At 46.0% G+C, this 144,179-nt stretch overlaps 1 protein-coding gene across 2 annotated transcripts; it reads right to left on the minus strand.

Moving 5' to 3' along the window:
* Positions 1–2,442: 2,442 nt before the first annotated feature.
* Positions 2,443–69,612, minus strand: LOC138663149 (zinc finger protein 436-like). 2 transcript variants are annotated; one of them, XM_069749294.1, is made up of 9 exons: positions 69,520–69,612; positions 60,655–60,804; positions 60,349–60,525; positions 60,143–60,266; positions 59,962–60,059; positions 33,924–34,073; positions 33,618–33,797; positions 33,420–33,543; positions 2,443–5,403 (listed from the first exon to the last, which is right to left on the minus strand). In XM_069749294.1, the coding sequence occupies exons 2-9, from the start codon at positions 60,730–60,732 to the stop codon at positions 4,028–4,030; spliced, it is 2,307 nt and encodes a 768-aa protein (XP_069605395.1). In that variant the 5' UTR covers positions 60,733–60,804; positions 69,520–69,612; the 3' UTR covers positions 2,443–4,027. The 2 variants fall into 2 exon arrangements, with proteins under 2 accessions (XP_069605395.1, XP_069605394.1); XM_069749293.1 differs by lacking the exon at positions 69,520–69,612 and adding an exon at positions 60,920–61,343.
* Between the last annotated feature and the right edge of the window lie 74,567 nt (positions 69,613–144,179).

The following is a 144,179-nucleotide window of genomic DNA, read 5'->3' on the forward strand; positions in this document are numbered from 1 at the left end:
AAGCCTACCTTGCCTCAGAGAAATACCCCAAAGGAAAAGGCAGCCCCCCACATATAATGACTGTGAGTTAAGATGAAAAGACAAACGTAGAGATGAAATAGATTCAGCAAAGTGAGGCCCGACTTTCTTAACAGAGCGAGGATAGAAAAGGTCACTTTGCGGTCTACACAAAACCCTAAAGAAAACCACGCAAAGGGGGCAAAAAGACCCTCCGTACCGAACTAACGGCACGGAGGTACACCCTTTGCGTCCCAGAGCTTTCAGCAACAAATTAGACAAGCTGGACAGAAAAAATAGCAAACAAATAGCAAAGAAGAATTTAGCTATGCAGAGCAGCAGGCCACAGGAATGATCCAGGGAAAAGCAAGTCCAACACTGGAACATTGACAGGAAGCCAGGATCAAAGCATTAGGTGGAGTTAAGTAGAGAAGCACCTAACGACCTCACCAGATCACCTGAGGGAGGAAACTCAGAAGCTGCAGTACCACTTCCCTCCACCAACAGAAGCTCACAGAGAAAATCAGCCAAAGTACCACTTGTGACCACAGGAGGGAGCTCTGCCACAGAATTCACAACAGTTACCTCAATGGAGCGGAGCAAGAAGGCCGCAGCGTCTGGTGGCTCCTACTCCCCCGCTGAGAAGCACTTCTTCAGTGTATTAAACGTGTTTATTTCTTCCAGCAGAACAGGGGTTAATCGGCCATGTTAGAAATTCCTGCATTTAGCTATTCTGGGTTATTAACTCCTTTTCCCCATAAAATCTGTGATCGATTATCAAGTCCTTGTCTGAGTTAGCAATTGCTGCAAGACATAGGATTGGGAGAAGTTGGTTATGAGGAGGGTATTAGCAACTGTTTTCTGGTGTGTAAGCTTGGTAATTCCCTGTCCTTCCATTTTGCTTTCTTCCCCTTCCTACAGACAATAGTGAATACCTGTTATATGAGTAGGTTTTGTGTGTGTAGAGTTTTCAGTTTACCCTTGTCTTTGTTACCGTCAGGTTGGTGCACTGCAGTACTGACCCCTCTTCCCTGGGTGTGGGAAGGGGATAGATGAAGGGCTAATTTAGGAGACAGGGAAAGGGTGGCAGCCTCAGCGTCTTCACCATCTGAAGTATCCTGGGGAACAGGGTGAGCTAGGGTGCCCACTAGTGATAGAGCCAGGAAAGGTGCCCCTGGTCCTAGGTCACTTGCCAGTTGAATCGTAATAGTTATGCTAGAGAATTTCACTACAATAAAAGAGACTCTCCGATGTTTACTTCAGCCACGGAGTAAAAATGTCCTGCAACCAGCATTTGTTGACCCACATAAAGATTTTGTACCATCATTTCATATCAAATTGTGGCAAATAACTTTGTAAACGCAATGGAAAAAAATATCTGCAAATTGAGATACTGATTTGGCTTTTATCCTAAGTCATATTGCAAGACTCGTTAAAGGGTTGATTGTGACTTGTAGGTTCGCTACTTCCAACAGGTGGCACTATAGAGTTCAAGTTCTCTTTTTCTCTGAAGAGGCAATTTGCATATTAAATTTCCCAGAAGAGCATTGAGCGGCGAATGGGCCTCCTTGTCTTGACAAGCCAGAGCTGGTGTGTTGCTCTCCACAAGGAGACCTTACCCCTTAGACCTCAGTCCAGAGCCTCTCACCTAGCCAAATCAGTTCTCATGCTTCGCAAGACTCGTTAAAGGGTTGATTGTGACTTGTAGGATCGCTACTTCCAACAGGTTGCACTATAGAAAAAGTCCTCTTTTTCTCTGAAGAGGCAATTTTACATATAAAAATATAAAACCATTCAAGTGTCCCATTGATACATTTTTAAGACTAAGTGAAGCAAAGATAAAGGAAGGAGTATTTATTGGACCTCAGATTCGTAGGCTTCTTCAAGATGAGGAGTTTCTTCATTTGCTGCAGGGCAAGGAATAAGCTGCATGAATAGCATACACATTAGTGGTGACTAAATTTTTGGGGAAACTCAAGACAAGATAGCTATGAAGAGTTGGTGTAAAATCTCCTCAAAACATAAGGTTCTTGGCTGTAACATATCCTTCAAAATTCATTTTTTTACATTTGCATCTAGACTTTTTTCCACCAAACTGCAGAGCAGTGAGCGACGAGCACGGTGAGAGATATTGCGCACCAAGATATTGCGGCTTTGAAGAAAAGATATTAAGGAAAATGGAATCCATCATTGCTAGCAGTTTACTGTTGGACAATTATAAGAGATGATCCGATGCAGGAGTACCAGAGACGAGCAAAAAAGTTGTCAATGAAAGAAGGGCAAATGTTGTAGTGCAATTTCTGTAACTGTTTATTACTCGCAAACTGTTTACAAAGGTTTTAGCTATTTGAATTGTCGTCAAGTTTCCTCTAAATAAATATCAGGAAATTGGTATAAAAAAATATTCTGCATCTTTATATTTGCAAAAATAATGTTTCAAAGTACTGAAACTTTTATAATAATCTTTATTTTTATAATAATCTTTATTTTTATATAGCGCTAACATATTCCGCAGCGCTTTACAGGTTGCACACATTATCATCGCTGTCCCCGTTGGGGCTCACAATCTAAATTATTTTAGATTAGTTATTTTATAACTAAACTTTTATGCATTAATTATATGTAGCAGTAAAAGGAAAACTCTGATGTCACAGAAACGAGCAAACTAAAAATGTTCATTAGAAACAAGAATTTAGATATTGTTACAAGCGACTTTCACACCTATAGGATATCTAGGCAACGGGATACATGTGCAAAGACAGACATATAAAAAAGCCGCACAAGTCAAAAAAGAGATTAAAATGAAAAAACGTCTCTGTGCTACATAGTGTGAACATGTGCGGTATTTAGTCCTATAAGATACATCCCATAGAACGCAAGTCCGCAAGGACAGGGTCCTCTCCCCTCTGTACCAGTCTGTCATTGTAAATATGTTTACTGTAAACGATATCTATAACTCTGTAGGTAACCCCTTTCTCATGTACAGCACCATGGAATTAATGGTGCTATATAAATAAATAATAATAATAAAGATACCATTTATACTAATCCCTATCAATTGTGCAAATACTTGCTTGATAAATTGAATGGTTAATCACACATAGCAAATTCCAATAAAAAAGGACATATTCAAAACAACACATATAGTTAAACATCATACACCATGCAATGAAAATTCGCAATCGAACAGCCTTAGTTGATAAAGTGAATACCACGGTTGGCAAGCATAGTTCGTTATTTACTAAGGCCAATTGTTAATGGAGTTGTTCATATAATAAGTTTCGTTGATTTTAGTTAAACCCTTTGTAGTGATAATTCTTTAATAGTTATTAGCCACAGCTGGGGGACAGTTCAATAGTCGTGCACAGTTTTGATCTTCTTGTTGCCTTAGCCAGAGGACAACAAAATAAAGTAGCATTTAATCTTGGGTCAGTTCTATGCAGCACAGACTATAAAGTAATGTGTCAATGGCTTTACATTGATGCTTGCAACTAATGAAGCATGGTGTTAAACTTGTAACACAAATAGATATCCTTGTGGTAAATACCTTACATCCATCCACATTTCCACTGGTATAGGGAAGATATTTGCACGAGTTGGTGGAAAGAAGTTTCAAAAGTTCGCTGCAGCACACCTCAAAGCAGGGAGTCCCGGCTGGTGACTCACCAGATGTGGTTCGTGCCGCGTATGAGTAGTCGGCGGTGACGTTGCTCGTGTACGGAGTCCCAAAGGGTTTTACTTTCCCTCACGCTTTAAGGAGATACTTCTGTCTACTTCATCAGAGGGTATTGCCCACATTCTGAACATGAAAATGGCTTCTCCTGTGTGTGAGCTCTCCGATGTTTAAAAAGACCCCTTTTATTTGTAAAACATTTCCCATAATCTGAACATGAAAAAGGCTTCTCCCCTGTGTGAATTCTCTGGTGTGTATCAAGAGATGATTTCTGTGTAAAACATTTCCCACATTCTGAACATGAAAATGGCTGCTTCCTTGTGTGAGCTCTCTGATGTGTAACAAGAGATGATTTATTTATAAAACATTTCCCACATTCTGTACATGAAAATGGCTTTTTACCGTGTGAGTTCTCTGGTGTTTAAGATAACTTGATTTCTGATTAAAACATTTCCCACATTCTGAACATGAAAATGGCTTCTCCCCTGTGTGAGTTCTCTGATGTGTAACAAGACATGATTTATTTATAAAACATTTCCCACATTCTGAACATGAAAATGGCTTCACCCCTGTGTGAGTTCTCTGATGTCTAACAAAAGCCGATTTCTGATTAAAGCATTTCCCACATTCTGAACATGAAAATGGCTTCTCCCCTGTGTGAGTTCTCTGATGTGTAACAAGAGAGGATTTATTTACAAAACATCTCCCACATTCTGAACATGAAAATGGCTTCTCCCCTGTGTGAGTTCTCTGATGTCTAACAAAAGCTGATTTCTGACTAAAACATTTCCCACATTCGGAACATGAAAATGGCTTCTCCCCTGTGTGGGTTCTCTGATGTGTAACAAGAGCTGATTTATTTATAAAAAATTTCCCACATTCTGAACATGAAAATGGCCTCTCCCCTGTGTGAGTTCTCTGATGTCTAACAAAAGCTGATTTCTGACTAAAACATTTCTCACATTCTGAACATGAAAATGGCTTCTCCCCTGTGTGAGTTCTCCAATGTGTAACAAGAGTTGCTTTATCTGTAAACCATTTCCCACATTCTGAACATGTAAATGGCTTCTCCCCTGTGTGAGGTCTCTGATGTTGGATAAGATCCCTTTTATTTGTAAAAAATTTCCCACATTCTGAACATGAAAATGGCTTATCCCCTGTGTGAGTTTTCTGATGTCTAACAAGAGCTGATTTCACTGTAAAACATTTCCCACATTCTGAACATGAAAATGGCTTCTCCCCTGTGTGAGTTCTCTGATGTTTAACAATAGTTGATTTCCACCTAAAACATTTCCCACATTCTGAACATGATAAAGGCTTCTCCCCTGTGTGATTTCTTTGGTGTCTAACAAGTTGTGATTTCTGGTTAAAGCATTTTCCACACATGGAACAAGAAAAGCTTTTCTCTGCTGTGTGAATATTTTTATGTTTAAGAAAACACTTTTCAAGAGGAAAACTATTTCCATAGCCTGAACGTGAAAATGGCTTTTTTGCTTTAGGAGCAATTCGTTTTTTAATGCTTGTATTGTTACTTTTACTTTCCTTAGTAGTTGGTAATGAATCAGAAGACAGGATCTGTTTCATAGGATCATATGACAGAACTTTTTGGGGAAAGGGTGATGGTATATCTGGAGTAACGGCATTCACTTCAATTGTATCTTGTGGGATATTAAGATCATCTGATTTAAAAACTGAAGATGTCAATTCCCCCTCTGATTTCCTGGTACAGTCATCTGCCAAGAAAAAAAAACAATTATTTTTTAATAAAATATCCTTGAATTTAATATTTTTCTACTTAATTTTTTTGTACAAATGGCAAGTTATGTAAAAATATTTAATTATTCAGCAGGACAATGACAGTTCACAATTTAATAAAAATCCTCATAGGATGAACTAGTGGATCGTGGTGTTCAACTGTTTGTTCTATGGGAAATTGACACTCTTAAACGCTATTTGGCTTATGATAGGATACCAAAGGGGCTGTCAGTATACAAATCCCCATCTGCAGATATAGGTGATAAAGTCACCCTGACTGAATGGGATGCTAGGTTTAAAACCTTTCCTTTGTCTTTGAGAAGGAAGGCGGAAGCCTGAGGACCACCTTGTCTTGGTGAATGACCAAGAATGGAGGTCGGCAAGAGAGGGCCGCCAACTCGGAAACGCGGCGGATAGAAGTGATGGCCACAAGAAAGGCCACCTTCCACGATAGAACTGACAGGGGAATCTCCCTGAGAGGCTCAAAGGAGGAAACCCTCAGAACATCCAGTACCAGATTTAAATCCCATGAATCCACAGGGGCCCTATACGGAGGGACAGCATGGGCTGCTCCTTGAAGGAAGGTCTTAACCTGTGGCCGAGAAGCTAAAGTCTTCTGAAAAACGATGAGGGAACTCAGAGCAAGGCACAAATCCAGTCCTGCCTGAAGGAAGACCAAGATGGAAGGCAGGGAAAAGGACATAGATGAAACGCGGTTGGACTCGCACCAACGGAAGCCTTCCAGGTACGATAGTAGATCCTGGAAGACTAAGGCTTCCGAGCCTGGATCATGGTGTGAATCACCCGGTCCGAAAGGCTGGACGCTCTTAGAACTGCGGTCTCAACAGCCACTGAGCGACCGAGAATCTGGGTGGCAGATCGGACCCCGAGACAGCAGATTGGGCCTGTTTGGAAAACGCCAGGGAGCGTCCGCGAGAAGGTTGACGAGCTCCGCGAACCAAGCTCTACTGGGCCAATCTGGGGCGATCAGAATGACTTTGATCTTTTTCAACAGTTTGGGAAGTAATGGAAGGGGTGGGAACAGGTATGGTAGCACGAACTGTGAAAAAGGAATGGCCAGAGCGTCGACGCCCACTGCCAGAGGATCGCGAGACCTGGAGACGAACTGCGGAACCTTCCTGTTCATTCGAGACGCCGTGAGGTCCACGTCCGGAGTCCCCCATCGAAGATAAATCTGATGGAAGACCACCTGATGCAAGGACCATTCCCCTACCGCGAGGCCCTTGCGGCTGAGGAAGTCGGTGGCCCAATTGTCCACACCGAGGATATGCACCGCAGATATCACAGGAACCGTTTCCTCTGCCCAGAGGAGGATCTTGAATACCTCGGCCAGGGCCAAGGAGCTCCGAGTCCCCCCCGATGGTTGACATATGCCACAGCCGTGGCGTTGTCCGTCTGGATTCGGATTGGTAGGCCCCTGAGAATCCTTTCCCAGTGGCGGAGGGACATAAAGATGGCCCGAATCTCGAGGACATTGATCGGCAGAGATGACTCCTGCGCTGACCAACTGCCCTGAACCGTCAGGTGGCGAAAAACCTCACGCCAGCCGAGCAGGCTGGCGTCTGTCGTCACCACTTGCCAGTGAACTGGAAGGAAGGACCTGCTCTGGGAGATGAGAGGTGACGTCAGCCACCAGTTGAGAGACCGTTTGACCTGAGAAGAGAGTCGGATCGAACGATCCAGGGAGAAGACAGACCTGTCCCACTGAGACAGAATGGCTTGCTGAAGGGGTCGCGAATGAAATTGGGCAAAAGGAAATCGCTTCCAATGTTGCTCCCATCCTCCCCAGAACCTTCATGGGAAGAAACCCGGAACTAGAGCGGGATCTCTTGGAGGTCGGGATTCGAAGAAACGATCCCGGGGTTGTGAAACAAACTCTATCTTATATCCCCAGGATACAACTTCCCTGACCCATGCATCCTCTACTGAGGAGATCCAGACATCTCTGAAGAAGAGAAGACGGCCGCCCAGCTTGGGAGGTGGGCTGGGGTCTTGCCGAGAGTCATGCCAAGGTGGATCTACTAGTCCTGGACCTGGAGGATCTACCCTGGGAGTAGCGAGGACGCCAGGACGGAGTGGGCCTAAAGGATACTGTTTTCTTCTCTTGACGTGCCTGTGTGGCCTCTGTTGCTGCTGAGAAAAGGAGTTTGACGCCACGAAGCGACGAAAAAGGCCGAAAGGCCCGAAATTGCCATCTAGGAGGAAGGCGATGAGGTTTAGCTTGGGGAAGAAGAGAACTTGTACCCCCGGTGGAGTCCTTAATGAGGGTTAATTGCAAGTGGCATTGCTACATCAATGAAACGGAGAGAGGAGCTACTATTACAAAATAACATTCTTTTGGCAGCTGTTTATGTAGACCCAATAGATCGGATTCTTCTAGATGATCAACAGCTAACTAAAGGAAAAGAAGCTCTGTTTGAAATAGCAGTAAGGATGAAAGGGTTGCAGAACAGTCAGGAGGAACAAGAAGAATTTGGTCGTCCTGCCACATCTTCACCCTCATCAACTGATGAAGAATTTAATTTAGAAAAATATTTGGATCACAAGGACAGTGCAAAGCGTTCCCGCATAGAAGAGTCATCCCCATCAAAGAACACAGCCAGTACATTTCAGCAGAATTTTTCATTTGCACTAAAAGAAATTGAGAAATTTGACCGTTCATCAAAAATAACAGTGCAACAAGCGATTCCTCTGTATCCTGACATTGTCAGAGATGTTGCCCGAGTGGTTACTGCTTTGCCACCAACCCAAGTTAGTGTAGAGAGGTTGTTCTCTGCTCTCAAAATAATTAGATCATATTTGAGGGCATCCATGAAGGAGGATCTGACAGAGGCAATACTTTTTCTGAGGACAAATTTATAGGTTTCTTCTTATTAACTGCAGAACAGTGTTTATTGCATATTTACTTACAAGAGTTTAGAAAAGTTTATAAAAGTTATTTGCTATATTCTAATTGTATTCTAATAAATATAGTTTTTGCTCTAAGTGGTCTGATTACTTATATGATGGTGAGAAACTGAATAAGCACGATGTTAATATTTGACAACAGTAAATTTATTGTTACGAATTGGCCATTTATGAAGGAGTCGGAGCCGGAACCTGATAAAATCCAGGAGTCGGAGTCGCAACTGTGGCTTACCGACTCCACAGCCCTGGTGTCGAGAACGATGGACAGGCTTTCGTGAGCCTGAGAAAAGGATGGAGCCTTGATGAGGATGTTGTCGAGGTATGGAAACAGAACCAGGCCTCTGACCCTCAAGATGGCCATCAGCACCGCCATGATCTTCGTGAAAAGTCTTGGGGCGGTTGCAAAACCGAACGGCAGGGCGACAAACTGAAAATGTTCCTGGAGCACCGCAAAGCGCAGGAATCGGTGATGTCCGGGGAATATCGGGACATGGAGGTAGGCGTCCTGAATATCTATGGAACACAGAAATTCCTGAGCCTCCATGGAAGCAATTACTGAACAAAGGGATTCCATCCTGAAGTGCTTCAGACGAACTCTTCTGTTCAGTAATTTGAGGTCCAGAATGGGCCGAACCTTGCCGTCTTTCTTCGGTACCACAAAAAGGTTTGAATAGAAACCTGTGAACCATTCTTCTTCTGGGATGGCAACGATTACCCCGGCTTTGAGGAGAGAAGCGATGGGGCGCCCCTTCCATGATACCTCGACGGAGTTCTTTGGTCCATTTGGAAACGGATTTCGAAACCCAAGTGGAAGCAAAGGCTGGGCATAGAGCAGCTGCAGCCGCTTCAAAGGCTGACTTCGCAAAGGATTCTATAACTCTATCGTTAGAATCCTTGAGAGATGCTCTGCCGGACAGTGGAAGCACCGTCTTGGTGGACAGCCTGGAAACAGGGGGATCCACCGAGGGAGAGACCGTCCAATTAGCGGTAAGTTCTGGAGAAAAAAGGATATAAAACACCAAGGCGTTTTCCCCTCTGAAAACATCTGGTCGGGTTCTCTCTTTCTCTGTTCATGATTTCCTCGAATTCAGGATGCGGAGCGAAAAACTTGGAAGGTGGTTTAGCCCATCTAAACGAAACCGCCTGATCTGCGGGTTCCGTAGAGGGATCCTTGATGCCACAGGTTTGGTTTATAGCTCCAATGAGATTCTGGACCATATCCCTCATGGTGGCGATTTGGTTAGAATCCAGCTCCGAAATATCCTCCGAGGGCGAATCAGAGAACGCCTCGCCTGACTTAGGGGAGGAGGATCGGGAGGACGCCGACCGCAGAGGAGGACCGTGTGGTGAAATGGAGAGAGAAGAGGACTCAGACCCTCGTTCCTGTCTGGACCTTTTGCGATTTATCAAGGAGGGCTCGGACGGAGGCTCCTGCGACCCACTGGCTACTACGGGGGTCTGCAGAGGTAAATCGATCCAGCACGGACACCAGGGTTTGAGACACCCGTGTTAGATCGGCCACCGATTGTGACAGAGAGGAAGCCCAGTCTCAGATAGGGGTATCACTCTCGGGCGGGTCGGGTGGGGGATCCTGGGCGGTGGGTTGCTGCAGGCCTGACAGAGGAGAGGACTGACCTGAAGGAAGTTTGCAATTACAAGACGAACATGCAAAGTACTTGACTAAGGCAGAAGAGGAAGAAGTAGGAGGACGAGAGCGGCCCCCCTTTAGAGGTAGACACTTTGAAAGGGTCCCTGAAGAAAATGCCAGAGGGCTAGGGAAGAGGGGTGTCAGTCTGCTGTGCAGAGCTACTCACGGCCGACGAAATTCCAGACGGAAGACGCAGCCCAGCTTGTAGTGGTCCCACAGGGGGAATATCCTTTCATGGAAGGGATGCGGATCTGCAGCGGTCCAGCCAAGGGAATCTAGAACCGTAGGCCTCCCCTGCGGCGCACAGCTCTAAAAGGCGTGCGTGGGCTGAGGAGTGCTAAGATGGCGTCGGTGGGCGGAACAACGCCAAGTCAGGATGGTCGGGCGGGCGAAAAGCCCGCCGAGTAAAGGAGGAAGTGGGCGGAGCGGCGTCGCCGGAAGTAGGCCGCCGCAACAAGGAGAGGAGCACGGCCAAAGGTTAGCGCGGTGCCGGAAATTAGGGACCGGCGACCACTGGAGAGTGCCGCGGTGCCGGCACAGCAGAACGCCAGAGTAAAGGAGCGCGGCCGCAGGGTAGCGCCTCGCCGGCAGTAGGCCCCGGAAGAAGCCGGGGCCTAAATTAGAAAACGGCGACCGCCGGGGCGGCGGTGAGCGCAGAAGGTAGCACGGCTGCCAGAAAGGCCGCCGTGTCGGATGAGATAGTGGTGGCAGGTAACACGGCGCAGCTGCCATGAGGCAACCGCGCAGGATGCAGAGAAAATGGTGCAAAAGCAGCGATGACCCCTGCCCACACCTGGGATCCCTTTAGGGACGGGAATGCCGAGCAAAAAAAGGGGGAACCCAAGGGACCCCCTGGGGTTAGAGAAGGGAATCTGGGAATACTCACCTAAAATCATCCCACGCCATCCGTTACTAACCTCAAACCTGTGGAAGGTATCAGACATCCATGGGAGCTTCTGATGGACGTCCTCGTCTCCTCCAACCGACAGGCTCTGGTGGGCAAGTGGGTGAGGGACGGAGCCAGGACCGGACTTCTGAGCACGCTTGTGTGCTAGGATCTTGGTCCTGGTGAGGGATCTATGAGGATACGGGGCGGCTGTACACGCCGTACTCATAGTCCGCCTTGTGGGATTACAGGTGTGACTGATCATCCTGTATCCCTTCCAGGAAAACCTGAAAGAAAAAAACGACGCACATTGAGGTAGATAAGGATCTAATGAAAGATCCGTGTCCACCTCCCACTGACACTAAGCTAAACTGAAGTGTATAATGCCAGTCGGTGGGGTGTACACTGCAGAGGAGGAGCTAACTTTTTTTGTGCATAGTGTCAGCCTCCTAGTGGCAGCAGCATACACCCATGGTTCCTGTGCCCCCCAATGAGAGGTGATAGAGAAATTGTAAGGGTGCCCATACTTATGCACCTGTCAAATCTTGTTTGAATGCAGATTGCACATTTTCTGTTAGTACAATAAACCTCATTTCAAGGCAGAAACATTACTGTGTCCAACAGATATTAGATATATGAAACTGAAATGGCTGCAAAAAAAACAATTTTTATAAAACATTAAGCTTAAGATTAATAGGGGTACCCAAACTTTTTAATATAACTGTACAAAGCAAGGAAAAAGAAATTGTCCAAAAAAGATATCGGAAATTGGGCAGAATGTAATACTAGAATGGTGAAGGACAGATAGTTGTTGAAACCTTGGATGAAATTGAAGGCAGTCCATCTGCTACTGCGATATCAGAAGAAATGTTCTCTATCCACGTAACATCAGACGTTGAGAATATACACCATCTCAACTGCCACTGCCCCAGGAACATAGTTCTATTAATTCAGGATTGGATACTCTCCTCTCCACCCACATGAGAACCTGCCATCATCAGAATCCCCTTGGTATCAAGGTATGAGGAATCGGACACATCATTTTGGGCCCTAGAAAGGGCGACTTAGATAAAATTTTGCTACAACTGGAGGCAAAATGCATTTTTCGTTTTAATACGAGACACCCTACAGGTATAAACGAAGGCTTTACTTATACTCCCTCCCTTTGAAAATATACAGATCTTCGTTGAGTATATATGTCCCTTGTAGATTAAGTGTACCCTGTAAAGGTGAAAAGCACTGTCACCTCTTCATGAACTGAAGTGGATGAAAACCATTAATATTTAAATAGTAAAGGAAATTGATATTTGGACTGAGTCCAAGTAAAAGATCTAACTATATGAAGCTAATGACCACCTTTTGCAGGATGACCATACCTATATAATATAAGATCCCCCAGTTTAAAGGGAAGGTGTTGCGTTTTTATATAAAAAAAAATTAAAAATTAAATTCCTTATTTTATAACATTTTCAAGTGTACAGTATTAACCCCTTCCCGACCTTTGACGCCACGTAGGCGTCATGAAAGTCGGTGCCAATCCGACCCATGACGCCTATGCGGCGTCATGGAAAGATCGCGTCCCTGCAGATCGGGTGAAAGGGTTAACTCCCATTTCACCCGATCTGCAGGGACAGGGGGAGTGGTAGTTTAGCCCAGGGGGGGTGGCTTCACCCCCTCGTGGCTACGATCGCTCTGATTGGCTGTTGAAAGTGAAACTGCCAATCAGAGCGATTTGTAATATTTCACCCATTATAACGGGTGAAATATTACAATCCAGCCATGGCCGATGCTGAAATATCATCGGCCATGGCTGGAAATACTAGTGTGCCCCCACCCCACCCCTCCGATCGCCCCCCCACCCCCCCGATCTGGCCGGTACACTGCTCCGGCTCCCCTCCGCCCTGTGCTCCGCTCCCCCCCGTACTCGTGTCCGCTCCCCCCGTGCTCCAATCACCCCCCCGTGCTCCAATCACCCCCCCTGCACTCCGATCCACCCCCCCCGTGCTCCGTTCCACCCCCCCGTGCTCCGTTCCAGCCCCCCCGTGCTCCGTTCCACGCCCCCCGCGCTCCGTTCCACCCCTCCCGCGCTCCGATTCCCCCCCCCGTGCTCCGATCCCCCCCCCGTGGTCCCCCCCCACCCTATCATACTTACCGATCCAGCCGTGGTCCCGTCCGTCTTCTCCCGGGCGCCGCCATCTTCCAAAATGGCGGGCGCATGTGCAGTGCGCCCGCCGAATCTGCCGGCCGGCAGATTCGTTCCAAAGTGCATTTTGATCACTGAGATATAATCTATCTCAGTGATCAAAATAAAAAAAATAATAAATGACCCCCCCCCCTTTGTCACCCCCATAGGTAGGGACAATAAAAAAATAAAGAAATTTTTTTTTTTCCACTAATGTTAGAATAGGGTTAGGGGTAGGGTTAGGGGTAGGGTTAGGGTTAGGGGTAGGGTTAGGGGTAGGGTTAGGGGTAGGGTTAGGGGTAGGGTTAGGGGTAGGGTTAGGGGTAGGGGTAGGGTTAGGGGTAGGGGTAGGGTTAGGGGTAGGGTTAGGGTTAGGGCTAGGGTTAGGGTTAGGGTTAGGGTTAGGAATGTGCACACGTATTCTGGTCCTCTGCGGATTTTTCCGCTGCGGATTTGATAAATCCGCAGTGCTAAACCGCTGCGGATTTATGGCGGATTTACCGCGTTTTTTTCTGCGCATTTCACTGCGGTTTTACAATTGCGATTTTCTATTGGAGCAGTTGTAAAACCGCTGCGGAATCCGCACAAAGAAGTGACATGCTGCGGAATGTAAACCGCTGCATTTCCGTGCAGTTTTTCCGCAGCATGTGTACAGCGATTTTTGTTTCCCATAGGTTTACATTGAACTGTACACTCATGGGAAACTGCTGCGGATCCGCAGCGTTTTCCGCAGCGTGTGCACATACCTTTAGAATTAGGCTATGTGCACACGGTGCGGATTTGGCTGCGGATTCGCAGCAGTGTTCCATCAGGTTTACAGTACCATGTAAACATAAGAAAAACCAAATCCGCTGTGCCCGTGATGCGGAAAATACCGCGCGGGAACGCTGCGTTGTATTTTCCGCAGCATGTGAATTCTTTGTGCGGATTCCGCAGCGTTTTACACCTGTTCCTCAATAGGAATCAGCAGGTGAAATCCGCACAAAAAACACTGGAAATCCGCGGAAAATCCGCAGGTAAAACACAGTGCCTTTTACCCGCAGATTTTTCAAAAATGGTGCGGAAATATCTCACACGAATCCGCAACGTGGGCACATAGCCTTAGGGTTAGGGTTGGAATTAGTGTTGTGGTTAGGGGTGTGTTGGGGTTAGGGTTGTGATTAGGATTATGGCTACAGTTGGGATTAGGGTTAGGGGTGTGTTGGGGTTAGTGTTGGAGTTAGAATTGAGGGGTTACCACTGTTTAGGCACATCAGGGGTCTCCAAACGCAACATGGCGCCACCATTGATTCCAGCCAATCTCGTATTCAAAAATTCAAATGGTGCTCCCTCACTTCCGAGCCCCGACGTGCGCCCAAACAGTGGTTTACCCCCACATATGGGGTACCAGCATACTCAGGACAAACTGCGCAACAATTACTGGGGTCCAATTTCTCCTGTTACCCTTGTGAATCTAAAAAAATGCTTGCTAAAACATAATTTTTGAGGAAAGAAAAATGATTTTTTATTTTCACGGCTCTGTGTTGTAAACGTCTGTGAAGCACTTGGGGGTTCAAAGTGCTCACCACATATCTAGATAAGTTCCTTGGGGGGTCTAGTTTCCAAAATGGGGTCACTTGTGGGGGGTTTCTACTGTTTAGGCACACCAGGGGCTCTGCAAACGCAACGTGACGCCCGCAGACCATTCCATCAAAGTCTGCATTTCAAAAGTCACTACTTCCCTTCTGAGCCCCGACGTGTGCCCAAACAGTGGTTTACCCCCACATATGGGGTATCAGCGTACTCAGGAGAAACTGGACAACAACTTTTGGGGTCCAATTTCTCCTGTAACCCTTGGGAAAATAAAAAATTCTGGGCTAAATAATTATTTTTGAGGAAAGAAAACGTATTTATTATTTTCACGGCTCTGCATTATAAACTTCTATGAAGCACTTGGGGGTTCAAAGTGCTCACCACACATCTAGATAAGTTCCTTTCAGGGTCTAGTTTCCAAAATGGGGTCACTTGTGGGGGGTTTCTACTGTTTAGGCACATCAGGGGCTCTGCAAACGCAACGTGACGCCCGCAGAGCATTCCATCAAAGTCTGCATTTCAAAACGTCACTACTTCAATTCCAAGCCCCGGCATGTGCCCAAACAGTAGTTTACCCCCACATATGGGGTATCACCGTACTCAGGAGAAACTGGACAACAAATATTGGGGTCAAATTTCTCCTGTTACCCTTGGGAAAATTAAAAAACTCTGGGCTAAATAATTATTTTTGAGGAAAGAAAACGTATTTATTATTTTCACGGCTCTGCATTATAAACTTCTATGAAGCACTTGGGGGTTCAAAGTGCTCACCACACATCTAGATAAGTTCCTTTGGGGGTCTAGTTTCCAAAATGGGGTCACTTGTGGGGGGTTTCTACTGTTAAGCCACATCAGGGGCTCTGCAAACGCAACGTGACGCCCACAGAGCATTCCATCAAAGTCTGCATTTCAAAACGTCACTACTTCACTTCCGAGCCCCGGCATGTGCCCAAACAGTGATTTACCCCCACATATGGGGTATCAGCGTACTCAGGAGAAACTGGACAACAACTTTTGGGGTCAAATTTCTCCTGTTACCCTTGGGAAAATAAAAAATTGCAGGCTAAAAGATCATTTTTGAGAAAATAATTTTTTTTTTTTTTTTCATGGCTCTGCGTTATAAACTTCTGTGAAGCACTTGGGGGTTCAAAGTCCTCACCACACATCTAGATTAGTTCCTTTGGGGGTCTAGTTTCTAAAATGGTGTCATTTCTGGGGGATCTCCAATGTTTAGGCACACAGGGGCTCTCCAAACGTGACATGGTGTCCGCTAATGATTGGAGCTAATTTTCCATTTAAAAAGCCAAATGGCGTGCCATCCCTTCCGAGCCCTGCCGTGCGCCCAAACAGTGGTTTACCCCCACATATGGGGTATCAGCGTACTCAGGACAAACTGGACAACAATATTTGGGGTCCAATTTCTCCTATTATCCTTGGCAAAATAGGAAATTCCAGGCTAAAAAATCATTTTTGAGGAAAGAAAAATTATTTTTTATTTTCATGGCTCTGCGTTATAAACTTCTGTGAAGCACCTGGGGGTTTAAAGTGCTCAATATGCATCTAGATAAGTTCCTTGGGGGGTCTAGTTTCCAAAATGGGGTCACTTGTGCGGGAGCTCCAATGTTTAGGCACACAGGGGCTCTCCAAACGCGACATGGTGTCCGCTAACAATTGGAGCTAATTTTCCATTCAAAAAGTCAAATGGCGCGCCTTCTCTTCCGAGCCCTGCCGAGTGCCCAAACAGTGGTTTACCCCCACATATGAGGTATCGGCGTACTCAGGAGAAATTGCCCAACAAATTTTATGATCCATTTTATCCTACTGCCCATGTGAAAATGAAAAAATTGAGGCGAAAAGAATTTTTTTGTGAAAAAAAAGTACTTTTTCATTTTTACAGATCAATTTGTGAAGCACCTGAGGGTTTAAAGTGCTCACTAGGCATCTAAATTAGTTCCTTGGGGGGTCTAGTTTCCAAAATGGGGTCACTTGTGGGGGAGCGCCAATGTTTAGGCACACAGGAGCTATCCAAACGCGACATGGTGTCCGCTAACGATGGAAATAATTTTTCATTCAAAAAGTCAAATGGCGCTCCTTCCCTTCCGAGCCTTACCATGTGCCCAAACAGTGGTTTACCTCCACATGTGAGGTATTGGTGTACTCAGGAGAAATTGCCCAACACATTTTAGGATCCATTTTATCCTGTTGCCCATGTGAAAATGAAAAAATTGAGGCTAAAAGAATTTTTTTGTGAAAAAAAAGTACTTTTTCATTTTTACGGATCAATTTGTGAAGCACCTGGGGGTTCAAAGTGCTCACTATGCATCTAGATAAGTTCCTTGGGGCGTCTAGTTTCCAAAATGGGGTCACTTGTGGGGGAGCTCCAATTTTTAGGCACACGGGGGCTCTCCAAACGTGACATGGTGTCCGCTAAAGAGTGGAGCCAATTTTTGATTCAAAAAGTCAAATGGCGCTCCTTCCCTTCCAAGCCCTGCCGTGCGCCAAAACAGTGGTTTACCCCCACATATGAAGTATCAGCGTACTCAGGACAAATTGGACAACAACTTTCGTGGTTCAGTTTCTCCTTTTACCATTGGGAAAATAAAAAAATTGTTGCTAAAAGATAATTTTTGTGACTAAAAAGTTAAATGTTCATTTTTTCCTTCCATGTTGCTTCTGCTGCTGTGAAGCACCTGAAGGGTTAATAAACTTCTTGAATGTGGTTTTGAGTACCTTGAGGGGTGCAGTTTTTAGAATGGTGTCACTTTTGGGTATTTTCAGCCATATAGACCCCTCAAACTGACTTCAAATGTGAGGTGGTCCCTAAAAAAAATGGTTTTGTAAATTTCGTTGTAAAAATGACAAATCGCTGGTCGAATTTTAACCCTTATAACTTCCTAACAAAAAAAAATTTTGTTTCCAAAATTGTGCTGATGTAAAGTAAACATGTGGGAAATGTTATTTATTAACTATTTTGTGTCACATATCTCTCTGGTTTAACAGAATAAAAATTCAAAATGTGAAAATTGCGAAATTTTCAAAATTTTCGCCAAATTTCCGTGTTTATCACAAATAAATGCAGAATTTATTGACCTAAATTTACCACTAACATGAAGCCCAATATGTCACGAAAAAACAATCTCAGAACCGCTAGGATCCGTTGAAGCGTTCCTGAGTTATTACCTCATAAAGGGACACTGGTCAGAATTGCAAAAAACGGCAAGGTCTTTAAGGTCAAAATAGGCTGGGTCTTGAAGGGGTTAATAGTTTATTTTATTATTATTTTTTGCAGCCACTGGGGGTTGCCATTTTGCTTTGCAGAAGTGTAAGGGTCGCTGCACGACACTTACACTCTGCAGATACTGCTGCCGTTGGGAATAGATATCAGCAGTCGGACTCCGACCCTATCTGTAACACTGTAGCCGCATCATGCCCTTGTGGGCTGTCCAGGTCACAACTGTTGGAGGAGATCGCGGACATTTTGTTGTAGCCCGCAGCGTATGCTGTGGGCTTTATTTCCCCCAGTCATTGCACCCACTGCTCAGTGCGTGCGATGACAGGAGCTGCGGGGTCATGCTGTCACATGTCAGTATCACCACGCAGCTGTGACTGTCACCCGCGGTAAGTATGGTTAATTAAGATTAATAAAGGACTTTATTCTGGCTGTGTCTTTATTTACCATATAACTATAGGATTAGTAATGGATAGGTGTCTTATTGACGCCTCTCCATTAGTAAGCCATGGGCTTGATGTCACCTGATAATACAAAGGTGATATCAACCCCAAAAATATTACCTCACTTGCAACCGCTACAGGGCAAGTGGGATGAGCGAGGCTAATTGCCAGAACTGGCGCAACTATAAGATGCGCCATTACTGAGGCGGCTTAGAGCTGATGTTTTTAGCCTGGGGGAGCTATATCCATGGCCCCTTCCTTAGGCTATTAATATCAGCCCGCAGCTGTCTGCATAGCCTTTGCTGGATATTAATTATAGAGGGACCCCACGTCATTTTTTGTTGGGGTCGACCATCTTAATAATCAATAAAGGCTAAGTATATAGCTGTGAACTGATATTAAAGCCTGGGAAGCTCCATGGGTATTACCCCCTTCTCAGGCTATAATCATCTGCCCCCAGGCGTCGGCTTTCTCTCTGCTGGTTATTCAAATTACGCGAGAGAACATGCAATTTTTATTTCCATTTTTTGTTTCTTTAAAATTAACAGTTGCTGTCTGTTTACAGCCTATGTTCTATGTTCTGTTAACGGTCCTACATAGGCTGGTGACAATGTGTGCGTAGGTATGTGTGTTTGTGTTTACTTATTGGATTAGTAATGACGCTGTCAGGCTGAGTGTGAGTGTCAGCGTGTGAGTGTGTGAACGTGAGTGTGAGCATCAGTGTGTGAGCTTACGCGTGAGCATGAGCGTCAACATGTGAGCGTGAGCATCAGCATGTGAGTGTGTGAACATGAGCGCCAGTGTGAGTGTGCGTCAGTTTGTGAGCACACTCCCCTCATAAACTAGCACACTGCTCTCCTGAAATACTTTGTGCTGCTGTCACACTGCTCAATGCACCATATATCTCCCTCTGTGACCTCCCATACACCAGCACACTGCTCTCCTGAAATACCCTGGTTGTCAAAAATGGGGGGGACCCCACGCTGTTTTTTAAAAATATTTATTTAAATAATGAAAAAAACAGCGTGGGGACCCCTCTATTCTTGATAACCAACCTTGCAGAAGTTCAATAAAATAGGGGGGAACCCACGTTGGGTTTTTCATTCATTTATTTCCAAACGATCGCAGCAGGCGGCTGTGGAATACCCCCATCCTCTGCATCTACAGTCACTTATTAGCGGCAGCATTGGATGAGGGTAACAGTCCCCAAAGTCCCCAACTGCTGTCCGGACTTTAATATAACGCTCACCATTCGCCTCTGCTCGCCGGCAGAGCAGGGGAGAATGATGACAGCCGTCTTCAGCAACAGCCACCGGGGAACAGCGCTTACTGTATGTAGCGCTTCTTCCCCGGTGGCTGTCCGTGTGGTATTGATGCGGTACACAGTTGCCACAGGTAGTACACACCGATACATATCTCCAGTACCGTTTTTTCCGGTACCGGAAATATATGGACGTGTGAAATCGGCCTAAATCGGAGAGGAGAGTCATATCGCACAAAATAGTAAATAAATAACATTTCCCACGTGTCTACTTTACAGCAGCACAATTTTGAAACATAATTTTTTTTGTCTTAGGAAGTTAAAATGGTTAAAAGATGACCTTTGATTTATTTTTACAACAAAATTTGCAAAACCATTTTTTTAGGGACCACCTCACATGTGAAGTGACTTTGAGGTTCCTATATGAAAGAAAATACTCCAAATGACAACATTCTAAAAACTACACCCTCAAGGTACTCAATACTTCTTTCAAGAAGTTTAGTAATTCTTCAGACGCTTCACAGGAATTTTTGGAATGTGGAAGGAAAAAATAAACATTTACTTTTCTTTCACAAAAATTTTGCTTTAGACCTAATTGTTTTTACTTTTGCAAGGGTAACAGGAGAAAATGGAACATAGAATTTGTTGTGCAATTTCTCCCGAGTATGCCGATACCCCATATGTGGGGGAAATCTACTGTTTGGGTGCACAGTAAGGAAAGAGAACCCCTGATGTGCCTAAACAGTGGAAACCCCTCGCAAATGACACCATTTTAGAAACTAGATCCCTTAGCAAACTTATTTAGATGTACATTGAGCACCTTGAACCCCCAGGTGCTTCACATAAGTTTATAAAGCAGAGCCGAGAAAATAAAAATGAATTTTTTTTTTCCCCCAGATAAATCTTTTTAACTTCCAAATTTTGCATTTTCATAAGGATAACAGGAGAAATTGCCCCATACAATTTGTTATGCAATCTCTCCTGAGTGCGGAGATACCCCATATGTGAGGGAAAACAACTGTTTGGGTGCACAGCAGGGCTTGGAAGGGAAGGAGCACCATTTGACTTTTGAAAGTAAAATTTACTGGAATAATTAGCGGTTGCAATGTCACGTTTGGAGAGCCCCTAATGTGCCTAAACAGTGGAAAACCCCCACACAAGTGACACCATTTTGGAAACTAGACCCCTTTGGGAACTTATCTAGATATGTATTGAACACCTTGAATTCCTAGATGCTGCACAGAAGGTTATAAAGTTAAGCCATGAAAATAAAAGGAATCTAAATTTTTGCCGCAAAATTTTTTTTTAGCTCCAAATTTTGTATTTTCACGAGGGTAACAGGAGAAAATGAACCCCAAAAATAGTTTTGCAATTTCTCCTGAGTTCACCGATATCCCACATGTGGTCAAAAACTCCTTTTGAGGACCAGTGCAAAGCTCAGAAGGGAAGTAGCGCCATATTATAGTGCAGATTTGGCTGCACTGGATTGAGGGTGCCATGTCATATTGGCAGAGCCCCTGAGGTGCCAGAACAGCAGAACCCCCCATAAGTGATCCTATTTTACAAACTAAACTTCTCAATGAATTCATCTAGGGGTGCAGTGATTATATTGACACCATATACAGAGCCTCTACGTGCTAGAAAAGCAGACTCCCACTCAAGTGACCCCATTTTGGAAATTATACCCTTTTGGGAATTTATCTACAGGTATAGGGACGATTTAGACTACATGGGTGTTTTTCAAAAACAAGCAGCAGTGGACATTGCCAAGTGAAATAGGGATTTTTGTGTACTCACCGTAAAATCCTTTTCTCCGAGCCATTCGTTGGGGGACACAGACCGTGGGGTGTATGCTGCTGCCACTAGGAGGCTGACACTAAGTGATACAAAGAAAGTTAGCTCCTCCCCTGCAGTATACACCCTCCTGCTGGCTCTCAGCAAATCAGTTCGGTGCAAAAGCAGTAGGAGATCAATAACAATATATGAGCGTATAGCATGTCATATTATATATGAGAGTATAGCATGTCAGATTATAAAAACAATCATAAGCTAATAACAGGGTGGGAGCTGTGTCCCCCAATGAATGGCTTGGAGAAAAGGATTTTACGGTGAGTACACAAAAATCCCTATTTCTCCTTCGCCTCATTGGGGGACACAGACCGTGGGACGTCCCAAAGCAGTCCCTGGGTGGGGACAACAAAAGATCAGGCCATGTGTAACCGCTACTTACAAGTGCGCCACCGCGGCCTGCAGAGTCCGCCTGCCCAGACTCACATCTGTGGAAGTGTTGGAATTATAGTGCTTCAAGAATGCATGCGGACTGGACGAATCCGCAAGCTTGCAGGTGTGCCTTGCCGACGCCTGGTGCCTAGAACCCTTGATAGACAGGGAGATAGGCTGACATCTAGCACGGAAGGACTCCTGGATGGTGGAACGAATTCACCATGTTATCATGGTCGATGAAACGGCTAAACCCTTCCTGAAAATGTCAGGAAGCCTTCCTCTACCGTCAGGAAGTCCAAATAAAGCGTCCAACCTTCGGAAGGACGCCATCCTCAAGACGTACCTACTCAGAGCACTCACTTCATCCAGAATATGGGGGAACTCATTCCATTTTGTGGACTGGTGCCAAAAGAGATGAGGGAAGAACTATGCCCTCTTAACAGTGGTAATACAGTACCACCTTGGTAACAAGGGATGGGGATGGCCTGAGGACAACCTTGCCTCGAAGGTAATAAGGGAAAATGGTCTGAAAGAGCAGAGCAGCTAGCTCCGAAGACTCGTCAGAGTGAGAATATTGCAGAGGAAAAAGGGGCGACTTTCCCTGATAGTAAAGTCTGCCCGGATGAAAAGGAGCCTACTGTAAGGCTCCTAGGAATAATAAGGTCCCAATGAGCTAACGGTATGCGAAAAAAATAGACGTGGTCAGTGCGGATCTCTGAGGATCACTGGGGCCCCTTTCTGCTTCCGAAAGGCTTTCGGAAGTAGTGGAAGGGGAGTTATGGAAACTGGTACCACGGCAGAACCAGAGCATGGAGTGCGATGGCTCTTGGATCTCGAGGCCGAACCACGAACTCGAGTACATTGGCCTTCAGTCTGGATGTCATCCCACCTACAACTGGAGAGCTCCAGTAAGGGCAGATCTGATGGAAGACTTCGGGGTGAAGTTCCCACTGACTTGAGGCGGAACCCTGACGGCTGAATTTGTTTGCCGTTCAGAGTTCTACTCCTGGGATATATACTACCGAGATCACCGAATAATAGACTTTGGCCCATCAGAGAAAGTCATTGCGCCTGACCGTGGGTACCTGCTAGATGATTGATGTATGGCATCGCCGTGGCGCTATCCAATTGAATTCTGATAGGGTGACCCGCCAGAAGGCAGTGGACCTGCTGTAGGACTACCGTTCGGATCTCCAGAACAATGATAGGGAGAAAAAGACTGGCATTGGTAGTTACTAATAACCATTGAACCGGGAGAAAGGCCCTGGATGACGAAGGAGCTCAGAGAATATTGTCTGAAAGTCTGTTTGACTTGCTGAAAACGAGCGGAGCGAAGGAAACCGCTGCCATTGTAGTCACCATTTTTCCTCAGAACTCTCCTAGTAAATCGAATGAAATGAGGGGGTGAGTAATCAAGTCCTCAGAACTCTCCTTGCGCGAGCTCACTGTTGAAGGGCCATGACCTTGTCTCGAGGAAGAATTACCATCCTTCTAGAAGTGTGCAGGATCATCCTCAAAAAGGATATCTGCTGGGCTGGAAATGAGGAGAACTTGTCTAAGTGTAGCTGCCAGCCCAGGTGAGAAGGTATCGCAAGTGATATAGATGACTCAGCGTAGTCCTGGAAGGGCGGCTAGGCAGTCGACCACACAGGGCAGGACGAGCATGCCTCTAGAGTGCAAGAGAAACATGACATCTGCCATGACCCGTGCGAACACTCTGGGTGCGGAAGCAAGGCCGAAGGACAAGGTTGTGACTTGAAAATGCTGTTGACGAATGGAAAGGCGAAGGAATTTATGCAGAGGGTAAACACCCCGATTATCGATGGATGCCGGAAACTGCACCTTTTTCTGTTGAAGTAATGGCTGAGCGGAGGGACTCCATCCAAAGAAGGAGGACCAGGTCAAAGGTTGTTAGAAGTTTGAGGTCCAGGGTTGATCTTACTTTTCGTTCCCCTGTTTGGAACCAAGATCCCTTAGATCTAGACTGTGCTGGACAATCCTTATACAATCCTTTGTCAGTCTCCCGCTCAAAGGATTTGATTGGCCAGTTGTTACTGGTGTGAATCAAGGTAGTTAAGGTCTCCAGCCAGGAGACCATTGCTCTAGCAATCCATGCAGCCGCTAGGGAGGATAGAGCGCCGAACCCAAAGACGGAACAAACCAGATTTGCTATCTGACAGTCCGTGGTATTTTTAATTGATGACCCATCGGGTAGGGATACTGGTAGGTATACCACAGGAGATTCTACCCAGTTAATCTGCCCCATGGCAGAATGTGCGGCTGCATCCAGCAGGTCATAGTCTCTTGCCATCGCTGCTCTCTTTTCACGGTGCAGAGATAAAAATTAGGAACCCTCGATCCATCAACCTCTTAACAGGGAAGTGGAGAGGAATTGTCCGCCTTCTTACATCTTCCGCTAAATAGTGGTGATGCAGAGGGGGGTGCTCGTACGCCAAAAAGGGTGCCTCTGTATGTCCACAGAGTTCAGGTCTCCGGGTGGACAGGACAGGTTGTCTGGCGTTAGGCCTGGATGCAGAAGAGGAAACATGGAGGCGACACTGCGTGTGCTCGTCTGTTGATGGTGTGGGGAGATCGGTGCCCTTTAAAGGACCCGTCGCCCTTAAAAAAACAGGCCAGGCATGGCATCCCACGCAGAGGCTTCTGTCCAGTGAATCGCTTATCTGAATTGAATGGCAAATGCTCTCGAGGGAGTTTAGTCTCTGAAGCTCTGGCAAGTTCAGGCAATATCCAATCCATATTCAGAGCCTTGTTGTCATCAAATCATTGGTGAGGGAGCAGGAAACGAAAAACTTCCGTTTTCTAGATGCCTGTATGTTTCTAGGCGCCTGCACGTTTCTAGAATACTTGCGGCCCCTGCTAGCCGACGGCTCCCATGTAGGATGGCGACCATGTACATTGGTCCTGCAAGCACTCCAAACACAGAGGGTACACAGAGGGATTCAATCTCTTGGTCAGAGAACCATGGATTGTGGTCAGTGAAGAAGTCCACTGAGGGGAACTAGAGGATAAAGCTGGGGTCGGCGGCAGAGGGCTCCTCGGATTGATCAAGCGCCTTTAAGACCAGGGAATACTGGTCATGCACCTTTAAGACCAGGGAATACTGGTCATACGCCTTTAAGACCAGGAAATACTGGTCATGCGCCTTTAAGACCAGGGAATACTGGACATGCGCCTTTAAGACCAGGGAATACTGGTCATGCGCCTTCAAGACCAGGGAATACTTGTCATGCGCCTTCAAGACCAGGGAATACTGGTCATACGCCTTTAAGACCAGGGAATACTGGTCATGCGCCTTTAAGACCAGGGAATACTGGTCACGCGCCTTTAAGACCAGAGAATACTGGACATGCACTTTAAAAGATCAAGGAATACATGTCATACGCCTTTAAGACTGGCAATACTGGCCATATGCCTTTAAGACCAGGGAATACTGGTCATGTGCTTTTAAGACCAGGGACTACTAATCGTGTGCCTTTAAGACCAGGTACTTCCTTACCCGGGTACTGATGTGGAGTTGATGTGCCCCTTTAACCCCTTTCTGCCATTAGACGTACTATTGCGTCCATGTGGGGTGGGCTTTACTTCCCAAGGACGCAATAGTACGTCATATGCGATCGGCAGCGCTCACGGGGGGAGCGCCGCCGATCGCGGCCGGGTGTCAGCTGTTTATCGCAGCTGACATCCGGCACTATGTGCCAGGAGCGGTCACGGACCGCCCCCGGCACATTAACCCCCGGCACACCGCGATCAAAGATGATCGCGATGTGCCGGCGGTACAGGGAAGCACCGCGCAGGGAGGGGGCTCCCTGCGGGCTTCCCTGAGCCCCCCGCAGCAACGCGATGTGATCGCGTTGCTGCGAGGGTCTCACCTCCCTCCCTGCTCCCTCCAGCCCCGGATCCAAGATGGCCGCGGATCCGGGTCCTGCAGGGAGGGAGGTGGCTTCACAGAGCCTGCTCAGAGCAGGCACTGTGAAGCAGCCTGCACTCCTATCAGATCAGTGATCTGACAGAGTGCTGTGCAAATTGTCAGATCACTGATCTGTGATGTCCCCCCCTGGGACAAAGTAAAAAAGTAAAAAAAAAAAATTTCAAATGTGTAAAAAAAAAATAAAAAAAAATATTCCAAAATAATGAAAAAAAAATAAAAATATTATTCCCATAAATACATTTCTTTATCTAAATAAAAAAAAAAAAAACAATAAAAGTACACATATTTAGTATCGCCGCGTCCGTAACGGCCCAACCTATAAAACTGGCCCACTAGTTAACCCCTTCAGTAAACACCGTAAGAAAAAAAAAAAAAAAACGAGGCAAAAAACAACGCTTTATTATCATACCGCCGAACAAAAAGTGGAATAACACGCGATCAAAAAGACAGATATAACTAACCATGGTACCGCTGAAAACGTCATCTTGTCCCGCAAAAAACGAGCCGCCATACAGCATCAGCAGCAAAAAAATAAAAAAGTTATAGTCCTGAGAATAAAGCGATGCAAAAATAATTATTTTTTCTATAAAATAGTTTTTATCGTATAAAAGCGCCAAAACATAAAAAAATGATATAAATGAGGTGTCGCTGTAATCGTACTGACCCGAAGAATAAAACTGCTTCATCAATTTTACCAAACGCGGAACGGTATAAACGCCTCCCCCAAAAGAAATTCATGAATAGCTGGTTTTTGGTCATTCTGCCTCACAAAAATCGGAATAAAAAGCGATCAAAAAATGTCACGTGCCCGAAAATGTTACCAATAAAAACATCAACTCGTCCCGCAAAAAACAAGACCTCACATGACTCTGTGGACCAGAATATAGAAAAATTATAGCTCTCAAAATGTGGTAACGCAAAAAATATTTTTTGCAATAAAAAGCGTCTTTCAGTGTGTGACGGCTGCCAATCATAAAAATCCGCTAAAAAACCCGCTATAAAAGTAAATCAAACCCCCCTTCATCACCCCCTTAGTTAGGGAAAAATTAAAAAAATGTATTTATTTCCATTTTCCCATTAGGGCTAGGGTTAGAGCTAGGGTTAGGGCTAGGGTTAGGGCTAGGGTTAGGGCTAGGGTTAGGGCTAGGGTTAGGGCTAGGGTTAGGGCTAGGGTTAGGGCTAGGGTTAGGGCTAGGGTTAGGATTAGGGCTAGGGTTAGGGCTAGGGCTACAGTTTGGGTTGGGGCTAAAGTTACAGTTAGGGTTTAGATTACATTTACGGTTGGGAATAAAGTTGGGATTAGGGATAGGGGTGTGTCAGGGTTAGAGGTGTGGTTAGGGTTACTGTTGGGATTAGGGTTAGGGATGTGTTTGGATTAGGGTTTCAGTTATAATTGGGGGGTTTCCACTGTTTAGGCACATCAGGGGCTCTCCAAACGCGACATGGCGTCCGATCTCAATTCCAGCCAATTCTGCGTTGAAAAAGTAAAACAGTGCTTCTTCCCTTCCGAGCTCTCCCGTGTGCCCAAACAGGGGTTTACCCCAACATATGGGGTATCAGCGTACTCAGGACAAATAGGACAACAACTTTTGGGGTCCAATTTCTCCTGCTACCCTTGGGAAAATACAAAACTCGGGGCTAAAACATATTTTTTGTGGGAAAAAAAAAGATTTTTTATTTTCACGGCTCTGCGTTATAAACTGTAGTGAAACACTTGGGGGTTCAAAGTTCTCACAACACATCTAGATTAGTTCCCTGGGGGGTCTAGTTTCCAATATGGGGTCACTTGTGGGGGGTTTCTACTGTTTAGGTACATTAGGGGTTCTGCAAACGCAATGTGACGTCTGCAGAACATTCCATCTAAGTCTGCATTCCAAATGGCGCTCCTTCCCTTCCGAGCTCTGCCATGCGCTCAAACGTTGGTTTCCCCCAACATACGGGGTATCAGCGTACTCAGGACAAATTGGACAACAACTTTTGGGGTCGAATTTCTCCTCTTACCCTCGGGAAAATACAAAACTGGGGGCTAAAAAATAATTTTGGGGGGAAAGATTTTTTTTTTTAATTTTCACGGCTCTGCGTTACAAACTGTAGTGAAACACTTGGGGGTTCAAAGCTATCACAACACATCTAGATGAGTTCCTTAGGGGGTCTAGTTTCCAAAATGGTGTCACTTGTGGGAGGTTTCTACTGTTTAGGTACATTAGGGGCTCTGCAAATGCAATGTGACACCAGCAGACCATTCCATCTAAGTCCTCATTCCAAATGGAGCTCCTTCCCTTCCGAGCCCTCCCATGCGCCCAAACAGTGGTTCCCCCCCACATATGGGGTATCAGCGCACTCAGGACAAATTGGACAACAAATTGTGGGGTCGAATTTCTCCTTTTACCCTCGGGAAAATACAAAACTGGGGGCTAAAAAATAATTTTTGTGGGAAAAAATTTTTGTTTTATTTTTACGGCTCTCCATTATAAACTTCTGTGAAGCCCTTGGTGGGTCAAAGCGCTCAGCACACATCTAGATAAGTTCCTAAGGGGGTCTACTTTCCAAAATGGTGTCACTTGTGGGGGGTTTCTACTGTTTAGGTACATTAGGGGCTCTGCAAACGCAATGTGACACCTGCAGACCATTCCATCTAAGTCTGCATTCAAATGGCACTCCTTCCCTTCTGAGCCCTCCCATGTGCCCAAACAGTGGTTCCCCCCACATATGGTGTATCATCGCACTCAGGACAAATTGGGCAACAAATTTTGGGGTCCAATTTCTCCTGTTACCCTCAGGAAAATACAAAACTGGGGGCTAAAAAAATAATTTTTGTGGGAAAAAAATTTTGTTTTATTTTTACGGCTCTGCATTATAAACTTCTGTGAAGCACTTGGTGGGTCAAAGTGCTCACCACACCTCTAGATAAGTTCCTTAGGGGGTCTACTTTCCAAAATGGTGTCATTTGTGGGGGGTTTCAATGTTTAGGCACATCAGTGGCTCTTCAAACGCAACATGGCGTCCCATCTCAATTCCTGTCAATTTTGCTTTGAAAAGTCAAACGGCGCTCCTTCCCTTCCGAGCTCTCCCATCCACCCAAACAGTGGTTTACCCCCACATATGGGGTATCCGCGTACTCAGGACAAATTGTACAACAACTTTTGGGGTCCAATTTCTTCTCTTACCCTTGGGAAAATAAAAAATTGGGGGCGAAAAGATAATTTTTGTGAAAAAATATGATTTTTTATTTTTACGGTTCTACATTATAAACTTCTGTGAAGCACTTGTTGGGTCAAAGTGCTCACCACACCTCTAGATAAGTTCCTTAGGGGGTCTACTTTCCAAAATGGTGTCACTTGTGGGGGGTTTCAATGTTTAGCCACATCAGGGGCTCTCCAAACGAAACATGGCGTCCCATCTCAATTCCAGTCAATTTTGCATTGAAAAGTCAAATGGCACTCCTTCGCTTCCGAGCTCTGCCATGCGCCCAAACAGTGGTTTACCCCCACATGTGGGGTATTGGCATACTCAGGACAAATTGTACAACAATGTTTGGGGTCCATTTTCTCCTGTTACCCTTGGTAAAATAAAACAAATTGGAGCTGAATTAAATTTTTTGTGAAAAAAAGTTAAATGTTCATTTTTATTTAAACATTCAAAAAATTCCTGTGAAGCACCAGAAGGGTTAATAAACTTCTTGAATATGGTTTTGAGCACCTTGAGGGGTGTAGTTTTTAGAATGGTGTCACACTTGGGTATTTTCTATCATATAGACCCCTCAAAATGACTTCAAATGAGATGTGGTCCCTAAAATAAAATGGTGTTGTAGAAATGAGAAATTGCTGGTCAACTTTTAACCCTTATAACTCCCTAACAAAAAAAAATTTTGGTTCCAAAATTGTGCTGATGTAAAGTAGACATGTGGGAAATGTTACTTATTAAGTATTTTGTGTGACATATCTCTGTGATTTAATTGCATAAAAATTCAAAGTTGGAAAATTGCGAAATTTTCATAATTTTCGCCAAATTTCCGTTTTTTTCACAAATAAACGCAGGTACTATCAAATAATTTTTACCATTGTCATGAAGTACAATATGTCACGAGAAAACAATGTCAGAATCACCAGGATTCATTGAAGCGTTCCAGAGTTATAACCTCATAAAGGGACAGTGGTCAGAATTGTAAAAATTGGCCCGGTCATTAACGTGCAAACCACCCTTGGGGGTAAAGGGGTTAATGCAAAAAAACTGTCACCCCAGTGTGAGCTGGCCGGGTGGAGCAAGATGGCCACCGGGAGTTGCAGAGTTGATAAAAACTCGCAGAGAGCGAGAAGCGCCAATTTGGGGGGCGGAGCCACAGACACGATGTTGAATAGGCCCAAGCCGGGGCCTAAATTTCTGTAGCCGGCGGACGTCACCAGTGGGTCGTTCCAGGCAAGACTTCCAGGATGCGGCCTACAAATCGGCCGAAGCCAGGGGCTAAATTTTTGCAGCCATCCAAACCGTTACCTCAGAGAGGTGGGCCACAGGGAAGTGGCTGAGGCTGCCTGTCAGCATGTGAATATCCCACTGAAGATGGATCCACTCACCATTGATGCGCGTCCCGGCATGGAGCCGCCGCGGATGTGGGTTTCAGCGCTGTTCTGTGCAGCGTGGACGGTGCAGGGATAGAGGGATAAACCTCAATCCATCATCCCTTTGTTAGGGAGGTGGAGAGGAACCGTCCGCCTCCTTGTGCCATCCGCTTTCACAGTGGTGGGACAGTGGGGGCTGCTCGGACGCCATAGAGAGGGGCCTCTGTACATCCACGGAGTTCAGTCCGGGTGGACAGAGCCAGTTGTCCGGCATTAGGCCTGGCTCCAGGAGAGGATACATGGAGGCGACACTCCATGTGGTCGCCTGCTGCTGGTGTGGGGAGATCGGGACCATGAAAGGAACCGTCGCCCCTGAAGTGAGCTCAGGCATGGCTTCCCACGTCGCAGGAGAGGGTACGGGGAGGTATACTCGCCGTGCTCGCCTGTTGATGGTTCGAGGGAGATCGGAACCTTGAAAGGAACCGTCGCCCCCTTCACTCCGTTAATTAAAAAATAAAAATTTACAGAAAATTAAACAATAAAATAAAAACGTTGGGGTCTGAAACAGACCCATGTCCCTCCTACAGACACTAAGCAAGAACTGGTTAGCTGAGAGCCAGCAGGAGGGTGTATACTACAGGGGAGGAGCTAACTTTCTTTGTATCACTTAGTGTCAGCCTCCTAGTGGCAGCAGCATACACCCACGGTCTGTGTCCCCCAATGAGGCGAAGGAGAAAATTATAAACTTCCATTCTGGTGACCAGTACATTATGCCCAACTCATGCTTCTGGAGACACGCACTTGTAAATTAGGCGGGCTCTCATCACTACAGAAATGCCAAACATGTGGGCGCTAAATGTTTAGGCACACTGGGGCTCAGAAGGGCGCCCCAGTGAATTTGGGAGCAGAGATCAAGGTCCCATAGTCTGGAGGAAGAGTGGAGAGAAGCCACAATCCAAGCTGCTTGAGGTCTAGTGTGAAGTTTCCACAATCAGTGATGGTTTGGGGAACCATGTCATCTGCTGGTGTATGTCCACTGTGTTTTATCAAGACCAAAGTCAGCGCAGCCATCTACCAGGAAATTTTAGAGCATTTCATGCTTCCCTCTGCCGAAAAGGTTTTTGGTGATTGAAATTTCATTCTCCAGCAGGACTTGGCACCTGTCCACACTACCAAAAGTACCAATACCTGGTTTAAAAATAGCAGTATCACTGTGCATGATTGCTGAAGGCTGCTATCAAAGCAACCTGGGCTTCCATAACATTTTCATTTAAAGCTGCATGATCCGGTCATCAGCCCGTGTGTAATAGTCAAGTATTAAGTGCAGTTATTGTGTGCATGGAGGGTGTGGAGACAGATGAATAGTAGGGTGCAGACTCAGAATAATATTTGGAAGGAGGGAACAGGGCAAAGTTAGTTTACTGGGTAGTTGATGTGGTAGGCTTGTTTGAAGAGATGGGTTTTTATAGCGCGCTTGAATAGGTCGGGGCTAGGTATCAGCCTGATCGTCTGGGGAAGTGCATTCCAGAGAGCTGGCGCAGCACGAGAGAAGTCTTGGAGACGGAGGTGCGAGGTTCGGATTACGGGGGATGCTAGTCTTAGGTCATTTGTAGAACGGAGGGCACGTGTAGTGCGATAGACAGAGATGAGAGAGTAGATATAAGGCGGTGCAGAACTGTGGAGAGCTTTGTGGGTTAGAGAGACGAGTTTATACTGAACCCTGTAGCGAATGGGTAGCCAGTGTAATGACTGGCACAAGATGGAGGCATCGGTGAATCGGCTGGACAGAAATATGACCCTGGCTGCCGCATTCAAGATGGATTGGAGAGGTGAAAGTTTGGTAAGAGGGAGACCGATCAGAAGAGAGTTGCAGTAGTCCAGACGGGAATGAATAAGAGCGACAGTAAGAGTCTTAGCAGTTTCAAAGGTGAGAAAAGGTTGGATAATGGAGATGTTTTTAAGATGCAGGTGACAAGAGCGAGTGAGTGATCGGATATAGAGAGTAAAAGAAAGTTCAATGTCGAATGTGACCCCAAGACAGCGGGCATGCTGCTTGGGCGTTATGGTTGATCCCACCAGGGTAATATCGATGTTGGGTAGAGTGAGGTTAGTAGAAGGGAGAAACACAAGTAGTTCAGCTTTGGAGAGATTTAGTTTCAGATAGAGGGAGGACATGATGTTAGAGACAGCAGACAGACAATCCTTGGTATTTTGAATTAGGGTAGGGTTGATGTCAGGGGAAGAAGTGTATAATTGGGTGTCGTCAGCATAGAGATGGTACTGGAACCCAAATCTGCTGATTTTTTGTCCAATAGGGGCAGTGTATAGAGAGAAGAGGAGGGGGCCTAGGACTGAGCCCTGTGGAACCCCGATAGTAAGGGGACGAGGAGAGGAATAGGAGCCGGCAAAAGATACAGTGAAGGAGCAGTCAGAGAGGTAGGAGGAGAACCAGGAGAGGGCTGTGTCTTTGAGGCCTATAGAGTGGAGCATAGAGAGGAGGAGCTGATGATCCACAGTGTCGAATGCTGCGGAGAGATCCAGGAGAATCAGCAGGGAACAATGACCTTTGGACTTAGCTGTTATTAGATCATTAGAGACTTTAGTGAGGGCAGTTTCAGTGGAGTGTAAAGAGTGGAAACCAGATTGTAAGGGGTCGAGAAGAGAGTTATCCGAGAGATAGGATGTGATGGGAGTGGACCAAGCGTTCCAGCAGTTTAGAGATGAAGGAAAGGTTAGAGACAGGTCTATAGTTAGCAGTGCAGTTCTGGTCCAGGGATGGCTTTTTAAGTAAAGGGGTTATGATGGCATGTTTAAATGAGGAGGGAAAGATGTAAGATTAGAGAAAGTAATAGCACCCCCCATTTCAGCAGAGATTGTGTAGTAATTTGAATTTCTTAGGATCGAAAACATATTGGAATTTATGAGGTGGAGTGAATCCATGAAACCAGGGCTCAAGCTATGCCAACGCATGAAGGGAGAGAAGGAAGATTCATCTGATAATATATCAGGGTTCTAGGGCGCCAACCGCATCATTACCCATCATAATATTTTTCTTCAAGTGATTTTCTAACTTTACAGCACATTCTATGTACTCTGTAATTTTACTTTGTCTATTACCTTGTGATGTGAGGCGCTGGGGAACCTCCATCATGACGTCCTTGTACAGATCTTTGTCTCCTTCTAAATACTCCCACTCCTCCATGGAGAAATAGACAGCGGCATCCTGACACCTTATAGGAACCTGACACATACAATGATACCGTCATCCCCCCGATCTCTTCATAATATTACTGTATAATGTCCCAGCAGTGTCACCTCTCCAGTCAGCAGCTCAATCATCTTGTAGGTGAGTTCTAGGATCTTCTGGTCATTGATGTCCTCATGTATCAGGGGATGAGGTGGAGGCCCCGTGATTGGGCTCAGGAGTCTTCCCCTTCCCTCAGACACAGAGTTCTGACAGCGCTCACTAGAGGTCTTCTTCACTACTGTGTAATCCTGGTTATGGAGAGACACATTAATAAATCTCACTACAGACATTTCCGGAGTCCTCACCTCTCCAGTTCTGTCCATCTGTTATTCCCATAGATAAGAATGTAATGTGACATTATCAGAACCTATCACCTGTCCAGTAAGACGGAAGAGGATCTCTAGGGTGAGGTGTAATATTCTCTCCGCCATCTTGTCTCTGTCCATTTCCATCCTTGAGGGGTAAATCAGGAAAATTCTCTTATATAGAAGATCTCCACTGAGAGGATCCGATATTGTAGAGACCTGAATGAGAAGAGGATGAACCGATGTAACATCATAAAATCCTGTGTAATAATACAATTACTGGAGATAATAAGGGCAAACATATGAGGAGATTTATTATTTTACAGTATATAGTTTTCTTCTTTACATCTACTAATAAAACCTATATATTTTAGGCCACAGACAACAAGCAGTTTCTTCCTCGGAGTCGGCAGCTGAATACGTTTCTCAGACTCATCTTCTATAACGCTAATTCTCGTCTCATTTACCGACACTGGAATCGGCATTAGCAATACTGCAGGAGATATTCATTACACGTGACAGGAGAAATAACTACTTCATGATGAGGACGACATCATCTTCTAGTACGGCTCTAGAAATTGGCACCAACTGTAATGCCTGCTGCAGCGCAGTAGCACACAACCTTCACCAGGGGGTGCGGGTGAAGGAAAATAGGTACACTCGCAGTAAAATCACAGAGCAGCAGGCAGGAGCCACTACGTGGTGAAAGAGTAGTCAGATAAAGCCAGGTCACCAACATAGAGGGAACGAAGTACCAGAGGTCATAGCAATACACGTGATCAGAAACAAGCCAAAGAAGTCGGAGCCGATCGGGAGCACGAAAGCCAGAGGCGCAAGACAGTAAAACAGGTCTGAGGACAAGCAGAGTCAAATAACAAAGGGTCACAACACAGAGAGTGAGTACTACAATGGGTGAAGTCACAGGGGAACACAGGAACGGGACCTAGGTAAAGGAGCAGAGGACAAATCAGGGTATAACGGGGTCAGCTGCTCACGCTAGAGACAGGAACTATAACTGACACTGCTTACAGGTAACAGCGGACTGAAATAGCCAGACAGATCCCAAAACAAGGCAGAGAAGATTAACCTACGTATGAATATCCTGGGGAGAGAATAATCAGAAACAAACCCCCGACTGGATCATGACACAAAAATTCTTGTAAAAAGAAAAAAACATGCAAAAAGCATAAGACGCATTGTGGAGACATGGGGGTTCAATGGGTACTCTGGTTCGCTAGCCAAAACCACATGGACCAAGGATCATCCAACCGAATGCCCGCTCTCCTTTTACCATGAGCATAACGCTGCTTAGACACCACAGGGTCAGGGCTGAACAGTGTAGCAATACTTTTTTGAACCACAAAACAGGTAAATAACACATAGAACTGTCCCAGTAAAATACTCAAGATGGTGCAAAATTACTCTTCTGCTTACTCGCAGGGATAAGAGCAGCTGCAACTTCAGAGCTTCCGAGGCTATCTACCCTAACTTGTGGCACACACAAAGAGGAGGTAATAATGACAAGCTTAGGAAGCTGACAGCCCCATTGAGGTACAGGGCAGGTGACTGGGGGGTCCAAATCCTGACTTCGCCAAACATATCCATGGTTCAGTGATGGTCAATGGAGCAGATCAATATTCTGTCAGCTGGGGCCATGGTCCCCTAAGCTGATATCCTGTAGAATGTCAAATCTGTGTCCCTTGTGATGGAGCCATGATGTGGCAGCTGTCCTGTAGAATGTTTCTGGGTGTGATTTTGTAAAGAGTCACTGGTTGCTTGGATCTCTGTCTCTCTTGCCTGTCTGGATGAATGTTGTTAGAAGCATATCCCACTTAGTTAACAAATGTTGTCCTTCAAGCCAGCATCCAGATGTCAAGAGGAAGATGTGATGAGATTGACTTGCATTCATGCCCACAGTGAGCATCAATGGTCGTAGAAAATCAGGTATACCTGTGCTACGTAGAGTCACCAGTAGCATAGCCAATAGAGAGTACACACCGCCAGTGGTAGCAAATCAATACAAAGCTTGTCCTAATGAAAAGAACTTCAAATTACTGATACTACCATTCCCACATATACATAAATGTGGACAAAAGAAGAGATCCCATATGTAAACAACCATAAAACAATTTTTTGATTGGTGACAATATTAAAACAACAATTAAGAGAAAATAAAAAGCAAAAAAATGCGGTAGGGGACACCACAAGCTGTCTAATCAGAAAGAGCCTCTATGTGGAAATAATTTAGAAAGGATGAGAGGCATATACTATTAATATTGGTGATAGTACAACATGTAATAGGATGTCATATATAAAAGGTACTGCGGATATATATTATTACAGTAAAAGTGACAAAGCTCTTATAAGTATTATATTGCAAAAATGATCCCTATAATCCCCACAGACCAAAAATAATCAATGATCCCACTGTGCTATAAATCCAATCATATAAGTGAAGCCATATTAATGTCCTATAGTCTCAATCCACATAAAGAGATGCAACCCTGCCAGTGCAGTGCATTATACTCACCCAGGGGCGGTTCCAATGCGGTCCAGGTCCGATGGGCGTCGCGGTCTCTGTCCAGTGGCTCCTAGCTTCATACGATGACGTCCTCTTCTTGTCTTCCTGCCGCGACTCCGGCACAGGCGTACTTTGTCTGCCCTGTTGAGGGCAGAGCAAAGTTCTGAAGTGCGCAGGCGCCGGGCCTCTCCGACCTTTCCCAGCGCCTTGGCACTGCAGTACTTTGCTCTGCCCTCAACAGGGCAGACAAAGTACGCTGGAGCCGAGGCAGGAAGACAAGAAGAGGACGTCATCGTATGAAGCTAGGAGGCGCCGGACCCGGACTGCAACGCCCATCGGACCCGGACCGCAGGGGGACCTCCCCTGGATGAGTATAATATAACCTGTTTGTCTTACCTTTCAGGTTACATCGGGGGCTTATCTACAGCATTACAGAATGCTGTAGATAAGCCCCTGATGCCGGTGGCCTTAGCTAATATACGATTTTTGGGGTGACAGATTCCCTTTAATATGTTGTTTTAGGTTTCCTCAGTCCGGGAGTACTGAATTTCACTAGAGGAGAATGTGGCACCCCAGGAGTCCGGTTGCCACAGTGGCAATGCCTCCCGTCATGCCAGGAAGCAAGACGGGATCCCCTTAACAGGTAACACTGGCGCATACAACATCTACCTGACTCCAGGCCAGAAGGGGGAGCTCTAAACCCAGTTTCAGCGGAACTTCCCTGATAAGTTCTGGTCTGGATGCAGGGTTAGTCAGTGAGTGTGAGACAGTGAAGGAGGAGGAAGCAAGTGAGGAGAAACGGGATAGGAGCTACGACTGAGCTCACCCCAAGACTGAGCGCAACAGGCCAGACACTGTAGTCCGTGGTTGTGTGGGAACTGCATGCAACTAAATCCGGAGAACAGAAGATTGCAGGTCTCCTGTCCACATCCGACGCCCGAAGGCACAGGAGCAAACTAGAGAGCCAGGAATCACCACGAGAGAGTGACATCAGAAAAAAGGTTCAAGCTGACTGCCATGCGGGTAGTGTTCTACCAAAAGGACAGAGAGGGACTTTAAGAGAGCTTAAGGCAACAAGAACCTAAAGAACAGAGCAGTAGGGAGGCTTCCAACCCTACCTGGCTATGGGGATTCTGAACTGCTTCCAGGCTGCCTGGATTTCCAATACCACCTGCACCTGTGCTCCAGACTGCACCTACAATTAAAGGCAAAGAAACTACAGTCCCTGTGTCCTCCAATTTATCTGCTGCGTCATTTGCCCTGCAGCACAGCCAACATCATCATCCATGCTATCCCATCTGTCCTGGGATTAGCTCTACCTGTGGAGAGCTATAACAACTCCGCTGCATTACCACCTGCCCCAAGGGATCTGAACTGCAGTGTCGGCTAACATCTCTTATTTGCTGAATACCACAGGTGGAGTCACGAATACCACAGGTGCTGTTAATTACACAAATTAGAGAAGCATCACATGATTTTTCCAAGCATGCCAATACTTTTGTCCACCCCCTTTTTTATGTTTGGTGTGGAATTATATCCAATTTGGCTTTAGGACAATTCTTTTTGTGTTTTTTCATTTAAGACAAATTAAATGAAGATAATAATACCAAAGAATTTGTGATTGCAATCATTTTCAGGAAGAAACTGAGTATTATCTGACAGAATTGCAGGGGTGTCAATACTTTTGGCCACAACTGTACCTCCACTCACAGAGCCGAACGAACTCCACATATATGGCTGACACAAGCCATCCTTAAGCTGCGAAAACAGAAAAAAACCATCTGAGAAATTGCTACAATATTAGGAGTAGCAAAATCTACAGTTTGGTACATCCTGAGGAAGAAAGAACTAACTGGTGAACTCATCAATGCAAAAAGACCTGGGCGCCCACGGAAGACAACAGTGGTGGATGATATAATCTCCATGGTGAAGAGAAACCCCTTCACAACAGCCAACCAAGTGACCAACACTCTCCAGGAGGTCGGCGTATCAATATCCAAATCTACCATAAAGAGAAGACTGCATGAAAGTAAATACAGAGGGTTCACTGCACGGGGCAAGCCACTCATAAGCATCAAGAAGAAAAAGGCTAGGGGGGCGTGCACTGGACGGCCATGTGAGCGGACGCTGAGGAAAGAGCTCCCGCGGCCACAAGCATAATTATCCTGAACAGACATTGCTGGCTGCCATAAGTCTAGCCTTATCTGGAAGCTGAATCACCCGAGCGTGAAGGAGAGCTGTGGAGACACCCGGAGAGGCTCCCAATGACGCGGAGGAGGCAGAAAGATGCGGGGGCAGGAGAGACTGGAGAGCCCCAAGATGGCGCTAAGGCTAGAGCATAAGCTGAGGAGAATGCTGCCTGTCAGAAGCGCATGGAAGCTGCAGCAAAACTTCAAAGGTTTGCCTGGGTGGTTGGTGGGGAAGAGGCACAAGAGGCTATGGAGGAGAGATCTGAAGGAGAGGAGGAGTAGAAAACTGATGATGGAGCGAGGGGGTCACAGAAGGGGGAAGAAGAAAGTAGCATGGCTCCAGCAGAAGAGGCTGAGAAGGAAGTGGAATTGAGAGGGGAGTCAACTATAAAGGACGTCTTTATCCTTTTATCCTCTTGTAACCAGTTCCTGAATGATTTAACCCTTCAGATGGAGGTGAAAGGGGAAATTATACAGATAAAGGCTGCCATACAGAAAATGGATAAGCGCATGGGGAGGTGGAGGAGAGGTTGAGTACTGCGGAGGATCATGTGGTTCAACCACAAAAAGCAGAGAGAAAGTTTGCCCAACAGATATCGGAATTGGCGGCAAAAAATTAGGATCTAGAAAACAGATCCAGAAGAAATAACATCAGGATAGTGGGTCTGCCAGAAAAAACAGAGGGGAGAAATCCTACTGAGTTTATTGAAAACTGGTTGAAGGAGAAGGTTGGAACCGAGATTCTGACAAGGGTCTTTGCTGTGGAAAGAGCGCACAGAGTTCCGCCGCAGCCCCCTTGCCCTGGAGCCAACCCTCGTCCCATGCTGGCTAAGATATTAAACTACAGAGACAGAGATATTATTCTCAGGAAGGCCAGAGAAATGGAGGATCTCACTGTTGACGGACAGAGGATTGCCATCTACCCGGATTACTCTGCTGTGGTCCAGAAACAGAGAATGCAATTTACTGGCATCAAGAGGCGACTGGGAGAACTGGGGGTGCAATACTCCATGTTTTTTCCTGCGAGGTTGAGAGTGGTTGCCTTTAATAAAGCTCATTTCTTCACGACACCAGAGGACGCTACACAATGGATCGACATCAATGCCAAGACACTACAAGCGGCGGGAGACTGACTTTCAAATGTGTAAAAAAAAAATAAAAAAAAATATTCCTAAATAATGAAAAAAAAAAAAAAATATATTATTCCCATAAATACATTTCTTTATCTAAATAAATAAAAAAAACAATAAAAGTACATATATTTAGTATCGCCGCGTCCGTAATAGCCCGACCTATAAAACTGGCCCACTAGTTAATCCCTTCAGTAAACACCGTAAGGAAAAAAAAAAAAAAAACGAGGCAAAAAACGACGCTTTATTATCATACCGCCGAACAAAAAGTGGAATAACACGCGATCAAAAGGACAGATATAAATAACCATGGTACCGCTGAAAGCGTCATCTTGTCCCGCAAAAAACGAGCCGCCATACAGCATCATCAGCAAAAAAATAAAAAAGTTATAGTCCTGAGAATAAAGCGATGCCAAAATAATTATTTTTTCTATAAAATAGTTTTTATCGTATAAAAGCGCCAAAACATAAAAAAATGATATAAATGAGGTGTCGCTGTAATCGTACTGACCCGACGAATAAAACTGCTTTATCAATTTTACCAAACGCGGTACGGTATAAACGCCTCCCCCAAAAGAAATTCATGAATAGCTGGTTTTTGGTCATTCTGTCTCACAAAAATTGGAATAAAAAGCGATCAAAAAATGTCACGTGCCCGAAAATGTTACCAATAAAAACGTCAACTCGTCCCGCAAAAAACAAGACCTCACATGACTCTGTGGACCAAAATATGGAAAAATTATAGCTCTCAAAATGTGGTAACGCAAAAAATATTTTTTGCAATAAAAAGCGTCTTTCAGTGTGTGACGGCTGCCAATCATAAAAATCCGCTAAAAAACCCACTATAAAAGTAAATCAAGCCCCCCCCTTCATCACCCCCTTAGTTAGGGAAAAATTAAAAAAATGTATTTATTTCCATTTTCCCATTAGGGCTAGGGTTAGGGCTACAGTTTGGGTTGGGGCTAAAGTTACAGTTAGGGTTTAGATTACATTTACAGTTGGGAATAGGGTTGGGATTAGGGTTAGGGGTGTGTCAGGGTTAGAGGTGTGGTTAGGGTTACCGTTGGAATTAGGGTTAGGGGAGTGTTTGGATTAGGGTTTCAGTTATAATTGGGGGTTTCCACTGTTTAAGCACATCAGGGGCTCTCCAAAAGCGACATGGCGTCCGATCTCAATTCCAGCCAATTCTGCGTTGAAAAAGTAAAACAGTGCTTCTTCCCTTCCGAGCTCTCCCGTGTGCCCAAACAGGGGTTTACCCCAACATATGAGGTATCAGCGTACTCAGGACAAATAGGACAACAACTGTTGGGGTCCAATTTCTCCTGTTACCCTTGGGAAAATACAAAACTGGGGGCTAAAAAATCATTTTTGAGGGAAAAAAAAGATTTTTTATTTTTACGGCTCTGCGTTATAAACTGTAGTGAAACACTTGGGGGTTCAAAGTTCTCACAACACATCTAGATAAGTTCCCTGGGGGGTCTAGTTTCCAATATGGGGTCACTTGTGGGGCGTTTCTACTGTTTAGGTACATTAGGGGTTCTGCAAACGCAATGTGACGCCTGCAGACCATTCCATCTAAGTCTGCATTCCAAATGGCACTCCTTCCCTTCCGAGCCCTCCCATGCGCCCAAACGGTGGTTCCCCCCAACATATGGGGTATCAGCGTACTCAGGACAAATTGGACAACAACTTTTGGGGTCCAATTTCTCCTGTTACCCTCGGGAAAATACAAAACTGGGGGCTAAAAAATAATTTTTGTGGGAAAAAATTTTTGTTTTATTTTTACGGCTCTCCATTATAAACTTCTGTGAAGCCCTTGGTGGGTCAAAGCGCTCACCACACATCTAGATAAGTTCCTTAGGGGGTCTAGTTTCCAAAATGGTGTCACTTGTGAGGGGTTTCTACTATTTAGGTACATTAGGGGCTCTGCAAACGCAACATGGCGTCTCATCTCAATTCCTGTCAATTTTGCATTGAAAAGTCAAACGGCGCTCCTTCCTTTCCGAGCTCTCCCATCCGCCCAAACAGTGGTTTACCCCCACATATGGGGTATCAGCGTACTCAGGACAAATTGTACAACAACTTTTGGGGTCCAATTTCTTCTATTACCCTTGGAAAAATAAAAAATTGTGGGCGAAAAGATAATTTTTGTGAAAAAATATGATTTTTTATTTTTACGGTTCTGCATTATAAACTTATGTGAAGCACTGGGTGGGTCAAAGTGCTCACCACACCTCTAGATAAGTTCCTTAGGGGGTCTACTTTCCAAAATGGTGTCACTTGTGGGGGGTTTTAATGTTTAGGCACATCAGTGGCTCTCCAAACGCAACATGGCGTCCCATCTCAATTCCTGTCAATTTTGCACTGAAAAGTCAAACGGCGCTACTTCCCTTCAGAGCTCTCCCATCCGCCCAAACAGTGGTTTACCCCCACATATGGGGTATCAGCGTACTCAGGACAAATTGTACAACAACTTTTGGCGTTCAATTTCTTCTCTTACCCTTGGAAAAATAAAAAATTGGGGGCGAAAAGATAATTTTTGTGAAAAAATATGATTTTTTATTTTTACGGTTCTACATTATAAACTTCTGTGACGCACTTAGTGGGTCAAAGACCTCACCACACCTCTAGATAAGTTCCTTAGGGGGTCTACTTTCCAAAATGGTGTCACTTGTGGGGGGTTTCAATGTTTAGGCACATCAGGGGCTCTTCAAACGAAACATGGCGTCCCATCTCAATTCCAGTCAATTTTGCATTGAAAAGTCAAATGGCGCTCCTTCGCTTCCCAGCTGTGCCATGCGCCCAAACAGTGGTTTACCCCCACATATGGGGTATCGGTGTACTCAGGACAAATTGTACATCAACGTTTGGGGTCCATTTTCTCCTGTTACCCTTGGTAAAATAAAACAAATTGGAGCTGAATTAAATTTTTTGTGAAAAAAGTTAAATGTTCAATTTTATTTAAACATTCAAAAAATTCCTGTGAAGCACCAGAAGGGTTAATAAACTTCTTGAATGTGGTTTTGAGCACCTTGAGGGGTGCAGTTTTTAGAATGGTGTCACACTTGGGTATTTTCTATCATATAGACCCCTCAAAATGACTTCAAATGAGATGTGGTCCCTAAAAAAAAAAATGGTGTTGTAAAAATGAGAAATTGCTGGTCAACTTTTCACCCTTATAACTCCCTAACAAAAAAAAGTTTGGTTCCAAAATTGTGCTGATGTAAAGTAGACATGTGGGAAATGTTACTTATTAAGTATTTTGTGTGACATATCTCTGTGATTTAATTGCATAAAAATTCAAAGTTGGAAAATTGCGAAATTTTCATAATTTTCGCCAAATTTCCATTTTTTTCACAAATAAACGCAGGTACTATCAAAGAATTTTTACCATTGTCATGAAGTACAATATGTCACGAGAAAACAATGTCAGATTCACTGGGATCCGTTGAAGCGTTCCAGAGTTATAACCTCATAAAGGGACAGTGGTCAGAATTGTAAAAATTGGCCCGGTCATTAACGTGCAAACCACCCTTGCGGGTAAAGGGGTTAAGGGCAACACGGTGGCACAGTGGTTAGCACTGCAGCCTTGCAGCGCTGAGTCCTGGGTTCTAATCACATCCAGGACAACATCTGCAAAGAGTTTGTATGTTCTCTCCGTGTTTGCGTGGGTTTCCTCCGGTTTCCTCCCACATTCCAAAGACATAGGGTATGTGCACACGATGCAGATTTAGTGCAGAACTGCAGCAGATTTTTCTGCAGCAGAAACGCTGCAGAACTGCACTGTGTACAATGTAAATCAATGTGAAAAAAAAAGCTGTGCACATGGTGCATAAAAATCTGCGCAGAAACGCTGCAGATTTCAAAGAAGTGCATGTCACTTCTTTTGTGCAGTTCTGCAGCGTTTCTGCACCCCTCCATAATAGAAATCCATTTTGTGCGTTTTCGATGCATTTTTTGTGCAGAGTTGTGCACAAAAAAGGCATCAAAAATGCACCAAAAAACGCATAAAAAAACGCACCTGCTGATTCTGCCAGGAGATGCAGATTTAGTGCAGATTTTATGCAGAAAATTCTGCACCAAATCTGCATCATGTGCACACAGCTATACTGATAGGGATTCTAGATTGTGAGCCCCATTGGGGACAGTGATGATAATGTGTGTGGAGAACTGTAAAGCGCTGCGGAATATGTTAGCGCTATATAAAAATAAAGATTATTATTAATATTATTAAGATCCATGGCAAGAGGTAAGGCCCCAGGAGCAGATGGATTGCCAGCTGAAATTTATAAGGAAATGGAGGAGGTGTTGTTACCCAGATTACGAGTAGTTTTGGAGGAGGCTAGGAATGGGGAGATTTTCCCAGCCTCTATGAGGGAGGCCATAATAGTTGTAATCCCGAAGGAAAATAAAGATTTACGACTGCCTGAATCATATCGCCCGATTTCTTTGCTCACAAAGGATGTTAAACTTCTGGCTGGGGTGTTGGCGGCCCGATTATCAGGTGTTATTTCTGGATTGATTCATCCAGATCAATCTGGCTTTATGCCGGGCAGGTCCACGGCAGTCAATCTTAGAAGGCTTTTTTTGAATTTACAATTGGGGGCTGATAATGGTGGGCATAGAGTTATTGCTTCTTTAGATGCCCATAAGGCATTTGACAGTGTGAAATGGGGATACTTGTGTCAGGTATTGCAATTCTTTGGCTTCGGCCCACAATTTTTGTCCTGGGTTCAGCTATTGTACGCGCAACCATCAGCTAGGGTGAGAGTGAATGGAGAGCTTTCTCACACGATAAGGCTACATAGAGCAGGGGTGTCAAACTGCATTCCTCGAGGGCTGCAAACAGGTCATGTTTTCAGGATTTCCTTGTACTGCACAGGTGATAATTTAATCACCTACACACATCATGATTCCAGCACCTTGTGCAAAGCTAAGGAAATCTTGAAAACACGCATGGTTTGCGGCCATCGAGGAATGCAGTTTGACACCCCTGACATAGAGGGACGGGACAGGGGTGCCCGCTCTCCCCTCTTTTGTTTGCTTTAGCCGTGGAGCCGCTGGCTGCCAAGATCCGACAGTCCGCTGAGGTCTCTGGGTTTAAATATGGATTGATAGAGGAAAAGATTGCGCTTTATGCGGATCCACATGATTCATTGAGTAATGCAATTCAGCTCATCGAGGGATTTGGTGCTTTGTCGGGGCTTAAAATAAATTGGAATAAGTTAACTCTGTTTATGGTGGATGATGCAGAGGGTGAGTTGGGAGATTCTATGGAGGGCGGGTAGACTTAAAGTAGCAGATCAACTCAAATATTTGGGGATACTAATCTCTTTGCCGATCACGAATTACTTACATATGAATCTTACACCGGTGCTGGGAACTCTTAAGGCAAAGGTAGGAGCTTGGTCTAAAGGTACCGTCACATTTAGCGACGCTGCAGCGATCCAGACAACGATCCCGATTGCTGCAGCGTCGCTGTGTGGTCGCTGGAGAGATGTCACACAGACAGCTCTCCAGCGACCAACGATGCTGGTCCCCTGGTAACCAGGGTAAACATCGGGTTACTAAGCGCAGGGCCGCGCTTAGTGACCCGATGTTTACCCTGGTTACCAGTGTAAACGTAAAAAAAACCAAACACTACATACTTACATTCCGGTGTCTGTCCCCCGGCGCTGTGCTTCTCTGCACTGACTGTGAGCACCAGCCGGAAAGCACAGCGGTGACGTCACCGCTGTGCTCTGCTTTCCGGCTGGCCGGCGCTCACAGTGCAGAGAAGCAGAGCGCCGGTGACAGACACCGGAATGTAAGTATGCAGTGTTTGTTTTTTTTTTACGTTTACGCTGGTAACCGGGGTAAACATCGGGTCACTAAGCGCGGCCCTGCGCTTAGTAACCCGATGTTTACCCTGGTTACCAGTGAAGACATCGCTGAATCGGCGTCACACACGCCGATTCAGCGGTGTCTGCAGGAGGTCCAGCGACAAAATAAAGTTCTGGACTTTCTGCTCCGACCAACGATGGTACAGCAGGATCCTGATCGCTGCTGCCTGTCAAACACAGCGATATCGCTAGCCAGGACGCTGCAACGTCACGGATCGCTGGCGATATCGTTGAGTGTGACGGTACCTTAAGTTGCATTTATCTGTTGTAGGCCGAATTAGTCTCATTAAGATGCAAAAACAGTAATAGGACACACTGGCGCTACACTGTAAAGGGGCCCAAGTGCTGCAGGTATTTAGGCAGGCCTTTGCCTGCTCTGCCAAAGTGAAGATAAACTGATTTAATGTAAAATACCGCGCTACAAGTGCCTTGAGTACAACTGTGGGCTACCCAATGCGTAAACAAACAAACAAATAAATAAATCCCTCACCCGCTTAATGCGGTATACTCTGTACACCTGAATAAAAATCGTGTGCTCTCACACAACAGTAAATAATAAGCTGCCTACTGAGCGTGCGCATACACTATAATAATAGATAAGTGTGGTGGCCACAGTAAGTAGATATATCGTATCTGCGTGCTAGTAACTGCTACAGGTGAATTCCTTACAGCATCAGATGTGTGCCGACCTGGATTTATGTAGAGCTGTCCGTTGTGAGTGCTGGAAATGATGTGCCGCCCTTCACCGGTATCAGCGGCAAGTATGAAGACAAGATGGCTCACAGGAGATAGTGGTAAGCAGCGTGTGACATCACAGGCCTACGGAGCCTTACTGGGACAAAAGACTAACCTTTTGTCCCAGTAAGGCTCCGTAGGCCTGTGACGTCACACGCTGCTTGACGGCGTCGGCCATCTTTTCTCAGTGTAACCAGGGACGCCTCCGGCTGACGTGCGCCCATCCTACCACTATCTCCTGTGAGTCATCTTGTCTTCAGACTTGCCGCTGATACCGGTGTCGTCTACTAATGTAGCACAGCTTTTGATAGAAAGGGTGGTGAAGAGAAGTCCGGTGGTACAGTGTCTGGAAGATGGATCCCTAGGGATACTGGGGAAGAAATACCCAACACTATTTCTGATATACAAAGTATGGGGGAGAGTTAAACAAATTTGCGGGGTTACTTGTCTGACCAGGTTTTCTCCGCTGTGGTTTTTGGCGATGGAACAAATACCAGAATGGCAAGCCAGGGGGATCCGGGATGCCTGTCAGATTTTAGAGCGACGGGAGTTGAAATACTTTTCCCAGCTACAGTCGGAATATGGTCTTAAGGCATCTGGGGGGTTCCAATATGCACAAGTACGGCATGCGTTTGTGGCCCAGAATGAGGGGGATTGTTTCCAAATTCAAAACGACTTAGTATTAGACTACATCTGTGGAGTGGGGACAACGAGGGGTGCTATTTTATCTACTATATAATTGTCTAAGGGTCACTTCCGTCTGTCTGTCCTTCTGTCACGGTTATTCATTCGCTGATTGGTCTTGCCAGCTGCCTGTCATGGCTGCCGCGACCAATCAGCTACGGGCACAGTCCGGAAGAAAATGGCCGCTCCTTACTCCCCGCAGTCAGTGCCTGTCGCCCGCATACTCCCCTCCGGTCACCGCTAACACAGGGTTAATGCCGGCGGTAACGGACCGCATTATGCCGCGGGTAACGCACTCAGTTACCGCCGCTATTAACCCTGTGTGTCCCCAACTTTTTACTATTGACGCTGCCTATGCGGTATCAATAGTAAAAAATGTAATGTTAAAAATAATTTAAAAAAAATAAACCTGCTATACTCACCCTCCGTAGTCGCTCGCGCCGGCCTCCATCTTCCACTGCAGTTTCCAGTGGCAAAGATGGTATAGCAGAAGGACCTGCCATGACGTCACGGTCATGTGACTGTGACGTCATCACAGGCCCTGTGCGACAAGGACCTGCCATGACGTCACGGTCATGTTACCGCGACGTCATCACAGGCCCTGCGCGCCTGCGCTAGAAAGACCTGCCATGACGTCACGATCATGTGACTGCGACGTCATCAGAGGTCCTGTGCTCATACCAACCCTGGGACCGGAAGCTGCCGTGGACTACAAGGGCTTCCTCGGAAAGGTGAGTATATGTTTATTTTTTAACCTGTGACAAACCTGGCTGGGCAATATACTAAGTAGCTGGGCAATATACTACGTGGCTCTGTGCTGTACACTATTTCGCTGTGCAATATACTGCGTGGCTCTGTGCTGTATACTATGTCACTGGGCAATATACTACGTCACTGGGCAATATACTACGTCACTGGGCAATATACTACGTCACTGGGCAATATACTACGTCACTGGGCAATATACTACGTCACTGGGCAATATACTACGTCACTGGGCAATATACTACGTGGTTGGGCAATATACTACGTGGCTGTGCAATATACTACGTGGCTGTGCAATATACTACGTCGCTGGGCAATATACTACGTGGCTGGGCAATATACTACGTGGCTGGGCAATATACTACGTGGCTGGGCAATATACTACGTGGCTGGGCAATATACTACGTGGCTGGGCAATATACTACGTGGCTGGGCAATATACTACGTGGCTGGGCAATATACTACGTGGCTGGGCAATATACTACGTGGCTGGGCAATATACTACGTGGTTGGGAAATATACTACGTGGCTGCGCAATATACTACATGGCTGGGCAATATACTACGTGGTTGGGAAATATACTACATGGCTGGGCAATATACTACGTCACTGGGCAATATACTACGTGGTTGGGCAATATACTACGTGGCTGTACAATATACTACGTGGGCTGTGCAATATACTACGTGGCTGGGCAATATACTACGTGGCTGGGCAATATACTACGTGGCTGGGCAATATACTACGTGGGCTGTGCAATATACTACGTGGGCTGTGCAATATACTACGTGGGCTGTGCAATATACTACGTGGGCTGTGCAATATACTATGTGGCTGTGCAATATACTACGTGGCTGGGCAATATACTACGTGGCTGGGCAATATACTACGTAGCTGGGCAATATACTACGTGGGCTGTGCAATATACTACGTGGGCTGTGCAATATACTACGTGGACATGCATATTCTAGAATATCCGATGCAAAGAGAATGAAGACTTTCTAGACAGAACAGAAGCATCTCTACTGGTCACAGAAGGTGAAAAAAGTGTCAGAGAACCTCCAAAAGCAGATGAGTGGAAGCATGTGACCAAAAGAAGCAAGACGATGGAGAAATCACCAACCACACAACTGAAGAACCGATATCAAATCTTTGTAGAGGATGAAGATGGCACACCTAAGGATGAAGTAATACCAGCAAGCAAAAAAGAAAAGGGCACACAGCAACAAGTGACAGCAAAAAGTACAGCCAAGGAGCAACGAAGAGTGGTGGTGGGAGACTCACTACTGAGAGGCACAGAAGCAGCCATCTGCAGACCGGACATAACTGCAAGAGAAGTATGCTGCCTTCCAGGTGCGATGATCAAGGATGTGACCGATAGGATACCAAAGCTCTTCAGCTCCAAGGACGTCCACCCATTTCTTCTGATACATGTTGGCACCAATGACACGGCAAGGAAGGACCTACCGACAATCTGCAAAGACTTTGAAGAGTTGGGGAAGAAAGTAAAGGAACTGGATGCACAGGTAGTTTTTTCTTCTATCCTTCCAGTAGACGGGCATGGCACCAGGAGATGGAACAGGATCCTTGATGCAAACAACTGGCTAAGACGATGGTGCAGACAACAAGGATTCGGATTCCTGGACCACGGTGTGAATTACTGGTACGATGGACTCCTCGCCAGAGACGGACTACACCTCAACAAACCTGGGAAACACACATTCGCCAGAAGACTCGCTACACTCATCAGGAGGGCGTTAAACTAGAAGAAGAGGGGACGGGAAGAAAAACATTAGACTTGAACAAAGAAGACACAGGAAAACATACTCAGAAGGGAGGTAAGAACATTTCTAAAACAATCCACAGCGAGGAGATTGGAACAAAACAAAATCCTCTAAACTGCATGCTCGCAAACGCCAGAAGCCTGACAAACAAGATGGAAGAACTAGAAGCAGAAATATCTACAGGTAACTTTGACATAGTGGGAATAACCGAGACATGGTTAGATGAAAGCTATGACTGGGCAGTTAACTTACAGGGTTACAGTCTGTTTAGAAAGGATTGTAAAAATCGGAGAGGAGGAGGGGTTTGTCTCTATGTAAAGTCTTGTCTAAAGTCCACTTTAAGGGAGGATATTAGCGAAGGAAATGAGGATGTCGAGTCCATATGGGTCGAAATTCATGGAGGGAAAAATGGTAACAAAATTCTCATTGGGGTCTGTTACAAACCCCCAAATATAACAGAAACCATGGAAAGTCTACTTCTAAAGCAGATAGATGAAGCTGCAAACCATAATGAGGTCCTGGTTATGGGGGACTTTAACTACCCGGATATTAACTGGGAAACAGAATCCTGTGAAACCCATAAAGGCAACAGGTTTCTGCTAATAACCAAGAAAAATTATCTTTCACAATTGGTGCAGAATCCAACCAGAGGAGCAGCACTTTTAGACCTAATACTATCTAATAGACCTGACAGAATAACAAATCTGCAGGTGGTTGGGCATCTAGGAAATAGCGACCACAATATTGTACAGTTTCACCTGTCTTTCACTAGGGGGACTTGTCAGGGAGTCACAAAAACACTGAACTTTAGGAAGGCAAAGTTTGACCAGCTTAGAGATGCCCTTAATCTGGTAGACTGGGACAATATCCTCAGAAATAAGAATACAGATAATAAATGGGAAATGTTTAAGAACATCCTAAATAGGCAGTGTAAGCGGTTTATACCTTGTGGGAATAAAAGGACTAGAAATAGGAAAAACCCAATGTGGCTAAACAAAGAAGTAAGACAGGCAATTAACAGTAAAAAGAAAGCATTTGCACTACTAAAGCAGGATGGCACCATTGAAGCTCTAAAAAACTATAGGGAGAAAAATACTTTATCTAAAAAACTAATTAAAGCTGCCAAAAAGGAAACAGAGAAGCACATTGCTAAGGAGAGTAAAACTAATCCCAAACTGTTCTTCAACTATATCAATAGTAAAAGAATAAAAACTGAAAATGTAGGCCCCTTAAAAAATAGTGAGGAAAGAATGGTTGTAGATGACGAGGAAAAAGCTAACATATTAAACACCTTCTTCTCCACGGTATTCACGGTGGAAAATGAAATGCTAGGTGAAATCCCAAGAAACAATGAAAACCCTATATTAAGGGTCACCAATCTAACCCAAGAAGAGGTGCGAAACCGGCTAAATAAGATTAAAATAGATAAATCTCCGGGTCCGGATGGCATACACCCACGAGTACTAAGAGAACTAAATAATGTAATAGATAAACCATTATTTCTTATTTTTAGGGACTCTATAGCAACAGGGTCTGTTCCGCAGGACTGGCGCATAGCAAATGTGGTGCCAATATTCAAAAAGGGCTCTAAAAGTGAACCTGGAAATTATAGGCCAGTAAGTCTAACCTCTATTGTTGGTAAAATATTTGAAGGGTTTCTGAGGGATGTTATTCTGGATTATCTCAATGAGAATAACGGTTTAACTCCATATCAGAATGGGTTTATGAGAAATCGCTCCTGTCAAACCAATCTAATCAGTTTTTATGAAGAGGTAAGCTATAGGCTGGACCACGGTGAGTCATTGGACGTGGTATATCTCGATTTTTCCAAAGCGTTTGATACCGTGCCGCACAAGAGGTTGGTACACAAAATGAGAATGCTTGGTCTGGGGGAAAATGTGTGTAAATGGGTTAGTAACTGGCTTAGTGATAGAAAGCAGAGGGTGGTTATAAATGGTATAGTCTCTAACTGGGTCGCTGTGACCAGTGGGGTACCGCAGGGGTCAGTATTGGGACCTGTTCTCTTCAACATATTCATTAATGATCTGGTAGAAGGTTTGCACAGTAAAATATCGATATTTGCAGATGATACAAAACTATGTAAAGCAGTTAATACAAGAGAAGATAGTATTCTGCTACAGATGGATCTGGATAAGTTGGAAACTTGGGCTGAAAGGTGGCAGATGAGGTTTAACAATGATAAATGTAAGGTTATACACATGGGAAGAAGGAATCAATATCACCATTACACACTGAATGGGAAACCACTGGGTAAATCTGACAGGGAGAAGGACTTGGGGATCCTAGTTAATGATAAACTTACCTGGAGCAGCCAGTGCCAGGCAGCAGCTGCCAAGGCAAACAGGATCATGGGGTGCATTAAAAGAGGTCTGGATACACATGATAAGAGCATTATACTGCCTCTGTACAAATCCCTAGTTAGACCGCACATGGAGTACTGTGTCCAGTTTTGGGCACCGGTGCTCAGGAAGGATATAATGGAACTAGAGAGAGTACAAAGGAGGGCAACAAAATTAATAAAGGGGATGGGAGAACTACCATACCCAGATAGATTAGCGAAATTAGGATTATTTAGTCTAGAAAAAAGACGACTGAGGGGCGATCTAATAACCATGTATAAGTATATAAGGGGACAATACAAATATCTCGCTGAGGATCTGTTTATACCAAGGAAGGTGACGGGCACAAGGGGGCATTCTTTGCGTCTGGAGGAGAGAAGGTTTTTCCACCAACATAGAAGAGGATTCTTTACTGTTAGGGCAGTGAGAACCTGGAATTGCTTGCCTGAGGAGGTGGTGATGGCGAACTCAGTCGAGGGGTTCAAGAGAGGCCTGGATGTCTTCCTGGAGCAGAACAATATTGTATCATACAATTATTAGGTTCTGTAGAAGGACGTAGATCTGGGGATTTATTATGATGGAATATAGGCTGAACTGGATGGACAAATGTCTTTTTTCGGCCTTACTAACTATGTTACTATGTTACTATGATGCGTTAGAATCGGGCCACCATCTAGTCTTTATATAAGGATCTGCTTCACACTCACCTATTAGAATATCTGATTGGTGCGAGGGCTAAATGGGAAAGAGAGCCGAGTCGTTTAGAGGATGAAACGTGGGAGTCTGTATTAGAATGGATACCGAAACTATCACTGAATGAGCCGTATAGGCTCTCCCAGCTTTACATTGTACACAGAGTGTATAGATCCCCGGATCTGACTCGGAATGCCCTAGATGTAGGAATGATAGTGCTGGAATGTTTCATATGTTATGGTTGTGTCCGACATTGACTGCTTTTTGGTTGGTGGTTGTAAGCCGGATAGAAGGGGCATACAGATGTGTAATTTGAGAACCTTTGGTGTGCGTGCTGGGGTACGTGGAAGAGATAACTGTGGATAACAAGCTGAAAATAGCAATCGCTAGACTACTTATACATGGCTTGAAAGGTCATAGCCAAAAATTGGATCAAAGAGGAACCTTCCTCGAGGGGAGAACATCTTAAATATGTGAAGCAGGTCATTACTCTGGAAAAGGGTGTATATCAGAAAAGAGGGAAGATGGGCCTGTTTGATAAATTGTGGATGCCCTGACTGGATCTAGGCTAGGGGAGGCTAAGAGAAGTTAGGCCTGAGGAGGGTTCGCCTATATATTTATGGTGTAGTCGTGTACAAATAAGTTATTGTATATGGATAACGTGTATAATACTACAGGATATGTTAAGAGGAAATCGTGAGCTGTCTAAAAGGGAAGGAGGGGGCGGGATGGGTAAGGGAGGGTTAAGAGTGGGAAAAATGGAAATGTATACCTTAATGTGAAATGTTTTATTGTACTCTTATATTTAATAAAAAAACATTTGAGTAAAAAAAAAAAAAAGAATAAAAAGGCTAGACTGGACTTTGCTAAAAAAAATCTAAAAAAGCCAGCACAGTTCTGGAAGAACATTCTTTGGACAGATGAAACCAAGATCAACCTCTACCAGAATGATGGAAAGAGAAAAGTATGGTGAAGGCGTGGTACAGCTCATGATCCAAAGCATACCACATCATCTGTTAAACACAGCAGAGGCAGTGTGATGGCTTGGGCATGCATGGCTGCCAGTGGCACTGGGTCACTAGTGTTTATTGCTGATGTGACACAGGACAGAAGCAGCCGAATGAATTCTGAGGTCTTCAGAGCCATACTGTGTGCTCAGTTCCAGCCAAAGACAGCCAAATAGATTGTCCATCTGTAGTATGAAACGATGACCAATGACCCAAAACATAAAGCCAAAGCAACCCAGGGGTTTATTAAAGCAAAGAAGTGGAATATTCTGGAATGGCCAAGTCAGTCACCTGATCTCAACCCAATTGAGCAGCATTTCACTTGTTAAAGACTAAACTTCAGACAGAAAGGTCCACAAACAAACAGCAACTGAAAACCACCGCTGTGAAGGCCTGGCAGAGCATCAAAAAGGAGGAAACACAGCGTCTGGTGATGTCCAGGAGTTCAAGACTTCAGGCAGTCATTGCCAACAAAGGGTTTTCAACTAAGTACTAAAAATGAACATTTTATTTAAAATTATTTAATTTGTCCAATTACTTTTGGTCCCTTTAACCCCTTCCCGACCTTTGACGCACCGTATGCGTCATGAAAACCTGTGCCATTCCGACCTGTGACGCAGCATATGTGTCATGGCCGGATTGGGCTCCTGCAGGCCGGGTGAAAGGGTTAACTGTATTTTCATCCGGCCTGCAGGGACAGGAGAAGTTGTACTTTAGCCCGGGGGGGTGGCTTCGCCCCCCCATGGCTACGATCGCTCTGATTGGCTGTTGAAAGTCATTCAAAAAGGATTACCGCACACTCAAGACTGGTAAGATGCAAAAGGTGTATGCCAATTTTATTGAAGAAAACAAAATAAAATTGGCATATACCTTTTGCATCTTACCAGTCTTGAGTGTGCGGTAATCCTTTTTGAATGATTGACTTGACCTCACGGTCAGTTTACCAGCACCTCCTTGTCCCTGACCTGAGTGCACACCATTTTCCTTGTCTACTGGCTGTTGAAAGTGACGTTTCACTTTCAATCAGAGCGATAGTAATATTTCACCAATGAAAATTGGTGAAATATTACAATCCAGCCATGGCTGATGCTGCAATAGCATCAGCCATGGCTGGAGATCACGATCTGCCCAACCCCCCCCCACCGATCGCCTCCCCTCTGGTCCTCCGTCCGGTCAAATAGTGTCCCCCGCTCCCCTCCGTCCTCCTGTCCGCTCCCCCCGCTGTTCGATCACCCCCCCCCCCCATACTTACCGACCTGGGTCCCTCCCGGTGTCCGTCCGTGTGTTCGATGGGCGCCGACATCTTCCAAAACGGCGGGCGCATGCGCAAAGCGCCCACCGAATCTGCCGGCCGGCAGATTCGTTACAGGTACATTTTGATCGCTGTGATAGGTTCTATCACAGCGATCAAAATAAAAAAAACAATAAATAACCCCCCCCCTTTATTACCCCCATGGATAGGGACAATAATAAAATAAAGAATTTTTTTTTTTCTTTGCCCCACTAGGGTTAGGGTTGGTTCACACTGCGTCTAAGCAGTCCGTTAGACGGACTACGTTACACCGCGGCATAAACGCGGTGTAACGTAGTCCGTTACGGCCGCCATTGACAGCAATGTCGGACGCATCACTAGCGCACACCCACAATGGGCGTGCGCTAGGGATGTGCCGTCATTGAGTGACGGACCCGGAGACGCGGGCTGCAGCGTTTCCCGGTCTGTCACTGCTAGCGCAGATAGAGCAGCAGATGCTCTATCTGCGCTAGCACGATGCAAACATCGGCACTTGTGCTAGCAGCAGCCCGTTAGCTTATGTGCTGAACGGGCTGCTGCTAGCGCAGTGTGAACCTGGCCTTAGGGTTAGGGTTACGGCTAGAATTAGGGTTAGAACTAGGGTTAAAGTTAGAATTAGGCTATGTGCACACGGTGCGGATTTGGCTGCGGATCGACAGCGGATTGGCTGTGGATCCGCAGTGGATTGGCCGCTGCGGATTCGTAGCAGTTTTCCATCAGGTTTACAGTACCATGTAAACCTATGGAAAACCAAATCCGCTGTGCCCATGGGGCGGAAAATACCGCGCGGAAATGCTGCGTTGTATTTTCCGCAGCATGTCAATTCTTTGTGCGGATTCCGCAGCGTTTTACACCTGTTCCTCAATAGGAATCCACAGGTGAAATCCGCACAAAAAACACTGGAAATCCACGGTAAATCCGCAGGTAAAACGCAGTGCCTTTTACCTGCGGATTTTTCAAAAATGGTGCGGAAAAATCTCACATGAATCCGCAACGTGGGCACATAGCCTTAGGGTTAGGGTTGGAATTAGGGTTAGGGTTGGAATTAGGGCTAGGGTTGAAAATAGGGTTAAGATTAGGCTGTGGTTAGGGTTATGGTTGTGTTGTGGTTAGGGTTGGGATTAGGGTTAGGATTAGGGTTGGGATTAGGGTTAGGGGTGTGTTGGGGTTAGGGTTATGGTTGGGGGTGTGTTGGGGTTAGGGTTGTGATTAGGGTTATGGCTAGAGTTGGGATTAGGGGTGTGTTGGGGTTAGTGTTGGAGATAGAATTGAGGGGTTTCCACTGTTACGGCACATCAGGGGTCTCCAAACGCAACATGGCGCCACCATTGATTCCAGTCAATCTTGCATTCAAAAAGTCAAATGATGCTCCCTCCCTTCCGAGCCCCGACGTGCGCTCAAACAGTGGTTTACCCCCACATATGGGGTACCAGCATACTCAGGACAAACTGGGCAACAATTATTGGTGTCCAATTTCTCCTGTTACCCTTGTGAAAATAAAAAATTGCTTGCTAAAACATCATTTTTGAGGAAAGAAAAATGATGTTTTATTTTCACGGCTCTGCGTTGTAAACTTCTGTGAAGCAATTGGGGGTTCAAAGTGCTCACTACATATCTAGATAAGTTCCTTGGGGGGTCTAGTTTCCAAAGTGGGGTCACTTGTGGGGGGTTTCTACTGTTTAGGCCCATCAGGGGCTCTGCAAACGCATCGTGACGCCCGCAGACCATTCCATCAAAGTCTGCATTTCAAAAGTCACTACTTCCCTTCCGAGCCCTGACGTGTGCCCAAACAGTGGTTTACCCCCACATATGGGGTATCTGTGTACTCAGGACAAACTCGGCAACAACTATTGGGGTCCAATTTCTCCTGTTACCCTTGTGAAAATTAAAAATTGCTTGCTAAAACATCATTTTTGAGGAAAGAAAAATGATGTTTTATTTTCACGGCTCTGCGTTGTAAACTTCTGTGAAGCAATTGGGGGTTCAAAGTGCTCACTACATATCTAGATAAGTTCCTTGGGGGGTCTAGTTTCCAAAGTGGGGTCACTTGTGGGGGGTTTCTACCGTTTAGGCCAATCAGGGGCTCTGCAAACGCATCGTGACGCCCGCAGACCATTCCATCAAAGTCTGCATTTCAAAAGTCACTACTTCCCTTCCGAGCCCTGACGTGTGCCCAAACAGTGGTTTACCCCCACATATGGGGTATCTGTGTACTCAGGACAAACTCGGCAACAACTATTGGGGTCCAATTTCTCCTGTTACCCTTGTGAAAATTAAAAATTGCTTGCTAAAACATCATTTTTGAGGAAAGAAACATGATTTTTTATTTTCACGGCTCTGCGTTGTAAACTTCTGTGAAGCACTTGGGGGTTCAAAGTGCTCACCACATATCTAGATAAGTTCCTTGGGGGGGGGGGTCTAGTTTCCAAAGTGGGGTCATTTGTGGGGGGTTTCTACTGTTTAGGCACATCAGGGGCTCTGCAAACGCAACGTGATGCCTGCAGACCATTCCATCAAAGTCTGCATTTCAAAAGTCACTACTTTCCTTCTGAGCCCGGACGTGCGCCCAAACAGTGGTTCCCCCCACATATGAGGTATCACCGTACTCAGGACAAACTGGACAACAACTTTTCGGGTCCAATTTCTCCTGTTACTCTTGTGAAAATAAAAAATTGTGGGCTACAAAATAATTTTTGAGGAAAGAAAAATGATTTTTTATTTTCACGGCTCTGCGTTATAAACTTCTGTGAAGCACTTGAGGGTTTAAAGTGGTCACCGCACATCTAGATTAGTTCCTTAGGAGGTCTAGTTTCCAAAATGTGGTCACATGTGGGGGAGCTCCAATGTTTAGGCAAACAGGGGCTCTCCAAACGCGACATGGTGTCCGCTAATGATTGGAGCTAATTTTTCATTCAAAAGTCAAATGGCGCTCCTACCATTCCAAGCCTTGCCGTATGCAGTGGTTTGTGACCACATATGAGGTATCGGTGTACTCAGGAGAAATTGCCTAACACATTTTAGGATCCATTTTATCCTGTTACCCATGTGAAAATGAAAAAATTAAGGCTAAAAGAAATTTTTTGTGAAAAAAAAAGTACTTTTTCATTTTTCCGGATCAATTTGTGAAGCACCTGGGGGTTCAACGTGCTCACTATGCATCTAGGTAAGCTCCTTGGGGGGTCTGGTTTCCAAAATGGGGTCACTTGTGGGGGAGCTCCAATGTTTAGGCACACAGGGGCTCTCCAAATGTGAAATGGTGTCTGCTAAAGATTGGAGCCAATTTTTCATTGAAAAAGTCAAATGGCGCTCCTTCCCTTCCGAGCCCTGTCGTGCGCCCAAACAGTGGTTCCCCCCCCCCCCCCCCACATATGGGGTATCGGTGTACTCAGGACAAATTGTACAATAACTTTTGGTGTCCAGTTTCTCTTTTTACCCTTGGGAAAATAAAAAAATTGTTGCTAAAACATCATTTTTGTGACTAAAAAGTTAGATGTTCATTTTTTCCTTCCATGTTGCTTCTGCTGCTGTGAAGCACCTGAAGGGTTAATAAACTTCTTGAATGTGGTTTTGAGCACCTTGAGGGGTGCAGTTTTTAGAATGGTGTCAATTTTGGGTATTTTCAGCCATATAGACCGCTCAAACTGACTTCAAATGTGAGGTGGTCCCTAAAAAAATGGTTTTGTAAATTTTGCTGTAAAAATGAGAAATCGCTGGTCAAATTTTAACCCTTATAACTTCCTAGCAAAAAAAAAAATTTGGTTCCAAAATTGTGCTGATGTAAAGTAGACATGTGGGAAATGTTATTTATTAACTATTTTGTGTCACATAACTCTCTCGTTTAACAGAATAAAAATTCGAAATTTGAAAATTGCAACATTTTCAAAATTTTAGCTAAATTTCCATTTTTTACACAAATAAACGCAAAAATTATCGACCTAAATTTACCGCTAACATGAAGCCCAATATGTCACGAAAAAACAATCTCAGAACCGCTAGGATTCGTTGAAGCGTTCCTGAGTTATTACCTCATAAAGGTACACTGGTCAGAATTGCAAAAAACGGCCAGGTCATTAAGGTCAAAATAGGCTGGGTCATGAAGGGGTTAAAAACAGGGTGGCACATGTTAAGGAGCTGGAACTCCTTCGTCCAATTTTAATGTGGATACCCTCAAATGGAAGCTGAAAGTCTGAACTTCAACTGCATCTGAATTGTTTTGTTTAAAATTCATTGTGGTAATGTCTAGAACCAAAATTACAAAAATGTTGTCTCTGTCCAAATATATATGGACTTAACTGTATATAATGCATATATAGCAGTCACAGTCTCACCTGTATAATGTATATAGACTGCTGTGTACAGCCGCAGTATCACCTATATCATGTATATGCAGCAGTCACAGTATCACCTATATAATGTATATACAGCAGTCACAGTATCACCTATATAATGTATATACAGCAGTCACAGTATCACCTGTATAATGTATATAGACTGCTGTGTATAGCCGTAGTATCACCTGTATAATGTATGTGTACAGCCGCAGTATCACCCATATAATGTACATACGGCAGTCACAGTAACAACTGTATAATGTATATAGACTGTGTACAGCCTCAGTATCACCTATATAATGTATATACAGCAGTCACAGTAACAACTGTATAATGTATAGACTGTGTACAGCCTCAGTATCACCCATATAATGTATATACAGCAGTCACAGTATGACCTGTATAATGTACATAGACTGCAGTATATAGCCACAGTATCACCGATATAATGTACATACAGCAGTCACAGTAACAACTGTCTAATGTATATAGACTGCTGTGTGCAGCCACAGTATCACCTATATAATGTACATACAACAGTCACAGTATGACCTGTATAATGTATATAAACTGCTGTAAATAGCCACAGTATCACCTATATAATTCTCTCTAATTCTCGTCCTCATTACACAAGCATAAAACATATAATACTGATGGATAAAACAAGACTGAGCACAAGACCTTCACAGCCGTCTACACATCATAGGGGAGATCTCATGACCCCTCTCCATCTACCTGATAATCCTGAGGAACATTGGGATCTTCTTGTTTACAGTCCAGTGGAAGAAGAGGATGAGGACATCTCTCTGGTGTTGTCCTCTTACTGGATAGATCTGGAGGAAACACATACAGGGACTGAATTCATTATTTACATACAGATAATTATAGGCCGTGTGTATTTAGTCCTGTCTATTACCTGGTGATGTGGGGGGCTGGGGAACCTCCATCATGACGTTCTTGTACAGATCTTTGTTTCCTTCTAAATACTCCCACTCCTCCATGGAGAAATAGATGGCGACATCCTGACACCTTATAGGAACCTGACACATACAATGATACCGTCATCCCCCGATCCCTTCATAGCATTACTATATAATGTCCCAGCATTCCCAGCAGTGTCACCTCTCCAGTCAGCAGCTCAACCATCTTGTAAGTGAGTTCTAGGATCTTCTGGTCATTGATGTTCTCATGTATCAGGTGAGGTGGAGGCCCCATGATTGGGTTCAGGGGTCTTCCCCATCTCTCAGACACAGGGTCCTGACAGCGCTCACTAGAGGTCGTCTTCACTACTGCGTAATCCTGGTTATGGAGAGACAAATTAATAAATCTCACTACAGACATTTCCAGAGTCCTCACCTCTCCAGTTCTGTCCATCTGTTATTCCCATAGATAAGAATGATGTAATGTGACGTCATCAGAATCTCTCACCTCTCCAGTAATACGGAAGAGGATCTCTAGGGTGAGGTGTAATATTCTCTCCGCCATCTTGTCCCTGTCCATATCCATCCTTGATGGGTAAATCAGGAAAATTCTCTTATATAGAAGATCATCACTGAGAGGATCCAATATTGTAGAGACCTGAATGAGAAGAAGATGAGCCGATGTAACATCATAAAAATCCTGTATAATAATACAATTACTGGAGATAAGGGAAACATATGAGGAGATTTATTATTTTACAGTATTTAGTTACCTTCCTTACATCTACTAATAAAATCTATATATTTAGGCCACAGACAACAAGCAGTTTCCTCCTCTGAGTCGGCAGCTGAATACGTTCCTCATAGACTCATCTTCCATAACGCTAATTCTCGTCTCATTTACCGACACTGGAATCGGCATTAGCAATACTGCAGGAGATATTCATTACACGTGACAGGAGAAATAACTACTTCATGATGAGGACGACATCTTCATCTTCTACTACGGCTCTAGGAACATATTTGGCCAGAGTCCATCACTGACTCCATCACCACCGACCGTCTATATGAAGGTTTCCCGTCTTCTCGGCACTGTAATCTTCTATCAAGTTAGATCTCAGGTCTGTTTCCACAAACACAGCGGACAGAAATGATCTGATCCCAAAGTCTCCATGTACAGTGTTTTATGGGGTTTATTTATGGCCTTAGGCTTTCCTATATTATAAGAAAAAATACCAGAAAAAAACAGATTTTAAAATGTTTCTAAAGAAAATTGGCTCCAAAATTGCCTCAGTCAAAGAGGATTGGCATTATTAGGTCTTGGTAACAAGAATTGCCTTATATGAATTGGCCAATTTATATACTAAGCATTCTCAATTTTTCATATCTCTAGTGCAGTAATGCAATTTTTATATTTCATGTTTTAGCCTTACAAAGTGCTGCATTTTGTTTGAATGTACACTACAGTTCCAAAGTTTAGGGTCACTTAGGCTACGTTCACATTTGCGTCCTGCCGGGCTGCGTCAGGCGCAGCTGCGGCGACGCATGCGTCATACGCCCCTATATTTAACATGGGGGCGCATGGACATGCGTTGCATTTTGTGACGCATGCGTATTTTTTGGCGCACGCGTCAGGGCGCAGAGGACGCAGCAAGTTGCATTTTTTTGCGTCCAAAATCATGCCAAAAAAGGACGCATGCGTCCCAAAACAATGCGTTTTGCATGCGTTTTGGTTTGTGTTGTGCGTTGCGTCGCCGACGCAGCACCGCACAACGCAAATGTGAACGTAGCTTTAGAAATGTCCTTATTTTTTAAAGAAAAGCACAGTTTTCTCCAATGAAGCTAACATTAAAAGATTCAGTAATACACTCTATACATTGTTTTTGTGGTAAATAACTATTCTAGCTGCAAACGTCTGGTTTGTAATGCAATATCTTCATAGGTGTATAGAGGCCCATTTCCATCAACCATCACTCCAGTGTTCTTATGGTACTTTGTGTTTGCAAACTGTGTAAGAAGGCTAATGGATGGTTAGAAAACCCTTGTGCAAGTATGAAAGCACAGCTGAAAACAGTTTGGCCGATTAGAGAAACTATAAACCTGACCTTCCTTTGAGCTAGTTGAGAATCTGGAGCATTACATTTGTTGGTTCCATTAAACTCTCAAAATGGCCAGAAAAGACGAACTTTCATGTGAAACTCGACAGTCTATTCTTGTTCTTAGAAATGAAGGCTTTTCCATGTGAGAAATTGCCAAGAAACTGAAGATTTCCTAAAACTGTGTGTTCTCCCTTCAGAGGAGAGCACAAACCAGAGCAGAAAGAGAAGTGGAAGGCCCCGCTGCACAACTGAGCAACAACACAAGTATATTAGAGTCTGTAGTTTGAAATTGACGCCTCACAGGTCCTAAACTGGCAGCTTCATTAAATAGTACACGCAAAACGCCAGTGTCAAGGTCTACAGTGAAGAGGCGACTCCAAGAAGCTGGCCTTCAGCGCAGAGTGGCAAAGAAAAAGCCATATCTGAGACTGGCTAATAAAAGGAAAAGATTAATATGGACATAAGAACGCAGACATTGGACAGAGGAAGATTGGAAAAAAGTGTTATGGACAGACGAGTCCAAGTTTGTGGTATTTGGATCACACAGAACATTTGTGAGATGCTGAACAACTGAAAGGATGCTGGCAGAGTGCCTGAAGCCATCTGTCAAGCATGGTGGAGGTAATGTGATGGTCTGGGGTTGCTTTGGTGCTGGTAAAGTAGGAGATTTGTACAAGGTAAAAGGGATATTGAATAAGGAAGGCTATCACTCCATTTTGCAACGCCATGCCACCCCCTGTGGACAGCGGTTGATTGGAGTCAATTTCATCCGTATGGTACTCAAAAAGTGCCTATCAAACGAAACCAACTTGTGATAGGGGCTTCTGGAAGCATGGGGGGGGGGGAATATCTTCAGTTTACCTCAGCAAATTAACTGCTAGAATGCCAAAGGTTTGTAATGCTGTAATTGCTGCTGGGAAAACTTAATGACTCGAGTATAAGCCTAGGGTGGAAAATGCAGCAGCTATTGGTAAATTTCAAAAATAAAAATAGATACCAATAAAAGTAAAATTAATTGAGACATCAGTAGGTTAAGTGTTTTTGAGTATCCATATTGAATCAGGAGCCCCATATAATGCTCAACACAGTTCATGATGGGCCCTATAAGATGCTCGATACAAAATATGCCCCATATAATGCTCCAGTTTATGATGGGCTCCAAAAGATGCTCCATATTAAAATATGCCGCATATAATGCTGCACAAATGCTGATTATGGCCCCATAAGATGCTCCATAGACACATTTGCCCCATACAATGCTGCACATGGCCCCATACAGATATTTGCCCCATATAATGCTGCACATGACCCCATAAGATGCTCCATAGAGATATTTGCCCCATATAATGCTGCACATGGCCCCATACAGATATTTGCCCCATATAATGTTGCAAATGACCCCATACAGATATTTGCCCCATATAATGCTGCACTTGGCCCCATAAGATGCTCCATACAGATATTTGCCCCATATAATGCTGCACATGGCCCCATACAGATATTTGTCCCATATAATGCTGCACATGGCCCCATAAGATGCGCCATACAGATATTTGCCCCATATGCTGTTGCTGCGATTAAAAAAAATAAAAAATTACATACTCACCTCTCGTCGCTCAGGCCCCCGGCACTTGCTATATTCACCTGCTCCCCGTTCCAGCGCCGACCGCCGCTGTGTCTTCCCCATCCTCTGCACTGACTATTCAGGCAGAGGGCTGTGCGCACTAATCGCGTCACCGCGCCCTCTGACCTGAGCGTCACTGCAGAGGACAGGGAGGACGCAGCGGCGCCGACGGTGAAACGGGGAACAAGTGAATATCGCACACTGCGTTATACTCACCTGCTCCCTGCGCGGTCCCTTCACATCTGTTCCCCGTCATCAGCAGCTTCTTCCTGTATTGAGCGGTTACATGGTACCGCTCATTACAGTAATGAATATGCGGCTCCACCCCTATGGGAGTGGGGTCCATATTCATTGCTGTAATGAGCGGTACCATGTGACCGCTCACTACAGAAAGAAGCTGCCGGCGCCGGGGAACCAGGGACACCACGCCAGGAGCAGGTGAGTATTATTACACAGCTGCCGCTCCCCTGCCAACCCCTGGGTATGATTCGAGTATACAGTTAGGGCCAGAAATATTTGGACAGTGACACAAGTTTTGTTATTTTAGCTGTTTACAAAAACATGTTCAGAAATACAATTATATATATAATATGGGCTGAAAGTGCACACTCCCAGCTGCAATATGATAGTTTCCACATCCAAATCGGAGAAAGGGTTTAGGAATCATAGCTCTGTAATGCATAGCGTCCTCTTTTTCAAGGGACCAAAAGTAATTGGACAATGGACTCTAAGGGCTGCAATTAACTCTGAAGGCGTCTCCCTCGTTAACCTGTAATCAATGAAGTAGTTAAAAGGTCAGGGGTGGATTCCAGGTGTGTGGTTTTGCATTTGGAAGCTGTTGCTGTGAGCAGACAACATGCGGTCAAAGGAACTCTCAATTGAGGTGAAGCAGAACATCCTGAGGCTGAAAAAAAAGAAAAAAATCCATCAGAGAGATAGCAGACATGCTTGGAGTAGCAAAATCAACAGTTGGGTACATTCTGAGAAAAAAGGAATTGACTGGTGAGCTTGGGAACTCAAAAAGGCCTGGGCGTCCACGGATGACAACAGTGGTGGATGATCGCCGCATACTTAATTTGGTGAAGAAGAACCCGTTCACAACATCAACTGAAGTCCAGAACACTCTCAGTGAAGTAGGTGTATCTGTCTCTAAGTCAACAGTAAAGAGAAGACTCCATGACAGTAAATACAAAGGGTTCACATCTAGATGCAAACCATTCATCAATACCAAAAATAGACAGGCCAGAGTTAAATTTGCAGAAAAACACCTCAAGAAGCCAGCTCAGTTCTGGAAAAGTATTCTATGGACAGATGAGACAAAGATCAACCTGTACCAGAATGATGGGAAGAAAAAAGTTTGGAGAAGAAAGGGAACGGCACATGATCCAAGGCACACCACATCCTCTGTAAAACATGGTGGAGGCAACGTGATGGCATGGGCATGCATGGCTTTCAATGGCACTGGGTCACATGTGTTTATTGATGACATAAGAGCAGACAAGAGTAGCCGGATGAATTCTGAAGTGTACCGGGATATACTTTCAGCCCAGATTCAGCCAAATGCTGCAAAGTTGATTGGACGGCGCTTCATAGTACAGATGGACAATGACCCCAAGCATACAGCCAAAGCTACCCAGGAGTTCATGAGTGCCAAAAAGTGGAACATTCTGCAATGGCTAAGTCAATCTCCAGATCTAAACCCAATTGAGCATGCATTTCACTTGCTCAAATCCAGACTTAAGACGGAAAGACCCACAAACAAGCAAGACCTGAAGGCTGCGGCTGTAAAGGCCTGGCAAAGCATTAAGAAGGAGGAAACCCAGCGTTTGGTGATGTCCATGGGTTCCAGACTTAAGGCAGTGATTGCCTCCAAAGGATTTGCAACAAAATATTGAAAATAAAAATATTTTGTTTGGGTTATGTTTATTTGTCCAATTACTTTTGACCTCCTAAAATGTGGAGTGTTTGTAAAGAAATGTGTACAATTCCTACATTTTCTATCAGATATTTTTGTTCAACCCTTCAAATTAAACGTTACAATCTGCACTTGAATTCTGTTGTAGAGGTTTCATTTCCAATCCAATGTGGTGGCATGCAGAGCCCAACTCGCGAAAATTGTGTCACTGTCCAAATATTTCTGGCCCTAACTGTAAGTCAAGAGGGGCAATTTCAGCCTAAAAAAATGGGCTGAAATTTTTGGCTTATACTCGAGTATATACGGTAATTTATGTATGGATGTGACGGTCAATCTTTTGTTATTAATATATGGAGTACATAGGTGACATTACTAATATATGGGGGCACATAGGCAGGGCTGCCAGTATGAATTTCGGGGTCCCATACTGTCAAAATTTTCGGGGGGGCGCAAATGATGGAGGGGGTGCTGCACATGGCGGAGGGGGGTGCTGCAAATGATGGACGGGGGCTGCAAATGATGGAGGGGGGGCTGCAAATGATGGAGGAGGGCTGCAAATGATGGAGGGGGCTGCACGTGATAAAGGGGTGCTGCAAATGATGGAGGGGAGCTGCAAATGATGGAGGGGTGCAGCACATGATGGAGGGGATGCTGCAAATGATGGAGGGGGTGCTGCAAATGATGGAGCGGTGCTACAAATGATAGTTTCCACCAGCCCCCCTTTATCATCTGCAGCCCCACTCCATCATTTGCAGCACCCCTCCATAATTTATAGCACCCCTTTATCATTTGCAGCTCCATTTAAAGAGCAGCACCCCTCCATCATTTGCAGCTCCACTTCATCAAGTGCAGCACAAGCTCCATCATGTAAAGAACCCCAACCATCATGTACAGCACCCCCTCCATCATGTACAGCGTGTACCTGACCAGAAGTCCAGGGAGGGCGGAGGGAGTAGGCGCTGCACAGCTGTCAAGGTAAGGTTAAGTTCACATTAGCATTTGAGGGCTTTGCAGAGGGCTGCGTACATCCTCCGTTAAGCCCTGCCTACTTCCGCATACTTCTGCATGCGTACTGCGTACCCATCTTTAACATTGGGTACGCAGGCCATGCGGATGCAGATGCGTCGTTTTGTCGCTGTGCCGAACTGCATTGAACGCGACATGTGGCATTTTGTTGCAGTCGGTGGGCGCACCAAAATGACCCATACGGACGCATCCGTATACATCCACATGGCGTGCGTACCTAATGTTAAAGATAGGTATGCAGGACGTATGCCGACGTAGGTGGAGCTGAAGGGACAAGGAGCAGCAGTGGGCAGGGCTTAACAGAGGAAGTACACAGCCCTGCCCAACGCAAATGTGAAACCAGCCTAAGGCTGCCGTCACACTAGCAGTATGTGGTCAGTATTTTACATCAGTATTTGTAAGCCAAAACCAGGAGTGGAACAATTAGAGGAAAAGTATAATAGAAACATATGCACCACTTCTGTATTTATCACCCACTCCTGGGTTTGGCTGAGAAATACTGATGTAAAATACTGACCAAATACTGCTAGCGTGACGGCAGCCTAAGACGGCCCATGCAGAGCTCTGAGAAAGCTCCCGGGGCCGACGTGTGCCCCGCAGCGCATTAGTGCACGAGCAGAAGAACAAGAGGCGGGAAGAAGGGAGAATCATTACAGTGAAGCTCCTGGGGCCCACGTGTGCCCCACAGCGCATTAGTGCCCAATGGGGTCCGATGAGCAGAAGCACAAAAGGCGGGAAGAAGGGAGAATTATTACAGTGAAGCTCCCGGGGCAGACATGTGTCCCACAGCGCATTAGTGCACGATGGGGCCCGATGAGCAGAAGCACAAGAGGCAGGAAAAAGGGAGCATTATTACAGTGAAACTCCCGGGATCGACGTGTGCCCCACAGCGCATTAGTGCACGATGGGGCCCGATGAGCAGAAGCACAAGAGGCGGGAAGAAGGGAGAATTATTACAGTGAAGCTCCCGGAGCCGACATGTGACCCACAGTGCATTAGTGCACGATGGGGCCCGAGGAGCAGAAGCACAAGAGGCAGGAAGAAGGGAGAATTATTACAGTGAAGCTCCCGGGATCGACGTGTGCCCCGCAGCGCATTAGTGCACGAGCAGAAGAACAACAGGTGGGAAGAAGGGAGAATTATTACAGTGAAGCTCCCGGAGCCGACATGTGACCCACAGTGCATTAGTGCACGATGGGGCCCGAGGACCAGAAGCACAAGAGGCAGGAAGAAGGGAGAATTATTACAGTGAAGCTCCCGGGATCGACGTGTGCCCCGCAGCGCATTAGTGCACGAGCAGAAGAACAAGAGGTGGGAAGAAGGGAGAATTATTACAGTGAAGCTCCCGGGGCCGATGGGTGCCCCGCAGCGCATTAGTGCATGATGGGGCCCGATGAGCAGAAGCACAAGAGGCAGGAAGAAGGAAGCATTATTACAGTGAAGCTCCCGGGGTTGACGGGTGCCCCGCAGCGCATTAGTGCACTATGGGGCCCGATGAGCAGAAGCACAAGAGGCGGGAAGAAGGGAGAATTATTACAGTGAAGCTCCCGGGGCCGATGGGTGACCCGCAGCGCATTTGTGCACGATGGGGCCTGATGAGCAGAAGCACAAGAGGCGGGAAGAAGGGAGAATTATTACAGTGAAGCTCCCGGGGCCGACGGGTGCCCCGCAGCGCATTAGTGCATGATGGGGCCCGATGAGCAGAAGCACAAGAGGCAGGAAGAAGGGAGAATTATTACAGTGAAGCTCCCGGGGCCGACGGGTGACCCGCAGCGCATTAGTGCACGATGGGGCCTGATGAGCAGAAGCACAAGAGGCAGGAAGAAGGGAGAATTATTATGCTGTGTGCACACGTTGCTGATTTTTCGCGGTTTTTTTTTGCTATAAAACTGCAAAAAAGCAGCATACATTTGGAATCCCATCATTTAGAATGAGTTTCGCAATTTTTGTGCACATGATGCGTTTTTTTTCCGCGAAAAAAATGCATCGCGGTAAGAAACGCAGCATGTTCATTAATTTTGCGGATTTCCCACTATATAAGGCTGTGTGCACACGTTGCGGATTTTCCTGATAAAAATGCTAAAAAAAACGCAAAAAAACCCGCATACAATAAGCATCCCATCATTTAGAATGAATTTCGCATGTTTTGTGCACATGATGCGTTTTTTTCCGCGAAAAAAAAAACGCATCGCGGTAAAAACCGCAGCATGTTCATTAATTTTGCGGATTTCCCACCTACAAAATGCATTAGCAAATGTCCGGGGAAAAAACGTGGCAAAACCGCATGCAGATTTCTTGCAGAAAATGAATGTCCGTTTTTTTTCTCAGGAATTTTCTGCGAGAAATCCTGAACATTATTATTATTATTTTAACATGTGCACAAAGCCTAATGCATTGGGAAATGTCCAGGAAAATCCGCAAAAAAGCACCAAAAACGCATGCAGATTTCTTGCAGAAAATTTCAGGTTTATCTCAGGAATTTTCTGCAAGAAAGTGTGCACATAGTGGCCGGTACAAAGGGGAGGACATTACTGTATGGCTGCAAAGAGGAAAACGCACTCACTGCACAGACACAGACGGGAATCCCAGGTGTGAATAAGGACTAAAGCGAGTGTGATAATAATGTGTGTACAGCGCTGCGGAGTATGGAGGCGATATAGGAGGAGGGATAATAACCCACATAGAGGATGACGAGGACTCTGTACAGACCTCCACCTGTAGAGCCGCGCACCGGGGCACAAGGAATCCACGGGACTGATACAGGAACTTCTAGCGCGGAGGTTCCGGTGAGGAGATGACGTCACCGGAAGGGGCGGGTCCTAGCTCAGAGCTCTGCAGGCCGGATAGCAGGGCTGTGACTAGACTGGAGGTGTAATTTCAGTCGCTCCGCTGTAGAGGGCGCAGTGCTGAGGCAAGTAGATTGGAGCGAGGACCTCAGATCCCTCCGCTGTACGCAGCTGCGCACTGGGGCGGTAGTCGGGGCGGCTCTGGTGAGCTCCCCACAGACTCCGTTCTCGCCTTCTCATGTTTTACTGGAATCGCTGCAGGTGTTAATGGCGCAGACATCACTGGTCAGACTGGAAGGTTCATTACACGGTTCTATAGTTTATGGATTTGGGTAAAATTCATTATTTTCCTGATTTATAAATCTTACATTTTTATTGTCACTTTCTGTAATATAAATATTTCCGCTCAGCGCTGTTTGTTCAGTGTCTCCAGAATGTGACGTCTCCTGTCTCTCACCGATCCTGTCCGCAGTCGCGACATTGGGACAAGTGGGCGGAGCTTCACATGGAGAGCCGTAAAAGAGCGCAACATCATAAACAGCACCACCGACAGTCACCATAACAGAGCGCAACCGACAGTCATAATAAGAGAGCGACGCCGACAGTCATAATAAGAGAGCAACACCGACAGTCACCATAACAGAGAGCCACCAACAGTCACCATAACAGAGCGCAACCGACAGTCATAAGAGAGCGCAACCGACAGTCATAATAAGAGAGCGCAACCGACAGTCATAATAAGAGAGCGCAACCGACAGTCATAATAAGAGAGCAACACCGACAGTCATAATAAGAGAGCAACACCGACAGTCACCATAACAGAGAGCCACCAACAGTCACCATAACAGAGCGCAACCGACAGTCATAAGAGAGCGCAACCGACAGTCATAATAAGAGAGTCACACCGACAGTCACCATAACAGAGAGCCACCAACAGTCACCATGACAGAGCGCAACCGACAGTCCTCATGACAGAGCGACACCGACAGTCACCATAACAGAGCGACACCGACAGTCACCATGACAGAGCGCAACCGACAGTCACCATAACAGAGCGACACCGACAGTCACCATGACAGAGCGCAACCAACAGTCCTCATGACAGAGCGACACCGACAGTCACCATGACAGAGAGCAACCGAAAGTCACCATGACAGAGAGCAACCGACAGTCACCATAACAGAGAGCAACCGACAGTCACCATAACAGAGAGCAATCGACAGTCATCATAACAGAGCGCAACCGACAGTCATCATAACAGAGCGCAACCGACAGTCACCATAACAGAGCGCAACCGACAGTCAGAATAAGAGAGCAACCGACAGTAACCATAACAGAGAGCAACCGACAGTCACCATAACAGAGCGCAACCGACAGTCATAATAAGAGAGCAACCGACAGTCACCATAACAGAGCACAACCAACAGTCATAATAAGAGAGCAACCGACAGTCACCATAACAGAGCGCAACCGACAGTCATCATAACAGAGCGACACCGACAGTCACCATAACAGAGCGCAACCAACAGACACCATAACAGAGCACAACCGACAGTCATAATAAGAGAGCAACCCACAGTCATCATAACAGAGCGCCACCGACAGTCACCATAACAAAGCGCAACCAACAGTCACCATAACAGAGCTGAACCAACAGTCATCATAACAGAGCGCAACCGACAGTCATCATAATAAAGCGCCACCGACAGTCACCATAACAGAGCGCCACCGACAGTCACCATAACAGAGCGCCACCGAGAGTCACCATAACAGAGCGACACCGACAGTCACCATAACAGAGCGCAACCGACAGTCATCATAAACCGCAACCGACAGTCACCATAACAAAGCGCCACCGACAGTCATCATAACAGAACGCCACCGACAGTCATCATAACAGAGCGCAACCGACAGTCATCATAACAGAGCACAACCGACAGTCACCATAACAGAGCGCAACCGACAGTCATCATAACAGAGCGCAACCGACAGTCACCATAACAGAGCGCAACCGACAGTCATCATAACAGAGCGCAACCGACAGTCATCATAACAGAGCGCAACCGACAGTCACCATAACAGCGCAACCGACAATTACCACAACAGCGCAACCGACAGTCATCATAACAGAACGCCACCGACAGTCATCATAACAGAGCGCCACCGACAGTCATCATAACAGAACGCCACCGACAGTCACCATAACAGAGCGCAACCGACAATCATCATAACAGAGCGCAACCGACAGTCACCATAACAGCGCAACCGACAGTTACCACAACAGCGCAACCGACAGTCATCATAACAGAGCGCAACAGACAGTCATCATAACAGAGCGCAACCGACAGTCACCATAACAGCGCAACCGACAGTTACCACAACAGCGCAACCGACAGTCATCATAACAGAACGCCACCGACAGTCATCATAACAGAGCGCCACCGACAGTCATCATAACAGAACGCCACCGACAGTCACCATAACAGAGCGCAACCGACAATCATCATAACAGAGCGCAACCGACAGTCACCATAACAGAGCGCAATCGACAGTCACCATAACAGCGCAACCGACAGTTACCACAACAGCGCAACCGACAGTCATCATAACAGAACGCCACCGACAGTCATCATAACAGAGCGCCACCGACAGTCATCATAACAGAACGCCACCGACAGTCACCATAACAGAGCGCAACCGACAATCATCATAACAGAGTGCAACCGACAGTCACCATAACAGAGCGCAATCGACAGTCATCATAACAGAGCGCAACCGACAGTCATCATAACAGAGCGCAACCGACAGTCACCATAACAGCGCAACCGACAGTTACCACAACAGCGCAACCGACAGTCACCATAACGGAGCGCAACCAACAGTCATCATAACAGAGCGCCACCGACAGTCATCATAACAGAACGCCACCGACAGTCATCATAACAGAGGACACTGACAGTCACCATAACAGAGCGCAACCGACAGTCATCATAACAGAGCACAACCGACAGTCATAACAGAGCGCAACCGACAGTCACCATAACAGAGCGCAACCAACAGTCATCATAACAGAGCACCACCGACAGTCATCATAACAGAGCGCCACCGACAGTCATCATAACAGAACGCCAACGACAGTCACCATAACAGAGCGCAACTGACAGTCATCATAACAGAGCACAACCGACAGTCATCATAAACCGCAACCGACAGTCACCATCAGGGGTGGATTAAGGGTAGCCAGGGCCCCGGGCTGTTCACACACTGTGGGCCCCCCCGGTCATGTGACGGGGGTCATGTGACGGGGGTCATGAGACGGGGGTCATGAGACGGGGGTCATGATATACCCGAACCAGATTATTCCAGAAAAATGGCCGGGCCCTACTCTACTGTAACCTATTAAATATTTGTTAAAATCTGCAATACAATTTAGGTATATCTTGACCAATAATATCACATACAAGGAACAAATACCACCGCACCATGACCAGACCATAAATTACAACCACAGTGATCGAATAATATCACATACAAGGAACAAATACCACCGCACCATGTCAAGACCACAAATTACCACTTGGTGACCAAATAGCACATACAAGGGACAAATACCACAACACCATTTCCAGACCACATATTACCACCACATAGTGACTGAGTACCACAATACTGATCAGTAATAAAAAAACAAAAAACACAATACTATCACCATAAGTGCCAGTATTCACAGGAGATCTGTACTTAGTATGCAGTGTCTGTGTAGAGGTAATACAGTGATCACTGGTGACATTGTACACAGGACCTTTGTATATAGTATACAGTGTATAGTGTCAGTGTATAGGTAACACTGACTCACCAGTGATGTCTCTAGGTGAACTCCTTCATCTTTCATCCAGCACAGACTGCCATCATTTCTTCCAGCCAGGACTCGTTTCTGCAGGAAATAACACAGTTATCTCGAGCTCCACTTGCAGAAGACATTACTTAATTTTTCACAACTTCTACATTACACCACATGAAGATAAAAAGGCGATATAGTGTCACTCTGCACAATAACAGGACCGCCCCCCCATTTAAAACAGTATACTCAAAAAATAAAATAAATACATCACTGCAGTAATAATATCCCTTAATTAGCCCCTATGGTAATAATATTCCCCACCCTGGCTCCGTTTATCTCATTCCTGGCTCCAGCCATATGTTCTCCCATCCTGCACTCATGAGTATCCATTCTACACCATATGATCTCCCCATCCTGCCCCATCTGTCTCCATCGTATCCATCCTGCCCCATGATCCAATCCTGCCCCATGTCTCCAATCATGCCCCGTGTCTACATTCTGCCCATGCCTCCAGTCCTGCCCCCAGTGTGTCCAGCATATTACCCCCAGTGTGTCCAGCAATCTGCCCCAGTATGTCTAGCATATTGCCCCCAGACAGTGTGTCCAGCAATTTGCCCCAGTGTGTCCAGCATATTACCACCAGTGTGTCCAGCAATCTGGCCCAGTGTCTCCAGCATTGCCCCAGAGTGTCCAGCAATCATCTGCCCCAGTGTATCCAGCATTGCCCCAGTGTGTCCAGCAATCATCTGCCCCAGTGTCTCCAGCAATCTGCCCCAGTGTCTCCAGCAATCTGCTCCAGTGTCTCCAGCAATCTGCCCCCAGTGTGTCCTCCAGCAATCTGCCCCTAGTGTGTCCTCCAGCAATCTGCCCCACTGTCTCCAGCAATCTGCCCCACTGTCTCCAGCAATCTGCCCCACTGTCTCCAGCATTGCCCCAATGTGTCCTCCAATCTGCCCCAGTGTCTCCAGCATTACCCCCCAGTGTGTCCTCCAGTCTGCCCCACTGTCTCCAGCATTGCCCCCAGTGTGTCCTCCAATCTGCCCCAGTGTCTCCAGCATTGCCCCCCCCAGTGTGTCCTCCAATCTGCCTCACTGTCTCCAGCATTCTGCCCCACTGTCTCCAGCAATCTGCCCCACTGACTCCAGCAATCTGCCCCACTGTCTCCAGCAATCTGCCCCACTGTCTCCAGCAATCTTCCCCACTGTCTCCAGCAATCTGCCCCACTGTCTCCAGCAATCTGCCCCACTGTCTCCAGCATTGCCCCCAGTGTGTCCTCCAGCATTGCCCCCCAGTGTGTCCTTCAGCAATCTGCCCCACTGTCTCCAGCATTGCCCCACTGTCTCCAGCATTGCCCCCAGTGTGTCCTCCAATCTGCCCCAGTGTCTCCAGCATTGCCCCCCAGTGTGTCCTCCAGTCTGCCCCACTGTCTCCAGCATTGCCCCCAGTGTCCTCCAATCTGCCCCAGTGTCTCCAGCATTGCCCCCCCAGTGTGTCCTCCAATCTGCCTCACTGTCTCCAGCATTCTGCCCCACTGTCTCCAGCGATCTAATAACCATGTATAAGTATATAAGGGGACAATACAAATATCTCGCTGAGGATTTGTTTATACCAAGGAAGGTGACGGGCACAAGGGGGCATTCTTTGCGTCTGGAGGAGAGAAGGTTTTTCCACCAACATAGAAGAGGATTCTTTACTGTTAGGGCAGTGAGAATCTGGAATTGCTTGCCTGAGGAGGTGGTGATGGCGAACTCAGTCGAGGGGTTCAAGAGAGGCCTGGATGTCTTCCTGGAGCAGAACAATATTGTATCATACAATTATTAGGTTCTGTAGAAGGACGTAAATCTGGGGATTTATTATGATGGAATATAGGCTGAACTGGATGGACAAATGTCTTTTTTCGGCCTTACTAACTATGTTACTATGTTACTATGTAATCTGCCCCACTGTCTCCAGCAATCTGCCCCACTGTCTCCAGCAATCTGCCCCACTGTCTCCAGCAATCTGCCCCACTGTCTCCAGCAATCTGCCCCACTGTCTCCAGCAATCTGCCCCACTGTGTCCTCCAGCATTGCCCCCCCAGTGTCCTCCAATCTGCCCCACTGTCTCCAGCAATCTGCCCCACTGTGTCCTCCAGCATTGCCCCCCCCAGTGTCCTCCAATCTGCCCCACTGTCTCCAGCATTGCCCCCAGTGTGTCCTCCAATCTGCCTCACTGTCTCCAGCATTGCCCCCAGTGTGTCCTCCAATCTGCCCCACTGTCTCCAGCATTGCCCCCAGTGTGTCCTCCAATCTGCCCCAGTGTCTCCAGCATTGCCCCCCAGTGTGTCCTCCAATCTGCCTCACTGTCTCCAGCATTCTGCCCCACTGTCTCCAGCAATCTGCCCCACTGACTCCAGCAATCTGCCCCACTGTCTCCAGCAATCTGCCCCACTGTCTCCAGCAATCTTCCCCACTGTCTCCAGCAATCTGCCCCACTGTCTCCAGCAATCTGCCCCACTGTCTCCAGCATTGCCCCCAGTGTGTCCTCCAGCATTGCCCCCCAGTGTGTCCTTCAGCAATCTGCCCCACTGTCTCCAGCATTGCCCCACTGTCTCCAGCATTGCCCCCAGTGTGTCCTCCAATCTGCCCCAGTGTCTCCAGCATTGCCCCCCAGTGTGTCCTCCAGTCTGCCCCACTGTCTCCAGCATTGCCCCCAGTGTCCTCCAATCTGCCCCAGTGTCTCCAGCATTGCCCCCCCAGTGTGTCCTCCAATCTGCCTCACTGTCTCCAGCATTCTTCCCCACTGTCTCCAGCGATCTAATAGCCATGTATAAGTATATAAGGGGACAATACAAATATCTCACTGAGGATTTGTTTATACCAAGGAAGGTGACGGGCACAAGGGGGCATTCTTTGCGTCTGGAGGAGAGAAGGTTTTTCCACCAACATAGAAGAGGATTCTTTACTGTTAGGGCAGTGAGAATCTGGAATTGCTTGCCTGAGGAGGTGGTGATGGCGAACTCAGTCGAGGGGTTCAAGAGAGGCCTGGATGTCTTCCTGGAGCAGAACAATATTGTATCATACAATTATTAGGTTCTGTAGAAGGACGTAAATCTGGGGATTTATTATGATGGAATATAGGCTGAACTGGATGGACAAATGTCTTTTTTCGGCCTTACTAACTATGTTACTATGTTACTATGTAATCTGCCCCACTGTCTCCAGCAATCTGCCCCACTGTCTCCAGCAATCTGCCCCACTGTCTCCAGCAATCTGCCCCACTGTCTCCAGCAATCTGCCCCACTGTGTCCTCCAGCATTGCCCCCCCCAGTGTCCTCCAATCTGCCCCACTGTCTCCAGCAATCTGCCCCACTGTCTCCAGCAATCTGCCCCACTGTCTCCAGCAATCTGCCCCACTGTCTCCAGCAATCTGCCCCACTGTCTCCAGCAATCTGCCCCACTGTGTCCTCCAGCATTGCCCCCCCCAGTGTCCTCCAATCTGCCCCACTGTCTCCAGCAATCTGCCTCACTGTGTCCTCCAGCATTGCCCCCCCCCAGTGTCCTCCAATCTGCCCCACTGTCTCCAGCATTGCCCCCAGTTTGTCCTCCAATCTGCCTCACTGTCTCCAGCATTGCCCCCAGTGTGTCCTCCAATCTGCCCCAGTGTCTCCAGCATTGCCCTTAGTGTGTCCTCCAATCTGCCCCAGTGTCTCCAGCATTGCCCCCCAGTGTGTCGTCCAATCTGCCCTACTGTCTCCAGCATTGCCCCCAGTGTGTCCTCCAATCTGCCCCAGTGTCTCCAGCATTTCCCCCCAGTGTGTCCTCCAGCATTGCCCCCCAGTGTGTCCTCCAGCATTGCCCCCCAGTGTGTCCACCGGTAACTGATCCAAAAAAAAACGAAAAAAAAAAACAAGCAGTCTCCTCACCTGTCCGCGCTCCAGGCGGTGAGCTCCCTGCAGCAGCGCACACTCACCGGCGACTGACAATGACGTCAGACGCCGGCGACGTGTGCGCTGCGGCCGACATCAGCCGCCAGCCTCCAATTGGCTGGCGGCTGTTGTTGTTAACTATTGATGTGCGGGCGCGGCCCGCACATCAATAGGAAACCGCCGCAGTGCCGCAAGGGGCCCGGTGAGCAGATGAGAAGGGGCCCAATGCGGGCCCCCTCTCTCTCTGCCCACCGGGTCCAGGGGCACACGAACGCCGCCCGGCGGGCAGTCACAGAGGATTATCAGAGGGTTAATCTGCGGTAGCCCAGGGCCCCCCCAGACCACTGGGCCCTGGGCTACCGCCCATATTGACCCTCTGATAATCCGCCCCTGGTCACCATAACAGAGCGCCACCGACAGTCATCATAACAGAGCGCCACCGACAGTCACCATAACAGAGCGCAACCGACAGACATAATAAGAGAGCAACCGACAGTCACCATACCAGAGCGACACCGACAGTCATCATAACAGAACGCCACCGGCAGTCATCATAACAGAGCGCCACCGACAGTCATAACAGAGCGACACCGACAGTCACCATAACAGAACGCAACCGACAGTCATCATAAACCGCAACCGACAGTCACAAACAAAGCGCCACCGACAGTCATCATAACATAACGCCACCGACAGTCATCATAACAGAGCGCCACCGACAGTCATCATAACAGAACGCCACCGACAGTCACCATAACAGAGCGCAACCGACAGTCATCATAACAGAGCGCAACCGACAGTCACCATAACAGAGCGCAATCGACAGTCATCATAACAGAGCGCAACCGACAGTCACCATAACAGCGCAACCGACAGTTACCACAACAGCGCAACCGACAGTCACCATAACGGAGCGCAACCGACAGTCATCATAACAGCGCCACCGACAGTCATCATAACAGAACGCCACCGACAGTCATCATAACAGAGGACACTGACAGTCACCATAACAGAGCGCAACCGACAGTCATCATAACAGAGCACAACCGACAGTCATAACAGAGCGCAACCGACAGTCACCATAACAGAGCGCAACCAACAGTCATCATAACAGAGCACCACCGACAGTCATCATAACAGAGCGCCACCGACAGTCATCATAACAGAACGCCAACGACAGTCACCATAACAGAGCGCAACTGACAGTCATCATAACAGAGCGCAACCGACAGTCATCATAAACCGCAACCGACAGTCACCATAACAGAGCGCCATCGACAGTCATCATAACAGAGCGACACCGACAGTCACCATAACAGAGCGCAACCGACAGACATAATAAGAGAGCAACCGACAGTCACCATACCAGAGCGACACCGACAGTCATCATAACAGAACGCCACCGGCAGTCATCATAACAGAGCACCACTGACAGTCATCATAACAGAGCGACACCGACAGTCACCATAACAGAGCGCAACCGACAGTCATCATAAACCGCAACTGACAGTCACCATAACAAAGCGCCACCGACAGTCATCATAACAGAACGCCACCGACAGTCATAACAGAGCACAACCGACAGTCATCATAACAGAGCGCAACCGACAGTCACCATAACAGAATGCCACCGACAGTCATCATAAACCGCAACCGACAGTCACCATAACAAAGCGCCACCGACAGTCATCATAACAGAACGCCACCGACAGTCACCATAACAGAACGCAACCGACAGTCATCATAAACCGCAACCGACAGTCACAAACAAAGCGCCACCGACAGTCATCATAACATAACGCCACCGACAGTCATCATAACAGAGCGCCACCGACAGTCATCATAACAGAACGCCACCGACAGTCACCATAACAGAGCGCAACCGACAGTCATCATAACAGAGCGCAACCGACAGTCACCATAACAGAGCGCAATCGACAGTCATCATAACAGAGCGCAACCGACAGTCACCATAACAGCGCAACCGACAGTTACCACAACAGCGTAACCGACAGTCACCATAACGGAGCGCAACCGACAGTCATCATAACAGCGCCACCGACAGTCATCATAACAGAACGCCACCGACAGTCATCATAACAGAGGACACTGACAGTCACCATAACAGAGCGCAACCGACAGTCATCATAACAGAGCACAACCGACAGTCATAACAGAGCGCAACCGACAGTCACCATAACAGAGCGCAACCAACAGTCATCATAACAGAGCACCACCGACAGTCATCATAACAGAGCGCCACCGACAGTCATCATAACAGAACGCCAACGACAGTCACCATAACAGAGCGCAACTGACAGTCATCATAACAGAGCGCAACCGACAGTCATCATAAACCGCAACCGACAGTCACCATAACAGAGCGCCACCGACAGTCATCATAACAGAGCGACACCGACAGTCACCATAACAGAGCGCAACCGACAGACATAATAAGAGACCAACCGACAGTCACCATACCAGAGCGACACCGACAGTCATCATAACAGAACGCCACCGGCAGTCATCATAACAGAGCGCCACCGACAGTCATAACAGAGCGACACCGACAGTCACCATAACAGAGCGCAACCGACAGTCATCATAAACCGCAACCGACAGTCACCATAACAGAGCGCCACCGACAGTCATCATAACAGAGCGACACCGACAGTCACCATAACAGAGCGCAACCGACAGACATAATAAGAGAGCAACCGACAGTCACCATACCAGAGCGACACCGACAGTCATCATAACAGAACGCCACCGGCAGTCATCATAACAGAGCACCACCGACAGTCACCATAACAGAACGCAACCGACAGTCATCATAAACCGCAACCGACAGTCACAAACAAAGCGCCACCGACAGTCATCATAACATAACGCCACCGACAGTCATCATAACAGAGCGCCACCGACAGTCATCATAACAGAACGCCACCGACAGTCACCATAACAGAGCGCAACCGACAGTCATCATAACAGAGCGCAACCGACAGTCACCATAACAGAGCGCAATCGACAGTCATCATAACAGAGCGCAACCGACAGTCATCATAACAGAGCGCAACCGACAGTCACCATAACAGCGCAACCGACAGTTACCACAACAGCGCAACCGACAGTCACCATAACGGAGCGCAACCGACAGTCATCATAACAGAGCGCCACCGACAGTCATCATAACAGAACGCCACTGACAGTCATCATAACAGAGGACACTGACAGTCACCATAACAGAGCGCAACCGACAGTCATCATAACAGAGCACAACCGACAGTCATAACAGAGCGCAACCGACAGTCACCATAACAGAGCGCAACCAACAGTCATCATAACAGAGCACCACCGACAGTCATCATAACAGAGCGCCACCGACAGTCATCATAACAGAACGCCAACGACAGTCACCATAACAGAGCGCAACTGACAGTCATCATAACAGAGCGCAACCGACAGTCATCATAAACCGCAACCGACAGTCACCATAACAGAGCGCCACCGACAGTCATCATAACAGAGCGACACCGACAGTCACCATAACAGAGCGCAACCGACAGACATCATAACAGAGCGCAACCGACAGTCATCATAAACCGCAACCGACAGTCACCATAACAGAGCGCCACCGACAGTCATCATAACAGAGCGACACCGACAGTCACCATAACAGAGCGCAACCGACAGACATAATAAGAGACCAACCGACAGTCACCATACCAGAGCGACACCGACAGTCATCATAACAGAACGCCACCGGCAGTCATCATAACAGAGCGACACCGACAGTCACCATAACAGAGCACCACCGACAGTCATCATAACAGAGCGCCACCGACAGTCATCATAACAGAACGCCAACGACAGTCACCATAACAGAGCGCAACTGACAGTCATCATAACAGAGCGCAACCGACAGTCATCATAACAGAGCACCACCGACAGTCATCATAACAGAGCGCCACCGACAGTCATCATAACAGAACGCCAACGACAGTCACCATAACAGAGCGCAACTGACAGTCATCATAACAGAGCGCAACCGACAGTCATCATAAACCGCAACCGACAGTCACCATAACAGAGCGCCACCGACAGTCATCATAACAGAGCGACACCGACAGTCACCATAACAGAGCGCAACCGACAGACATAATAAGAGACCAACCGACAGTCACCATACCAGAGCGACACCGACAGTCATCATAACAGAACGCCACCGGCAGTCATCATAACAGAGCGCCACCGACAGTCATAACAGAGCGACACCGACAGTCACCATAACAGAGCGCAACCGACAGTCATCATAAACCGCAACCGACAGTCACCATAACAGAGCGCCACCGACAGTCATCATAACAGAGCGCCACCGACAGTCACCATAACAGAGCGCAACCGACAGACATAATAAGAGAGCAACCGACAGTCACCATACCAGAGCGACACCGACAGTCATCATAACAGAACGCCACCGGCAGTCATCATAACAGAGCACCACCGACAGTCACCATAACAGAACGCAACCGACAGTCATCATAAACCGCAACCGACAGTCACAAACAAAGCGCCACCGACAGTCATCATAACATAACGCCACCGACAGTCATCATAACAGAGCGCCACCGACAGTCATCATAACAGAACGCCACCGACAGTCACCATAACAGAGCGCAACCGACAGTCATCATAACAGAGCGCAACCGACAGTCACCATAACAGAGCGCAATCGACAGTCATCATAACAGAGCGCAACCGACAGTCATCATAACAGAGCGCAACCGACAGTCACCATAACAGCGCAACCGACAGTTACCACAACAGCGCAACCGACAGTCACCATAACGGAGCGCAACCGACAGTCATCATAACAGAGCGCCACCGACAGTCATCATAACAGAACGCCACTGACAGTCATCATAACAGAGGACACTGACAGTCACCATAACAGAGCGCAACCGACAGTCATCATAACAGAGCACAACCGACAGTCATAACAGAGCGCAACCGACAGTCACCATAACAGAGCGCAACCAACAGTCATCATAACAGAGCACCACCGACAGTCATCATAACAGAGCGCCACCGACAGTCATCATAACAGAACGCCAACGACAGTCACCATAACAGAGCGCAACTGACAGTCATCATAACAGAGCGCAACCGACAGTCATCATAAACCGCAACCGACAGTCACCATAACAGAGCGCCACCGACAGTCATCATAACAGAGCGACACCGACAGTCACCATAACAGAGCGCAACCGACAGACATCATAACAGAGCGCAACCGACAGTCATCATAAACCGCAACCGACAGTCACCATAACAGAGCGCCACCGACAGTCATCATAACAGAGCGACACCGACAGTCACCATAACAGAGCGCAACCGACAGACATAATAAGAGACCAACCGACAGTCACCATACCAGAGCGACACCGACAGTCATCATAACAGAACGCCACCGGCAGTCATCATAACAGAGCGACACCGACAGTCACCATAACAGAGCACCACCGACAGTCATCATAACAGAGCGCCACCGACAGTCATCATAACAGAACGCCAACGACAGTCACCATAACAGAGCGCAACTGACAGTCATCATAACAGAGCGCAACCGACAGTCATCATAACAGAGCACCACCGACAGTCATCATAACAGAGCGCCACCGACAGTCATCATAACAGAACGCCAACGACAGTCACCATAACAGAGCGCAACTGACAGTCATCATAACAGAGCGCAACCGACAGTCATCATAAACCGCAACCGACAGTCACCATAACAGAGCGCCACCGACAGTCATCATAACAGAGCGACACCGACAGTCACCATAACAGAGCGCAACCGACAGACATAATAAGAGACCAACCGACAGTCACCATACCAGAGCGACACCGACAGTCATCATAACAGAACGCCACCGGCAGTCATCATAACAGAGCGCCACCGACAGTCATAACAGAGCGACACCGACAGTCACCATAACAGAGCGCAACCGACAGTCATCATAAACCGCAACCGACAGTCACCATAACAGAGCGCCACCGACAGTCATCATAACAGAACGACACCGACAGTCACCATAACAGAGCGCAACCGACAGACATAATAAGAGAGCAACCGACAGTCACCATACCAGAGCGACACCGACAGTCATCATAACAGAACGCCACCGGCAGTCATCATAACAGAGCACCACCGACAGTCATCATAACAGAGCGCAACCGACAGTCACCATAACAGAGTGCCACCAACAGTCATCATAAATCGCAACCGACAGTCACCATAACAGCGCAACCGACAGTTACCACAACAGCGCAACCGACAGTCACCATAGCAGAGCGCAACCGACAGTCATCATAACAGAGCGCCACCGACAGTCATCATAAACCGCAACCGACAGTCACCATAACAGAGCGCCACCGACAGTCATCATAACAGAGTGACACCGACAGTCACCATAACAGAGCGCAACCGACAGACATAATAAGAGAGCAACCGACAGTCACCATACCAGAGCGACACCGACAGTCATCATAACAGAACGCCACCGGCAGTCCTCATAACAGAGCACCACCGACAGTCATCATAACAGAGCGACACCGACAGTCACCATAACAGAGCGCAACCGACAGTCATCATAAACCGCAACTGACAGTCACCATAACAAAGCGCCACCGACAGTCATCATAACAGAACGCCACCGACAGTCACCATAACAGAGCGCAACCGACAGTCATCATAAGAGAGCGCCACCAACAGTCATCATAAACCGCAACCGACAGTCACCATAACAGAGCGCCACCGACAGTCATCATAACAGAACGACACCGACAGTCACCATAACAGAGCGCAACCGACAGCCATCATAACAGAGCGCAACCGACAGTCATCATAACAGAGCACAACCGACAGTCTCACCATTACAGAGCGCAACCGACAGTCATCATAACCGAGCACAACCGACAGTCACCATAACAGAGCGCAACCGACAGTCATCATAACAGAGCGCAACCGACAGTCACCATAACAGAACGCCACTGACAGTCATCATAACAGAACGCCACCGACAGTCATCATAACAGAGCGACACCAACAGTCACCATAACAGAGCGCAACCGACAGTCATCATAACAGAGCGCCACCGACAGTCATCATAACAGAACGCCACCGACAGTCATCATAACAGAGGACACCGACAGTCACCATAACAGAGCGCAACCGACAGTCATCATAACAGAGCACAACCGACAGTCATCATAACAGAGCGCAACCGACAGTCACCATAACAGAGCGCAACCGACAGTCATCATAACAGAGCACCACCGACAGTCATAACAGAGCGCCACTGACAGTCATCATAACAGAGCGCCACCGACAGTCACCATAACAGAGCGCCACAGACCATTATAATTACAGAGCGACACCGGTAGTCTTCATTACAGAGCGCCACCGACAGTCATCATAACAGAACGCCACCGACAGTCACCATAACAGAGCGACACCGACAGTCATCATAACAGAACGCCACCGACAGTCACCATAACAGAGCGTCACCGACAGTCACCATAACAGAGCGCCACTGACAGTCATCATTACAGAGCGCCACCGACAGTCATCATTACAGAGCGCCACCGACAGTCATCATTACAGAGCGCCACCGACAGTCATCATTACAGAGCGACACCAACAGTCATCATTACAGAGCGCAACCGACAGTCATCATAACAAAGCTCAACCGACAGTCATCATAACAGAGCGCAACCGACAATCCTCATAACAGAGCAGAACCGACAGTCATCATAACAGAGCGCAACCGACAGTCATCATAACAGAGTGCAACCGACCGTCATCATTACAGAGCGCCACCGACAATCATTATAAAAGAGCGCAACCGACAGTCATAATAAACCGCAACCGACAGTCCTCATAACAGAGCGCAACCGATAGTCCTCATAACAGAGCGCAACCAACAGTCCTCATAACAGAGCGCAACCAACAGTCATAACAGAGCGACACCGACATTCATCATAATAGAGCGCAATCGACAGTCCTCATAACAGAGCGCAACCGATAGTCCTCATAACAGAGCGCCACCGACAGTCATCATAACAGAACACAGCCGACAGTCACCATAACAGAGCGCAACCGACAGTCATCATAACAGAGCGCAACCGACAGTCACCATAACAGAGCGCAATCGACAGTCATCATAACAGAGCGCAACCGACAGTCACCATAACAGCGCAACCGACAGTTACCACAACAGCGCAACCGACAGTCACCATAACGGAGCGCAACCGACAGTCATCATAACAGCGCCACCGACAGTCATCATAACAGAACGCCACCGACAGTCATCATAACAGAGGACACTGACAGTCACCATAACAGAGCGCAACCGACAGTCATCATAACAGAGCACAACCGACAGTCATAACAGAGCGCAACCGACAGTCACCATAACAGAGCGCAACCAACAGTCATCATAACAGAGCACCACCGACAGTCATCATAACAGAGCGCCACCGACAGTCATCATAACAGAACGCCAACGACAGTCACCATAACAGAGCGCAACTGACAGTCATCATAACAGAGCGCAACCGACAGTCATCATAAACCGCAACCGACAGTCACCATAACAGAGCGCCACCGACAGTCATCATAACAGAGCGACACCGACAGTCACCATAACAGAGCGCAACCGACAGACATAATAAGAGACCAACCGACAGTCACCATACCAGAGCGACACCGACAGTCATCATAACAGAACGCCACCGGCAGTCATCATAACAGAGCGCCACCGACAGTCATAACAGAGCTACACCGACAGTCACCATAACAGAGCGCAACCGACAGTCATCATAAACCGCAACCGACAGTCACCATAACAGAGCGCCACCGACAGTCATCATAACAGAGCGACACCGACAGTCACCATAACAGAGCGCAACCGACAGACATAATAAGAGAGCAACCGACAGTCACCATACCAGAGCGACACCGACAGTCATCATAACAGAACGCCACCGGCAGTCATCATAACAGAGCACCACCGACAGTCACCATAACAGAACGCAACCGACAGTCATCATAAACCGCAACCGACAGTCACAAACAAAGCGCCACCGACAGTCATCATAACATAACGCCACCGACAGTCATCATAACAGAGCGCCACCGACAGTCATCATAACAGAACGCCACCGACAGTCACCATAACAGAGCGCAACCGACAGTCATCATAACAGAGCGCAACCGACAGTCACCATAACAGAGCGCAATCGACAGTCATCATAACAGAGCGCAACCGACAGTCATCATAACAGAGCGCAACCGACAGTCACCATAACAGAGCGCAATCGACAGTCATCATAACAGAGCGCAACCGACAGTCACCATAACAGAGCGCAACCGACAGTCATCATAACAGAGCGCAACCGACAGTCACCATAACAGAACGCCACTGACAGTCATCATAACAGAACGCCACCGACAGTCATCATAACAGAGCGACACCGACAGTCACCATAACAGAGCGCAACCGACAGTCATCATAACAGAGCGCCACCGACAGTCATCATAACAGAACGCCACCGACAGTCATCATAACAGAGGACACCGACAGTCACCATAACAGAGCGCAACCGACAGTCATCATAACAGAGCACAACCGACAGTCATCATAACAGAGCGCAACCGACAGTCACCATAACAGAGCGCAACCGACAGTCATCATAACAGAGCACCACCGACAGTCATAACAGAGCGCCACTGACAGTCATCATAACAGAGCGCCACCGACAGTCACCATAACAGAGCGCCACAGACCATTATAATTACAGAGCGACACCGGTAGTCTTCATTACAGAGCGCCACCGACAGTCATCATAACAGAACGCCACCGACAGTCACCATAACAGAGCGACACCGACAGTCATCATAACAGAACGCCACCGACAGTCACCATAACAGAGCGTCACCGACAGTCACCATAACAGAGCGCCACTGACAGTCATCATTACAGAGCGCCACCGACAGTCATCATTACAGAGCGCCACCGACAGTCATCATTACAGAGCGCCACCGACAGTCATCATTACAGAGCGACACCAACAGTCATCATTACAGAGCGCAACCGACAGTCATCATAACAAAGCTCAACCGACAGTCATCATAACAGAGCGCAACCGACAATCCTCATAACAGAGCAGAACCGACAGTCATCATAACAGAGCGCAACCGACAGTCATCATAACAGAGTGCAACCGACCGTCATCATTACAGAGCGCCACCGACAATCATTATAAAAGAGCGCAACCGACAGTCATAATAAACCGCAACCGACAGTCCTCATAACAGAGCGCAACCGATAGTCCTCATAACAGAGCGCAACCAACAGTCCTCATAACAGAGCGCAACCAACTGTCATAACAGAGCGACACCGACATTCATCATAATAGAGCGCAATCGACAGTCCTCATAACAGAGCGCAACCGATAGTCCTCATAACAGAGCGCAACCGACAGTCATCATAACATAGCGCAACTGACAGTCATCATAACAGAGCACATCCGACAGTCATCATAACATAGAGCAACCGACAGTCATCATAACAGAGCGCCACCGACAGTCATCATAAAAGAGCGCCACCGACAGTCATCATAACAGAACACAGCCGACAGTCCTCATAACAGAGCGCAATCGACAGTCATCATAACAGAGAGCAACGGACAGTCCTCATAACAGAGAGCAACCGACAGTCCTCATAACAGAGAGCAACTGACAGTCCTCATAACAGAGCGCAATCGACAGTCATAACAGAACGCCACCGACAGTCATCATAACAGAGAGCCACCGACAGTCATCATAATAGAGCGCAATCGACAGTCATAACAGAACACAACCGACAGTCATCATAACAGAGCGCCACAAACTGTCATAAAAGAACGCAACCAACAATCCTCATAACAGAGTGCCACCGACAGTCATCATAACAGAGTTCAACCGACAGTCCTCATAAGAGGGCCACCAACTGTCATAACAAAGCGCAACCGACAATCCTCATAACAGAACGCCACCGACAGTCATTATAACAGAGCTACACCGACAGTGCTCATAACAGACCGCAACCGACAGTCATTATAACAGAGCACAACCAACAGTCATCGTAACAGAGCGAAACCGACAGTCATCATAACAGAGCGCAACCAACTGTCATAACAGTTATGAGGATTGTTCAAAAAGAACCTGAAGACCCACCTCTTCAGACAAGCCTACAACCTGCAGTTACCACCGATCGACCAAACCGCTGCATGACCAGCTCTACCCTCACCTACTGTATTCTCACCCATCCCTTGTAGATTGTGAGCCTTCGCGGGCAGGGTCCTCATTCCTCCTGTACCAGTTATGACTTGTATTGTTTAAGATTATTGTACTTGTTTTTATTATGTATACCCCTCCTCACATGTAAAGCGCCATGGAATAAATGGCGCTATAACAATAAATAATAATAATAATAATAATAACAGAGCGCAACCTACAATCATAACAGAGCGCCACCGACAGTCATCATAACAGAGCACAACCGACACTCATAACAGAGCGAGACCGACAGTCATCATAACAGAGAGCAACCGACAGTCATTATAACAGAGCGCAACAGTCCTCATAACAGAGCGTAACCGACAGTCATCATAAAAGAGCAAAACCAACAGTCATCATAAACAGAGCGAAACCGACAGTCATCATAAACAGAGCGAAACCGACAGTCATCATAACAGAGCGCAACCAACAGTCATAACAGCGCAACTGACAGTCCTCATAACAGAGCACAACCGACAGTCATCATAAAAGAGCACAACCGACAGTCATCATAATACAGCTCAACTTATAGTCATAACAGAACGCCACCGACAGTCATTACAACAGAGCTACACCGACAGTGCTCATAACAGACTGCAACCGACAGTCATTATAACAGAGCACAACCAACAGTCATCGTAACAGAGCGCAACCGACAGTCATCATAACAGAGCGCAACCAACTGTCATAACAGAGCGCAACCTACAATCATAACAGAGTGCCACCGACAGTCATCATAACAGAGCACAACCGACACTCATAACAGAGCGAGACCGACAGTCATCATAACAGAGAGCAACCGACAGTCATCATAACAGAGCGCAACAGTCCTCATAACAGAGCGTAACCGACAGTCATCATAAAAGAGCAAAACCGACAGTCATCATAAACAGAGCGAAACCGACAGTCATCATAAACAGAGCGAAACCGACTGTCATCATAACAGAGCGCAACCAACAGTCATAACAGCGCAACTGACAGTCCTCATAACAGAGCACAACCGACAGTCATCATAAGAGAGCACAACCGACAGTCATCATAACACAGCTCAACTGATAGTCATAACAGAGCGCAACCGACAGTCCTCATAACAGAACGCCACCGACAGTCATAATAAGGGAGCACAACCATTATAATGGAGCTCAACTAACAGTGATCATAACAGCGCAACCGACAGTCCTCATAACAGAGCGCAACCGACAGTCATCATATCGGCGCCACCGACAGCCCTCATAATAGAGCGCAACCGACAGTCATCATAACAGAGCGCAACCAATTGTCATCTGTAATGCTCACGCCCAGACTGGTTGGCGCGGGCATGTGCAGAGGTGGGAGCAGAGCAAAGCCACACAGAGTGCAGAGCCGAGAGCAGAGCAAAGCCGCACAGAGTGCAGAGTAGAGCAGAGAGGCACAGAACCACAGGTTGTGGCGAGCAGAGAGGCGCAGAACCACAGGTTGTGGCGAGCAGAGCAGAGAGGCGCAGAACCACAAGTTGTCGCGAGCAGAGAGGCACAGAACCACAGGTTGTGGCGAGCAGAGAGGCGCAGAACCACAGGTTGTGGCGAGCAGAGCAGAGAGGCGCAGAACCACAGGTTGTGGCGAGCAGAGAGGCGCAGAACCACAGGTTGTGGTGAGCAGAGAGGCGCAGAACCACAGGTTGTGGCAAGCAGAGCAGAGAGGCGCAGAACCACAGGTTGTGGCGAGCAGAGAGGCACAGAACCACAGGTTGTGGCGAGCAGAGCAGAGAGGCGCAGAACCACAGGTTGTGGCGAGCAGAGCCGAGAGGCGCAGAACCACAGGTTGTGGCGAGCAGAGAGGCGCAGAACCACAGGTTGTGGCGAGCAGAGCAGAGAGGCGCAGGACCACAGGTTGTGGCGAGCAGAGCAGAGAGGTGCAAATAAGCAAAGAACAACAGGAACAGACATAGACCAGAGCACAGATTGGGACAGAGATGGAAACAAGAACTGGACATGGATATAGGCCTGGGTATTGCAGCCCCCAGAGGCAGACACGGAAGTAACAGAGCACAAATTCAGACCAGGGTGCAACGCCCCAATGGGTGGCAGACACAGAAGTAACAGAACACAGGTACAGACCAGGGTACGATGCCCCACTGGGTGGCAGACACGAGACAGAGACGGGACCTGGCACCTCAGTAGCAAGATAATAACGCAGGCATCCTCCAATGGATGAGGACGTCTTAAGTATCAGAGGCCTCTAGGCAATTGGCCGGGGACACCATAGGAGGTGCACACAGTCTGGATTTGCCAGTGCACACAGTCAGGAAGCGTGCACAGAGCAGGCACCCGTGAGGCACACCGCATGGAGCCAGTGTAACAGGCCAGTTTAACCTCCGCCCAGAATATACCCGGGGTTAAAGTGGCCTAGGTCAGAATATACCCCGGGCAGCGTCGGACTGGAGCACCTTGGGCCCACCAGAGAAAATCATTCTTGGGGCCCACTATGCAGTTACCTAGAAATACAAGACCACCAATTGTGTGGTAAAACACGCTAATATCAGGGTATAATATAAGGTAGTACATGTCTTAATTATGTAGCAGGTGTTGGGGTAGAATCATAGAGGGGTAGCCCCCTCATAGAATATAATGTCACCCCCTGAGAGAATAAGGCAGCCCCACCACAGAATATAATGCAGCCCCCCATAGCGTACACTGTAGACCCCTCATATAGTAATATGGAGCCCCCCCAGAATATAATGTAGTCCCCTGAGAATAATGTAGCCCCCCTCAGAAAGTATAATGCAGCCCCTCTCCACCCCCCTCATTGTCCTCATCACCACCTCCATCATTGCCTTCTTCTCCCCACCACCCCATCAATGCCCATTCCACCATCTCCATCATTGCCTTCTCCCCCACCATCATTGCCTATTTCATCACCTCCATCATTGCCTCCCCCCACCACCATCATTACCCATCACCTCCATCATTGCCTCCCCCACCACCATCATTGCCCATCACCTCCATCATTGCCTGCCTCACCGCCATCATTGCCCATCACCTCCATCATTGCCACCCCCACCATCATTGCTTATTGCCACCATCATTGCCTATTGCCTCCATCATTGCCTCCCCCTAACATCATTGCCTCCCCCACCATCATCATTGCCCATCACCTCCATCATTGCCTGCCCCCACCGCCATCATTGCCCATCACCTCCATCATTGCCTCCCCACCATCATTTCTTATTGCCACCATCATTGCCTCCCCCCACCATCATTGCCTCCCCCACCACCATCATTGCTTAATGACCTCCATCATTGTCTCCCCCACCACCATCATTGCCCATCATCTCCATCATTGCCTCCCCCATCACCTCCATCATTGCCTCCCCACCATCATTGCCCAATCGCCTCCATCATTGCCTCCTGTCACAATCATTGCCTATCACCTCCAACATTGCCCATCACTTCCATCATTGCCTCGCCTCACCATCATTGCCCCCACCATCATTGCACATCACCTCCATCATTGTCTCCCCCCACCACCATCATTGCCCATCACCTCCATCACTGTTTCCCCCACCGCCATCATTGCTCATCACCTCCATCACTGTCTCCCCCCACCGCCATCATTGCCCATCACCTCCATCATTGCCTCCTCTCACCATCATTGTCCATCACTTCCATCGTTGCCTCCCCTTACCATCATTGCCCCCCACCATCATTGCCCATCACCTCCATCATTGTCTCCCCCCACCACCATCATTGCCCATCACATCCAACATTGCCCATCACTTCCATCGTTGCCTCCCCTTTCCATCATTGCCCCCCCACCATCATTGATTATCACCTCCATCATTGTCTCCCCCACCGCCATCAATGCCCATCACCTCCATCATTGCCTCCTCTCACCATCATTGCCCATCACTTCCATCGTTGCCTCCCCTTACCATCATTGCCCCCCCACCATCATTGCCCATCACCTCCATCATTGTCTCCCCACCACCATCATTGCCCATCACCTCCATCACTGTCTCCCCCACCGCCATCATTGCCCATCACCTCCATCATTGCCCATCACTTCCATCATTGCCCCCCCACCATCATTGCCCATCACCTCCATCACTGTCTCCCCCCACCGACATCATTGCCCATCGCCTGCACTATTGCATCCCCCACCAATATCATTGTGCTTCCCCACCAACACACACGCAGGCACACACACACACACACACGACGCAGACACACACAGGCACAGACACACTCACACAGAGACACAGTCACACTCACACATGCCCTTTATGTATCCAGACCCCCTATACTAGGCCATCGTCATGTAATCAGACCCCAGATCAGCACTTTACGGTAATTCAGATCTCAGACCAGACCCATATATAAATAGCAAACCCCAGACTAGCCCCCTAAATATATTTAGAACTCGGTTCAGGCCCCCTATATTTTCATACCAGAGATTGGACCCTCTATAATATTATCATAGCCCATATATTTTATAAGACCCTAGACCAAACCCCTATATTAATATAGACCAGACCTCCCCATATTATCACACCCCATATTATGCCCATATATAAATGCCAGACTCCAAACCACTGCCCCCTAAATATAGTCAAAACCTAAATTAGGCCCCTATATTAATCGCATACTCCAGATCAAACCTCCGTGTATAATCAGACCTCAGGCAAGACCCCCTAACACAATTCAGATCCCAGATCCGTTCCCCTTATATATTCAATCCTCCTATAGTAATGTCAGACACCATGACTGCATTGAGACATAATGTTGCATGGAGGAGCAAACGGTGGTGTACAGCTGCAGGCTGATAGATGGTGCCCATCTGTGTGATTGGGTAGCCGACAGACACAGGCACAGTCACACAGCACTGCTCACCTCCCTGCAGGCTGCAGCCTCTTCCTCGCTGGCAGCTTTCTGTGTGAGACAGCGTGCTGGGTGATGACATCATCCAGCTGGACTGTCTCAGACAGGAAGCAGGACGCTGGGATGTGCTGCTGCTGCTGCTGCCAGGAGGTGAACTGCGCTGTGTGTCTGACTGTATGCCTGTGTATGTGGTGCTGTGACGGTGCTTTGTGTGGTGCAGTGGTGGGGCTTTACATGTGGGCAGCGTTAGCCTCACCCTGTGGCTAACGCTGCCCGCTATTAAAGAGCAATGGTATTCACGCTTCTCCACGCCCATAGGGGCGTGGAGAAGCGTGAATATTCATTTAGCTTTAGCAGCGGGGACACGATCCTGTCTCCAGCTGCTGCTAGGCTGGCACAGACTGGGCCCCCTTGACTCAGGGGCCCCATAGGCACTGGCTAGGGGCCCCTGGAGCAGTGGGGGCCCTTGAAGCAGTGGGGACCCTAGGCAGCTGCTGGCAAGTATGCCAGCAGGTGTCAGTGCCTGGGCCCACCGGAGAATCCTCCGGTTCTCCGGTGGGCCAGTCCGAGCCTGACCCCGGGTATATTCTGGCCTAGCCAAAACTATACCCCGGGGTATAAATTGGACTATACTGGATTAGATTATACTCCTCCAGGTCAGAATATACCCCAGCTGCTGTAGTTCAGGAAGCGCACAGGGCCCCAGGCAGCACATGGGGCCCCAGGCAGCACACGGGGCAGAGACAGCGAATGGAGCCCCAGGCAGCACACAGGGCACCAGGCAGCACACGGGTCCCTGGCAGCACACGAGGCCCCAGGCAGCACACGGGGCAGAGACAGCGAATGGAGCCCCAGGCAGCACACAGGGCACCAGGCAGCACACGGGTCCCTGGCAGCACACGAGGCCCCAGGCAGTGCACAGGGGGCAGAGACAGTGCACAAGGGAGTGGGAAGTGACAGTGTGCAAGAGGGGAAGAGACAGCACGCAGGGCCCCTGTGCACTGTCTTTGCCTCCTGTACGCTGTCTGGGATCCCATGTGCACTGTTTGGGACCCCCTGTGAGATATCTGTGGCCCCGTTCTTGAGTATATAACAGATTAAAGCATATTAAAGATCCGATTTTTCACGTTTATGAGCACCATTGAGTGATATACTCAAGAATTACATAATATTTCAACATTTTATTGTTTAAAACTCTAAACACTTTTTTTTACTTCAACCTGATAACCTTGACTGTTCATAAAAAAAACTGTTCAGGATATAATAAAAGTTATAACATTCTGAAACTTCAACTTATAAAGGTACTTTTACATGGGGCGATTATTGGTTCCAGAGAGGCTTTCGGCTGATAATCGTACACATGGCTGGTGACAGGACACTACAATATAAAAGTTCAAAGGTAATCACTGATAACAACATTAAAATGATTAGTAAACACTGATAACAACATTAAAATGATCATGATTGTTTTCAAGATAAAGTGCACATTCTGTTGTTGACTGCAGATTGAAGCTTGCGGGATAGGTCAACCAATCCATGGTGTCACCAACTTTGGTGTGGATGACGATGTCACAACTCAACAGATTTGTTGTGGCCATGATTTCAGCATCAGTTGCCCAGACTCCATCACGAGAGATGCCAGAGGTGTTCACATATTCATTCACATCTTGATTACAGTAGCCCTGTAGTTTTTTGGACAAGTCAGTTTTCATGTGGTGGATGACTTGAGCTCTGAGAAGGGAGTAGTTGTCCTCTGTTCCTGTCAGGAAATAGCTGATGGCCTGAAAATAGCAGTTCCCATCACCTTTGGTTTTATATGTACGCCGTGGTTGTCCAAGATCTCTGCACCGTTCATTATGGCCCCATAGATGCTCCATAGAAAGCTGTGCCATATAGAATGCTCTGCACCGTTCATTATGGCCCCATAGATGCTCCTTATAAAGCTGTGCCATATAGAATGCTCTGCACCGTTCATTATGGCCCCATAGATGCTCCATAGGAAGCTATGCCATAAATAATGCTCTGCACCGTTCATTATGGCCCCATAGATGCTTCATAGAAAGCTGTGCCACATATAATGCTCTGCACCGTTCAGTATGGCCCCATAGATGCTCCACATAAAGCTGTGCCATATATAATGCTCTGCACCGTTCATTATGGCCCCATAGAAAGCTGTGCCATATATAATGCTCTGCACCGTTCATTATGGCCCCATAGAGGCTCCACATAAAGCTGTGCCCCACATATAATGCTGTGCACCGTTCATTATGGCCCCATAGATGCTCCATAGAAATCTGTGCCATATAGAATGCTCTGCACCGTTCATTATTGCCCCATAGATGCTCCATAGAAAGCTGTGCCCATATATTGCTCTGCACCGTTGATTATGGCCCCATAGATGCTCCATATATAATGCTGCTGCAATAAAAAAAAAAATCACATACTCACCTCTCTTCGCTCAGGACGCCGGCGCTTTCAATATTTACCTGCTCCTCGTGTGGCTCCGTCTCCAGCACTAACGCTCAGCAGAGGGCGCGCACTGACTACGTCACAGCGCCCTCCAACCTGAGCGTCACTGCTAGAGGACGCTGCAGACGGAGCCACACCGGAGCGAGGAGCAGGTAAATATCGCGCAGCGCTCCACTCCCTGTATACTTACCTGCTCCCGGCGCGGTCCCTGCTTCTCCCGTCGCTGCATCTTCTTCCTGTATTGAGCGGTCACAGTTACCGCTCATTTACAGCAATGAATATGCGGCTCCACCCCTATGGGAGGTGGAGCCGCATATTCATTGCTGTAATGAGAGGTGCCATGTGACCACTCAGTACAGGAAGAAGCTGCAGCGCCAGGAGAAGCAGGGACTGCAGGGACCGCGCCGGGAGTAGGTAAGCATAACTAGACAGCCCCCGCTCCCCCTCCCCTGCCGACCCCCGGGTATGACTCGAGTATAAGCCGAGAGGGGGACTTTCAGCCCAAAAAAATGGGCTGAAAATCTCGGCTTATACTCGAGTATATACGGTACTTCCTTCCTGAACTTGGTAGTGGGATGAAAGTCTTGGTTTGCTGGTGTTTCTGTGTGGCAGAGTCACTGGGACAGTCATCAGGGGACTGGGGTGGTAGAGAAGTCTCTTCATCCTGGTAAATCTTAAGGTTGCTGGCATGGTAGGTGTTGCTTAGTATCTTGCCAGTCTTATTGTTCTTAAGTTTTAATTGTCCCTTGGTTAAGGATTCCACAACTAATTAGGGTACAACACAGCATGGTGCCATCTTTGAACCCATGCAATGAATATGACATTGATTCTTGATATAAACAATGGTGCCAGCAGTGATTTCTTTGTTGTTCTTGTCTCGGCGATCAAAGGCACACTTTTGGTGTTCCTGAGCAGAATGGATGTTGGTACTTACAGTTGAGAGGATCCTGTTATGAATGGTTGTGAGTGTATTTAGCACATCAGGGTTGGCATCATCTGAAAGAGACATGACATCCACAGTGTAATTTGCTGATGGATTGAGGTCAATAGGAACCTTAGCCTTTCGTCCATATATGACCTCAAATGGAGTGCACTTGGTTGAGGCATGCACAGATGTGTGATAGGCAAACAAAACACCAGGGATGAACTGGTCCCAGTTGGTTCCTTGGACATTGACAAGCTTGCAAAGAGATTCTTTGAGTGTTCAATTGTCACTCTCCCGCTGGCCATTTGTTTGTGGGTGGTAGGCAGATGAAATGCGGTGATCCGTTTTAAAATGATCCATCAGGTTGTCGATGATCGAGTTCACAAACTCTCTTCCCTGGTTGCTAATCAGAGTGTCCATACAGCCTAAGCAGCAAATAATGATGTACAAAAATTTTGCTACTGACATGGCACTCTTGTCTGGAACAGCTGTTGCTTCAGTCCACTTCGAGAAATGATCAGTGACAGCAACTACAGTGTATATTTGTTGCCGTTTGATGTTTCCTGAAGACGACCGATCATATCAATCCCAACTAAGCTCCATACTTTTCTAGGCACTGGTATACTGTTGAGTGGTGGAGCTTCTTTGCTGATTTTGGGACATATGACAAAACATTTTTGACAGGCTTTGACATGTTGGTAAACATCATTCTTCATTCCCTTCCAGTAATAATGGTCAGAAATTTTGGCAAATGTTTTATCTCTGCCAAAATGGCCACCAGAAGTTGGGTTGTCGTGACAGGCCTTAAGGATATTTGGCAGTCGGCTTTTAGTGAGACCCTCCTTTTTTCCATAGTAAATTAACCCTTTCTCTTTTCGATATGGCTTAGATGTTTGTCTAAACTGGGACTTGGCATTTGAACGTTTCTCTGGAGGTAGATCGTAGATCCACTGGGGGTTATTTTTGTTCTGTTGCAGTGTAGAATCTCAAAAGCCGATCATATAGTTGGTCTTCCATTGTTGTCAAAATTGGAAAACTTTTTTTTTGGTGTTGAAGGTGTTCCAAGTTCACTTTATATACCTTATCAGGATAGAATAGGAACTCACACTGGAGAACTTCAGGTGCATATCATAGAGAGCAAGGAGAAACATATGTTATAGCAGGATCCATTTTATCCTGCTTGCCTCCATTTTGTGTAAGTGTTATTAAAGGTCAGATAAACACGTTGTTATTCACTAGTCTTCATTTTAGCTGTTATTGCAGATTGTAGCAGGGAATGTCCTTGGTAAAATAACGAATAATGTACTATGTAAAAATATGTTTGCAAAACCATAGGGAGGCAAGGGAGTAATACACTCCGACGCTTAGCCCATATATGGAGAATCCGCCTCCGACACAAGAATGCATAAAAAGTGTGTGTAAGCTTATTAAAATGAGAGATATTTCAGATACAGCCCTGGTGCATTGTGTCTTATCTCTCCGGTGCCGTGACGTCATCTCTAAGGTGGACTCATCAGAGAGTAGGTCGAGACCTGCGACAACAATTCTGGGGTTGCCCGAACAGGGACCTGAGTGCCTCATCTGAGACCCGGCCGACTGCAATAATGGACCAGGGGACTTCCCGGGACTAGTGGCATCACACGGCGCTGGGGTGAGAATACTGATTATATTCTGCCTTCGTCATTCCACTTGTGGACGGGTTTTCCCCTTCTTCTAGTCGACCAGGATCAGGTAAAATCACGGACTTGCCCGATTCAGGTACCCTTGAACCCAGATATTGACCCTCATTATGTGGTTACTGATGACTCCACTGTTAAGGTACTGTCACACTAGACGATATCGCTAGCGATCCGTGACGTTGCAGCGTCCTCGCTAGCGATATCGTCCAGTGTGACAGGCAGCAGCGATCAGGCCCCTGCTGGGAGATCGCTGGTCGGGGAAGAAAGTCCAGAACTTTATTTCGTCGCTGGACTCCCCGTAGACATCGCTGAATCGGCGTGTGTGACACCGATTCAGCGATGTCTTCGCTGGTAACCAGGGTAAACATCGGGTAACTAAGCGCAGGGCCGCGCTTAGTAACCCGATGTTTACCCTGGTTACCATCCTAAAAGTAAAAAAACAAACACTACATACTTACCTACAGCCGTCTGTCCTCCAGCGCTGTGCTCTGCACTCCTCCTGCTCTGGCTGTGAGCGTCGGTCAGCCGGAAAGCAGAGCGGTGACGTCACCGCTCTGCTTTCTGGCTGCCCGGCGCTCACAGCCAGACCAGAGAAGCAGAGCGCCGAGGACAGACAGCGGAAGGTAAGTATGTAGCGTTTGTTTTTTTACTTTTTAGGATGGTAACCAGGGTAAACATCGGGTTACTAAGCGCGGCCCTGCGCTTAGTTACCCGATGTTTACCCTGGTTACCGGGGACCTCGGGATCGTTGGTCGCTGGAGAGCTGTCTGTGTGACAGCTCTCCAGCGACCAAACAGCGACGCTGCAGCGATCCGGATCGTTGTCGGTATCGCTGCAGCGTCGCTTAGTGTGACGGTACCTTTAGACTAAAATGATTGACCCCATGATCTTTGTGTGGTGTGCTTGTGGAGTGTTTGTTGTTTGTCTGTTCATATACCTGTGTTATCAATCTTAGAAGCAAGCTAATACAGTAACCTGTGATAACAGTAAACCTGTAGTTTAGGACTAACGCAGGAAGACATAGCCTACTCTAGGTGAGGAGGAAAGGTCCGTCTGATAAGTTTTCAGCCTGCACGTATACTAGCAATAGAATTGGGAACCAAGTACAGGGTTCCATAGTGCTAGAGAATTAGTCCAGAGAATTAGTTCAGGGAAAGTAATCCCATAAACAGGTTAAGGCCCCTTCACACTAAGCGACGCTGCAGCGATACCGACAACGATTCGGATCGCTGCAGCGTCGCTGTTTGGTCGCTGGAGAGCTGTCACACAGACCGCTCTCCAGCGACCAACGATGCCGGTAACCAGGGTAAACATCGGGTAACTAAGCGCAGGGCCGCGCTTAGTAACCCGATGTTTACCCTGGATACCATGCTAAAAGTAAAAAAAAAAACAAACACTAGATACTTACCTACCGCTGTCTGTCCTCCAGCGCTGCGCTCTGCTTCTCTGCTCTCCTCCTGTACTGTCTGTGAGCCGGAAAGCAGAGTGGTGACGTCACCGCTCTGCTTTCCGGCTCACAGCCAGTACAGGAGGAGTGCAGAGCACAGCGCCGGGGACAGACAGCGGTAGGTAAGTATCTAGTGTTTGTTTTTTTTTTACTTTTAGCATGGTATCCAGGGTAAACATCAGGTTACTAAGCGCGGCCCTGCGCTTAGTTACCCGATGTTTACCCTGGTTACCAGTGAAGACATCGCTGGATCGGTGTCACACACGCCGATCCAGCGATGTCTCCAGGGAGTCCAGCGACGAAATAAAGTTCTGGACGTTGTTCAGCGACCAACGATCTCCCAGCAGGGGCCTGATCGTTGGTCGCTGTCACACAGAACGATTTCATTAACGATATCGTTGCTACGTCACAAATAGCAACGATATCGTTAACAATATCGTTATGTGTGAAGGTACCTTTAGAGGGCTCTTGAAGGCAGGAGGCTTCCACCCCTCAGGGGAATTAGATTCAGGTAAATGGCATGTGTTACGCTCACGCCCTGACTGGTGGGCGTGAGCTCGGGGGTTTTGTGGCCCCACTGTGCCACAAACCAGACTACCCTGGAAGGGGCGTGACTATGACAGCTGCCTGGGTTTTCACTGGAGCCTCTGATGGTGAGGACAGGCTTGTGCAGCAGGCAGCTGCCAGGTGCTACTCCAGGGTGGTGTCTGGCTGTGGCTGCTGATCCCACTTGGGAGACAGGAACACCTGGATTGGTGCGGGCATTAGGCAGGACTGGCAGAAGAGCACGGCTGGAACACAAACGAGTAGGCTGGCACGGCTGAGAACACAGGGCTGGCAGAGACACGGCAGGAAACAGGACTGGCTAGGACAGCAGGAACACAGGACTGGAAGGCAGGGCAGGAACGGCAGGACTGGCAGGAACACAGGATTGGGAGGCACGGCAGAGAACACACGACTGGTTGATGTGGTATATGAAGGAACAGGTAAGGGCCTGTTCACACTGGACGTGCAGGTACAGATATGTAGTTTGGAACACAGGGCTGGCAGAGACACGGCAGAGAACACAGGGCTTGCTAGGACGGCAGGAGACACAGAACTGACTTAGGACGGCAGGAGACAGGACTGGCTAGGACGGCAGGAAACACAGGACTAGCTGATGAGATATTAGAATCAGGCTGCACTCAGATGACACCCGAGTGCAGTCCAATTGTGAGTGAGATGAAGGAACAGGTAGGGATATATAGTTTGGAGGAACAGGTAGGGACCTGTTCACACAGGAGAGGAGTGAAAGACTGCAGATAGGAATGGAAAAGCAGCAAGCGGTAGCGTAGCGACAAAAGCTGAGCAGAGCCACAAAGAATGTGGAGAGAAGCTGCAGCAAGAGATACTGCAGAAGCTAAGCAAAGTGGAACCGCAAGGATTGCAGAGGGGAACTGCAGCAAGAGGTTTCTGCAGCAACGGGAGCGGAGCAGAGCAAGACAGAGCAGAACCGCAGAAGTGCAGAGCAGCGGCTAAGCCACCAAGATGCAGAGCAGGCAGAGCCGCAAGAGTGCGGAGTGCAAGCAGACCGAGAACACAAGGAAAGACACAGCAGGGAAGGAAGGCACACACACAAGGAGACCGAGACAAGACTAAGTACAGACAAGGCAATGGAACAAGACACAAGGACAAAGACACAGGGACCAGGATATTCTGCCTCCTGGAGGGCGGACAAAGATAAAGGCAAATGCACAGAGAAAAGCCTCCAGAGAGGGAGCAACACAGAGCTAGACCTGGCAAACTCAGAAGCAAAACACTAACTGAGCTAACACATTGCACAGGCCCAGAGCACAGGGTGGAGCTGCACTATATACAGGAGGCCTCTCGGTAATTGGTCAGGAACTGACCGGACAGATGCACCTGATTCCCATAAGAACCAGAGAGTTCAGGCGCCGGCCCCCTATACACATAGCCATGAGGCATGCACAGAGCAGAGGAACAGACCATGGAGCTGGCCAGAAACAGAAACCACATCATGACCTGGAGCAGTGGGTAAGATTGTGTGAGAGATGTGAGGCCATGCCGTGATGCCAGCAGCGTTGTTACAGTATGACTTCATGAAAACCAGTCTCAAGTGGTACACAATCCAAAGTAGAGGACGGCGCAGCTGATAGTGGACCTCCGACTTACCATGTTGCTAGTAGGTATCAGCCATGGTCTCCCACAGAACAGATGTCTTTGACTGCACAGCTGCCAGACATTAACCAATTACCTATGACTTTTGCCAGACAGTGTGGGGTGATACAGCACACTTACCAGGCAACCAGACAGGACATGCAACAGTTAGTGCATTCAGCCCTGGGGAAAGCACCTTCTACCCAACTGACAGCTGAGACATTTAAAATGTACCCAGGGGGACATGGTCCCCAAGGCGGAGAACCTAACAATGCCAGGTCAGGGTCTGACTTTGTTGAGGCACTATAAAAAGCCTGTAAGATTAGACAGGAGAAAGTATCGGTGCATTTGGAAGACTGTGTACAGGATCCGAAGGAGCTCCCCATTGATTATTTCTACAGGTTGCAACAACGATGGTCTGATATGGGTTATGGTGAAGATGATAGAACTGCGACACGTTTGTTAAGTCATGCATATATGCAAGGGATTGATAAGTATGTGAGAGAGAAGGTGATGGCAAGCAAACCAGATTGGAGATCCTGCCCCCCAGGCGATCTTGCTAAGATTGCACATGGAGTCAGTTTGGACTCACAGAAGCAAAAGATTAAGGTTCACTTTCAGAGGAGTTGACCCTCACAGAGAGGTAGAGGACGTGGAGGACCCACTACGGGTCCTAGGTTGTGTTACGGATGTAAGAAACCAGGACATTTTAGGAAAGACTGTCGCACAAACCCATACCCAGATAAGGTTCCGACCCCTGCTACCCCCCCAGACCGACGAATAGGTAATTGGCAGCCTGCAACTGTGTCCTCTAGTCACTCTACCTCCCACCCCCGACTGTACAGTACAGGTGAGCCTGCCAGGAGGAACTACAGCAGACTTTCAGGTTGACACAGGAACTGACAACTCAGTTATCATGCTTTCAGACTGTCCATTACCCTTCCGTGACACCACCGACTTTGTCATGGCCACACCTTTCAATACACCGACCCAGACCTTAGGACTGACAGAACCCATTCGCCTCTCCATTTGTGGGAAGACCATTCTGACTCAGTTAATGGTAGCCCCCAGGGGACAATGTAATTTGCTAGGTGCTGACGTTTTACGGAAACTACAGGCGGTTATTACTTACCATGATGACGGAACAGTGACAATGACCCCTCAACTTACACCCAGTACCCTCTGCAAGATCATAGCCCTGGATGCAGTTGCAAGTACTGCAGAAAGTGATCCGCCCACTGCACCTGTCCTGGATCAACTCCCCACTGATCTGTGGGCAAAAGGCAAAACTGATGTGGGAAAACTCAAAGTTCCTCCCATAATAGTCAAATTGAAACCAGGGGCAGCACCGCCCCTATTGCGTCAGTATCCTTTGAGTGCTGCTCAGGAGGCTGCAATAGACGCACAGTTAAGGTACCGTCACACTAAGCGACGCTGCAGCGATACCGACAACGATGTCGATCGCTGCAGCGTCGCTGTTTGGTCGCTGGAGAGCTGTCACACAGATAGCTCTCCAGCGACCAACGATCCCGAAGTCCCCGGGTAACCAGGGTAAACTTCGGGTTACTAAGCGCAGGGCCGCGCTTAGTAACCCGATGTTTACCCTGGTTACCGTTGTAAATGTAAAAAAATAAACACTACATACTTACATTCCCGGTGTCTGGTCATGTCCCTCGCCTTCAGCTTCCAGCACTGACTGAGCGCCGGCCGTAAAGTACAGCGGTGACGTCACTGCTGTGCTGTGCTTTACGGCTGGCTGGCGCTCATCAGTCAGTGCGGGAAGCTGACGGCGAGGGACCTGACCAGACACCGGGAATGTAAGTATGTAGTGTTTATTTTTTTTCAAAATAGACAAAATCTTTATTAAATATATACATAACAAAACAAGAAATACAAAAATAGTGGGTTAAAAGTAGCAGATGTCATATACAAAACGCATGGAGCATGACCACAAACCACACTAAGCGGACACTCTCCCCACGTCAGCAGCGGGTAGACACTTTTTGTATTTGGTCGATTCCTTTACATTGGCATACCTTTTTTCTATCTGCTGGTACGGGCTCCTGTGCTATATATGCAGCATGCTCTGAGATCTATAATATGGAGCATGCAATAACTAGGGAGTATCCTGTACTATTATTGAGCTTTGCCAGTCTGCTGATTAGTGTGGTTTGTGGTCATGCTCCATGCGTTCTGTACATGACATCTGCTACTTTTAACCCACTATTTTTGTATTCCTTGTTTTGTTATGTATATATTTAATAAAGATTTTGTCTATTTTGGACATTTTTTGCACCTATTCTTTTGTTGTTTGTTATCATGGACATTCAGCCCCCACGGAATTTGCAGGGCCTCCGTGTGTTTCTAGGACTAACTTCCTACTGTCGTCCATGGATTCGTTCTGCCTCCATCTTAATGCAACCTCTATATGACTGTATGCAACCTGTCCCCTTCTGCCTTACACCAGAGGCACTTGACTGTTTTTACTCTCTGAAATTATGCATGGTTTCCTCTCCAGCTTTGGGCATCCCCAATTATGCCCTTCCCTTTAACCTCTTTCTTCATGAAAACGCAGGACATGCTACGGGTGTGCTGACTCAGGTTCATGGAGACAGAGGTGCGAAACCGGCTAAATAAGATTAAAATAGATAAATCTCCGGGTCCGGATGGCATACACCCACGAGTACTAAGAGAACTAAATAATGTAATAGATAAACCATTATTTCTTATTTTTAGGGACTCTATAGCGACAGGGTCTGTTCCCCAGGATTGGCGCATAGCAAATGTGGTGCCAATATTCAAAAAGGGCTCTAAAAGTGAACCTGGAAATTATAGGCCAGTAAGTCTAACCTCTATTGTTGGTAAAATATTTGAAGGGTTTCTGAGGGATGTTATTCTGGATTATCTCAATGAGAATAACTGTTTAACTCCATATCAACATGGGTTTATGAGAAATCGCTCCTGTCAAACCAATCTAATCAGTTTTTATGAAGAGGTAAGCTATAGGCTGGACCACGGTGAGTCATTGGACGTGGTATATCTCGATTTTTCCAAAGCGTTTGATACCGTGCCGCACAAGAGGTTGGTACACAAAATGAGAATGCTTGGTCTGGGGGAAAATGTGTGTAAATGGGTTAGTAACTGGCTTAGTGATAGAAAGCAGAGGGTGGTTATAAATGGTATAGTCTCTAACTGGGTCGCTGTGACCAGTGGGGTACCGCAGGGGTCAGTATTGGGACCTGTTCTCTTCAACATATTCATTAATGATCTGGTAGAAGGTTTACACAGTAAAATATCGATATTTGCAGATGATACAAAACTATGTAAAGCAGTTAATACAAGAGAAGATAGTATTCTGCTACAGATGGATCTGGATAAGTTGGAAACTTGGGCTGAAAGGTGGCAGATGAGGTTTAACAATGATAAATGTAAGGTTATACACATGGGAAGAAGGAATCAATATCACCATTACACAATGAATGGGAAACCACTGGGTAAATCTGACAGGGAGAAGGACTTGGGGATCCTAGTTAATAATAAACTTACCTGGAGCAGCCAGTGCCAGGCAGCAGCTGCCAAGGCAAACAGGATCATGGGGTGCATTAAAAGAGGTCTGGATACACATGATGAGAGCATTATACTGCCTCTGTACAAATCCCTAGTTAGACCGCACATGGAGTACTGTGTCCAGTTTTGGGCACCGGTGCTCAGGAAGGATATAATGGAACTAGAGAGAGTACAAAGGAGGGCAACAAAATTAATAAAGGGGATGGGAGAACTACAATACCCAGATAGATTAGCGAAATTAGGATTATTTAGTCTAGAAAAAAGACGACTGAGGGGCGATCTAATAACCATGTATAAGTATATAAGGGGACAATACAAATATCTCGCTGAGGATCTGTTTATACCAAGGAAGGTGACGGGCACAAGGGGGCATTCTTTGCGTCTGGAGGAGAGAAGGTTTTTCCACCAACATAGAAGAGGATTCTTTACTGTTAGGGCAGTGAGAATCTGGAATTGCTTGCCTGAGGAGGTGGTGATGGCGAACTCAGTCGAGGGGTTCAAGAGAGGCCTGGATGTCTTCCTGGAGCAGAACAATATTGTATCATACAATTAGGTTCTGTAGAAGGACGTAGATCTGGGGATTTATTATGATGGAATATAGGCTGAACTGGATGGACAAATGTCTTTTTTCGGCCTTACTAACTATGTTACTATGTTACTATGTTACTAGACCTGTTGCTTATTACAGCGGCCGCCTGGTTTCAGTGGCAAGAGGAAGCCCCTCCTATGTTCGGGCTGTGTTGTCTGTCCAGCTGTTGCTACACAAGTCTTCAGAGATTGTTTTGGATCACCCACTGACGGTCCATACCCCACATGATGTACATAGTATCCTTCACCAAGTACAACCTAGCCACCTGTCCATGGCTAGACAGCTGCGACTTCAGTGTGCTATTCTCATGCCTACTAATGTGACTTTGAAAAGGTGCACTGTCCTAAACCCCGCTACTCTTCTCCCAGTTCCTATGGATCCAAATGGGGGAGGGGGAGGTGACATGGAAAAGGACACTTTTTCTTTCTAGAATGGATCCAGGGGAACAAGATCAGGTTTCCAAACCACATGATTGTCTAGAATTGATGTCTCAGGAAACAGCTGGTCTCCCTACTGTCTCTAGTGTGCCCATACCTAATGCTGATTTTGAGCTTTTTGTAGATGGATCCCGTCACCAAGATGACCAAGGACGCTTCTGTACCGGATATGCTGTGGTCTCAGAACATGAAGTAATCAAGGCAGAGTCAATGCCAGCTCATATGTCTGCACAAGAAGCAGAGCTCAAGGCGCTCACAGGAGCGTGCAAACTAGCAGAAGGTAAGACTGTAAATATCTACACTGATTCCAGGTATGCCTTTGGCATTGCACACGATTATGGGCCTATCTGGAGAGCCAGAGCTTTCCTGACAGCAAATGGCCATCCCATTAAACATGCTGAGGCAGTCCAGCAACTTATGAATGCACTACAGCTTCCCACCCAAGCAGGCATCATAAAGGTAAAGGCACATACCAAAGGCACTGATGGACAGACATAGGGTAACGCACTGGCAGACCAGGCTGCCAAGAAAGCAGCAAGCACTCCTGTATCCTCTAAAGTACGTCACCTGGACACCCCACCATCTCCACTTGTGTCAAAAGACATCTTAGCCCGGTTACAAAAACAGGCAAGTAAGGAGAAGGATAGGTGGCAAAAGATAGGAGCCTGCTCTGATACAGTCACTGGACTATGGGGGAGGGGTGAAAAGGTCCGCCTACCACAGGCACTGTACCCAATGATGGCACAGGTTCTGCACGGGAATGTGCACCACTCGAAGATGGCCATGTGTGAAACCCTACCGAACCATGGATTGCCCCCGGGTTTTCCACCTGTGCAGAAAGGCAGGTACAGAGCTGCATGATATGTGCCACATATAATCAGGGTAGGACAGTGAAAACTTCATCCAAACACACTCCCCGGCCCCTTTACCCATTCCAGAGACTGCAGATTGATTATATTCAGTTGCCTAGGTTAGGGATGTATGAGTATGTGTTGGTCTGCATTGATTTATTTTCAGGTTGGCCAGAAGCCTACCCAGTTGCCAAAGCTACGGCTAAGGGTATGTGTCCACGTTCAGGATTGCATCAGGATTTGGTCAGGATTTTTCATCAGTATTTGTAAGCCAAAACCAGGAGTGGGTGATAAATTCAGAAGTGGTGCATATGTTTCTATTATACTTTTCCTCTAATTGTTCCACTCCTGGTTTTGGCTTCCAAATACTGATGAAAAATCCTGACCAAATCCTGATGCAATCCTGAACGTGGACACATACCCTAAGGGTATGTGCACACGTCAGGATTTCTTGCAGAAATTTTCCTGACAAAAACCGGACATTTCTGCCAGAAATCCGCATGCGTTTTTACCGCGTTTTTCACGCGTTTTTGGTGCGTTTTTTGTGCGTTTTTTCCCAAATGCATAGAATTGCGGGAAAAACGCAGAAAATCTGCAAAAATAATGAACATGCTCATTTTTTTACCGCGATGCCTTTTTTTCGCAGAAAAAAATGCATCCATGTGCACAAAACATGCAGAATGCATTCTAAATGATAGTATGCATAATGTATGCGTTTTAATGAGTTTTTATAGCGTTTTTAGCACGAAAAAACGCGAAAAAAATGCGAAAAAACCTGTACGTGTGCATATAGCCTAAGACAACGGCGAAGAAACTGATGGCTGAGATCAAATGCTGGTATGGAGTTCCTGAAGTCATTGAAAGCGATCAGGGTTCACATTTTACTGGAGAGATCATGTCAGAGGTAATGGCAGCACTGGGGGTAAGTCAAGCATTGCATACTCCATACCATCCACAGAGCAGTGGAATTGTGGAGACTAAATGGAACTCTTAAGCTTAAAATCCAGAAGGTAATGACAGAGACTGGTAAACCATGGACAGAATGCCTTCCTCTGGCTTTGTTTTCAGTAAGATATACCCCAAACAGGAAGACAGGACTGTCACCGTATGAGATTCTGTTTGGCAGGGCCCCAATCTTGGATGTTTCTTTCCACAACAGTTGCAGCTCAAGTACCAGGACTTGACTAGCTATGTGCAGGCCTTACATGGACACCTTGCTAAAGTGCATTTAACTGTCTTTAGTTCTCTTCCAAACCCAGACAAGGTTCCTGGACACCATCCCTTGGAGCCAGGAGACTGGGTAGTGATAAAGCGGCACGTCCGGAAAAACCTGGAACCAAGATTTGACGGACCATAGCAAGTGCTCCTGACCACAGACACAGCTGTCAAGCTCGAAGGAAAACCTAGTTGGATCCACGCATCACACTACAAGCGAGTTAAAGAACCCGATAGCCGATAAAAGAAACAATGTTTTGGCTGGTTTCGATTTCCATGATATTATGCGTAATCGCATGGGACAGTCTGAATTCTCCAACATCCTTGAACAATAAGTTTGTGCAGCATCACAGAAAACTGATAGATGACTTGTTGAGAAATTCCCAGCCCTTATCAGACTGTTGGATCTGTACACATTCACCGACGTCAGCCACAAGTATTCCCTTCCTAGCTATCCCTGTGTCACCTGAGGAACTGTTTGCCTGGACTGATTGTTCTGACACACTTGCCAACAACGCCACGAACAATGTTAAGTTATGAAACACTACCGTCGGTATACCGATTGTAGGATGGGTGGGATAGCCTTGGTGGCAAGGTAATCTCTCAGGAAGTAGTACACATATACAATATTTGGCCTATAAGGGTGGGGCCTGGGTACCTAGGAATAAGACTGGACTAACTGATTTAAGGTACCGTCACACTTAGCGACGCTGCAGCGATACCGACAACGATCCGGATCGCTGCAGCGTCGCTGTTTGGTCGCTGGAGAGCTGTCACACAGACAGCTCTCCAGCGACCAACGATCCCGAGGTCCCCGGTAACCAGGGTAAACATCGGGTAACTAAGCGCAGGGCCGCGCTTAGTAACCCGATGTTTACCCTGGTTACCAGCGTAAAAAAACAAACAGTACATACTTACATTCAGCTGTCTGTCCCTTGCCGTCTGGTTCCTGCACTGACTGCTGGCCGTAAAGTGAAAGCAGAGCACAGCCACAGCGGTGAGTCACCGCTGTGTGACTCACCGCTGTGCTGTGCTTTCACTTTCACTTTACGGCCAGCAGTCAGTGCAGGAACCAGACGGCAAGGGACAGACAGCTGAATGTAAGTATGTACTGTTTGTTTTTTTACGCTGGTAACCAGGGTAAACAGCGGGTTACTAAGCGCGGCCCTGCGCTTAGTTACCCGATGTTTACCCTGGTTACCAGTGAAGACATCGCTGAATCGGTGTCACACACGCCGATTCAGCGATGTCTACGGGGAGTCCAGCGACGAAATAAAGTTCTGGACTTTCTTCCCCGACCAGCGATCTCCCAGCAGGGGCCTGATCGCTGCTGCCTGTCACACTGGACGATATCGCTAGCGAGGACGCTGCAACGTCACGGATCGCTAGCGATATCGTCTAGTGTGACAGTACCTTTAGGGCAAGTTCCAACATATGGTTTGCAAATTAGTTTTGATGTGACTTCATACTCTACTGATGCTTTCAAACCAATACTGTTAGAAAGAATGATACATAATACGTCATGGAAATTTTCTAGTCTGTTTTTACAAGATTCTAAAGATATCTGCGCTAGTGTTCCTGGTAATATACATTGTAATGAGTCCTCTGGATATGTGCCAGGAACCCCCACTTGTGGGAATCCTGATGTAGGTTATTGTAGTCCTCTAGGACAGTCTCCACCTTGGTGCATATTTCAGAATGTGTCTGCATTTATAGACCTAGTTCATAAATTGGAGATACACAGGCAATACCTAAACATACGTTATATAAAAGAGCTGTGGATAATACGCCCCGCCCATTCAGGGAGACCACACATAGTGCAAATGGGTATAGCCAATAAAATTGTCAGTTCTATTTTTATTTACCCTATGATTACACAAATGTGGGATAAATTGGTTAGGGCCACAGACTATCTAGATGACCAAATTTGGGATATATTGGATATACTAAGTACCACCATTGCTGTCCAAAATCAACTCATTATAGTAACCAACCAGCATACTATAGTATTAGACTATCTAACAGCAGCACAAGGTGGTATGTTGCAGGTTATTGGACCCGCTTGCTGCCATTATATAGATCCAAATAGTACTATAAAGATGAAGCTAAAGTTAAGGTACCGTCACACTGAACGATATCGCTAGCGATCCGTGTCGTTGCAGCGTCCTGGCTAGCGATATCGTTCAGTTTGACACGCAGCAGCGATCAGGATCCTGCTGTGATGTCGTTGGTCGCTGCAGAAAGTCCAGCACTTTATTTCGTCGCTGGACTCCCTGCAGACATCGCTGAATCGGCGTGTGTGACGCCGATTCAGCGATGTCTTCACTGGTAACCAGGGTAAACATCGGGTTACTAAGCGCAGGGCCGTGCTTAGTAACCCGATATTTACCCTGGTTACCAGTGCAAAAGTTAAAAAAAAAAAAACACTACATACTTACCTTCCGCTGTCTGTCCCCGGCGCTGTGCTTCTCTGCACTGGCTGTGAGCGCCGGCCAGCCGGAAAGCACAGCGGTGACGTCACCGCTCTGCTTTCCGGCCGCTGTGCTCACAGTCAGTGCAGGAAAGCACTGCGCCGGGGACAGACAGCGGAATGTAAGTATGTAGTGTTTGTTTTTTTTACTTTTACGATGGTAACCAGGGTAAACATCGGGTTACTAAGCGCGACTCTGCGCTTAGTAACCCGATGTTTACCCTGGTTACCGGCATCGTTGGTCGCTGGAGAGCTGTCTGTGTGACAGCTCTCCAGCGACCAAACAGCGACGCTGCAGCGATCGACATCGTTGTCGGTATTGCTGCAGCGTCGCTGAGTGTGAAGGTACCTTTAGAAGATGTTCAAAGACTCAGATACCAATATGACAAAGATAATGATCGCACTAAGGACAGCTGGTGGTCCGATACTTTTTCTTTCCTAAACCCAGCCAATTGGTTTAAGGGGATCAGGGGCTGGGTAGTTGGGATTTTACAAAGCTTATTGCATATTGCTGCGATTGTCCTTATTGCATATATAGTGTTAAAAATAGTTTTTAAGTGTATCTCTGTACGTACTGGGAAATTCTGCACTCACACAGCTGATGATGATATATACTAACAAATCCTACGGCCAGTACAGTTTATTAAGAATAGTGAATAAAATGGGGGAATTTGTTATAGCAGGATTCATTTTATCCTGCTTGCCTCCATTTTGTGTAAGTGTTATTAAAGGTCAGATAAACACGTTGTTATTCACTATTCTTCATTTTAGCTGTTATTGCAGATTGTAGCAGGGAATGTCCTTGGTAAAATAACGAATAATGTACTGTGTAAAAATATGTTTGCGAAACCATAGGGAGGCAAGGGAGTAATACACTACGACGCTTAGCCCATATATGGAGAATCCGCCTCCGACACAAGAATGCATAAAAAGTGTGTGTAAGCTTATTAAAATTAGAGATATTTCAGATACAGCCCTGGTGCATTGTGTCTTATCTCTCTGGTGCCGTGACATCATCTCTACGGTGGACTCATCAGAGAGTAGGTCGAGACCTGCGACAACACATACATAACACGTTACAACACATAACATTAACTATGCACTGATGGAACTGCACCATCTACTGTCAGTTCAATGTAATGCCTCCAACACATGCTATAAGTCTAGTCCACCCGTTCCCTTGCACTAGATTTGCTGCTGATTTTCAACAGGGAAAAAATGAGCAGTCAATCTGCATCAAAATCCGCATCCTAACGATGTGGATTTTTGTGTGCAGAAGCACAGCAGATTTCTCAGTGTCACGTGGAAGAGGGAAATCTGCTGCAGCCTGCATGAAAATCTGACAAAAGCCGCATGAAATGGTATATGGTTTGTGTATGTGCATCTATATATACTGTAACACTACAGCAGCAAAAACACACTAATATTCTGCCCTAGAGGAGTATAGACCATGGGTATATTATACCTAGGCCAGATTATACTCCTCCGGGCCAGAATATACCCCTGCTGCTGTAGATCAGATTTTTCACGCTTATGAGAACCATTGAGTGATGTACTCAAGAACGGGGCCCCAGACATCTCACAGGGGCCCTAGACATCTTAGGCTAGTTTCACATTTGCACACGGCTGTGTATGCTCTCAGTGAAGCCCCGCCCATTGTCGCACCCGCCAATTAATCTCCGCCCAGGTGCGCATGCGGCCTGCGTACCCTATCTTTATCATTGGGTACGCAGGCCCTGCGGACATTTGCGTTTGCATCCGCATGCATTGTTTTGATGATTTGGTGAACACAAGAAAATCCAACTTGTTGCCTTCGCGGGTTGTAGCACCGTCAAAAGAACGCTGGCGGAGCTTAACCGGCGGGGCACAGCAGTGGTCAAGGCTTCACTGAGAGCGTACGCATGCGCAAGGCTGTACGCAAATGTGAAACTAGGATTGAGTGATATACTCAAGAGCAGGGCCTTAGACATTGCACAAGGGGTCCCAGATAGTGCACAGGGGGGCCCAGACAGCGCACAGGAGACATGCACTCTGTCTATTTCCCCTCGCGTGCTCTTACCCCCTTGCTCACTATGTCTGCCCCTGTGCGCTATCTGGGACCCCCTGTGGGCTGCCTGAGGTCCTGTGGGCTGACTGGGGCTCCTGTGGGCTGCCTGGAGCCCTGTGCACTGCCTGGGGCCCCTGTGTGCTGCCTGGGGCCCTGGGGGCTGCCTGGGGTCCTGTGCACTGCCTGGGGCATCGTGCGCTGTTTGGGGCTCCGTGCGCTGCCTGGGGCCCTGTGGGCTGCCTGGGGCCCCTGTGTGCTGCCTGGGGCCCTGTGCCCTTCCTGGGGCCCTGTGTTCTGTCAGGGGCCCCGTGTGCTGCCTGAGGCCCCTGTGCACCGCCTGGAGCCCTGTGAGCTGCCTGGGGCCCCTGTGGGCTGCCTGGTGTCCTGTGCACTGCCTGGGGAACCGTGCGCTGTTTGGGGCTTCCTGCGCTGCATGGGGCCCCTGTGCGCTGCCTGGGGCCTTGTGTGCTGCCTGGGGCCCCTGTGTGCTGCCTGGGGCCCCTGTGTGCTGCCTGGGGCCCTGTGGGCTGCCTGGGGCCCCTGTGGGCTGCCTGGGGTCCTGTGCACTGCCTGGGGAACCGTGCGCTGTTTGGGGTTCCGTGCGCTGCCTGAGGCCCCTGTGGGTGCCTGGGGCCCCTGTGGGCTGCCTGGTGTCCTGTGCACTGTTTGGGGATTCCTGCGCTGCCTGGGGCCCCAGTCGGCTGCCTGGGGTGCCTGTGTACTGTCTGGGGCCCTGTGCGCTGCCTGATCTACAGCAGCTGGGGTATATTCTGACCAGGAGGGGTATAATCTGGACTAGTCCAATTTATACCCCGGGGTATAGTTTGGGCTAGGCCAGAAAATACCTGGGGTATATTCTGGCCCAGAGGGGTATAAACTGGACTAGTCCAATTTATACCCCGGGGTATAGTTTGGGCTAGGCCAGAATATACCCGGGGTATAATCCGGCATAGGCCACTTTAACCCCGGGTATATTCTGGGTGGGGGGGGGGGGTTAATCTGACCTGTTAAACCGGCAGGCCCAATATTAGGCAGCTCCACCCACCACTCTCTGCTAAATGTTGGTTCCTAGGCAGTTTATTCTGCTTGTGTCCAGTTTATTTCTCCTGTTGTACCTCACACTTGTGTCTCTGACTCTTCCATCAGCTGCACCAGTCCTGGGGACTACCCTGGAGTAGTATCTGGTGTCTACCGGCTGTCCAGCCTATCCTTTCCACCAATAGCTCTATTGAAGACCTGATGGACACCTGGATATGCCCCTCCAGGGTCAACCCGGCCTGTGGTGCAGTGGGTCCACATCCACCAGTGTTACACCAAGTAACCATGTGTACAAGTACTGTGGCACAGCCTAATCATAGGTATAGGCGAACCTCAGCAGATGACCGCGCTGTTACTGAAGGTGACGTTGACATGTTCAGTATTTGGTCAGTATTTTGCATCATTATTTCTAAGCCCAAACCAGGAGTGGGTGAGAAATGCAGAAGTGGTGCATGTACTGCTTTTCCTCTGATTGTTGACTTACAAACACTGATGTAAAATACTGACCAAATACTAATCTGTGAACATGGTCTAACACTGATATTACCGCCATAATATCACAGTGGTTGATACCAGCGCTGCAGAACACAAAAGATTACAGTGCAGTTCTGTAGTAACTCACAGCTGACGTTCTTTCTGATGGAGCCATTCACTTTACCCTTTTCTCCATCCTGCCCAGACTGACACGATAACTTCTCCAGCCAGGACTCATCTGCAGAGATTACCACAAAGACACATCTGACTTCTCACATTTCCAGCACCGTTCCCGTCTTTTCCCAACCTGCATAAACTCCTCATCCTGCTGTCACCCTGATGCAGAATCACTGCTGCCATGTCACTATTACTGATCCTCTTAGAGGCCCCACATAATAATGCCCACCAATTTTCCATGATGAAGAAACTATGAGACAATTTCGAACTGACAAAAAACAGGAAGCGCTAAGAATAGAGGATATGTGAACATACACCTGATACCCCGGGTAAGATCCCTGCATCTACCAACTGTAGAGGTCTATGTTAAGTCAGTATCAAATGAGTTCCTGAAATTACCTACTTCCATCTATAAAGACAATCTGATGTATCAAGAAAGATGTAGTCTCAATCAACGTAAAAATCTATCTGATGTCTATAAGCCGGCCGATAAGGGTGAAACATTGTGATCTGGCCATGGAAAATGTACAAAACTGAATCCTTTTGTCATCTCACAGATCCACTGTTTTATAAGAAATTATCATATACAATTTTTGACAATGCTTATCAGGATGTACAGATTTCCAAAGAACTAATGCAGGCACTCCCTGTCTTGGACCCAGTTGTCCCAACACTTTGTTTTTCCCCGAAGATTCATAAAAGTGCTGCAATTCCCCTAGATAAACCTATTGTCGCTGGGGTGGGGGGCTTGGTTAAAAATATTTGTAAATATGTTGACAGTGAACTAAAATAAAGTTGAAAATCTTCCCATTTTTTACAAGACACCTCTGATTTACTTTGTAAAATTGACGGATTGAATATAGAGGAAGACATGATGTCTCTCTACACGAGTATCAGTCAACATGATGGCCTACAAGCAGTTTCCTTCTTACAAATAAAGAATGAGGCTAAAGAGTAAGCAGCTTTTATCATTCAACTATTGGAGTTCATTCTTTCCCACAATTTTATTTTATTTTGTCTTCCAACTACAGCTCCAGGGCACAGCAAAGGGGGCAGCCTGCGCCCCTTCTTACGCCAACCTGTTCCTGGGGCTGTTGGAGAGGGAGCTATTCTTGATGGATTCCCATTTACCAATAGAACGTGTTATCTTTCAGACTCGCTTCATTGATGATTTTTTATTCAGAAAGGCACTTTTACTGAACTAAATTTCTTTTTTGATGAGTTGACCTTCATCTCACCTATAATTATGATTGCAATGGAATTGATTTTATTGATGTTCTAATCAAGAGAGATTAGATGAATGCTCTCCAGACTGATGTCTTCAGGAAGGGAACTGTGGTAAACTCTTTTTTTACATGCCAAATCCTCTCACTCCCCTCAGATGTTTAACCCCTTCCCGACCCATGACGCCACGTAGGCGTCATGAAAGTCGGTGCCAATCCGACCCATGACGCCTATGTGGCGTCATGGAAAGATCGCGTCCCTGCAGATCGGGTGAAAGGGTTAACTCCCTTTTTACCCGATCTGCAGGGACAGGGGGAGTGGTAGTTTAGCCCAGGGGGGGTGGCTTCACCCCCCCGTGGCTACGATCGCTCTGATTGGCTGTTGAAAGTGAAACTGCCAATCAGAGCGATTTGTAATATTTCACCTATTATAACTGGTGAAATATTACAATCCAGCCATGGCCGATGCTGCAATATCATCGGCCATGGCTGGAAACACTAATTTGCCCCCACCCCACCCCACCCCACCGATCGCACCCCCAGCCCTCCAATCTGTCCGGTACACTGCTCCGGCTCCCCTCCGTCCTGTGCTCTGCTCCCCCCCGTGCTCTTGTCCTCTCCCCCGTGCTCCAATCACCCCCCGTGCTCCAATCACCCCCCCTGCACTCCGATCCACCCCCCCGTGCTCCGCTCCACCCCCCGTGCTCTGTTCAACCCCCCGTGCTCCGTTCCACCCCCCGTGCTCCGTTCCACCCCCCGCGCTCCAATCCACCCCCCATGCTCTGATCCCCCCCCCCGTACTGCCCCCCCACCCCATCATACTTACCGATCCTGTCGGGTCCGTCCGTCTTCTCCCTGGGCGCCGCCATCTTCCAAAATGGCGGGCGCATGCGCAATGCGCCCGCCGAATCTGCCGGCCGGCAGATTCGTTCCAAAGTGCATTTTGATCACTGAGATATAATCTATCACAGTGATTAAAATAAAAAAAATAATAAATGACCCCCCCCCCCTTTGTCACCCCCATAGGTAGAGACAATAAAAAAATAAAGAATTTTTTTTTTCCACTAATGTTAGAATAGGGTTAGGGTTAGGGGTAGGGTTAGGGGTAGGGCTAGGGTTAGGGTTTCGGTATGTGCACACGTATTCTGGTCCTCTGCGGATTTTTCCGCTGCGGATTTGATAAATCCGCAGTGCTAAACCGCTGCGGATTTACCGCGTTTTTTCTGCGCATTTCACTGCGGTTTTACAACTGCAATTTTCTATTGGAGCAGTTGTAAAACCGCTGCGGAATCCGCAGAAAGAAGTGACATGCTGCGGAATGTAAACCGCTGCGTTTCCGTGCAGTTTTTCTGCAGCATGTGTACAGCGATTTTTGTTTCCCATAGGTTTACATTGAACTGTAAACTCATGGGAAACTGCTGCGGATCTGCAGCGTTTTCCGCAGCGTGTGCACATACCTTAAGAATTAGGCTATGTGCACACGGTGCGGATTTGGCTGCGGATCCGCAGCGGATTGGCCGCTGCGGATTCGCAGCAGAGTTCCATCAGGTTTACAGTACCATGTAAACCTATGGAAAACCAAATCCGCTGTGCCCATGGTGCGGAAAATACCGCGCAACAACGCTGCGTTGTATTTTCCGCAGCATGTCAATTCTTTGTGCGGATTCCACAGCGTTTTACACCTGTTCCTCAAAAGGAATCCGCAGGTGAAATCCGCACAAAAAACACTGGAAATCCGCGGAAAATCCGCAGGTAAAACGCAGTGCCTTTTACCTGCGGATTTTTCAAAAATGGTGCTGAAAAATCTCACACAAATCTGCAACGTGGGCACATAGCCTTAGGGTTAGGGTTGGAATTAGGGTTGTGGTTAGGGGTGTGATTAGGGTTACGGGTGTGTTGGGGTTAGGGTTGTGATTAGGGTTATGGCTACAGTCGGGATTAGGGTTAGGGGTGTGGGGGGGTTAGTGTTGGAGGTAGAATTGAGGGGTTTCCACTGTTTAGGCACATCAGGGGTCTCCAAACGCAACATGGCGCCACCATTGCTTCCAGCCAATCTTGTATTCAAAAAGTCAAATGGTGCTCCCTCACTTCCGAGCCCCGACGTGCGCCCAAACAGTGGTTTACCCCCACATATGGGGTACCAGCATACTCAGGATAAACTGCGCAACAATTACTGGGGTCCAAATTCTCCTGTTACCCTTGTGAAAATAAAAAAATGCTTGCTAAAACATCATTTTTGAGGAAAGAAAAATGATTTTTTATTTTCACGGCTCAGCGTTGTAAACGTCTGTGAAGCACTTGGGGGTTCAAAGTGCTCACCACATATCTAGATAAGTTCCTTGGGGGGGTCTAGTTTCTAAAATGGGGTCACTTGTGGGGGGTTTCTACTGTTTAGGCACACCAGGGGCTCTGCAAACACAACGTGACGCCCGCAGACCATTCCATCAAAGTCTGCATTTCAAAAGTCACTACTTCCCTTCTGAGCCCCGACGTGTGCCCAAACAGTGGTTTACCCCCACACATGGGGTATCAGCGTACTCAGGAGAAACTGGACAACAACTTTTGGGGTCCAATTTCTCCTGTAACCCTTGGGAAAATAAAAAATTCTGGGCTAAATAATTATTTTTGAGGAAAGAAAACATATTTATTATTTTCACGGCTCTGCATTATAAACTTCTATGAAGCACTTGGGGGTTCAAAGTGCTCACCGCACATCTAGATAAGTTCCTTTCGGGGTCTAGTTTCCAAAATGGGGTCACTTGTGGGGGGTTTCTACTCTTTAGCCACATCAGGGGCTCTGCAAACGCAACGTGATGCCCGCAGAGCATTCCATCAAAGTCTGCATTTCAAAACGTCACTACTTCAATTCCGAGCCCCGGCATGTGCCCAAACAGTAGTTTACCCCCACATATGGGGTATCACCATACTCAGGAGAAACTGGACAACAAATATTGGGGTTAAATTTCTCCTGTTACCCTTGGGAAAATTAAAAAATTCTGGGCTAAATAATTATTTTTGAGGAAAGAAAACGTATTTATTATTTTCACGGCTCTGCGTTATAAACTTCTGTGAAGCACTTGGGGGTTGAAAGTGCTAAGCACACATCTAGATAAGTTCCTTCCAGGGTCTAGTTTCCAAAATGGGGTCACTTGTGGGGGGTTTCTACTGTTTAGCCACATCAGGGGATCTGCAAACGCAACGTGACGCCCACAGAGCATTCCATCAAAGTCTGCATTTGAAAACGTCACTACTTCACTTCCGAGCCCCGGCATGTGCCCAAACAGTGGTTTACCCCCACATATGGGGTATCAGCGTACTCAGGAGAAACTGGACAACAACTTTTGGGGTCAAATTTCTCCTGTTACCCTTGGGAAAATAAAAAATTGCAGGCTAAAAGATCATTTTTGAGAAAATATTTTTTTTTTATTTTCATGGCTCTGCGTTATAAACTTCTGTGAAGCACTTGGGGGTTCAAAGTCCTCACCACACATCTAGATTAGTTCCTTTGGGGGTCTAGTTTCCAAAATGGGGTCATTTGCGGGGGATCTCCAATGTTTAGGCACACAGGGGCTCTCCAAACGTGACATGGTGTCCGCTAATGATTGGAGCTAATTTTCCATTTAAAAAGCCAAAAGGCGTGCCTTCCCTCCCGAGCCCTGCCGTGCGCCCAAACAGTGGTTTACCCCCACATATGGGGTATCAGCGTACTCAGGACAAACTGGACAACAACATTTGGCATCCAATTTCTCCTATTACCCTTGGTAAAATAGGAAACTCCAGGCTAAAAAATCATTTTTGAGGAAAGAAAAATTATTTTTTATTTTCATGGCTCTGCGTTATAAACTTCTGTGAAGCACCTGGGGGTTTAAAGTGCTCAATATGCATCTAGATAAGTTCCTTGGGGGGTCTAGTTTCCAAAATGGAGTCACTTGTGGGGAAGCTCCAATGTTTAGGCACACAGGGGCTCTCCAAACGCGACATGGTGTCCGCTAACAATTGGAGCTAATTTTCCATTCAAAAAGTCAAATGGCGCGCCTTGCCTTCCGAGCTTTACCATGTGCCCAAACAGTGGTTTACCCCCACATGTGAGGTATTGGTGTACTCAGGAGAAATTGCCCAACAAATTTTAGGATCCATTTTATCGTGTTGCCCATGTGAAAATGAAAAAATTGAGGCTAAAAGAATTTTTTTGTGAAAAAAAAAGTACTTTTTCATTTTACGGATCAATTTGTGAAGCACCTGGGGGTTCAAAGTGCTCACTATGCATCTAGATAAGTTCCTTGAGGGGTCTAGTTTCCAAAATGGGGTCACTTGTGGGGGAGCTCCAATTTTTAGGCACGCGGGGGCTCTCCAAACGTGACATGGTGTCCGCTAAAGAATGGAGCCAATTTTTCATTCAAAAAGTCAAATGGCGCTCCTTCCCTTCCAAGCCCTGCCGTGCGCCCAAACAGTGGTTTACCCCCACATATGAGGTATCGGCGTACTCAGGACAAATTGGACAACAACATTCGTGGTTCAGTTTCTCCTTTTACCATTGGGAAAATAAAAAAATTGTTGCTAAAAGATAATTTTTGTGACTAAAAAGTTAAATGTTCATTTTTTCCTTCCATGTTGCTTCTGCTGCTGTGAAGTACCTGAAGGGTTAATAAACTTCTTGATTGTGGTTTTGAGTACCTTGAGGGGTGCATTTTTTAGAATGGTGTCACTTTTGGGTATTTTCAGCCATATAGACCCCTCAAACTGGCTTCAAATGTGAGGTGGTCCCTAAAAAAAATGGTTTTGTAAATTTCGTTGTAAAAATGAGAAATCGCTGGTCAAATTTTAACCCTTATAACTTCCTAGCAAAAAAAAATTTTGTTTCTAAAATTGTGCTGATGTAAAGTATACATGTGGGAAATGTTATTTATTAACTATTTTGTGTCACATAACTCTCTGGTTTAACAGAATAAAAATTCAAAATGTGAAAATTGCAAGATTTTAAAAATTTTCGCCAAATTTCCGTTTTTATCACAAATAAACGCAGAATTTATTGACCTAAATTTACCACTAACATGAAGCCCAATATGTCACAAAAAACAATCTCAGAACCGCTAGGATCCGTTGAAGCGTTCCTGAGTTATTACCTCATAAAAAGACACTGGTCAGAATTGCAAAAAACGGCAAGGTCTTTAAGGTCAAAATAGGCTGGGTCATGAAGGGGTTAAAGGCATATCCATGGGCCAATTCCTTGGCAAAAGACGAATTTGTTATAACAGTGTTGAAAACGGTTTACTGATCTTGGCTGTTGTATGAACCTATATATGGTAGCAGTACCTTCCTTTTGCGAAGATCCTCCAGATCCTCTTAGCCAAGCCTTATTCGGAAATCTCCTGTGAAAAACCTTAATCAACCTTGAGGCCGAGACATCCTCAGCTTTCACCCAGGAATTATCCTCGGGACCGAAACCCTTCCAGGACAAGTGATACTGCAACCTTCCTCTGTGCCACCTGGAATCTAAAATGTGTGAAATCTCAAACTTGCCATCCTCATCAAATGGAGGAACAGTCGGCATCACCTACTTATCTGGTGTGTCAACATTCTTCAGTAAAGATGCATGAAAAACAGATTTTGTCAAGGTGAAAAGATATATCTTCATACACTTTTTGTACTTTTATATTCTTATGCTGTGAAACAATAAGTTTTCCCCTTTGCTTGTTGATGCAAATGTAACTGTATTTAAGATGGTTGCCAGTATTCACCTTTGCCATAGTTTTGTTTCTGTTGAGAAGCTAGTTTCGTTTCTGAAGCTAAGTATCATTTCTACTGAAATTGAAACCTGAGTGACGTGGAGAGAGGAGGATCCACCAGATGACGTCAGGACCAACCAGAAAGACTGGATACTAGATACATATTGCTTAAACCCCGCCTAACCCCGCCCATTGCACACCTTCCCCCAATGGACCATATAATGCTGTGTATCAGGAAATAAAGTCAGTTGCTGTGATGTTGCCACTACGTGTGGAAGCACGAGCATGCACTGAGATTGAACCAGCACTTTGTCTGACTCATTCTTACCCGGTACCAATGCTCATAATCTAATTTGGAATGACTGGTGAAGGAAGGATATTGTCGTGACGAGCCCGACAATTTGGCGCAAACAACATAGAGCGTGACTTGCAATCCGAGACCCCCTGGACCCATGCCTGGACGTCCGTGGACAACACCCGTAGTGGCTGACCTCGAGGACTGATCACCCTCCAAACACGGTAAGTGGAGATCACATACTATGTATGTGTCACACTTGCTAGTGTTTCAGCCATTATTGGTTTGTCTGTGGTCTCCTTGGGTCCGAGGGGTGACCGGTCGAGTGGTGAGACCGAGCGCGATCCCGTGCCACGCTTCGAACCAGCAACTGAGAGACGTCGCATTCTGCGCGTCTTTGTGTACACCACACCTCCTCCACCGGTCCATTCAACCACCCCACCCGTGACTATTGTCTAGTAGCGAAATAGAGTGAAAGATTGAGAAAGTTGTAGATTGGGGGGCGGCTTAGAGAAAGGGATAGGAGACGCAGCCTCTGTGATATTGTCCAGATAGGTAATTAAGACGTCCCGAGAGGGGACCACCTACATTTCCGGGGAGGGCTCTCACTAGGAGACCGCCTCCCAACGTTTAGAATATCGTGACAGGACAGACTGTAATCACTGGTGTTCAGGTTAGGGAAATATTGAGCGCGAGGCTCTTTATTCACGTTGAACGAGAGGTTCCGTGTTTTAGGACAGTGTTGTTGTCATTGTCAGCGGCCTGCTGCAGAAGGGCGTAGTATTCTGTGAGTCATGTTGCGTCTCTTAAAGCAGAAGAAGTCCGTGCCCCACAAGTTAGATGAGGATGCTGTGGAAGTCAAGACAATAGTAGAGTCACGGGAGGGTGAGAAGGCAGTCAAGAATGTTGAGAGGTTGTACAAGCATGTAGGATTGCCCTCGTCAGGGAAATTGCAGCTGTCTACATGGCACAATCTCATAGAGAACAAATGGGGCAGGTTGAAAGATAAAGGATTGTTAGAACAAGCGCAAGCTCATCTGCGAGTTGCGCGAGGCTTAAAGAACGAGGGATGGAAAGAGGTTGATGGAGAGGGAGGATCAGAGGATGCAGAGCCCGTGTTTGGTTATAATATGCCTCAATCATTGTTTTTTCTAAGGTGTTCTGGCATGTGAATTGTGTGAAGGTTTTGTAGAAATTAATTAAGTCTGAGAACTGCTGTATTCCGTTTCTGTGTGAAATTTCCAAGATGGGAGGGGTCAAACATCTGCGCTATTGCTTTCTATTGTGTTGAGGAATGCTGTGATGTTCTTATCTGTTCCGTGTCTCTGGTATGGAGGGGGCAAGTTGCTGCGTTCTCTCGGAATTTTCTATCCTTGTGTAGTATGTGCTGGGAGATCTGTGTTTTGTTTAAAGCAATAGTACAATATTGTATTGAATTAGAAAGAATTATTGTAAGTTTAAAGTAAAAAATGGCACCTTGTTTTAGAAGGAAACTTGAAAGTGATAGTTTGGTTATCAGTGTGATTGAAAGATTGGTAAAAGATTCATCTGTTTCAAGTTGAGTGGTTGATATATAGCAAATTAAGGAAGCGAGTTCTGATTGTCTCTGTTATTGCTACGTTGAAAAAGGAAAGCTGTCTACTCCTATGACAAAGACTGGATGTTTTGTGGTGCAGGAAGGTATTGAGAAAGTGATTGAGGGTAATGTGTTAGAAAGACAAATAATTAAAAAATAATAATCTGAAACAGGGGGGCTCCCTGTTAGGTAATATGGTCCCTCCCCAGGAAATTAAGTCTCTTCTCCCAACTGTAAGCTCTGTGCCCCTTAACCCCAAGGCACCAATATATCCTGGACTGCCGAGAAGTTCTATGGGCGTCTTATGGTAGTATTTAAAGATCTGTGGTTTTCACTGTATAATAAAGCCCGTTCACACCTTTTTGTGGCAGCTTTGATGTCCGAGACTTAAATCTGAATTGAAAGAGGCAATAATGTCAATGAGACCCGATACTGAGACTTCTATTCTGGATGATGCATTGAAAAAAAAAAAAAAAAGGTAGTACAAAGTTTCCAGAAGAACTTAACCTGCTCTGTATCAGCAGTGAAATTAGAGGTTAAATCAGCAGCTGCAGTGATTTTTACTCACTCTCTAGCCCCAACCGCAGCTTCAAGGTGTTAAAAATCGTTTCTGCGCAAAAATATTTAATCAAGACTTAACCAGGTGTGTTGTTCTTAAAAGAAAAATGTCATGATATTCTGATGAAAGTATAGTGGTTTATTGAATTATCCACCATTGCAGCAAAAACATAAAAGTAGATGAAATAGTTACGAACAGAGTGTCCATGTGTAAATATCAGCGCTTGTCTTGTTACTCATCTTTCCCAAGGTCCTGAATGGTAAAAGTCATCTGTCTGTGTGAAGTTTTGAAGGTCATCATGGCTTCCGCTATCGGCTGTTGTTCCTTCCTTGTTGGACGTCCATGGAGAATGAAATGTAGGAAGGGAGGTGACCGTCCCACGTGACAAAAGGCCCCCACACCTTCCTAAGAGACGTTTATATATGTCCAACACAGATCACGTGTCCTCTGTATATGGTGATAACTTATACTCTGAGCTACATACACAGAAATAGCTTTTGATAGTGTCAGCAATAAGCAAAGTGCTCAGTACAGGATAAAAATAAGAATAATTAATATTTAACAATTCCCCTTTTGAGGGTGATTGGAACCCTCAAATTAAAAATATTAATAAGATCTACTTTCTTCTTTGGCAAAATGATATAATAAATAATATCAATAATATTGTTATATGTTCTCAATAATATAATGATATGTAAATTCATGTTATGGTAAGCCGTGATTAATATTCATATAAAATATATATATATTATACTTTCCTATATCTACTTGAAGCATCTCAGGTCTGATGTCATCTGATGTCATCTGGTCTTCATCTTGGTTCTTTTAAACAATCTTTAATATGTCTTTTGTTATAGATGATAGCATGTAGATATGTAGAGACTGTGTGTCATGTGTCAATCAAAGTCCATAAATTCAAATGTTGATAAGAAAACAAAGTTCATAGATGAATGTAGCTTTAATATCTGTGCAGTGTCTCCTTTAGAAACCTTGGAAATCATCTGGAATCCTTCCACATCGTCCGCACTGGTCTTGGAACAAGTGTGACGTCTTTGGTCAGCACAGCAAGGGTTACATTGACTCTTCCTTGCCAAATATAACACCATAACCAGTCCTTAGTGCACAGGACACATGTCAGGGTTGAATTACCTGAGTGTTCACCAGCTTTCATGGAAGTCTTATAGGTGATAGGAAACCACTGGAACGTGATAAAAACGTAATAACAGTTCATCTTTGATACTGTACTCAGTTGTCAGTGATGGATGCTGTAGTTGTGAATGGTGACATGAATTGTATTTGACACAGTCTATTATTACTCAGAAATCATAGCATTGTTACCTTGTGGAACTTCTGGATAGCGGCTTTTCTTCTTGTAACTTTTAAGAATCAATTGAATTTGGAAATATGAAAAGTCTTTATTAACTTAACGTCAGTATCTTGAAGTCTTCATTCCCTATTCTATACCAAATCTGGTAATTTTCCTAACCTATAATATCACAGCGTACCATAGCAATCAATAATATCCATATAATTATTAAATTATATTAAAATGGAGTTTATATTTGGAAAAATATAATAATAATAATAAATTATAGTATATTATTAACCATATTCTTCATGTGATTGGACATTTTTATGTCATAGGTGTAATTTCTTTTTGAACCCATAGATGTCAGTGTGTCTTTTATGTAACAAGTGCTGACATTTATTATTAAAACTTTATTAATAAATTATATGTAAGCATATGTAGCCATGAACCAAAATAAGAATACATATGAATAAATGAATGAATGAGTGAAAGAACTGTTGTATTTAACTTAGAATTGAAACATTTCTTATATAATGAAACCATATGATCACTATATTTGATAAAGCAATATGCTTGTAGACATTACTTTATTAAATATTGATTTTTTTTTCTAAATGTTGTCATGACCTTGGATTACCAAAATATTGAAACTATGCAACTTTGCATATAATACCCTTCATTAGAGAAAAAAAAATGACATAATATTTATTGTACCCAATAATACCTTATTAATATTTCTTCTTTATTAAAATGTGTGAAGAAGAGGTATTGATGAAATGTGATGATGTGATCAGGACCAAAAACACATTTCCCCCTTAATATCAAAAAATATTATTTCATGAAAAAATTAATTTGTAAAAACCCTAGTGAAAAATAATTATTTTTATAACTGTCATATCAGCTTTATGACTTATATTTGTTTGAAGATGTGTACTCATCTATGTAACCATAAAAAAACTGAATATCATAAAATTATCATTTGGGAAAATGTTCTAAATGTAGATTTTCTAGATAAACCATATTGATGTGTTATTGTACTTACTCACTAATAATCACTAAAGAAATATATGTTGAATAATAATATTTAAATATATCTTAATATTCTAATAATTTAACTGAATCCTATTATTTCTTAAACACAAAGTTTTTTTTTTTCAACATACCATGAATCATAAGGCCTCTGTCAAACTGTGCATACACATTCCACATTCCACATACCACGCTCTGGTCACTCTTACATTACACACTTAGCATTAGGTTCACTCAGCAGCTGCTCTCATCTGTCACCTGTCACTCAAACTGTGACTCACACACATAGAAGTTCACAATACATATTTCACTTACAAAGAATACACATATATTAACCCAAAATATTGTATCCTAATTGTCAATCAATGCGCATTGTATTCTATTAAATTTAGTATTCTAATATTCCTTTGAATATTCCCCAAATATTATCTAACAGTATGTTTTAACCTATAGAAAGGACTGGACCCATTCAAAAGAAACCCGAGTTGAATGTTCCAACGCTATTTTGGTACAGGAATCCATTTGCATGTAAAGGCTGAGGAAAATTCCTAAAATTAAAAACAAGGCTATATGATATCCCTTAACTCACAGCTGTCACGTCATGCACCATGCAGTGGAAAAAAACATAATGTTACAGAAAAACTTACATGTAGTACACACATTTTTAGGTTGTTAGATATATTATTTATTTTTAAGTGTTAATAATAATAATAATAATAATCTTTATTTTTATATAGCGCTAATATATACCGCAGCCCTTTACAGTTTGCACACATTATCATCACTGTCCCCGATGGGGGCTCACAATCTAGAATACCTATCAGTATGTCTTTGGAATGTGGGAGGAAACCGGAGTGCCCGGAGGAAACCCACGCAAACACGGAGAGAACATACAAACTCTTTGCAGATGTTGTCCTGGGTGGGATTCGAACCCAGGACCTCAGCGCTGCAAGGCTGCAGTGCTAACCACTGCGCCAAGTGTTAAATATATATATAAAAATCATGCAGTTAATATAGCTTCCTGTGTGAATAAGACAAATTCATGAAAGAGGTGTTTTTTGTTCAATCCTTGCTTTGAAAGAAAAATTCTATGGGAAAATGAAAGATAAAGGTTTATTTAATATTTATTTAAATACAAAGTAATTTAAATATCTTATACATATGTATATATTTAATAAATTTATTTAATGTAATTCTAAACATTATTACTGGAGTAAATTTTAATTATTTCACTATACATATAAAAATGCAGTTAATATAATCTCTACTTATACAAATATGCTACAGTATTTACTGTATATTATATTAATATATGTAACTGCAGAATTATATTGAAATCAAATAATTACATATTAATAAATAATACATTGTATTATTACTCATCAATCAATATCAATAATACTCATCATATAATATAATTACATTTTTAGCCAATTCCTAACCCAAAATTTACCTCTCTGTCTATAATTTGTTGAAAACCTAAAACTGCCATCTTTAGTCTTATGAGCTGTGAAAACGGAGTGTTCAGCTCACCCCCTGAGATGCACACCTGCTTCCATTTGTCAATTTCCACCATCTTTACAGAGAGATCTGAGCCTTCAGCTTTTAACCCTTTCAGAGGAACTTCTTTAATAGACTCCTGAATCGTTTCATAGGGTTTGTAGCAAATATGTAATTTTCTTCGTACTTCATAGATTTGAGTTTGGGTCAGGTTTGCAGATTTTGATTTTGGCTTTTGATAAGATTGAATTCTGCCTGGTTTCAAAAACTTAGTAAAATTTGTTTTCCTTTCAAGATTCTCGTGTTTTCTAGAAAAATCAAGGGATTGGGCACATTCGTATAAATAATCTTTCTGTGAAGCAATTACACGAGATACAGGATTTAAGAATTTAAATTTGTTTACAAAACAATTTATCATTGATTGTTGATTCAAATTCGTACAGACCAATTTATAAATTCTTTCAAAAATGGCCATAAAAGTAAACGTACATTCTTCCCGGCCAATCTTCCATTTTAGAAGAATATCAAGATCTGGATAATTTTCTTTTAATCCACAGAAAATCAAAATTTTTAATCTTTCTACATCAGTCATGTCTTCATGGAACTCCTCATTCTGCATTCTTAATGAGAGTCTCCTGGAGAAAATTACCGGAAGCCAAATTTTAAACAATTTATTTTTCTCCTGATTAGTCAAATCAAACTTATCAGCAAAACTCTCAAATATCTCTGAATTTCTGCAAACTTGGATTTTGTCATCATATGCAGGAATGATTTTGCATAATTTTAGCAAGATTTTTCTAGAATTAGGTTGGAGTTGGGCCTCTGAGTCATCTATTTTTAGTGGCCCTTGTACATCTGTCCCTCGTAGATCATCTTTGTCAGTGTCTCCTACACTTCCTCCATCTTGTTTTTCATCCTGAGTCACAAAGTCAATGTCACCTTGGGTGGCCACACACACGTGTGTCACATCTTCCTCACTCTTCCCATTACAGTCAATCTCGGGAATATCATTAATTTCCATTTCCTTAGAAATTCTTTCTACACTGTCTTTTTTGGACTTCTCTGTAACAAACTCGTTAAATACATAAACCATATGTAAAATATTTTTCAGTTGCTCTTTTTCTTTTTTCCTACACATTAGCTTAGAATCTAACTTTATATTCGCGATTCTACATTCTTGAAATAAATTAGACCAAAATATTTCTAAGCTAGATTCGTACAAACTTACAAATTCTATCTGACTTGATTTAGCATATGAATTAATCAAATCCATTTGTCTTACCTTGAAATCTCAGCTTGTAGTCCCTTTGCTTTTACAACGCTGGGCTCCGGACTTCAGCACGGCTATTTTCAGCACGTCTATCTTCAGCACTTCCAGTGCTTGTGTCAATCCGTCTGACACCTGTTAAAGTCTCCGTAATTCGTAGGTTCTTGTATGATCTTTGTGACTTGAAGTTTTGAAGTGAAATTTCTGAAAACTTGCATAACATCTAGCTCTTCTCTCCTTCCCCGTGTGCAAGATTGAAGGAAATTCACGCAAAAATAGCACAAAAAAAATCAAACCTGGCTAGCTTGGCCAAATGTTAAAAATCGTTTCTGCGCAAAAATATTTAATCAAGACTTAACCAGGTGTGTTGTTCTTAAAAGAAAAATGTCATGATATTCTGATGAAAGTATAGTGGTTTATTGAATTATCCACCATTGCAGCAAAAACATAAAAGTAGATGAAATAGTTACGAACAGAGTGTCCATGTGTAAATATCAGCGCTTGTCTTGTTACTCATCTTTCCCAAGGTCCTGAATGGTAAAAGTCATCTGTCTGTGTGAAGTTTTGAAGGTCATCATGGCTTCCGCTATCGGCTGTTGTTCCTTCCTTGTTGGACGTCCATGGAGAATGAAATGTAGGAAGGGAGGTGACCGTCCCACGTGACAAAAGGCCCCCACACCCTCCTAAGAGACGTTTATATATGTCCAACACAGATCACGTGTCCTCTGTATATGGTGATAACTTATACTCTGAGCTACATACACAGAAATAGCTTTTGATAGTGTCAGCAATAAGCAAAGTGCTCAGTACAGGATAAAAATAAGAATAATTAATATTTAACACAAAGACACAGCTCCGTTCCTTATCAGTGGCCCAAGCAAAAGACTTTAGCTCCTGTCCTCGCACCTTACACAAATCCAGTCCCATACTCCAATATCCCTTTTTAACCCTATGTCTGGGAATCTCCCTCGCCATGTTAATTCTCAGATCAAGAGCTTGTTTTAATTAGAGTAGATGGCAGACCCAATAAATATACTCTCACAAAACCCATCCCTGTGGGACCTTTCCCTGACGTCACGGCCCAGTTAGTAATCTCCCCCTCATGTCCGGTAAATTTACTGGGGGCAGATTTATTATCACAGTTCAACTCCAGAATATAATTCCAAGATGATGGTCAGATGGTCCTTACGTTATATAACCCTTATGCAGATGAACACAATGAGATGTATATCTTACATGCCCTTCCCACGGTTATGATGGCCCTGATAGGCCCAGATTCACCCCCAATAATGCCTGTAGAACCAGTAAAAGTGTTACACCCAGATTGCCAGTTCTGTTTGCATTCACTTATCAGGGACGACAATTGACATGGACAGTTAAGTCACAAGAGGCCCAAAATAGTCCCAATCAGTTTGCAAAAAAAATATGGGCGAGTGTCTTTTACCCTGGCAGTTAGAATATCCTTATGTACCGCTGCTTCAGTATGTGGATAATCTTTTGTTGTGTGCACAGACAGAGCAGGAAGCCATTGCTGCCACTGTTAGCCTTCTCAAGTATCTGGCGGATTTGAACTGTCGGGTTTCGGCCTCGAAACTTCGGTTCTGCCTTGGTCAAGTGATATTTTTGGGTCACTGTCTCCTTCAGGGTGCCAGACACCTCACAGAAGAAAGAAAAATAGCCGTCAGCTCCCTTCCATTCCCAAAATATGAGACTGAACTCCAGCGTTTCCTTGGACTATGTACTTATTGTTGTCATTGAATACCGGATGCATCCCGCATGGTGTTTTTTCTAGAATAGTGGAGGTTTTTTTCCTCCTTTTTTTCCTTCTGTTGTAGTTTTTGCTGTTAGACTAGGACTGGCAAGCGTGAGGACCCTTGACGTGGGTTGCCAGCTTATGTATTGTGGCCATAATATTAACTAATACCTTACATATTTTGATATGTTCTTGTGCTCAGCGTAAACAGTTACAAGAAACACTGACTCTACAGGACCTGATGATCCAGGACAGACTGAGGTTTTCTGCCGGACCCCGCGAGACCACTTAATGACGATGCAGAGAATATCTCCAAAGGAAGAGGTGAAGCAGTGGAAAGCTGATGGAGCATGTATGGACAATGGTCTCTGGAAAAAGGACCAACTTGTGTGTCTCCCTAAGCGGATGTACCCTGCTATTGCCATGTGGGCACATGGGCCCACACATCGAGGTAAAAACCCGGCCCTTGCCCTGGTACAAAAATTCTACTGGACTCCAGGTGTTTCTACAGTCCTGACAGCACTCAACCGTGCATGTAACATCTGTCAGACCTGCAATCCTGGTCAACTTCAACGTGTACCCCCGAAGCATCTTGCTAAGCCCGACTATCCTTTCCAAAGGCTCCAGGTGGACCACATCACGTTGCCTAAGTCTGGAAGGTATGAATATTGTCTGGTGGTTGTCGACATGTTCTCCAATTGGCCGGAAGCATTCCCCGTTACCAACGTGACTGCAAAAACCACAGCAAAAAACTGGTGATGGAAGTTATATGCAGATATGGTGTTCCAGAAGTTGTTGAAAGTGACCAAGGCCCAGCCTTTTCTTCTCATGGGTATCAGGAGGTTCTGACAATGCTTAGATCCACTGCAGCCCTCCATACTCCGTACCATCCACAATCTAGTGGGAAAGTTAAGAGGCTGAATGGCACACTGAAGGGACAATTGACCAAAATGATGCAGGAGACTACGGCTTAATGGCCAGGGCTCTTACACATTCGTACTACCCCTATTGCAAAATATGGCCTGTCCCCTAATGAAATATTGTTTGGTGCTAGGTCCTCAGTTGCAAATTTTCAGTCTCAGTAGTTATCAGAAGAAACTGACCGTGCTGTTCAATATGTTATTCAGCTTAGTAAAAATGTTGCTAACACCCATGTTTTAGTTTCTTCTTTCCTTCCAGATTCAGCAGAAACCGACACTTGTCACAATTTGAAGTCTTGTGATTTTGTGGTCGTGAAAAGGCATGTCAGAAAACCCTACCAAGTCCTCCTCATTACTCCTATGTCAGTAAAGCTGGAAGGAAGGCCGACGTGGATCAACGTATCGCACTGCAAGCTGGTCAAACAGACTAGTAACAAACAAGGGGACATAATGTTTGTTTTTTTTGTATTTCCATATAATAATATTGGTAACCACATGGGACAGCCTAAATTCCCCAACATCCTTGAATAATAAGTTTGTACAATATCATGAAAGATTAGTAGTACAGATGGGTATAGCCAATAAAATTGTCATTTACACAAATGTGGGATAAATTGGTTAGGGCCACAGATTATCCAGATGATCAAATTTGGGATATATTGGATATACTTAATACTACTGTCGCTGTCCAAAACCAACTTATCATAGTCACTAATCAATACACTGTAGTACTGGACTACTTAACAGCAGCACAGGGTGGTATGTGTCAGGTTATTGGACCCACTAGAGCAGGGGTCCCCAACTCCAGTCCTCAAGGCCCACCAACAGGTCATGTTTTCAGGATTTCCTTTGCATTGCACAGGTGATGCAATTATTACCTGGGCAAGACTAAGGAAATCCTGAAAACATGACATGTTGGTGGGCCTTGAGGACTGGAGTTGGGGACCCCTGCACTAGAGTATGATGGCACTGATCCAGGGGAGATCCCTAAGTACGTCCCCCTCAAGAAGTTAGACAATACCCTCTATTCTCAGATGACACTAAGAGATTTAGTCTAGTGACAGCGGGAGAACTCCATGTGAAGCTAGTGAAGGGTTCAGCTGCCTGGAGGCCTCTCCCAAGGGGAGAGCTTCTGAGGTGTCTGGATGAAGAAATCCACCTCCCTTTCCCCATCACATGGATAGTCTCGAAGGATCTTTCTTTTTAGGGAAAAACTTAGTGCTTAGGGGGGATTGTCAAGGTGAAAAGATATATCTTCATACACTTTTTGTACTTTTATATTCTTATGCTGTGAAACAATAAGTTTTCCCCTTTGCTTGTTGATGCAAATGTAACTGTATTTAAGATGGCTGCCAGTATTCAGCTTTGCCCTAGTTTTGTTTCTGTTGAGAAGCTAGTTTCGTTTCTGAAGCCAAGTATCATTTCTACTGAAATTGAAACCTGAGTGACGTGGAGAGAGGAGGATCCACCAGATGACGTCAGGACCAACCAGAAAGACTGGATACTAGATACATATTGCTTAAACCCCGCCTAACCCCGCCCATTGCACACCTTCCCCCAATGGACCATATAATGCTGTGTATCAGGAAATAAAGTCAGTTGCTGTGACGTTGCCACTACGTGTGGAAGCACGAGCATGCACTGAGATTAAACCAGCACTTTGTCTGACTCATTATTACCCGGTACCAATGCTCATAATCTAATTTGGAATGACTGGTGAAGGAAGGATATTGTCGTGATGACCCCGACAATTTAATTCTCCAGGACGAGGGGATGTCTAATCTCACCGCTGCCAAATTGACAACCTGAACCACTTTGAAGGGTCTTACAAACTCAGGCCCCAGGTTTTTAGAAGGGATTTTCAAACGCAGATTCCTAGAGAACAACCAGACCATGTCCCCAACTGCAAACAACGCCTCCCTTCTTTCCTTGTCAAAATATTTCTTTGACCTCCTATTTGCCTCTTTCAGATTATGGTGTACATTGGTCCAAACCCTGTCCAAATTTCCAGAAAAACTCTCGTCCTCAGGCACCGTTGCCCCAATCTTTGAAAATGGACCGAAAGATGGATGCCTCCCTGTACAGCAAAAAAAAAAAAGGAGTACACCCAGCTGAAGAAGACATATGATTATTAAGAGCAAACTCAGCTAGTGGTAGATATTCCGACCACATCTCCTGATTGTCTGCTACAAAACATCTCAAAAACTGCTCGACGTCCTGGTTCCTCATTACGGTCTGTCCATTGGACTCCGGATGATAACCTGACGAAAATGACAAATGAACCTTTAATCTGTCACAAACTCTCAGAGACTGGCAGATCGGTGATAAAATCCATAGCAAGATGTGACCATGTCGAACTAGAAACCTCCAAAAGGGCACAGCAACCCTGCAGCCAGGGCATGTAAGGCCTTCGACCTAGTGCACACAGTACACTGACGCACCCACTTGATGATTGCTCTTTGCCACCCTGGCCACCAGAAACTTCGACCGATCGACTTTCTAGTTTCTGAAATCCCTGGATGACCAGCCAACCGAGACTAATGACATTCAGCAAACAAAGCTCTCTGCATGGCTCTTGGCACAAATAATTTACCATACAGATTGTTAGTTAGTGCAGCTTTCCGGGCCTCTAGGATGCTATTCCCCAACTCAGAACCCAATGCTGCTACCACCACCCCTTTCTGCAAAATACATTCCTCCTTCTCAGTATTAACTGCTGGAGAGATACGAGACAAAGCATCCGCTTTAACATTCTTTGTCCTAGGGATATATATTACGGAGAAATTAAACCGGGCAAAAAACAGTGCCCACCTACCTTGACGGGCATTCAAACGTTTAGCAGCATCCAGATGTATCAGATTCTTATGATCAGTAAAAACCTGCATCGGATGTCTAGCCCCCTCCAAAAAATGTAGCCAATGCTCAAACGCGAGTTTAACCCCTTACTGACATCGGACGGTATAGTACGTCCGATGTCAGCTCCCCTGCTTTGATGCAGGGCTCCGCGGTGAGCCCGCATCAAAGCCGGGACATGTCAGCTGTTTTGAACAGCTGACATGTGCCCGCAATAGCGGAGGGTGAAATCGCGATTCACCCGCCACTATTAACTAGTTAAATGCCGCTGTCAAACGCAGACAGCGGCATTTAACTACCGCGGCCGGAAATGACATCATCGCCGACCCCCGTCACATGATCGGGGGTCGGCGATGCGTCAGCATGGTAACCATAGAGGTCTTAGAGACCTCTATGGTTACTGATCACTGGTGGCTGTGAGCGCCACCCTGTGGTCGGTGCTCACAGCACACCTCCATTTCTGCTACATAGCAGCGATCAGCAGATCGCTGCTATGTAGCAGAGGCGATCGGGTTGTGCCTGCTTCTAGCCTCCCATGGAGGCTATTGAAGCATGGCAAAAGTAAAAAAAAAAAGTTTAAAAAAAATGTGAAAAAAAATAAAAAAAAATACAAAAGTTTAAATCACCCCCCTTTCGCCCCAATCAAAATAAATCAATAAAAAAAATCAAATCTACACATATTTGGTATCACCACGTTCAGAATCGCCCGATCTATCAATAAAAAAAAAGCATTAACCTGATCGCTAAACGGCGTAATGAGAAAAAAATCGAAACGCCTGAATTACGTTTTTTTGTTAAAATGCAATAACGGGCGATCAAAAGCACGTATCTGCACCGAATTGGAATCATTAAAAACTCCAGCTCGGCACGCAAAAAAAAAGCCCTCAACCGACCCCAGATCATGAAAAATGGAGACGCTACGAGTATCAGAAAATGGCGCAATTTTTTTTTTTTTTTTTACCAAAGTTTGGATTTTTTTTTCACCACTTAGGTAAAAAATAACCTAGTCATGTTAGGTGTCTATGAACTCGTAATGACCTGGAGAATCATAATGGCAGGTCAGTTTTAGCATTTAGTGAACCTAGCAAAAAAGCCAAGCAAAAAACAAGTGTGGGATTGCATTTTTTTTGCAATTTCACCTCACTTGGAATTTTTTTCCCGTTTTCTAGTACACGACATGGTAAAACCAATGATGTCGTTCAAAAGTACAACTCGTCCCGCAAAAAATAAGCCCTCACATGGCCAAATTGACGGAAAAATAAAAAAAAGTTATGGCTCTGGGAAGGAGGGGAGTGAAAAACGAACACGGAAAAACGAAAAATCCCACGGTCATGAAGGGGTTAATAGCCAGCAACTCTCTGTTCCCAACATCATAGTTGAGCTCAGTCTCTGACATTTTTTTTTAGAAAAGAAAGCACAAGGATGCACCCCATCCTCTCCCTCCTGGGACAGAACTGTCCCCACATCTACTGAAGAAGCATCAACCTCTACCACAAATGGCTTGGCCTCATCTGTCTGGATCAAAACAGGAGCAGAGCTAAACCTCTTCTTGAGATGCTCAAAAGCCTTAACAGCCTTAGAGGACCATTGGACAGTATTAGAACCCTTCTTGGTGAGATCAGTTATAAGTTTAGCGATCACAGAAAAATTCTTTATGAGTTTTCTGTAATAATTAGCAAACCCTAAGAATCTCTGAACCGACTTCAAACATTCAGACCTAGGCCACTCCAGCACTGCCTGAACCTTCACCGGGTCATCTCAAACCCATCACTGGAGACAAGGTACCCCAAAAAACTCATTTTCTGTACTGCAAACTCGCACTTCTCCAATTTAGCAAAGAGTGAGTTTTGCTCAAAATCTGTAGAACTTTGCGGACTCTCTGCCAATGCGACTCCAGATCAGGTGAATAGATCAAAATATAATCCAAATAAACAATAACACTCCTACCAATCAACGACCTCAGAATGTCATTAATTGAATTTTGAAAAAAATGCAGGCGCATTGGTAAGTCCAAAAGGCATCACCAGACACTCAAAATGACCTTCCGGGGTATTAAAGGCTGTCTTCCATTCATCACCCTCCTTGACCCGCAGCAAATTATATGCCCCACGAAGGTCAATCTTAGAGAGCCATTTCCCTCCAGTTAGCTGGTTAAACAAATCTGGAATCAGCGGCAATGGGTAAGGATTGCGCACAGTGATCTTATTAATCTCCCAAAAATCCAGACACGGCCTAAGGCCCCCCATCCTTCTTTTTGACAAAAAAGAATCCTGCAGCCACAGGGGACGTAGAGGGTCTTATATGACCTGCATCTAAACTAGTCTGTAGGTATTCCTTTAAGGCCTCCCTCTCGGGAATCGTCAGATGAAATAAACGACTCTTAGGAAGTGTGGCACCTGGGACGAACACAATAGCGCAGTCGTAATCTCTATGGGGTGGTAGAGCTTATGACTCAACATCTGAAAATACCCTCCAGAAATCCTGAATGGCTTCAGGTAGCTCTTTCTTCACAACAGCAGCAATGTGAACATTACAACAATTATCATAAAACCCCTGACCCCAGGACCTTATAGTACTAGACGACCAGTCCAGCAAAGGATTGTGCATTTTTAACCAGGGTAAACCCAGGAAGAATTGGCAAGGTAATTTAGCAAGGACAAACAAGTCTATACACTCTTGATGTTCCATATTCACAATAAGTAGGAACCCTGTAACCTTTCGAGAAATACACCCATGTTCCAGAGGAGTGTTATCAATAGCCACAACAGGAAAAGAAGATGACAATGGTTCAGAATCAAACTTATATTTGTCTAAAAAATGCTGATCAATCAAATTAAGTGTAGAACGACAATCCACCATTACCTGAAAATCAATGGAATGACCATGATATGTGGTATTACCAGAAAAAAAACTCCTACGGACCGTAAAAACGCAATACGAACTGGGGTGTTACTCCTAATGTCCTTTTTCTTTCCTTATGCGAACCTCACATTGCTTAACCCCTTCATGACCCAGCCTATTTTGACCTTAATGACCTGGCCGTTTTTTGCAATTCTGACCAGTGTCCCTTTATGAGGTAACGCTTCAACGGATCCTAGCGGTTCTGAGATTGTTTTTTCGTGACATATTGGGCTTCATGTTAGTGGTAAATTTAGGTCAATAAATTCTGCGTTTATTTGTGATAAAAATGGAAATTTGGCGAAAATTTTGCAATTTTCACATTTTGAATTTTTATTCTGTTAAACCAGAGAGTTATGTGACACAAAATAGTTAATAAATAACATTTCCCACATGTATACTTTACATCAGCACAATTTTTTTGCTAGGACGTTATAAGGGTTAAAATTTGACCAGCGATTTCTTTTTTACAACGAAATTTACAAAACCATTTTTTTAGGGACCACCTCACATTTGAAGTCAGTTTGAGGGGTCTATATGGCTGAAAATACCCAAAAGTGACACCATTCTAAAAAATGCACCCCTCAAGGTGCTCAAAACCACATTCAAGAAGTTTATTAATCCTTCAGGTGCTTCACAGCAGCAGAAGCAACATGGAAGGAAAAAATTAACATTTAACTTTTTAGTCACAAAAATTATCTTTTAGCAACAATTTTTTTTATTTTCCCAATGGTAAAAGGAGAAACTGAACCACGAAAGTTGTTGTCCAATTTGTCCTGAGTACGCTGATACCTCATATGTGGGGGTAAACCACTGTTTGGGCGCATGGCAGGGCTTGGAAGGGAAGGAGCGCCATTTGACTTTTTGAATGAAAAATTGGCTCCACTCTTTAGCGGACACCATGTCACGTTTGGAGAGCCACCGTGTGCCTAAAAATTGGAGCTCCCCCACAAGTGACCCCATTTTGGAAACTAGACACCCCAAGGAACTTATCTAGATGTATAGTGAGCACTTTAAACCCTCAGGTGCTTCACAAATTGATCCGTAAAAATGAAAAAGTACTTTTTTTTCACAAAAAAATTCTTTTAGCCTCAATTTTTTCATTTTCACTTGGGCAATAGGATAAGATGGATCCTAAAATTTGTTGGGCAATTTCTCCCGAGTACGCAAATACCTCATATGTGGGGGTAAACCACTGTTTGGGCACATGGCAGGGCTCGGAAGGGAAGGCGCGCCATTTGACTTTTTGAATGGAAAATTAGCTCCAATTGTTAGCGGACACCATGTCGCGTTTGGAGAGCCCCTGTGTGCCTATACATTGGAGCTCCCCCACAAGTGACCCCATTTTGGAAACTAGACCCCCCAAGAAACTTATCTAGATGCATATTGAGCACTTTAAACCCCCAGGTGCTTCACAGAAGTTTATAATGCAGAGCCATGAAAATAAAAAATAATTTTTCTTCCCTCAAAAATGATTTTAGCCTGGAATTTCCTATTTTGCCAAGGGTAATAGAAGAAATTGGACCCCAAATGTTGTTGTCCAGTTTGTCCTGAGTACGCTGATACCCCATATGTGGGGGTAAACCACTGTTTGGGCGCACGGCAGGGCTCGGAAGGGAAGGCACGCCATTTGGCTTTTTAAATGGAAAATTAGCTCCAATCATTAGCAGACACCATGTCACGTTTGGAGACCCCTGTGGCCTAAACATTAGAGATCCCCCACAAATGACCCCATTTTGGAAACTAGACCCCCAAAGGAACTTATCTAGATGTGTGGTGAGGACTTTGAACCCCCAAGTGCTTCACAGAAGTTTATAACGCAGAGCCATGAAAATAAAAAAAAATTTTTTTTTCTCAAAAATGATCTTTTAGCCTGCAATTTTTTATTTTCCCAAGGGTAACAGGAGAAATTTGACCCCAATATTTGTTGCCAGTTTCTCCTGAGTACGATGATACCCCATATGTGGGGGTAAACTACTGTTTGGGCACATGCCGGGGCTCGGAAGTGAAGTAGTGACGTTTTGAAATGCAGACTTTGATGGAATGCTCTGCGGGCATCACGTTGCGTTTGCAGAGCCCCTGATATGGCTAAACAGTAGAAACTTCCCACAAGTGACATTTTAGAAACTAGACCCCCCCAAGGAACTTATCTAGATACGTGGTGAGCACTTTGAACCCCCAAGTGCTTTACAGACGTATACAACGCAGAGCCGTGAAAATAAAAGATAATTTTTCTTTCCTCAAAAATGTTTTAGCAAGCAATTTTTTATTTTCACAAGGGTAACAGGAGAAATTGGACCCCAATAATTGTTTCGCAGTTTGTCCTGAGTATGCTGGTACCCCATATGTGGGGGTAAACCACTGTTTGGGCGCACGTCGGGGCTCGGAAGTGAGTGAGCACCATTTGACTTTTTGAATACAAGATTGGCTGCAATCAATGGTGGCGTCATGTTGCGTTTGGAGACCCCTGATGTGCCTAAACAGTGGAAACCCCTCAATTCTACCTCCAACACTAACCCTCCACACCCCTAACCCTAATCCCAACTGTAGCCACAACCCTAATTCCAACCCTAAGGCCGGGGACACACACAACGTATAAAAAAACGGTCCGTTTTTGACGGACGAGAATCGCACAAATGTTACCAAAACAATGATCAGTGTGCAGTGCGAGGATGCGATTTTCTCGCATTAAATGATCCGTGTGACATCCGTATGGCATCCGTATGGTGAGATTTTCTCACACACTTGCAAAATGAGCAAATAATGGCTGAGCCTTTCCTGTCACCTGCCCAATGCCTGAGAATTTCTCGCAAGTCACACTGATGGTCCGTGTGCTGTGCTATTTTTTCTCACCCCCATAGACTTTCATTGGCGATTCTCGGCCGAGAAACGCTGACAATCGCAGCATGCTGCGATTTCACTCGGATCCTGAATACGGCCGAGAAAATATCGGATGATGGGAGCTGCCCCATTGATTAACATTGGGAGGAGTGCTATGCGATTTTTTATCGCCTTGCACTCGTCCGTATTACGGTCTAGTGTGACCCCGGCCTAACCCTAAGGCTATGTGCCCACATTGCGGATTCGTGTGAGATTTTTCAGCATCATTTTTGAAAAATCCGCGGGTAAAAGGCACTGCGTTTTACCTGCGGATTTCCAGTGTTTTTTGTGCGGATTTCACCTGCAGATTCCTATTGAGAAACAGGTGTAAAACGCTGCGGAATCCGCACAAAGAATTGACATGCTGCGGAAAATACAACGCAGCGTTTCCGCGCTGTATTTTCCGCACCATGGGCACAGCGGATTTGGTTTTCCATAGGTTTACATGGTACTGTAAACCTGATGGAACTCTGCTGCGAATCCGCAGCGGCCAATCCGCTGCGGATCCGCAGCCAAATCTGCACCGTGTGCACATAGCCTAATTCTAAAGGTATGTGCACACGCTGCGGAAAATGCTGCGGATCCACAGCAGTTTCCCATGAGTTTACAGTTCAATGTAAACCTATGGGAAACAAAAATCGTTGTACACATGCTGCAGAAAAACTGCACGGAAACGCAGCTGTTTACATTCCGCGGCATGTCACTTCTTTCTGGGGATTCCGCAGCGGTTTTACAACTGCTCCAATAGAAAATCGCAGTTGTATAACTGTAGTGAAATGTGCAGAAAAACCGCGGTAAATTCGCCATAAATCCGCAGCCGTTTAGCACTGCAGATTTATTAAATCCGCAGCGGAAAAATCCGCAGAGGACCAGAATACGTGTGCACATATCGAAACCCTAACCCTATTCTAACCTTAGTGGAAAAAAAAATTCTTTATTTTTTTATTGTCCTTACCTATGGGGGTGACAAAGGGTGGGGGGTCATTTACTATTTTTTTTTATTTTGATCACTGTGATAGGTTATATCTCAGTGATCAAATTGCACTTTGGAACGAATCTGCCAGCCGGCAGATTCGGCGGGCGCATTCGCATTGGGCACAGGGGGAGCGGACAAGAGCACGGGGGGAGCAAAGCACAGGACGGAGGGGAGCCGGAGCAGTGTACCGGACAGATCGATGGCTTGGGTAGGCGATCGGTGGAGTGGGGGCACATTAGTATTTCCAGCCATGGCCGATGTTATTGCAGCATCGGCCATGGCTGGATTGTAATATTTCACCAGTTTTAATAGGTAAAATATTACAAATCGCTCTGATTGGCTGTTGAAAGTGAAACTGCCAATCAGAGCGATCGCAGCCACGGGGGGGGGGGGGGGGGGGGTGAAGCCACCCCACCTGGGCTAAACAACCACTCCCCCTGTCCCTGCAGATCGGGTGAAATGGGAGTTAACCCTTTCACCCGATCTGCAGGGACGCGATCTTTCCATGACGCCACATAGGCGTCATGGGTCGGATTGGCACAGACTTTCATGACGCCTACGTGGCGTCAATGGTCGGGAAGGGGTTAAAAAAATGGTTAGCCTTACCACAATACAAGCATAGTCCTTCAGAAAGCCTCTTCTCCCTCTCCTGGGAAAGAGAGGACATCGCTCCAAGTTGCATTGGTTCTCCACTGTTGACGGGCCTATCCTGAGAGACTGGGTTCAGCATTATAAGAGCCTTCTCTTCATTCTGTCTGCCTCTCAATCTTCTATCCACACGGATAGCTAACTGCATAGCAGTTTCCAAAGTATCAGGTGCAGGATATACAATGAGCAAATCTTTAACTCTTTCACTTAAACCTGCTAAAAACTGACTCTTGAAAGCTGGGTCATTCCACCTGACCTTTGCGGACCATCGTCTGAACTGGGTGCAATACCTCTCAGCATTAACAGAACCCTGTTTAAGCCGTCTGAGCTCTGCCTCAGCTGATGTGACCTGATCAGGATCATCATATAACAACCCCATTGCAGAAAAAAATGCTTCTGCTGATGTCAAACAAGGATCATCAGGATGTAATGAAAATGCCCAGATTTGGGGTTCACTTCGCAATGAAGACAAAATAATCCCCACTTCCTGTAATTCACTCCCTGAGTATCTGGGTCTAAGCTGAAAATATAGTAAACATGCATTTTTAAAATGTAAAAAATTCCTGCCGTTTACCACAAAAAAACTCAGGTAATCCTATCTTAGGTTCTTCAGAGCGTGCTCCAGAGTAATTACTCACGTGCTGTTGCAGGTCGGAAACTTCCAAAGTTAACCCTTGCAACACTGAGCAAGTTCTTTTACGCTGCACATATTGAATCCGGGAAAAGATTTTTTTTTTTTTTATATGTGTGGCTGGACAAACTGTTACGGAAGTGCAACACAGAACTAGGATAGAAGGGGGAAAACTGACCCTGCACTGAGACTAGGCTGATACCCTACGATGGAATGGGCGACCCATTCCTAGCGAATAGATCCACAGACGATCCTAGGTTAATCTCAAGCGAAGACCTATAGATAGGGGGAAGGAGGTCCCTAAAAGATCTAAGGACTGGGTATAAAAACAGGTCACCTCCTAATAGAAAATACAGAGACGGCTGCAGAAACCAACAAACTAAGGATAGCTGAACTAGGGGTCCCAGAACTGCACAATATCTAACACAGAAAGCTATCAAAGCAACTAGCCAGAACGCTAGCGGATTAACACTGATGTCCAGCAAGGACTGGGAGGCAGGTGCTGGGTAATAAAGGGTGATACAATAACCTGACCTCAGACAACCCAGCACCAGGGGAGAAAGACCAGCAGCCAGAAACCACAACAAGATGGCGGATGGTCAAAAACTCAAAAGATTCTAACAGAGACAAGTTGTGGATGGCTTTATATGTCGTAAGGCTTTTGAACTGGATTATCTGGGTGATAGGAAGCCAGTGAAGGGGTTGGCATGGGGGAGAGGCTGGGGAAGTGGGGAGACAGGTAGGTTAGTCGAGCAGCAGAGTGAAGGATGGATTGGAGTGGTGCCAGAGGGCTAGAGGGGAGGCCAGAGAGTAGGAGGTTGCAGTAGTCAAGGCGGGAGATAAGGGCATGCACTAGTGTTTTTGTGGTGTCGTGGTCAAGGAATGCGCGGATCCGGGAAATATTTTTGAGTCTAAGAAGGCAGGAGGCAAGGGCTTGAATGTGTGGATTGAAAGAGAGGGCAGAGTCGAGGATCACCCCGAGGCACCGGGCATGTGGGACTGGGGAAAGTG

The sequence above is a fragment of the Ranitomeya imitator genome, chromosome 2, assembly GCF_032444005.1.
Source record: "Ranitomeya imitator isolate aRanImi1 chromosome 2, aRanImi1.pri, whole genome shotgun sequence".
Taxonomy (NCBI): Eukaryota; Metazoa; Chordata; class Amphibia; order Anura; family Dendrobatidae; genus Ranitomeya; species Ranitomeya imitator.

Coding starts and splice junctions, on each gene's coding strand:
- LOC138663149 (XM_069749294.1), bottom strand. CDS start 60,732: ATGGATATGGACAGGGACAAGATGGCGGAGAGAATATTACACCTCACC. Junction 34,074..59,961: donor ATGTTCCTCAGGATTATCAG/GTAGATGGAGAG, acceptor CTTCTCATTCAG/GTCTCTACAATATCGGATCC. Junction 33,798..33,923: donor TCTTCCGTCTTACTGGACAG/GTGATAGGTTCT, acceptor CTCCATAACCAG/GATTACACAGTAGTGAAGAA.